Source organism: Leptonotus elevatus, chromosome 1 (genome assembly GCF_054856555.1).
Source record: "Leptonotus elevatus isolate MCC_2025b chromosome 1, RoL_Lele_1.0, whole genome shotgun sequence".
Taxonomy (NCBI): domain Eukaryota; kingdom Metazoa; phylum Chordata; class Actinopteri; order Syngnathiformes; family Syngnathidae; genus Leptonotus; species Leptonotus elevatus.
Window position 1 is genome coordinate 9,005,661 of NC_141239.1, and position 103,119 is coordinate 9,108,779.

General features: G+C 39.0%; 8 protein-coding genes across 11 annotated transcripts; 3 read left to right on the forward strand and 5 right to left on the reverse strand.

The window, feature by feature from the left end:
* Nucleotides 1–15,357: 15,357 nt before the first annotated feature.
* On the forward strand, nt 15,358–27,351 carry LOC147180605 (protein APCDD1-like). 2 transcript variants are annotated; one of them, XM_086074289.1, is made up of 6 exons: nt 15,358–15,630; nt 17,758–17,816; nt 19,743–19,920; nt 19,992–20,517; nt 23,253–23,574; nt 25,129–27,351. In XM_086074289.1, the coding sequence occupies exons 3-6, from the start codon at nt 19,829–19,831 to the stop codon at nt 25,569–25,571; spliced, it is 1,383 nt and encodes a 460-aa protein (XP_085930415.1). In that variant the 5' UTR covers nt 15,358–15,630; nt 17,758–17,816; nt 19,743–19,828; the 3' UTR covers nt 25,572–27,351. The 2 variants fall into 2 exon arrangements, with proteins under 2 accessions (XP_085930415.1, XP_085930405.1); XM_086074279.1 differs by lacking the exon at nt 17,758–17,816.
* Nucleotides 27,352–30,497: 3,146 nt separating this feature from the next.
* Nucleotides 30,498–48,404, reverse strand: LOC147180606 (vesicle-associated membrane protein-associated protein A-like). Its single transcript, XM_086074302.1, has 6 exons — nt 48,182–48,404; nt 37,616–37,768; nt 34,424–34,527; nt 34,067–34,147; nt 33,589–33,804; nt 30,498–31,300 (listed from the first exon to the last, which is right to left on the reverse strand). The coding sequence occupies exons 1-6, from the start codon at nt 48,237–48,239 to the stop codon at nt 31,166–31,168; spliced, it is 747 nt and encodes a 248-aa protein (XP_085930428.1). The 5' UTR covers nt 48,240–48,404; the 3' UTR covers nt 30,498–31,165.
* A 2,393-nt stretch (nt 48,405–50,797) lies between these two features.
* rab31 (RAB31, member RAS oncogene family) lies at nt 50,798–59,419 on the reverse strand. Its single transcript, XM_086098668.1, has 7 exons — nt 59,226–59,419; nt 58,035–58,114; nt 56,535–56,616; nt 55,866–55,937; nt 54,704–54,810; nt 54,071–54,180; nt 50,798–53,109 (listed from the first exon to the last, which is right to left on the reverse strand). Exons 1-7 carry the CDS (start codon nt 59,259–59,261, stop codon nt 53,012–53,014), a joined length of 585 nt encoding a protein of 194 aa, XP_085954794.1. The 5' UTR covers nt 59,262–59,419; the 3' UTR covers nt 50,798–53,011.
* A 2,628-nt stretch (nt 59,420–62,047) lies between these two features.
* On the reverse strand, nt 62,048–72,266 carry ralbp1 (ralA binding protein 1). Its single transcript, XM_086084922.1, has 10 exons — nt 72,169–72,266; nt 69,956–70,247; nt 68,535–68,978; nt 65,962–66,311; nt 65,473–65,634; nt 64,195–64,326; nt 63,996–64,106; nt 62,915–63,036; nt 62,721–62,841; nt 62,048–62,588 (listed from the first exon to the last, which is right to left on the reverse strand). The coding sequence occupies exons 2-10, from the start codon at nt 70,203–70,205 to the stop codon at nt 62,247–62,249; spliced, it is 2,034 nt and encodes a 677-aa protein (XP_085941048.1). The 5' UTR covers nt 70,206–70,247; nt 72,169–72,266; the 3' UTR covers nt 62,048–62,246.
* Nucleotides 72,267–72,841: 575 nt separating this feature from the next.
* dnaaf6 (dynein axonemal assembly factor 6) lies at nt 72,842–75,691 on the reverse strand. Of its 2 annotated transcripts, none has more exons than XM_086084947.1 (6): nt 74,380–75,691; nt 74,219–74,285; nt 74,051–74,156; nt 73,824–73,920; nt 73,233–73,318; nt 72,842–73,008 (listed from the first exon to the last, which is right to left on the reverse strand). In XM_086084947.1, the coding sequence occupies exons 1-6, from the start codon at nt 74,473–74,475 to the stop codon at nt 72,879–72,881; spliced, it is 582 nt and encodes a 193-aa protein (XP_085941073.1). In that variant the 5' UTR covers nt 74,476–75,691; the 3' UTR covers nt 72,842–72,878. The 2 variants fall into 2 exon arrangements, with proteins under 2 accessions (XP_085941073.1, XP_085941082.1); XM_086084956.1 differs by having other exon boundaries at nt 74,376–74,472.
* LOC147180610 (MICOS complex subunit MIC26-like) lies at nt 74,667–75,908 on the forward strand. Its single transcript, XM_086084936.1, has one exon. It carries the CDS (start codon nt 74,831–74,833, stop codon nt 75,503–75,505), a length of 675 nt encoding a protein of 224 aa, XP_085941062.1. The 5' UTR covers nt 74,667–74,830; the 3' UTR covers nt 75,506–75,908.
* A 976-nt stretch (nt 75,909–76,884) lies between these two features.
* eif3f (eukaryotic translation initiation factor 3, subunit F) lies at nt 76,885–80,757 on the reverse strand. Its single transcript, XM_086073260.1, has 7 exons — nt 80,608–80,757; nt 80,225–80,295; nt 79,917–80,134; nt 79,751–79,842; nt 78,751–78,887; nt 77,150–77,263; nt 76,885–77,032 (listed from the first exon to the last, which is right to left on the reverse strand). The coding sequence occupies exons 1-7, from the start codon at nt 80,717–80,719 to the stop codon at nt 76,955–76,957; spliced, it is 822 nt and encodes a 273-aa protein (XP_085929386.1). The 5' UTR covers nt 80,720–80,757; the 3' UTR covers nt 76,885–76,954.
* Nucleotides 80,758–81,114: 357 nt separating this feature from the next.
* Nucleotides 81,115–102,590, forward strand: kcnj9 (potassium inwardly rectifying channel subfamily J member 9). 2 transcript variants are annotated; one of them, XM_086073248.1, is made up of 9 exons: nt 81,115–81,384; nt 83,918–84,300; nt 85,842–86,055; nt 89,992–90,193; nt 94,910–95,102; nt 96,568–96,765; nt 98,974–99,104; nt 99,642–99,719; nt 99,751–99,986. In XM_086073248.1, the coding sequence occupies exons 2-9, from the start codon at nt 84,015–84,017 to the stop codon at nt 99,844–99,846; spliced, it is 1,398 nt and encodes a 465-aa protein (XP_085929374.1). In that variant the 5' UTR covers nt 81,115–81,384; nt 83,918–84,014; the 3' UTR covers nt 99,847–99,986. The 2 variants fall into 2 exon arrangements, with proteins under 2 accessions (XP_085929374.1, XP_085929364.1); XM_086073238.1 differs by having other exon boundaries at nt 99,642–102,590.
* The last annotated feature ends 529 nt before the right edge of the window (nt 102,591–103,119 follow it).

Below are 103,119 nucleotides of genomic sequence, written 5' to 3' on the forward strand. Positions count from 1 at the left end.
TAATCACCAATTAAGGGTGCTGAAAAGAGACTTATTTTTGCTAACACATTGTATCGTACGGTGTCTGTTGCTAGTGTTTAGCTGCGGCTAATAGGCAGCGCTAGCGGCTAACAACGAGAGGCATCGGTTTACTTTTTAAGGCAGTTGAGTTTAATCAACGTAAATGACTGCACATTTTGATGTTGACAGACTGACACGGTTGTCGTTCCCACTCATCACTTTAACAAAAAGGTTCTTACTCAAATGTGCTGTTTTAGCCGGCAAAGTCATGATCAGCATCATAGGTACAATCACAATATCATGTCATTGTTTTCTTCCACTATATTCATTATTACCGTGATATTATCAGAATCATGGGAAGTGCAATAATATCGTATCGTGTTGGGCAACTGTATTTACATATTAACTTTTGTTTGTTTTTTTTTGCTGGTGGTTACACGTATTGAATATTTATCAGAATTTTTTTTAAGTTATACACAGATTTTAGTTATTGGTGTCAAGTCCCTTTCCCTGTTAATTCACTCACTGCCATTAACGGCTAAAAACGTCACAAATTCATTTCAACTATTTCTATTAGTTTAACATTTTTTTCCACTTTTGTAGCAAGAGTATGAAAAGCTAGAATTTTTTTTATTGTACATTTAGAAAATATATGACATTTGTGATTAATCGCAAGTTAACTAGTGAAGTCATGCGATTAATTACGATTAAAAACTTTAATCGCCTGACGCCCCACGTTTTTTATCTATTTTTTCTTATTCACTGCCATTGACCGCTATAAATGTCAAAATTTCATTTGAACTATTCTATTAGTTTAGCATTTTTTCCCACTTTTGTTAACAAGAGTATGAAAACCCAGAATTTTTTAAATTGTACATTTAGAACCAATATAAGATTTGTGATTAATCGTGAGTTAACAATTTAAAAAAATTAATCGCCTCTTGCCTCTGATTTTTGAGTTTTAATGAGAATTAATGAGTTAATAGTGATAATATGGATTATCAACAATGGCTGTCACAGGAAAAAATATTTTCATAATGTATTATAGTTTTCAAGGTCGATTATCACTTAACTCATTTGCTCCCAAAAAGGTATAAAAACGTTCTATTTTAAATATTGCCATTGTCCCAAAATCGTATTTATACGTGTGTGTTTTTTTTAGAAGGCTTTGATGCAGCCTCTGACCTGAAGAGGTCGCTTGAAGCAACGGTAGCCAGCAGGTGGTAGCAGAGTATAAGAGATCCCACTGCTTTAAACAGATTTATGAATAATGACGAAACTTAGCTACATTCTAACGCTAATTGCTGCAAAACGGAAACGGATACAAATGATAAAAGAAGAGACTCTAATCTTTCTTTTGGTAGGTTTCGTGTTTTTTATAGCAATAGAACACAATATTCCGTGGGCCTTGCAAAACCCGTCAAAATCCAGTAAAACAGCCGGGAGCGAAGGGGGTTGCTTCAGTGAAAATGGATGGGAGTGAATGAGTTAAGTGTTGTATAAATACACAATTAATATTGTTAGAAAAGAATCGCAGCGATATTATATTTTTTTCTATTAGGCTACTTTAGCAATATTCTGTCCCGATATTTATTCGGTACGAAAATATGGCGATATCACTGTCTTGTTTTCTGGCCCCCCACCTGGTCTGGAGGAAGCATTCCCTCTTTCCTCCCTCTTTTTTTTTTTTTTTTTGCTCTGATGTCGTCCAATAAAAAGTGTGCTGGTGTAAGTGGATCCAAAGTGCTGCTTTAAGACTTTTCCAGAGCGGGCCGCAGCGTCGTGCCAGCGGTCCATTTGATGTGGACCGCCTCTGCCAATTGAAGGATTCCTCTTTTGCCTTTCCGTCCTCGTGATCAAAGCCAACCCTGGTTTGACTGAAGCCTGCTGTCGCCACGACAACCTCCATCGCAGACAGGAAGCTTCGTCCTTCACGGACCCTTGTCATCAACAATGACACCACTCTGCAGCCGCGGACCCTCCGACAACACCTCAACCCCCCCGCCACCCTCACCACCACTAGTTTGCGGGGGGGGGGGGGGGTTAATTCCACAAAGCACACCGTCTTCCTGTGTGTGTGTGCGCGTGCGTGTTCTGCTTGACGAAGCATGTGTGTGTATGTGGTCCGTGCAGAGGATGTTAAGTAAAACACAAGGGAAGACTTTTTTTTCTTTCCCACTTCAGTCATATTATTTGGACCGTGATGCAATTTTATCTCGACATTTTCCCTATTTATAACAATCGTACCAGCATACAGCAATTAGTAGGCTACTCATTCACTGCCATTGACGGCTATAGACGTCAAAAATTCATTTGAACTATTTGTATTAGTTTCAAATTGTTTTCCACTTTTGTTAACAAGAGTAAGAAAAAAAATATCGTACATTTGTGCACCGGATATAACATTTGTGATTAATCATGAGCGAACTATTGAAGTCATGCCATTAATTTCAATTAAAAAAATAATAATCGCCTGACGCCCTAATTTTAATAATCTATTTTTTTTTTGAAAAAATATTATTTAAAAAAAAGAAAAGAAAAGATTATTAGAAATTAGGTCATCAGGTGATACATTTTTTTAAATTGTAATTAATCACATTATTTCAATAGTTAACTCACGATTAATCACAAATTTTATATCTGTTCTAGATGTACCATAACAACTTTTTCTAGGTTTTCATACTCTTGTTAAAAGTGGGAAAAAAATGTAACTAACAGAAATAGCTCAAATGAATTTTTGACGTCTAAAGCCGTCAATGGCAGTTAATATTTTAGAATAAAAACACACTGCAATGTTATGCTATTTTGTATTGATACCGATAGTATCATCGATTTCATATACACAGATTTTATTTTGCAAATAATACCAAAGGTATCACAATACAGCAATTGCATGCCAATTTCTATATTAGCAGATAAGCACAATACAATATTATCACAATGTTTTTCAAGTGATATCAGTAGTATCACGATACAGTCGATATATATATATATATATATATTAAAAAAAAATGTATTTAATCATTTACAATGTATCACGATACAGCAATAAGAGATGCATTTTAATAAGATACATTTCCAATGATGCCAATAATATCATGATACAGAGATAACCAGTGTATAAGAAAAAGATGATTCAATATTATTGCAATATTGGTCCTGCAATGCCGGCAGTGTCACAATAGTGAGTATTTTAATTATATTATTTCCAACAAAATTGATAGTATCAAGATACAGCAATTGTGTGCTAGTTGATATATCGGGGAAAAGAAAAAAAAAAGATTATCTTACTCTCATGTTTTGTGTGTTAATCGACCTGTTGGAAGAAAACTATAAATAAATATTATAACAATCATTTTCTGGTGATAATTGTAGTACCAATGTATTGAAAGAAAGGCACGAAAAGACAATACAATTCCAAAGATACCGACAGTATCATGATAGAGCAAGACTTGATAGATTAGGAAGAAAAAATGTATCCAATATTTTTTCAACGATACTGATAGCATCAATAAGTAATTTCATGCTAATTGATGTTTTGTGAGTAAACCATGATAATGTCATTCCAATATTTTCCCGGTGATATCGATAGTATCACGATATAGCGATGATTCATAAATCCCAATACGATTTAATCACAGTATTTTGCCATTGATACAGCATTTACGTAATAGTAATCAATGATGTCGAAAGTATACCACTTCAATGATGACAGGCCTCAAGGCTTGCCGATAAATGTATGGTGTCCCACAAGGGTCATTTTCTGGTTCCTAAATTTGATTAAGACTCCTAATAAAAAGCTTAATACTCGCAAATACTTACTGCTGGTTCTTCTTCATTCGTCCTAGTAGACATCATTTTTTTACATGTTAAAATCTGACCGATTTCTGGAGAACCGGAATTATAAAGTCCCGGTTCCACTCGATTCCCGATGCCCAACATTCGAGGTTGGGAATGTTGGTGGTCAGACAGAGCAGCGTTGTGCCAACCTGCTTTGTCGGCAAATATGTGCAGCGTTAGCGCACCAGTGGTCAACCAGGATGGGAAAAAAATAACTTTTCAAGTAGCCATTTTTTATTTTTATCCGTCCAAATGTAGACAACAGCAAAAAAAAAAGACATGAAAGCAAGAAGTTTTAAATAGTTGTTGTTTACTGTAATGAGTTTTCTATTGTTGCTGCCATTGTGTGAAATGTGTGTAATTAGCAGCGCGCGGCAATAAAACATGCTGTCGCTACGAGCGCAACCAAAAGGAGACTCAACTTTTTTTCTTTCATTTATATATAAACCATTTCAACAGCCCACAGTGGCTAAGCGGGGGCGGCGGGGGGTGGGGGGGAGGTGGGGGGTGGGGGGGGGGGGGGGGACAGCGAGTCCGGTCGAGCGCTGCCATTGCAAAACCTGCTGGGAAATGTAGTTCAAGTTGACATGAATGCTAGCTTGTACATGGTTTTAGAAACATCAAAGACAATGTAGTCTTCAATGATCCAAATGTACTTTTTTTGTTAGGACAATTACTTCTGCAGTGAAAACAAAATATGCATTTTTGTAAACATCAAAGACAATTTTGATTGTTAAAAGAACTTAGCAAATTAGCATTGACAATATCGTGTTCAGTTCACACTTTTTTTTGTCAACTTTGAGGACAGTTCTTAAAAAAAATCAAGAAAGTTTTCATGTGAACCTAATGTATGCATTTTTTTGGAAACATCAAAGACACGTACTTAGCATTTACTAAATTAGTTATTGCAAACCTTGGGGACTATTTTGAATCTTCAATGACAGTTTCACAATCTGTAATGACTTTACTTTACTTTTCATAAACATCAAAGAGAATTTTGATTCGTCAATAACACACATGAGTTTTTGTTAACCATTTAATATTCTGTAAACCTGACGTACCCAATTTCGTAGACATCACACACCTTAGTTTAAAAAAAACATGCTTTTTATAAACATTGAGGCCAATTCTGATTCTTCAATGAACTGAACATAATACACTTTTTTATAAACATTAAAGACAATTTACGTGGTTTCATAAACATCAAATGCAATAAATCTAATACATTCATTTTAACAAATTTCAAAGACAATTATCCTATTCAGTGAGTGAATTTCAATCTAAAATACGTTTCCACAAATCTCAAAGACATTTTGGAGTCTAAAATTAAGCTAATGTATGTCTTTTTGCTAGCATCAAAGACACCCTAGAATCTAATGACCCTTACATACTTTGTCATGAACCTACACAATCATTTAGAGTTTGAACCTGACAAATATACTGTACAAGTTTTTATAAAACATCAATGACAATTTTTGACATCTCTTTTTTCGACTTGACATCAAAGTCGCTCCCTCGTGTGATTTTGGGGGCATGTGAAACTTTGGGGAACTCATCGGAAAAAAAGTGTCCAGTGTGTACACGTTGGCTGTAAAGATTCGGAATGGTGGGAATTGTATGACTGAACGCATTTTTCCATTTCCAAGTGTTGATAGTAAGAAGAACATCAAGGAGACATCAACGACACATCTGTTTTGCATTTTCTTCCGCCTGAACCGTTCGTGTTCCCTGATGACTTGATTGTTTACCTGCTTCTTCCAAATCACGTTTGTCCCCTCATTTCTTGCCCTCTTTTCTCTCTCTCTCTTTTTTGTTGGGTCGGGGGTGTTGGTGGTTGGTATTTTTATTTTTTTTACTTTTCCACAAGGCAGCCCGAAGACCATCTGGTTCCTCTTGCGCCTGCGGTCGCAACAGTGAGAAGGCCACATCAAAGCGGGCTGTCAGAGAGCCCGCAGAAGACGACGACGACCGTGAAGAAGTCTAAGAGGAGGAGGGAAAAATCTGGGACAAATTCTGGTGCCTCTCACACACACACACACACACACACACACACACACACACACACACACACACACACACACACTGCATTGGTGGAAAGTGTGGAAGAAAAGATGGCTCCCATGTTTGGCCTTGGCGTAGATAGACATGTTTGATTGTTTGAATGTCATCGAAGACTAAAATGTCTTTGACGTTTTTTTTTTCTTTAAAAAAAAAAATTACAATAAAGGATCATTTAACCCTCTCAATCGTCTTTCATGTTCATGGTTCTTTGAAGACTCGAAAACGCTTTTGATGTTTACGAAAAGGTACATTAGCTTCACACAATACACTAGATTGTCTTTGATAGTTACCAAAAAAAAATATATATATATATTAAATTAATATGAAGTTAACATTACAAATTCAAAACAAAACAATTCTGGACAAGCAAACATTTATAACATACATTTAAATGATGATTTAATTGATTTGCGTTTAAATGAAAATAATATTTAAAAACTATAAAAGTAACTGTAAAAATGTATAAATAATTAAAATGATCACAAATTTAAATAAATAAATATAAATAAAAGTAACCACAAAAATGTATAAATAATTAAAATGATCAAACATTTTAATAAGAATAAATAAATAAAAGTAACCGTAAAAATGTATAAATAATTAAAATGATCAAAAATTTATATAAATAAATACAAATAAAAGTAACCGTAAAAATGTATAAATAATTAAAATGATAAAAAAATTAAATAAATTAAAATATATATATAAAAGTAACCGTAAAAAAATTATAAAATAAATAAAATGATCAAAAATTTAAATAAATAAATGAAAATAAAAGTTACTGTAAAAATGTATAAATAATTAAAATGATAAAAAAATTTGAATAAAAAAATTAAAATAATGGTAAAAATGTATAAATAATAAAAAATCAATGAAAAGGGCTTGTGTAGACAAGGAATACTTAATTACACAAATGATATTAGTAAAACGAAATTGACTGTGACAAATGTCAGAATTAAAAGTGAATAAATACAGAAATAACAAGAATTGTATATTGATTGATTTCCCTTGACTGTTGCATACTTCATTTGAAATGCTTTTCCAGGCCTTTACTGCAGCCTCTTTCAGTTCTTGCTTATTTCTGATGATGCTCTAAATTTTTATTTGAAACATAAATACCTTCAGTATACAATGAAAACAAAGGAATTGGCTTTGCCGTTCCAATACTTTTGGAGAGGACTATGATTTAAAAAAAAAAAAAATTAAATACTTTGCAGATCTACTGTGTGTAACGTGACTGTACTGTATTCAGAGAGCAAAATGAAAGCCTGAGTGAAGGTAACGAATGAGACGTGAGGCTCACGAGAAAGACACACACGCAAACATCAAGCGAGGCAAAGAGAAGATCAAATGTTTTCGTGGGCGTGCTGGCATGTTTTCAAATGTGAACCTCCAGCAATTAAACTGTCAAGTTTCAAAAACAAAACAAAAAGACGAAGAGAGGAGAAGAAGAAGATGACGCGTTAGCGTACCTGCCGCGCAGCGCTGCTCTTTGTGTTGTGCTGGGACGCCCGTTTGTTCGTTATATTAGGAACAGATGAAAGCTATGCGGGCCCATGGTGGGGGGGTTGGGGGGGGGGGGGGGGGGCAATTGTTTCGCCGCTTCCGAAAGCTGCCAAGAAAACGTTTCTCCTCCTGATACAATAAACAGTTGCAGGACGGGCTGTTTTTTCACACGCCTCCTTTCCGGATGAAAAAAAAGATGCAACCGGCTGATGAGTCAAAGGTGTCTTTGATGTTTACAAAATGTTCCAGTTCCAGTGAAGACTTCATCCAATTCAGTGTTTAGCAAAAAACTAGCATGATAGGTTCATGGAGGACTCTAAATTGTCTGTGATGTTTATGTTTGGGTTAGTGAAGACGAAATTGTCTTTGATGTTTACGATGTTAGCGTATGTTAGCTTCAGTGAAGACCAGATTGTAGTGAATGTCAAAGAAAATCTAGTGAGCTCGTGTCATGGCGCTCGTTACTGATGTTTACAAAAAGTGCATTGGGTTCAGTGAATAATTGATGTTAATGAAAATACACAATTGTCTTTGATGTTTATCAGAAAGTGTTAGACTCACCTTAGACAAAATTGTCTTTGATGTTTATAAAATGATACGTTCATTGAAGACATTGTGTTTTTTTCCTGTATTTTTATGATAAAGTATGTTAAGCTCAAAAACTAAATTATTGTTTACATTTATGAAAATGTGTTTATTGAATACTCTAAATTGTCTTTGATGTCAAGAAAAAAGCGAGCACTTAATTGTATTTGTTGATTCCTGAAAAGTCTTAGCTTCATTTTCATTGAAAGCTAAAATCTTCTTTTTTTTTTAAGTAACGTAGGCTCGTTGGAGACTTAAATTGTCTTTGATGTTTACAAACATATTAGTTTCAGTAAACACTCAATTGGATTCATTGTTTTTGAAAACAAAATTGTCTTTGATGTTTAAAAAGAGGGTGTTTAACTGGAAATGAAATTGTCTTTGATGTTTGTGATAGAGTGTTGGTATCAATCTGGTTATTGAAGACATTAAAGTGTCTTTGATGTTTAGGTTTATTGCAGGCTCTTGGTCATCTTTGAGGTTTATGAAAAAAGTATGTTGGGTTCATTGAAGACTAGGTTGTCTTTTAAAAAAAAAGGCAGCTTCACTGAAGACGCTAAATTGTCTGTTTATGATAAAGTATGTTAAGTGTCTTTGATGTTTATCGAAACGTACGTTCTGTTCAATGAAGACGGTGACTTGTCTTTGAGGTCTATGAAAACGCACATTAGGTCCATTGATGGCTCTGAATTGTTAAGGTTAACATAATTGTTAATTGCCTTTCATGCTTTTTGCATTTAAGAATGCATGTTAGTTCCAGTGAAATCTTTTAAATTATCTTTGATATTTACAAGAAAATTGTCAAGGACATTGTCACCAAATTGTCTTTGATTTTGATGAAAACGTATCTTGGCTTCACTGAAGAAAAAAAGAATATGGTGGGTTTGTTTGATGTTAATGCAGCACCACCGAAGACTTTGAATCGTGTCTTTGAGTTGTCATGTTCTCGCGTGTGTTTGTTCTCAAAATGAAAAACAGCGTAAACGGTCGCTAAAATGGAAGATCGCCACCGCTGCGATCTGCTGAGCAGGTTGAGCAGTCGGCTTGCGTGACGGCGCAGCGTCGGCCGGCGTGTTCGCCGAGCTGCAGCGGCGAACACGCGGAAGGAGCCGAGGCCACCAAAGCCACAAGAATCCCGACTGCGTCGCCGCAGTCCGCTTTTAGACGCCTCAAAGAGTTGCGCTGCGTCATGGATTTCTATGAATGCGAAAGGACTTGACATCTTTTAATGCGTGTCCGTGACCGCTCGCAACGTTTGAGTTGCAGCTCACTCGTTAAAAAAAAAAAAAAAAAAAAAGGAAAAGAAAAAAGACTTTGATCGTATTGTCGTCTGCAGCTTATTTCACGCTCGCTGACCACAAAATGATTCCATGTTAGCTTTATGGAAGGATCTAAATTGTCTTTGAAGGAGCTAACATATATTTTGTAAACATCAAAGTCTGAACTGTATTTGATGTTTGTGGGGGGGAAAATGATGCAAGTGTCAATAAAGACGTAATTGAAAACAAAATTGCCTTTGATGTTTACAAAAGTTGATTAGCTTCATTGAAGATTCTTAATTGCTTTTGACGTTTGCGAAAAAAGTTTCACTGACAACTCCAACTCTCTTCTTTGATTACAAATAAGTACAGCATGAAAACGCAAACGTTTGTCATTAAAGACATGATTGACTTTAATTTACACTCGAAGACTCAAAAATTATCGGATTGTTTACAAATTTACCTTCCCTTACTTTTTTTTTTTATTATTTTTTTAGTTTTATGAACGCAAAATGTTAGTCATTTTAGTTATTTTGTTAACTTTCGTAATTGTAATAATCTTGAACTTTGACTTTAGCTAACTTTATGAATTAGCTCATTCAAATTTGTTCTGTTCATTTGTCTGACCTTTGATTTCTATCTATGTCCAGTACTTTGTTTTTGTTTGTTTCGAAAGTGCTGGCTAATGAAATTGAAAAGGCTGAAAATTTGATTTGATGTGTAGCAAAACATTTATTTATTTTATTTGGTCGACTGAAGCAAATGATCTGCCCAAGGCGGCGACGTTCCGCCAATCCGTGTTGGTGTCATTAATACAAAACAGCAACATGGAAAAACTGCCCCCCCCCCCCCAGTACAGATGACAACCCCTCGCCCCCACCCTTGAAAAAAAAGTTTCTTGAGTGTCATCTTTATGCATTTTCTTCCTCTCCTTCCAGCTTCCATTTTTCCGTCCCATCATTCCCGCCCACTTGTGCGCTTTTGGCAGAGCCAATTGGTCACATGACCACACACTGGCGCTTTTATTGGGCGAACGAGAGGAGCCCTCGTTCGACATGGGACACATGTTTACCCCATGAAACGTTTTGGCCGCAGCCACGACATCCGTCTTCTCTCACCCGATCTGGATCTCATTTCGCCTCGGCAGATGGCGGCCATGTTGGACTTGGAAAGATGGCCGTGCCCGTTTGACTTGCACGCTTTGGCTGCCGACTTTCTTTTCCCTCGCAAGAAGAAGAAACAAATGTGGATGTTGTGTTGGACAAAATGGGGTTCAAGTGGTGTACCAAAACACCATCGTCAGTCTAGTGTGTGTGCGTGCGTGCGTGCGTGCGTGCGTGCGTGCGTGCGTGCGTGTTAACATGCAAAAGCACTCGGGCAGCATTCGGTTCAGTAAAGTTCATCTAAATTGTTTGATGTTTTTGAAAACGTGTGAACATTTGATTCACTGAAGACTCAAAATGGTTTTTAAAAGGATTTCAGTTTCATTAAAACCAGTGGGGATGGGGGGGGGGGCTTAAAGTGTCTTTGATGTTTACAAAAATTGCACGTTAAGGTCAATGACTGTTTACAAAAACCATGTTAGCTTTACAAAATCATGTCCGGTTGGTTCAAAATAGAAAAATCGGTTAATTGAAGAAGCTAAAATGTCTTTGATGTTTAGTTCAATAAAGGCTCCAATTGTCTTTGATGTTACAAAAACACGTAGGTTAATTTAATTAATTAAAAGATGCTGAAGTGTCTTTTATGTTTACAAAAACTCGCAGGAACTTGTAGATTTTTCAGTGTTTATGGAACAAATGGGGTTGATTCAATTTGCTAGAATAAAAAAAAAAGTTGTAATTTTGCAAGGACCAGGTTGAAGTGAAATTTTATGAGGGGGGGGGGAATTATGTTATAAAAAGAATACAATCAAATTTTAGTCCAAAAATTCAAAATTTTCAAAAATTACAAAGAAAAAAAGTGATTTCACAAGAATAAAATAGCAATTTTACAGGGATTGTTGTATTTTGTTTAAATAAAAATATACACATTTTACAAGCATCATTGTTTTAAAAAATAAAATGTTTTGATTTTTAAAACAGGGTCATATTTTTGAGAAAAGGTGGAAATGTGAAGAGGAAAAAGTTTGAATTTAATAATAAGAAAAATATTGACATTTTTAACGCCACAATTTTAAGCGAATAAATCATGGTTTTTTTCAAGCATCTTCCAAAACAAAATTTTACAAGAAGAAAGTTCAACATCGTTGAAAAAAAAGTCATGTTTTTTTTTAAACAAAAGGTTGTCATTTTAAGCGATGTTTATTTTTATGAGAATATTTTATTTTACAGGAAAAAAAAGGTAATTCTTTTCAAGACATATAGTCGTACTTTTCAAGAAAAAAAATAATTACAAGAATAAAATCTATTATTATCAAGAAAAAACTTTCCTTTTTTTATCATCACCATTGGTTATCCAAGTTAAGCTCAAAATGTTCACAAAGTTGTTGTTTTTAACCCTGGAGAACCCACGGGGTCAAATTTGGCCCCTATAAATTCTGCTACACAAATAACAAAAAACTTTTTCTTTTTTTTTTACAAATTTAACTTCAAAAGTCCAGAGTGCCACTTCTGACCCCTGCATGGGGTCATCTAGTGGATGAATATTGCACTTACATGAGCCAGAGTGGTGGTGACAATTTTGTTGAGCTGGAAATCAATCCAAACAAAACCGTCTTCTCAGCAAACCATCAGATGGTAAAATTGTGTGTGTGTTTTTGTCAATCTATTTCATATCACGTGCAGAATGCCTAGGAATATGTTTTATACATATATTTTGATAAATTAGCAACTCTGAGCTAGTTAAAAAAAAAGGGTTAAAATTGAAAAAATATTTTGGTGTTCAGTGATCTTATAGCAGTCATTTAATGTATAATTCATAATTTTCCAAAGAAGAAAAGGGTTCTTGGGTTCTCCAGGGTGTATATATTTTACAGCAATTAGGTTATTCTTACACTACTTACTATAACTATTTAAACTAAGCAGTTCACTTGATGTCGGTTTTAGGATGGCCACAGTTGATCATTTCTATTTCCATTGCTTCTTCTGGGGAAAATGCGCTGGCAGTGGAACGCAACGATTTGTTTTGAAGATCCACGCTGGCATTTGTGGCCTGGTGGGCCTTTCGCAAAACAAACATATTTAAATAGTCTTCCTGACTGAGTGGGATTTCATTTATTTTCGCTGAGCGTGCCGGGCCGCTCCCTCCCCCATTGGGTCGGACCTTCGCGATGACACGAAGGTCCTCGGGGAGCCGTCAGCAGAAGCAAACACAAAACAGACAGCTGTTGCAACTTGGCTTTCATCAGGAACACACACGACATCGGCTCCAGTGTTTAGAAAAACATGTCAACTATGTTGGCTGCAGCGAACGCTCCAAAGTTGAGCAAGCGTTTGGTTCGGGGGAGTTTTTTGCTTTCATCGAGTTCATTAAGAATGCCAAATTCTCTTTGATGCTTATTAAACGTTAGCGTTCAAAGAAGTCTGAATTCTCTTTGTTGTTTATGAAAATGTGCGTAAGCAGTATTGCCACAGTTACCTTAAAAAAGTAACTTTAATGATTACTTTCTTTAAAATGTAACTTAATTACTTTATTGATTGCTTTCTTTAAAATGTAACTTAGTTACTTTACTGATTACTTTCTTTAAAATGTAACTTAGATACTTTATTGATTACTTTCTTTAAAAAGTAACTTAGTTACTTTACTGATTACTTTCTTTAAAATGTAACTTGATTAATTTCGCTATAAAATAACAGTTAACTTTAATTTGACTGAACGAAGTCGATTATAAGTTACTTTAAATAGTTTCTTACAGCACTGTATTGTTAACTACTGCAAAAAAAATTGGCGGGTTGGTTTCATTTCTTGCGGTAGCGTATTGCATTCACTTAAAGAAAAAAAACCTCCTGTTTTTCTGACAAATTTTTGGGGGGGAGCTTTGTTTTTTTGAGTATTTTTTGTTATATTCTGCTTTTCAGAATTTTTTTTCTGTTTTACTGAATTTTTTTTTTCTGTCCAAAAAATATTCCGAAAAACAGGAGGAAAAATTACTCAAAAAACAGGGGGAAATTTTTTTTTTTATTCGATTCCTCTGGTCCATGCGTGTGTGGTACACCAATTCGTACTTTTCCCACTTTTACTGACCGATTAGTGCTTAGAAGTTTGAAAACACCTGAAACGCTAATTTGGAAGATGCATCTTGGTTGAACATGTCCCTAAATTAGTGCTTTGCAAATTTGTTTTGAATACAACGGGGTGGGAGTGTCGGGTGTCACCTGACATTTTAGTCCCCCCCCCCCAAAAAAAAAGGTTCCGTGACGCTTTTGTTGAGGAAAAACAAATTTCCTGAGTTATGTCGGTGACTTGATAGCAAAATGAATCTTTTTTTTTCTTTGCCGCCGCACAAAGCGGGTGCAACGATGCTGCGAGTGTGCAGGGGTCAACACACAAGAACAAGACTCCCACTCTGGTCCCGTCATGAATGCCCCTTCCGGCCTCCTTGCAAATCCCGTCAGGGGTGTTTGTCTGCATCCCACTTTTTCCGGGGACCTGAAAGAGGAGGAAGAGGGGGACGCGAAGGTGGGTGATGGGGGGGGGGGGGGGGTTGACTCACTGTGCCGGAGCAAGGACCCCGGATTAGAGGAGAAAGAGCATGCAGCGGAACACCTTAAGGCTCAAAGAATCCAGATTCATTATTATCTTATTGACTAGTGCCAGCAAAGTTCAAATGGATCTTCTTGGACTTGTAAAGCCTTCAATGGCAGTCAAAGAAGATTATCAGATCAGCCCGGGCGGGGTGGGGGGGGGGGGGGGAAGGTTTTTGAAATTCTCATTGGAAACATGGAAGCAATCATGGAAAACAGCTTGATGTCCGCAACCAATAAGAATTAGGGACATAATGAAAAGAGAGGGGGAAGGATTACAAGAATGAAGGAATTAGTTTGACCAAATCAGGTTAAAAACGGTGTAATTTTATAATAATAATAATAACAATTAAAAAAGATGTCATCGTAACAGAATACAGACAAATTTTCATTTTGCTAGAAAAAAAAGGTACAATTTCCTGTGAATAAATTTCAGGAAGAAAAAAAAAACCTACTAATTTCACAACAGTAAAACGAATATAATTGTTTTCAAATCGAAATAATAATAATTCATTTGAATGTTTTTCAAAAACGAGTCTGTCATTTCGCATATTTGAGTATGAATACAAAACAGAATGCTCACTATTGCGGTGGTCTCAATTGCGAATAGTGGTACTGGGATCATGTGACCGTCGGAATGCGTGACCCCGGGTTTCAGAGTAGGGTTCGGGTCCCAAAGTAAGGCTTCAAAATAGGGTTAGGTTTTCAAAATAGGGTTTTAAAGTATGTTAAGGGCTTCAAATTAGGGTTTCAGCTTACAGTTGAAAAGTTGGGTTAGGATTTCAAAGTAGCGTGAGGGTTTCAATTTATGGCCGGGGTTTCAAAGTAGGGGTAGTGTTTAGGGTTCTAAAATAGGGTTTCAAAATTAGGGTTAGGACTTCAAAGGAGGGTTTCAAAGTAGGGTTAGAGTTTCAAAATGGGGTTTCAAATCATGGTTAAGGTTTTAAAGTAGGGGTAGGTTTTCAAAATAGGGTTTTAAAAGCGGGTTAGGGTTTCAAACTATGGTTAGGGTTCGGAGAGTAGGATTTTAACTTAGAGTGACAATTACTAAAAGATTGTGTTGTGTAGGAAAGTGTGACCTGACTCTCTTTTCCTTCTGGTCAATTCCAACACCCAAAAGCTTCCTGGTGGGTTCGGATTAGGTTAGGGTTAGGGTTACCTTCACCAGGACACAAACGTGAAGGCCCACAACTCAAGTTCTAATCGTGGGATTCAACCGGCAAAATGTGTGACCTCACTCTGAAAAAAAAAAAAAATTAATCTCATTTAAATACCAGGCAAAAATGGTTTCACCTGAATTATTGGTGGCAACTTTTCATCATCTTTTGACATTTTCACGTGGAGGAAACGCCCACAAGGCTTTCCACGCCCACCAGGAATGCAGGCGGGCTGCAGCTCAACTGGCTCGCTCAGAATTTGCTCCGCTCAGCAAGTCGCTCCGTGCAGCCTTTCCTCTCCACTTGAGAGTTTTCCGCTCAAACATTTTGTGATCCAGCGCCACCATCTTCTTCTTCATCCTCGGAGCCATCATGTGATTATCATTCTTTTTTTCCCCCCCACTCACCTGAGAAAGCAGCAAGCAAGGACGGGGGCTCGTGAAAAGACAGAAAGCAGTTCATCAAGTGTGGGACAAGTTGAAGCCTCTGCACCCGCAATGGAATTGGCTTTAATTCTGATCATTTCCTCCTGCTTAGGTAAAGCAACTCCATGTACAGTATGTGGACAATATGCATATGTGCATGTGTGTGTGCGCGCATGAGGAATTTTAGACCATAAAATTAGGTACACCCAACCTCCTTAATGACATGTATGTGATAGATGGATGGATGGATAGATAGATAGATAGATAGATAGATAGATGGATAATTACAGCCTGTCCCTGAAGGCAACGCCAGCTACAGCTAGCTTGATTGGACAGGCTAATGATTAAATAAAAAAAACTAAATTACTGTAATTCTAATAATAATAATAATGATAATAATAATAATAACACTTGTCTGCTAACTAAAACGTTTAAATCAATGAAAGATGATCATGTAGTAATATTTTGTTTTTAAAACAAAATTAATTACAAGTGGACCACCACATAGACCTAATTTGGAACGCATTTTCTTAGGCAATTATTTAGTTTTTTTTTTTTTACATAATAATAATAATAATAAAAATGATGATGATTATTATTATTATTAATCTTATCATTCATTTTCCAACAATAAATTAATTAGCATTATAAAGGGGGGGGGGTAATTTTTCAAGGAGAAAAAAAACTGGTTCATGTGAAAAAAGTTGGATTATTATTTTTTATTTAAAAAAAATATATATTTTGACTTTTTTTTAGGGTGAGCTTTCAAGTAATTTTGTTTCTTTAATCAGCAAAAATAATTGTAAGTTAACACAATAAACTTGTCATTGTTGATCAGGCACAAGGTCGCCAGCGATGAGACATTGTGAATTCCTTGGAATGCTGTAGAAGTGACAATTTGCAAATGTAATCACCTGCAGAGATTCAACAGAGAAATGCAACTACTGCTGATGCTAGAGCTGTTGTGTCCATTTTGTCTCTCATCCCTTTAGACGTAAAGTGTTGGATATTGATCTTTATGTTATTGTTGGTAATTATTGTGAGAAATCAATAAAGTGATCAGCGAGGTCATAATGATTTGATTTGTTGCAAGGCAGGCACGTGTCATTTTTTTGTCTGCACCTGTTGGCAGGCCGGCCTTAAACAAGTCCATTTATTTGAGGGCTGGTGGGAAAAGGGACGTTTGAAGTCCAAAAAAAAAAAAAAAAAAAAGTCCCCAGGGGCCGTCTGAACGTGAGCAGCAGAGCATTATGGGACTTTTCCACTTGGAGATAAAAGAAGACTTTGTTGTGGGGGGGGGATACTTGAAGAAGAAGCGAGTGTCTTCTGCTCATACTTGACTTGATGACGGACGAGCGGCCAACGAGACGAGTTGATAGCGCGAGGAAGAGCACGCGAAATAGGAGTCGCCATCCATCACTGTTATTAACACACTTTGATGCCAATTCGGCTACTTTGATGCTCGGAGGTCAGCGATGTGATGCCTTCAAGGACACCGCGTGATGGAATTAAAGTGTGGACAAAACAAACTGATCGACTGTCTCTGAAAATAGGATTTTGATGAGCGTAGAACATCAAAACAAATTGATTCTTAATGGTCAGGCTCATCTTTTAACTGTTATTTTACGGGGAAATGTTTGTACTTTTACAAGAATAATACCGTATTTTCAAGTCAAGACAAAGGGATTATTTTAAATCAGACATGAGAATAAAATTTTTATGGGGCATTTTTTTTGTTCTATTTGTAAGGTAAAGTTCTGTTTTAGCTTTTTTCCACAGAAAAAGTTGTAATTTTATGAAAACAACATATTTGGGGAGAATATGTCCCTTCACGGGGAAAAAGACAAATTTGACATCAAAATTTTCTTTTAAAACATTTTTACAAAAGTCTAAATTTTGCAAGGAAAAAAAACCTCATACCTCCGGTTTTTTTTCCTATAGTCCACAACGGTTAGCATTAGCCCTGCTAGCATGTGTCATACGCAGACATTCTGGATTCCATTATAGCATTTTTCCACGTGAAAGCAAACACATATTTGGATGTTTTATGGTGTACAAGCGAGAATTGTTCAAGTCTTTGTCTGGGTTGCAGCGTCTGCGCTTGTCGGGGTCCGTCCGCGCTGACGTTACCTCACCAGTCGGCGGTTTGAGCCAGCTGGCAATGTTGTGTGCGTTTTCAGAGCTGTGGGAGTCTTGCGGGCGCTTTGATTTTATTTTTTTTATTTTTTACATTTTACAGAGCTCGGAGCCCAGTCGACCGATTGTCGTCTTTGCTGGGACGCCAACGACTCCTCTGAAGTCAGAAAAATCAAAGCTACACACTTTTAATCATATCCTCCTACTTAATCAGGCTTCTTCTTTTTTTTTTTTTATCATATTGAACGTCTAATGCATGTTTAACTGTGCAGCCCTTGATACTCCTTATTTTTAATGCTAACATAGCTACCTAGCATCACGGCCCAAGGCTAAGCGTGGGAATGGGGCGCAAACCAGGAAGTCTAAAAAAGGCTAGATCAACTCATTTAGCAAGGACTAGCATGGGTTTTGGGGGCACCTTCCAAGTTGGTAAGACCCTAAAACCTGGCATGAGTAATGCGAGCATGGAGTCACTTAGTGTCACGGTGTCAGAGGGGAGGACGTGACGTGGGTACACAAGAGCTAATGCAACCTTTGGAGATGCTTTGCCAGACCCTAAAACCCAACATTAAAATGCTAACGAGGCCACCAAGCATCACAGTGGAAGGGTAGCGTGGGAAATTGTGGTATGTGTAAGCAGGAAGTTTACTAAAAAGTCTAAACATCATTTAAGAAGGGTTAGCAACATTATTTATTTTTTTTAGTTTCTGAGATCTTAAACCCTGGCGTCTGACCTAAGAAATGTTAGCATGTAGCCACCTAGCATCGTGGCATAAGGAGACCCTAAAACATAACTATTAATGCTAACATGTAGCCGCCTAGCATGAGAACATATGGGTGGGAGCACATGCTTAAAAAAAATCCTATTTGGAGAGCGCTCGCATGTCTTTGGGGGGTACCTTTAAAGTCTGTAACACCCTAAAACTTGCCAATGACTAATGCTAACATGTAACCACCTTGCAACGCAACATAAGGGCATGAACCTGTGACATATTTCCATATAAGAAGGGTTAACATGACTATTAAAACCTGACATTAGAAATGCTAGCAAAAAAGAAAAGATAAAAAGATGAGCTAACATGTAGCCTAGCCACCTAGCATAAAATTAAGGAGTGGAAATATACAACAAAAAGGAAGTCTTGCAAATTTTTCGATTGTCCAATTTATAAATGGTAAACTTGTTCCCCCAAAAAGTTACCTGGCAAGCATCAAATCCTTGAGTTAGGTTACATTTGATCAAACCAAAACCCCCCAAAAAAAGCCTACAGAACCTTTGATTCCATTTCACTTGAGTGGAGCAGGGCTCATCCATCATCTTTATTTCTTTCTATTTGTCCATTTGAGAGCTGCTTTATAGATTCATGCTAGGACAGAAATTTTTAAAATGTCCTTGATTCATCGTTGCTGCTGCTGTCAACTTTTCTTCTTATTCACACTTTGGAACCTTGAACTCTCTAACGGCTCTCTAACAAACAACCCAATCCAAAATGAAACATCAACATTTATGCTGTGAACTCGACTGTAACACTCTACCGCATCCCTAAAACTAAACTTAACCTGTCTAAAACCAAAACAATAATCCTTTAATTAATTCGAACCTAACACTACCTCGTAACTGCAATACTATCCAGATGACTGAGACTTCTTTAACCACAACCCTCACACTAAACTAAGCTATAACTCTTTAGCCCCCCAAATCCTACAACTAAAAGCTAACACAAAAATTATGTCAACGCTATTAGCTAATCCCAATGCTTGACTGTAACCCAACACTGAAGCCACCTAAAATGAATCCCAACCCAATGATTAAAATTACTCCCAACATCAAAAACTCCCGATCTTAGGAACTGTGACAAGAGACGCTAGCCATCAACGAGCTAGCAAGCTTCTGTGGCTCCTCTTGACCAGTGGGCTCGTCCGTAGCGTCACTTCCAAATCTGCATCTCGGAGTGTAAAACTAGCCTAAGTCCCCCTAACCCTTAAACCCTAAACTAAACCTAACCTACCCCCAAAGTCCCCTAAAACGACCCTAACCCTAACACCGAATTCCAACTAAAGCACATCGTGTTATTTTTGTTTGTTGTGCAGGTTTGTCAACATGTTTCTCCGTGGAGGAGCGGTCGCGTCACCTCTCCTTGGAGAAAACCTACGGCCGCTCGGTCAAGGACTCCCACATGTGCCACCACATGTTGAAGCACCTTCACGACGGGGCCCGCATCACCGTGCAGATGCCCCCAAACGTGGAGGGTCACTGGGTGTCTACCAGGTGGGCGTCCCCGCCATTCTTCCGCGGTCTTCTCCCGCGTCTCGGCTCTGAAAACGTTTGTTCCCTTTCAGCTGTGAGGTGAGACCCGGTCCGGAGTTCCTGACGCGTTCCTACCGCTTTCTCGCCAACAACACCTTCCAGGCGCACCAGTTTTACTACGAGGACAACCACTGCACCAAGCCCACCTACACCCTGCTGGTGCGGGGACGCTTGCGCCTGCGCCAGGCCTCCTGGATCGTCCGGGGCGGCACCGAGGCCGAGTACCACCTCCACCGGGTCCAGATCACGTGCCACGGGGCCGGAGTGGCCGAGGAGCTGAGCCAGAGGTTGAACCGGAGCTGCAAGGGAGCGGCGAGGGGCCCCTGGGAGGCCGACGTCCCCTACGAGCTGTGGAGCGAGGAGGGCGGCTACAACTGCTCCAGGGAGCTCAACTTCGCCATGCACGAGCTGCAGCTGCTGCGGGTGGAGAAGCAGTACATGCACCACAACCCGGACCACCTGGTGGAGGAGCTCTTCCTCGGGGACGTCCACACGGACAGCGCGCAGAGGCTCTACTACAAACCTTCCAGCTACCAGATGCCCCTGCAGAACGCCAAGGTCAGTCGCACACTTTGGTTGTTTTTCATGTCGTGATTTGAGTGACTTTGTTTTGGTGCTCGCCTTCCATTTTTTTTGTGATGATGTTTTGGATGTTTTGTGACTGTTTTCTATACTGGTACGGTTTCCTTCATTTTTCAGTGACTTTATTTCGTTTTTGTTGACTTTATTTTCATGTTGTTTCATTTAGTTTTCAAATTTCTTTTTGTTGTTGTGATTTTGCAGTTGATGTGGCCTTCCAGTCTAGGCTTTGTTTTTAAATGTTTTGTGGCTGTTTTTATGGTGCCTTCTTTTTTTGAGATTCTTCATTCTGCTGTACTTTTAACATCATTTTGTCCAAACTTAATTTGTTGATGTTTTGTGGCTGTTTTTTTATTATCTTAAAATCCCCACAAAAAAAGAATGTGAAAGCAGGAGACATCAAAACAAGCCTTCGCCCAAAATTTTTAAATACATTTTTTTAAAAGGCACTCTAACTGAAAGAAAAAAAAGAAAAAAGAAAAAAGAGAAAAGAGAAAATAAAAAAAGAGAAAAAAATAAGAAGAAAAGAGAAAGAAAGACAAAAAAGGAAAGAAAAGAAAGACAAAAAGACAGAAAAAAAGAAAATACCCCAAAAAGAGAATTTTCTTTTTCTTCTCTTCATCTGGGGGATTTTGTTTGACTTTGCTTTGGATCAGGTGTGCCCATGCCTGGGTCTTTGAGAGCCCATATTTTTCTTATCTTCCTCATCCAACACACCTGAATCAGATAATCAGGATCGTTATCAAGCTTCTGCAGAGCTTGCTGAGGAGTGGATCATTTGATTCAAGTGTGTTGGAGGAGGGAAACATGAAAAACAGGCTGTATAGGGGCTGTCGAGGATTGGACTTGGGCACCCCTGCTTTGGAAGTTACCTTCCATTTTTGTGACTTTTTTTTTTATGAGTTGTTTTCTTCAATTTTATTTATTTAATTATTTCCCTGTTTGATTAATTTTTTACTTTTTTTGGACTTCATTTTTGAAAAAGTTGTATTAATTTTTATTTTGTCTATGATTTCGCTGTTATGTTTTCACTGTAATTATTATTATTTATTTATTTTGTTTCTGATGCTAAAATCCACCAAAAAGGAAGGTAGGAATTTTTATATAATAAAATATTTTGATGTTGTTTCCTTTATTTTTCAGTAATATTCTTTTTATATGCTGTTTAACTTGTGACCTTCATTTTTGTGATCTGGTTTTCAGGTTTCTTTCATGTATTTGTTTTTACAAGTTTAATTTTGACGTTGTTTTTTTTTTATTAAGCTTTTAATGTCATAACCTTTTTTTGTGACTTTTGTTTTAAATGTTTATTTTTTGTGGTCAGCGTTTACATAGCCAATACGGTCGTCAGGCTTCGGCAAGGCTGGAATTTGCCGTCCACCACACATGAGAAGAAGCGCACTCGACAACGTTGGCTCCCCCTCAAATATGGCGGGAATCCCCCCCCCCAGAGGTGCAACCCTGCCAAAATGGGATCCACTGTGGCCTCGCTGCCACTTTATTTGCTCGTTCGGAACGTAAAACAACATGTTCACCGCAAAGTGATGCTGAAATGCTTGCTTTGTTCTCTTAAACAAATGTGAATACTTTATGGTTGTTTGAATTGCAACAACATTTGCAAACATTTGTTCCTTGTTTTCAAGAACAACAAAACTTGCTTTTGCCCCCCCCCCGATTCTGATTTTCAACATCTGACAAAACACACTCTCGAAGTAGAATGCCTTATAATTTAGTGTTGCTTTGAGATACAAATTGAATTTGTTCCATGGCCATGCTCGTAACACAAAACAATTGCATCTCAAATCACCTCTCCCCATTGAAATGAATGGTAATCCATGAATCGGTTCCAGCCTCCCTGGAAAATGTGGAATTCATTCCATAAAAGGGAAACGAATATTATTTTACTTTATAAAATAACATATGCAATGTAAAGAATCTATGTTTGTGCATCATAACAAATTAATTGCGGTTGCTTCTGATGTGGTGGGGCACTATAATACAAGCGTGATATAAATTACTTTAAACTTTAAAAAATATAATACAGGAAGTCACTCAGTAACTACTGTAATATCAGTCATTTTGTCGCAGAGGATAAACAATATACGTAACCTCCATCACTTTTTTCAGCAATTTTTCTATTTTTGCTACAGTTTTATAACTCCGCTTTCTTCTGCCTGCGTTTTATTTTGGGTGTAATTCCGCTGTCAGCCATTTACACTGTGTCAATTTGAAAGAAGAGTGAAAACAGGAAGTAGGCATATTTCGAGACCAGCCTTGATTTTGCTGAAAGATATTGAATGTTAAATGGTCTTCAATCCTGTTTTTTACTCCTACAGAAAGTGACGGCTTTAGATTCACTTTATAAAGTACATCTTTGGCTATGATTATGGGTATGATTTTGAAAAGATAAGTTTGTTAATTTGGGGAAAATTGTCATTTGTTTACTGGAAACGGGGGGATCAGTATGCTGCTTGGACAATATTTTTGTCTTAGCCATGAATCTTGCACTCTCTTAATATATTATGTATTTAAATGTGTTTGTATTATTCTAAAAAAACAAAACAATTTAAGACCTTTTTTTTTATATATAAATAAAAAGTGCCATAACTGCTATAAAAAAGATGACTATGTAGTATTTAAATAGGTTATTTCTATATTGCGGATTTGACTTATTATAAGACGTAATTCTAAATTTGGAGCTGTTGTTTTTCCAGAACCACGCGCACGGCTGCATCGCCTGCCGCATCATCTACCGCTCGGACGAGTTTCACCCGCCCATCCTGCCGCCGCGCGCCGACCTGGCGGTGGGCCTGTACGGCCAGTGGGCGAGCCAGCGGTGCGAGGTGCGCCCGGAGGTGCTCTTCCTCACCCGTCACTTCCTGTTCCACGACAACAACCACACGTGGGAGGGCTACTACTACCACTTCTCCGACCCCGTGTGCAAGCACCCCACCTTCACCATCTACGCCCGCGGCCGCTACTCGCGCGGCTTGCACTCCACGCACGTCATGGGCGGCACCGACTTCGTCTTCAAAGGTGATGTTTTTTGCTTTTCATCTCTATTGGTTACAAAACACGTAAACGCGGAATATTTGCCGTGACGGTAGGGTCGAGGTCAGAGTCCAAGGTCAAGCTTACAGCAAGGTCAAATATGTCAAACACTAACTACCTGATTTTTTTTTTCTCACACTTTTTATCTAATTCCCTTCAAATTTGGGGGATGTATAAGCAGGTAGACAACCGGCCATTTACCTTTTTGTTAGCGTTTAATAGAGCCAAAATCAAAGTTTACCAGTAAAAAGGTCAAAAATAGATTTTTCTACAAAGCACATTAAGTCATACCTCATATGAAAGATCTTGATAAGTGTTATCCAGAATGTGTCAATAAGACCCTATATGATGACGGAATATCAAATAAAGCATAATTCACAAAGTAAATATTTTGGATTCAGAACTGCACAATTTGTCAAAAATAGAAATGCTTTAAAGCACATTGAGTCATACCTCAAATTAAAGGTCTTTATGAGTTCTATCCAATAATTTTGTTAGCGAGACATAATATGATGAAGTGTTAAGCATGGCAGTACAGGTGACCCCAGAGAACGGTTTTTTTTTCCTAACGACTTGGCAAGTAGCACTTTCATTCAGAGTGTGCGCTTTAATAAAGGTCTTAATGAGGAGTCCTATCCCGATCTGTATTTATTTCGTTAATATGAGCTAATATGACATACTAAACAGAAAAGCATGAAACTCAGAAAACACATATTTACCTTGTAAATTATTTGACTATCAGTTAAAAAAATATATCAATTGTTACAAAGCACATTGAGTTGTACCTCAAATTTACCGCCATTGATGGCTATAGATGTCAAATTTTTTTTTTAACTATTTCTATTAGTTTAACATTTTCCTCACTTTTGTTAACAAGAGTATGAAAACCTAATTTTTTTTTAAAATTGTATTAGAACCGATATTAAAATTTGTGATCAATTGTGAGTTAACTCGTGAAGACATGCGATTAATTACGATTCAAAATGGTCATCGCCTGACGCCCCTAATTTATGTTTTTATAAAAATAAAAAAAAGAAGATTATTACAAATCGGAAAAAAATAATTACAATTATTTTTATTTTAAAGAAAAGATTATTGAAAATTAGGGGTGTCAGGTGATTAAATTTTGTAATCGTAATTAATCGCATGACTTCACGAGTTAACTCACGATTAATCACAAATTTGATATCTGTTCTAAATGTAAAAAAAAAATTCTAGGTTTTTATACTCTTGTTAACAAAAGCGGAAAAAAATGTTAAACTAATAGAAATAGTTCAAATGAATTTTTGACGTCTATAGCCGTCAATGGCAGTGAATGAGTTAAAGGTCTTGATGAGTCCTTTCCGGATCTGTAATTACTTTGTCAGTCGCGGCCTCATATGACACAATAACCCCAAATCATAATTTAAAAAAAACATCTCAAATCAGCACAGTATCACTCAAGATTCCCCTCCAAACTTCAACATATAGTAAATAAACATGTCTAACCTCGTTAGATCACAGCCCTTACATCATCTCGCCATCTCCTCCCTCCCGTAGTGAACCACATGAGAGTGACGCCCATGGACTTCGCCACCACCTCGCTGCTCAACGTGTTCAACGGCGACGAGTGCGGCGCCGAGCGGTCGTGGCAGCTGGGCGTGGAGCAGGACGTGACGGCCACCAACGGCTGCGTGGCCCTGGGGATCCGCCTGCCGCACACCGAGTACGAGCTCTTCCGCATGGAGCGCGACGCCAGCGGGCGCTACCTGCTCTTCAACGGCCAGCGGCCCAGCGACGGCTCCAGCCCGGACCACCCGGACAAGCGGGCCACGTCCTACCAGCTGCCGCTGGTGCGCTGCTCGGCCAGCAGCCAGCCAACGGGACGCCAGCTGGGCTGGGACGACACGCCCCTGCGGCTCCGTAATGGCGGCGGGGGATGCCGCCGAGCCGGTCTCGTGGCGGTGCTCTTGCCGATTTTAGTCATGACTTTGTCGCTTTAGACTCACAATGGAGACTTTGGAGAAGCAACTGAAGTCGCCTTTAGGAGGTCGTCGGACCCCAAAGTGGTACAATTGTGCCTAAAGGGCCACAAAATGGCTTCCGTGGATTGCTGGCTGAAGGAGGGAAAACAAGCCAGGAGGCAAAGTCTTGTCCCTATAATAAAAAAAAAAACAACAACTGCACTTTAGGCGGAAAGAACCACAGATGGACTCTGATGTACCGTATATATAATGTGATACGTACATTCACCGGGTAGCCATTTTACTATCAGGAGTCATATTACAGTATACGGCACACACGGGTGTGATTGCATACATTCCTGATTTGGGAATACAGTATATCTGGATATGCATCCCCTTGGGGTATCAAAATGGCCCGCCATTGGTTGGGGGACACCGCTCTCGTGGGCCCGTATATGGCTCACGTGCCGGATGTTGCCCACCATCGGTTTCACTCTCCATAAAGATCCTGTTCCTTAATTATTATTATTATTATTATTTTAAAGAAACATAAAAGTCACATTATATGTTCAGTCATAAACACACGAAATTGCACCTACTGTAACTCTATTACGACGGCATATTAGGGCCACGTATAAAAAAAAAACATTTAGAGGGTGGGGGCAATATAAGGAAAAAAAAACTCACAAATATGCCACTTTACAAATTGGCAAACTTGCAAGAAAAAAACACACGTAACGTAGCTATAGTCTAATGTGAGGATTCGTTGGTGGTTAATGGGACACTGTTTATAAAATGAAAAGGCAGGATGGACACGGATTTATTCTTAATTTAAACTTTACTCGTCATTCATCGCAGCTAGAGCGACAACACTTCCTTATCCCCTATCAGCTGACTAAACACTGACCAATCAGATGCTAGCATACTTTAGGTAAAAGCAAGTGAATGACGGAGAGCAGTAGATTCGACGCAACAACTTAGATACTTGTACAAATTTTTTTTACCAAAATGTATGAATGTGTAAATAATAATTCTGGAAACATAAATGTACAAGTAAACATACATTTTAACAAATTAACTTAAATTCTTGATCCCTGGGATGTAGTTAACACTTCAAAGAGTGAATGCATTAAAGCTTAATGGTTTATCTATGCTGAAGCAATTACTATCTCCTTATTTGAAAACCCGACCGAAAAGTATTGGCACAAACATTGAAGTAGCATGCTTCATGCAGGTTTTTTTCCTCGCGATTTTATTTTTTGGGGGGGAATATTGCCCCGCCTTCTAAAAAAGATATATTTATACGAGGCCCTAATACGACATCATACTCTATTATCAAGACAGCAGGGTAATGAAAATACTGGAACAATCTTTTTTTTTTCCATTGATGGACTCATCCAAGAATGAGCTATTAGATGAGATTTTCATTTCATTTTTAATCGGTCATTTTACATCCTGATAAAGTGGGATGGACACAAACCAATCATTTTCTTCCTCCTGGGAAAAGTCAGCAAAGGCCTGATTGTTGGACGTCCATGTGGAATGTGTCAGGAATGATTACTCTTCAAAAAAAAAAAAAAAAGATCAGGCTGACAATCGCAAATGTTAAAAACCTGCTCAATAATAACAAGGGCAAACACTTTGACTGACTGTGACTTATGACATTTTTCCGTTTTGACATCACAATCTACAATCAGGAAGTTTACTGGAGCTCACGCAGTTGCAATAGACGAGCAATCGGTTGGAATGTGTTGAGTGTTTGTGTAACTTGTCTCACGAGTCTTTCGCCACAATAAAAAATGTTTCACACAATGCGATCTTTCATAAACCCAGAAAAACCACATACTGTACTTACAGATATGCACAGATGTTATCCGAATGTTTACGGAAAAAAAGAAGCTGGCGGCACAAGTGCAGTAAGATGGCAAGAAAAGACCTTTAAAAAAAGATATATTTCCACAGAAAAACAAAACGACATCAGGACATATTTTGTTCGATTTACTGCCACTTATTTGTTAGTTGTTACTTTTATATTCCGTTCACATTACAATCCACCGAGTCAAATGACTTGAGAGTGGTCCGCTTTCCCACACATGTGAAAATGATCGGTTGTTATTGAACACTTAATTCGCCCCCAACCAGTTTTGGACCCTGTTATCAGGAAGAATCCACTCGTAATGCACCTCGGACCAAAAGATAATCTCATAGGACAAGCCTATAAAATGTTGCATATGCTGCTTTAAGAAGTAGGCCTCTGCTTTGAAGTTTGACACCAGAATGGCTTGCGTGTTAATAATCTTGGCCAGCAGATGGCGGTAAACGTCATAGTTGGACGCGAAATGTTGCCATTGTTTTATGTTTTAAAGATTTGTGCTTGCCAATGATGGGAAGTGACAGCAACCAAAGAAGATGAATTGATTGTTCAAAAAAAAAAAATCCACTAGGTGATGGTTATCGCGTTTGTAGGAACCAAATGGAACACAATGTGCCCCTGGTTGAAACCAAAGTAGTTTAAATTTCATGCCCCATAGGAAAGAATATAAAACTAAATCAGTTTATTGGTCATAAACATGACAACTGTAACTGAAGTGTAAAATTAAGTTTACCACTAAACGCTAAAAAGAAGAAAACAGTTCAAATGTGCTGTTCAGCACCGCCACCTGGCGGTCGATGAGGGACAAAATAGAACTACTCACCCTTGTAAAAATAAAAAAATAAAAAAGTCTGACCAGAGCCGTATATGTGGGCTGTGTCCGAATGTCCATCCTTGTCCCCTAACCCCTCATTCGCTACATAGCAACTCACTATATAGTGGCTTAATATGAAGTGCCCTCATTCTGTTTGGCGATTCGGACAGCCAGCTCACTACTTTCTCCTCGTCACATATCACGTGACCACCGTAACTGTACGACGTACCGGCGCATAAATCTCCGACTATTTGTGAATGAAAATGTTTTAAAAATGTACTCTAGTTCCTTTGTTGTAAATTATTTAAAAAAATGTTTTAACAAAAATGCATTATTTATTTCTATTGTGTATATTAATGCAGCGCTTTGATTCGTGCCATGTATTTTTTCATTCTCGCAATGAATTGTGGTCTATATCAACCCGGATGAGTAAACGTCGATGTTCACTACTTTTCAGAATGCATTGTGGGTAATTTTGAGTGCCCTACATTTTCGTTCCCTGGACATTCGGACACCACTACAAAATGGCGTGACTTCTCACAGTAGGGCACTATATAGGGAGTAGGGTGCACAAACTGCACATTCGGACACAGCCAGAGGTTTTCCAACTCTGTTTCAACAGGGTAAAAAGATGGCGTCCTTATGTCATGTGACCAGCAGTTGACCAATCACAGCGTAAAACTCTCTCAAACTCGGCTGAGTCTTACAGGGCGGTACTGCCATCTAGTGGCGTTTTATAGATACTGCTGGAATAATAAATAAATAAAAAAACTGTGTTAAAATAGGTGTTTTACTACTGTGTATAAATATTTCCAACCCACAAAGTCTACCAAAGTGTGTTTTGACCATTTTTATTAAGGTAAGTAATAATGTAAGATTGTCAAAATGTATTTTACCATAATGCGATCTTGATATGTGTGCGGTTTTGAATTTGAGATTTATCCAAATATCCTTCTTAAATTATCTATTTTAATTTCCCAGCAGGCCAAAAGTTGAATGCAACCCCCCCCCCCCAAAAAAAAAAGTTGAAAGTACAGAAGACGCAAGAACGTCGTTTTTGTTTTGAGATGGAGCCATCCTACCTAAGCACATAAGTGAATATCGCCATGGAGTCCCGACACAGGCTAATGTTTGTAATTCATTCATCAAAACATTTCGTGTACCACTCCAAGGACTGTTGATCTAAACCTTCCGCATTCTAGGGATGGGCGATACCGGTGATTTTAGATTCGATCAGAAACAACGTAATAATGGGACCAAATTTCGCCATACTGATCTGATATTGATTCCGGAAGTGTTTTATTTTTTTATTTTACAATACACAAAGCGGGAAAATAAAAAAACATCTGCGCTGCCGCTGTGCTCATAAGAATGAGAGCGCAAACACATCTTCAGTTGCACTACCTCAAACTATTGAGTTACCAATTCTATGTCACCTTGTCAACAGTGGCGTGCAGTGCCCACGGTGGGCCTTGGCCTTCACCCAGATATATATACAATAAAAAATTAAATAAAAACTTAATACTAGATAGTTGTGATTTTACAGTCAACCACACTCACCATCATCAGTTGATGCAGACGATACCGCCGCCATGCTTCCAAATGTTTGTGTTGGTGAGAAGGGCGAAGGAAAAGTATGCTTGACACGGGTTTGGGACGTAAGAGTGGGCGGGGTCAGACGCCGGTGCAATGCTTACATTCATGCACAAGGCGGAATAAAAAATTAGCTTGTATGTACAATATATATATATATATATATATATATATATATATATATATATATATATATATATATATATATATATATATATATATATATATATATATATATATTAATTTTTTTTTAAGAGATAAAGAAAATATAATAAATGAATTGCAAGTATTGATACTTGGGGGTCGATACTTAAAACTGAACACGCTGGATTGAAATTGATATTTTGGTATCAATCTGCCCATCCCTACCGCATACGTCTTCTTTACACAAGTAATGTTGGAGGAAGCTGAGGATGACATTATCAATAAAAAAAAAACATTCGGTGTAAACAAAACGGGAGCACGGCTGAGAACGCTGTAAACCAGGCACAGAATATGGAGCCAACTTACGAGATCTCGTGACGTCAATGAATGCTATCTATAGCTAATAAATATTTTATGATGGCGACAGATCCAATTTACTCAACTCTTGATGCTGTGATAAGTTTTCTGGTGCTACAAGGTTATGGGTAAAAAAAAACCAAAGAGGAAGAGAGACTCATATAGAAAGCACATTTTTTTCCCATTATTTTTTTAAATTTTATTTTCAATGCTTAATATTATGGGACAGGATTCAAGAACGGAGACCCATTTCAGTCAATGTTTGCCTCAGAAGGGAATAGAAGATTTGTATAATTATTAATAATAATAATAATAATAATAATATAAAGTCTGTATTGGTGGGTAAAGAATAGACAAATGTACAAGGAGGATGCACCTTGATCCCCAACTGGACACGAACATTCCAAGAAGTAGAAGAGAAAGAAAGAAGTGATCCAGTGAAGGTGATGGAAGTTCTTCGTTATTTTTTTTTTATGTTTAAAATAATTTCTTTAAAACAAGTGAGTCCACACCAATTAAAAGCAACAGAAGAAGAGAGAGGTGGTTATGATTCACTTCCATGTGGACTGACAGATAACTTCCTGTCACATGACCGGCAGCCTTCAAAGAAAAAAGAAAAAAAAACAGAAAGAAAGAAAACAATCGTTGTCTTCGCCTTTGCTTTCTGGACGCGTGCGCGCACTTAACCGTGAGTGAAAGTAAAAAAAAAAAAAAAAAAAAGGAAAAGGCAGCGCCTTTGTCGTTACACGCGTGTTGGCCTGAAGACCCACGCTAGCGGTGATATGGCGGACGTCAACACAAACACTTGTTCGAGGGAAGGCGGGACGGAAACGCCGCCGCCGACTCACGAGTCTACAAGATGAACTTCCCTAGGAAGAAGCCGATGAAGATGGCCGCGATGACCACCAGGAGGGAGGGCAAGGAGGCGGCCGAGTTGGCGGACGCGTGATCCGAGCGCGCCATCTTCCTTATGCGAGCGCCGTCATCCTGTTGGGGGGTGCAAGCAAAGTGCACCGATGTCAATTAGAGCTCGGACTAGAAGACCTTAAAGGGCAAGTCAACCCCCCCCCACCCCAATTTTTTTTGACATTAATATGTTTATGCAGCCCCACTAGTCTAAATATGGTATTCTGGTTAAAATTGCATTAGTGGAATATGAGTCCATCTCAGGGGGCGGCCATTTTGCCGCTTGCCGTCAACTGAAGATGAGACACTGATCTGTATATATTACTGGCTAGCCCATACACGGCCGTGTTAGCCATTGAAGCCACAGGGCGGCCATCTTACTCCTCCCATCTCGCAAGCAGACTACTGTATTAACTGTACGTATGCGTACTAGGGGTGAGGGTATCGATATTGCAATATATTGTTGTGCGCTCTGTTGCAATAAATCTATCGATACACTAACGGCAGTATTGATATTTGATGACGGCACACCAGCGCAAAGCACATCATGGATTTTCCACGTCATTCAGTTAGGTCAATGAAGCTGGAAACATACTCAACGTAACACGCCGCCTACACCAATGCTAGCTTTACCAAACAAAACATTGATGCCAATGTAATTGCCATGGTGGGCTTTTACTTTGAAGTCGGCCGGGGCGGTGACGTGATCGCCAGCTTGACTTCTTTTTGATGTGTTGGCTTTCAGGGGTGCTCAAGTTCGGTCCTCGAGAGCCCCTATCCAGCCTGTTTTCCGTGTTTCTCTCCACTAACACACCTGATTCACGATCAGGATCGTTATCAGGCTTCTGCAAAGCTTGCCGATTAGCTGATCATTAGATTCAGCTGTGCTGCAGGAGGGAAACATGGAAAACAGGCTGGATAGGGGCTCTCGAGGACCGAACTTGAGCACCCCTGGCTTACATATTGAAGTTTTTATTTAAATTACATATTTTCTACTAACATTTTCACAATGCCATACCGGAGGTACATTTAATCACTATTTTAGGATGCTAAGAAACCGCTAGTTAATTACGTCGTCATTGTATGATACGCCGCAAGTCTCCGACGTTAGTGGCTAGCAGCTAGTATTAGCTATTATTAGCATTAGTGCCTGGCTGGTACGGTGGCGCTGAAGTGCAAAAAAGGGCTTAAAACAGTAATGAGGGACACCTACCTGGCTTGCTTTCTTTAATTTTAATATTCCTGGGTCAAGGCTATACTTTGTATTTCACTCTCCATGTTTAAAGGAAGGGAATGTGCCTTAAATTGCACTTTGTCTTTTTCAATATATAAAAAAAGAGAGAATAGAACTGTGTCTTCATCTATTTTATAAAACACCTCTTCCAATAAACAAAAAAAAAACAAAAAAAAACTCAAAATGTCTCATTTGGTCATTTACAGTTAGCAAGTGAAATAAGCGACAGATACATTCTTATTTTATACCTGGTCCATGCATAAAATAACAAGGTGTTATAATTATAATTAATTAATTAAAGTTGTGTTCTTGAATCTTAAACGACCAAATTAGACATTTTGAGTTGTGGCGGGATGATCACTATTTTTTAACAACTGGACGGTATGAGCTGCTTTGAAGACACCCTTTTTCTAATCGCTCAGTTCCTTAGACCCCAACATTAGATTTGCTAGAGTCATCTTTTGTTGAAACACAGTTATAATTCTTTAATAAAAAATAAATGTTTCCTCCTTAAAAATTAAGTATATCATTTATACATGTATTTAAGGCAAGTTGTAAAATGTCTGAAATCCTTTTGTTTATGTTTAACAAATTTAAAACATCATAAAACATGCCGTTTCTACCAAGTACTGTCTCAAATGTTCTCCAATTTCTATACTGTAAATGTATAGGATTGTATGCCAAGAAACGTTTCTTGGGAGTAGTAATATGGCGGAGGAATCTCGATTTATCGGCTATCCAGTAATATATACAGATCAGTGAAATGACATCAATGTTACTCAGGTCTCTGGTAACAACCAATCACAGCTCAGCTTCAGAAAACAGGTGAGCTGTGATTGGTCGTTGCCTGAGCAACTGTGATGCAAAATGGCCGCCCCCCGAGATGGATACAAATGGCTGGATTTTGCTTCATAACTCATATTCCACAAATGTAATAATAATCAGAATGTCATGCTTAGACTAGTGAGGCCACATATAACATAAGATTGTCAAAAAATGTTTAAGCTTGACTTCTACTTTACAATAATATCACTGACTTATTATTATACCTGATAATAATTTGACGATATATAATCTCAATAATCTCTGCGGCCACCGCCATTGTCAATGCGATGGAACAGGGGACGCGTCCCACCTTTAAGTGCCGGTTCTCCTCAGCCATTTTGCTCATCTCGGACTGGAACCGCTTGCACTTCTCCAGCAACTTTTGCATCTCGCCATCGTCCAATGAGGAGGCAGAGGCAGTGGTCATGATGGTGGTGGCGGGCGCAGCTGCTGCTGTTGTGGTTGAGGGCTGCTCATTCTTGACAGAGTTCATCACCGGGGCAGATTTGCTCACGTCCACGTCATTCTGAAAGTGGGGAGGGGAAACCCTCAGTATGTCATGGTGGCGGTACAACTACTACAAGATTGACTTTATAAACCCAGTGACATCTCAAATTAAAATATTTTTACTGGGTTTTTTTTTCCTTTACATGGCAATCCAGTAGAAACTGAAAATTTGTACCTCGCCCCACTTGTCATCCAGAAATGGTTAATGCGTTGCTGTGCATATGGTCTCCCTGGTAAACTAATACTTAGCGCAACAACAATTAGCATCAGCTCTTCCTTACCATCTTATCGTTTTCCAAAGGTAGCTCAAAGATGCATCTCAACTTGGAATCCATGAGGTCATCGGGTTTCGCGTCTTTCCACTGGCAGTGGCAGAGAGAAAGAGCAAAGTGGGGAATGTTATTCATCGTGGCAAACTGCTCGCAGCAGAACAGCTGGGCTCACATGATGCAACCACAGCCTATCCTGCGATCCTAATGCGCAGTTCTACGAAATATGTCCGCACGTTCATTATAATATGTTAAAAGAAACACAAACAAGCTTATAAGTCCAGTCTCTAGGAATGCATCACTGTGATTTTGCTGCCCTCTGGTGGCAGAGAGGGTGCAGTTCAACCATCACGCATTCTAGTTCCTCACCAAAGAGTCCATGTCAGAGACGTTGGGTGGAGCGAAGATTGTCTGCACCATGAATTTGTGTTTGCTCTTCTCATTGGGGTCATAGTCAAAGGGCTGTAGCATAACTGAGGACGGAAAAAGCACACAGTTCAGACATTTAAGATAAGCTTGTCTATTGGGGGAAATCTGATTCAAGGCGACATATTATGGACATTTTCTTTTTAATAGCTTATGTGCAAATAGCGGAGTCTTAGAGTGATCAAGAATGATATTAAACCTAAATACTTTGTATCAGTCCATTTTTGAAAGTGTGTCTGTAAGCAAACTATCTTTGATCTTTCATTTATATGACAACCAGTCAGTGTTGGCACAAAACGTTCAGTTATCTGTGAAAAGGAAAAGAAAAGTCAGGGAAAGCCTACTAGAACTGCTGAACTTTGAGATTAATCTGCGGCACTTTAAATGGTGGTTGATGTTCATGCACCATATACACACACAGTACTGTCTCCAAGTCGTTAAAAACGTTATTGTTTTTGTTAAGAAAATTCTGTCAAATCGGCAGTCAATGTTAGCACAAAACTATGAGACTTTAACCAGAGGCAAAATGCCTACAATAACATTTAAGATTTATTTGGTGAAACTTTTAATTAGTTAGACGTGTGCTAAAATAAAAAAAATAATACGGCAATATATCGGGAGAAGGTTATTAGGATAATAAAAATGGGCAAATTTCAGTGAGACAAGACCTGTGTGTAATTTATTACATGTACTATAGTTCTTAATTATGGGGTATTTTGACAAAAGAATGTCAAAAATATTAACACCTTGGAACAGTTTTAAGTTGGGAACAAAATGCATTAAGTGTGTGCCTATACAGTCCCCGTTCTATTCTCTAAACGCTGTATTAAGTAGGGCTGGGCAATAAATCGAATTAACTCGAATGAAAAACGAATCGTTGAAAATTTGCTAAATCATGAAATCAAACTTTGTCTCCTGGATTATAAAAAGTTGTTTTTCTTATTAGGGATGTCCCGAACCGATCACATGATTGGAAATCGGGCCAGATCATGTGCTTGCTGACTCGATCGGAATCAGACGTGGTCTACCGATCAGGAGTCAGATAAATATATGACGTTGTTTTTTTTATAAATTGTTATTAAATCTGGAGTTGGGCAGTGGCACAGAGCGACACCTCATTTTTCCACACAATGCGTGCGGCATGGCGTCACTTTACTACAGTGACACTATTAAAGGTCCCATTGTATGAAAATGCACTTAAGTGTGGTTTTCTATCAATAATATGCATCCCCGGCCTGTCTACAATCCAACCAGGTATGAAAAAGGTCCGTCCGCGACTTCTTAAACTTTCTCGGGCAGATTAACCTTCCATGACTTAGTGACGTCAAAAAGACACAGGTTCCGCCCCCTCGGGTTAGTGTCACCGCTTCTGGTAAAGGTTTGTCACGCCCACTGAAATTCGAAAAGCTGACTGGGCCTTTCTTTTTCTCCCCCTGCTCGCAAATGCTCCGTGGAGAGGGGAAACAATGATCAGGAAAAAGTGGTTGCTTCCATCGTCCCAAATCTTTGAGAGGACAGTGGATTATATTAAATTTTTGAATGACGTGTACCGACATCATTTCTCAAAGGACTGTTTTGTTAGTGAAAGCCTGTTCAGAGCTGTATTTGCAACACGTTTAAACATAATGGATCGGTCCCAACAGTGAGACACGACTGCAAACGGGAAAGATGTAAGTTTACCATTTTTTATTTAGCCATCCGTCCTATCCTTTCTAATAAGAGATGTGCACCTTCCACCATATTACTGGTGTATTTTTAGTGCTTCAAGTGGGAGCAACATTTGTCGTGTAGAGGTTGTTTGGTTACAAGAGGTCGGGTATGATAAAGCAGACGGTGGTTGGGTAATATGAAGTGGTTGCGTATAGTTTTGTCAAGATACAATCCACAGTGGTTAATTTGCCGTGACTGGCAACTCGCCACCTAGTTGACATGTCTTTAGCCTCGTTTCCACCGACGCTACCCTAACCCTACTTTTGCTTCGTGTCATCCCGGCGGATCCATCTGCGGTGCCTGCACCGGCAACTCTGAAGTCTGGACGCCCTTCGAAGGGAGCCCGGCGCCTAGCATAGCGCGAAATTCGAAGGGTTAGACGTCTGTCCAAGCGGGGCCGCCAAATTCGGCCCATCCCCAAAGTCATGATATGGTAAGATTAAATATATTTTGCTTGCTTGCTCTTCATGTGCAGTTATTTGTTTGTTGTTAAGTTGTCTTGCTTCACACACATATCTTCCTAAGGTAAAACAACATTAGGTTAACCCATCAATTTGTGTTAAGTAGCATGCTTTATAACAGCTACAGTAGGTTCTCAAAAATAAAGCTCTTGTGAAAAATCAATATACTGGTTAAAAATAGAGTAACTCATAGATGTGCCCTCCCCCCCGCCCAAAAAAAAGGTTTTTAAATGATTTACTTAGTTTCACCTCTGTCCACTAACCATATAAAAAGGTGTTGGGGTAGTTTTGTTTAAAAAAAAACAAAAAAAAACCTCTCCTTAATAAAATCGAAAATCCCTGGTATCGATTCGGGACTCTGAATCGGCCGATCTCAAAATGAGGTGACTTGGACTCGGGTCCAAAGTGTCATCGGGACATCCCTATTTCTTATGTTCAGTTACATCCAGATGTTATTGTGAGTTGTAACTTTCCACACGTGGCAGAATGCTAGATGGGTGGTTTCCAAGACATGCTTACAACAGCTACCAACTACTTAATTGTGGCAATTAAGCACAAACTATGAATGTTAAGGTTATGTATTTAAAACTGATTTTGAATTATTGTAGTCTGAACATTTTGTACAGTAATTATTTTCAAATAAATGTAACCTGTAAATAAACCTTTGATGGGTTTATTAGATTAAAATAAATTAAAATCGTAATTGTGATTAATGACTGGAAGAAGAAAAAAAAATTGAGATTTTATTTTGGGGCCATATCGCCCAGCCCTAGTATTAGGCAAAAAGAAAAAGAAAAAAAAAGGGCGCATCCAAATTGTCCACACAGCCAATATTTTTGGCAGTGTGGACAATTTGGTTTGCCAACATTATACCTTTTTTTTAATGTAACAGTGGTTTCAGTTTATGACCAGCTGTTTTTTTTTTTTTTGCAGCACTCGGTGGAAACATGCAAGCTTCACTGACCAGAGATAATGACGGCGGCTCCCGCTTCAATGACGCCACTGTTGGGCCGTACACAATACCGGCGCGGCGCCGTCGTCTTGACTTTGAAACACACTCTTCTGTCCGAGGGGTTCTTCAGCTTGAGGTTGGTGGTGACGACATCTGTGAATGGACCTGGCGCAGGACAGAATGACCAGTAGCGGAGTTACAACCACAGACTGAGGAGGCATGAGTACATAAATCGCATTTCTAGTGCTATATCAGCTAAATTGGCCGGCACATACAATTCTGCTCCAAACTATAATTTGTCATTTTTAAACCATTATTATTTGCTCCAACTGGAACCATGTTTGGCCATTGTCCATGAGGTAAACATGGACAATGGCATCAATGGTCAAAGAGATTCACTTTAAAGTTAAAAAAAGACAAAAATAAAAAGTTTAGCAACAACAACAACAACATATTACTAAAAACTAAATAAGCCAAAACAAATACTCTATGGAATAAGCAATTCTAAAAAGATTTGTTAGCAACCCGATGATTTCAATGTAAATTAAGGAGTGGAAATTCTGTATTTCCAAGTGCAGTCCTCATATTCGATAAAAACAACAACAAATTATGTTGGCAAAAAGTTCAAAAAGAACTTCAAGAGGTCGCTCGAACAATCGTGCAACTCAATTAGGCCAATTTGATTTCAAGGAATAATCCAATCAAGGCTTGTTAGGTTTGCGGTGGCACCGCTTGAAGACTTGTGTGAGAGGGCTCCCAGCAGACGACATGAAGATAAAAGCATTCAACAGACTTTAGTAGATGGAGCTGGATTTATGTAATAAACAGCTATGGTACCGGATATTATAAATCCACTATGCCATGGGACATTAGAATCAGCTATGCTAACAGACACAAAAATGAGCATGATGAGACCGGCCATCACAATCAGCTCGCTGGACTGTCAGATATGAGAATCCGCTCGAGTAAAATAAAAGTTGTTATGACGTGTTCACACCTGACGCGAAATGAACAATTTGTGTGATGTGATTACATCGAAATGCAAATGCCAAAATAGGCTCAAAATCATCCCGGGTGATGCCAAAGTCGGGCGAACACATAAAAAGTAGCTTGATTTGAAAGTTTGTAATTCACAAACTCACATGATGCTGCGTCGTGACAGCCAATCGCCGTCGTGAATATATCGTGTTAGTGCTGGGCATTATGGAAAAATTCTATCATGACATAGGCTATTTTATATCACGATTTGGGCTGCAACAAACGATTATTTCAGTAATCTTTCGATTATTTTTTCAATTAATCAGTGAATCGGATAACAAAAAAAGTTTGGATTTTCATCTCTTTTTGCAAAACCAGGACATTATTTTACAGTGCACAACCACACTAATTGTGATTTGGTTACTGTTTTGGTTTGGAATGTGAGGAAAATAGGCAAAAATGCTGTTTTTTATTTACTTATTTTTATTTTAACCAAAGTAAAAGTAATTGTTTTATGGAGGACTGTATTAATCAGTGAATATTTACTGTGGAGGAGCTAAAATTACGAGAATTTGAACAATTTTAAATAAAAAAAGATATTAAACAATTGTTCGATTATCAAAATATTTATAGATTAAGTGTCGATTAATCGTTGCACCTCTTGAAGCGAATTCATGTTCAGTGTGTACACAATAGGGCCCAACCAATTCCTTGACCGGCTAATATTAGCTCTTAAAATCTGCAAAAAACACTAATTTTCTTGCTGAATATTTTTTTCTTATACATTGACAAATTACAATATAAAATAAAGATAATGACATGCAGTTACCTCCCCCCGGAAAACAAATCTGCAAAAAAATTAATAAAAAAACGGCAGATTTTTCTTTCTCATGTCAAAAACAAAGAAAAAAAAACAAAGGCCAGTTTTTAATAGTTTTTATTTATTTATTTGTATTTATTTTCAAGGCAACATTTTTATGTTTGCGTTCAAGATCAAGACAAAATTAAATGCTCAAATGAAGAGATGAAATAAATGATTTTCATTTAATTATCCGTTGTGTAAGGTACTACTTTTTGAGAATCAACAAACACATGAATGAGGGACTAAGATTCCTGGAAATTGGCATAAATAAACCAATCAGCTCAAATTTGTGATGCCCTACCCAGCTCCCAAGTGCCGTACTTTGTATTTGCCAGCATCATAAAACACAAAAGGATTTTAGACTAGATAGCATCATAAATTGGGAAAGGACAAGTCTGCGTCATGAGACTGCTCTTTTTCCCCGATTCCAAAGCTAACTGAGTTTATAGTTGATGTAGCATGTCAGGACTCATTAAGGCTAAACGCAGCTAGCATAGTTAGAACCCTAATGGGAAGCGAGCTCAGTCACAAGATGATCAAGACCAAGTATTGATCCTCGTGTCGATAGGTTACTGCATTCAGCCACAGACTTATATTCATAAACAAGCCTTCATTTGCTCCGATAGTGTAGCCAATTCTAACGTCCGGTGACGCAACTGATTTCAATATCTGCTAGCATAGCTGACGCTAATGTTTTGTCGGATAGTTGATTATTATCTATTCTACAGTCCCACAGCATAATCACTTGTACTTCCTGTCAGCTTGTGACCAATAAGTTAGCTTCTGGAGCTAGGAAAACGTGAATTCCGTGTTTGTGCATGGCAGGTCGTAAGGTATTAAAGGCTGTGCATTAAGCTTGGCCGGTGTTGACAAAAGGCTACATTCACACCCGCTGCTCAGAAAGATAAGACGCCAGGCATGACCCGCTTGCGCAACACACAAACATGGCAGTGTTGTTAACGTGCGCACGCACAAGCACACACACACACACACACATTCCTGCAAACCTGTACAACCTCGTCAATGATGCGGTCTGTCGACGACAATGTGAGCTCGAAATATTCCCAGAAACATGTGGATGTGTGATAACCACTGCCAAAGATGCGAATCACCCGCTCCCAATTAAACACACATGATAGATAGCAACATTTTATCAGTTAAAAAAAAACAACAACAAACTAAATATAAAATATCTAAACTGATTAAGCACAAAAAATGTCACTTTTTTGGAGGGTAAATGGTTAAATCGTGTCAAGATGATTTGTTCCATTAAAAAAATTTAAACAGCATGGTGCTTTTAGATGTCTTGTGCTTGTTTGTTAGCAGAAAAACATTCATGTGCTTTAGTTACATGTAAGAAACTTTTCAACGCCCTCTTGGACCCGGCCTGTAAAGTACACCATTATCCATCTTTCCTCCCATGACGCTGCACCCTCAGAAAAGGGATAGGCCAGAATGAGACAAGCTAAATAACAAAAATGGAGGGAAACACGAGTCTCCATTATTTACTTTGTCATGGTGGTATGTCCCAGAGGAGACTGAAGACTGAGGAATTGGAATGCAGCAGGCAAAGGGAGGCTGTGGAATACAAAACTGGGGCAAAACACACTACGACCCAAATGGTTGACAGTGAATCACAAATTAAGTTTAAATAACGGTGTTATAATGGTTAAGAGCTGCTGAGGAGATTCGACTTTCCGGAGAATCCCCATGTCACATGCTAAAAAAGTAAATAAATGAAGATGCAGAATGATTGGTCGAAGAGGATATGCAACTGCGATTGATTGAGTGTCAACTTGTGTCAAGAGAACTGAATTTGTATTGCGAAAACTGAATGTGAACATAATACAGAATTACATTTTCTGCCAGGATGAAATAAAGTTTCAGGGAAAACTGACATTCATTTCATATTTTTAAATTCAGTTACAAGTTTACTGGACTTCAGTTTTACAGTATTAATTTCAAACTGTACAATTCATTTTCAGATTCACGTCTGCAAAGCAGTGACTCAAATTACACAAAACCAATTCAATTTATCCAATTCAAATCAGCTTTTCAATGTTAGCAATTCAAACGATTCGCATTCAGTTCCTGGTGGCACATAATCAGAGCTCCATAAGATTCAATACGTTTAAATTATTTCGTAATTAGGAGCGTTAAAAAGAAAATCGATTCGGCGATATATCGTGATATTACAGCACGCAAATCGATGTTTTAACATCAATTTTTGATGGAAATATTCAACAAAACTTCTTACTTAGGGTTCACACTTTTAAGCATAAGGTAGAGACACCGTCTTCGCTCTGCAACTCCCCTCCAATTTTAATGCACCACATACACTCACCAACATATTTCTGGGAAGCAGGTGGATCGGAGCGGGGGGATATCATTTTCCTCAGCTCCATCTCACCTGTTCCTAATTTTAATGCACCACACACACACACTTGTATATACACCGGGTGGGGTCACATCCACGATGTAGGGGTAGAGTTCGCCAGTCGGCGAGCTGGCGAACTCACTAACATGGTTAGTTTTCACTAAGCTCGCTGGCGTGACGACCGGGACCTTTCCCCACCGGGTCTGGGGTCCGGAGGTGCTGCCCGTCTCCCGGTGCTCCCTTCTCTCCTTCCCTCCCCAGTGTTCCGCCCCACCACAGGGCTAGAGGTGGGCGCAGGTGCCGTCGCTATTCCACTGTTCGACCCCTCTCCTGATGCATGCCAGATCCCCCACTCCAGCATCTACCGAAATTCAAACACAATCTGCTTCTTCCTCTAGTCCCTGAATCGATGGAGGCTGATGTCTAGGGATGGGAATTGATACGATTTTTACGATTCCATTTTCGATTCTGCTTAACGATTCGATTCTTTATCGATTCTTTTTTGGGGGGAAAGATGAATAAACATGGATTAGCATCCACTTTTTATGTCTTAGTTGTATCTGTAAACAAGAGACATGTTTTAAAGTAACATGGCCTGACAAACCCAACAGTGGAGTTTTAAGGGCCACATTTGAGATCTCCTCAATGGGGTGCCATGGGGTCGCCAGGAAAAAAAGAAAAGAAAAGAAAAAAGATTTGAAACAAACACATTTAATTTTTTTAAATAATCTTCTGTATAAATTTACAAAATACAACACTAGAATATTTTGTGACAATAATGTCCAACTCCAGTAACATTCCAACACTAAGATGCACTCTGAGCATTCAAAAACTCCTCCTCCCTGTCTCAGTCAAAACAGACGCAGCCAGTAGACTGGTGTGTGACTCGTGAGCAGAGTCAGTGTGGTCGTGTGGAAGTAGAGCGTGTTGCTTTTATGTCATGATTCGTTCTGTACATCTGTACGCCTTGAATGAACCCTGATGGAAAAAAACAAAAACTAAAATTTGGAGGTGGGGTGGGCATAAAATGCAACTGAATATTTAACAATTGACATTTTCTGGGCTGTCTGTATATCTTGTTCAAGCCGTTTGTTATGGAGGATTTAACATGACACAAATAGATGTGTGCAGCACAGTAAAAAGATAAATGATGATAGCTCAATTGAAGTTAGTAAAAACATTGAACATATATGAAATATATGAATTTTTAAAAAAAAGTTATTGACTTAAACATATTTGTGGAATTTTGTATTGGCCTGGTCTGTGTCAGTGAACTTGGGGTGGCCCGACCACTACATGACTGTTGAGCCACAGTTCAAGTAGAACCCTGATATATGTATTTTAAAATCAATAAATAGATCAATAATAATAAAAGGGGCAGCCCTACTGTGGAGTATTACACTGGGCAGCATTGCAGCAAAGTGGAAATGACTCAGCGGCAGGTAGTGTAGAGTCTAAAAATAACTAGTACAAAGTAGCCCATAAAAAAAAAAATACACTGCAGGAATAACTCAAGGCAACACAAACATAAATACACCCACGGTACACCCACACTGGCTCCATCTATTACCTAACCCCGAGCGGACACCTTGGCTCATCTTGTTGCATGCCAGCCAAGTTTGGGTCCCCCGAGCCTGGTCGTGGTCTAAAAATAGCAGGGGGGGGAAAGAGGGCTGCCCCCTTCAAGCCTGCTAGAGGATTCCCACATGGAGCAGGACATGTTCCTTCAACAATATAAGAAAGTTATTTATTGGTACGTCGAGAAGTGGTGTATGAGTATTGTTCAATACTAAAAAATACCCCGTTTGACTCATTCTTCAATTGACAGCATTTGCTTTATTAATTCAGTCAGAGATGGGTTCAATCGGGTAATTTGATGTTTGGATTAATTACATCTATTGGTTTGAATCATTAAGTTTGACCAGAGAACATGGACGTCGTGTGGCAGACTGCTAATTGTTAAGTATTAATTGAAGGTTCAATTCAGGGACACGAAATATTTGGGGGGGGGTTCAACTTGAGCCACATTTAAGCGTTCATCCAAAACAAAGTGACCAATGGATTGCAGCCATGTCGACCTTTAAAAGGAACCCCGACTGTCATTACAAGTTTGCTCTATATTATTTATTTGGTTGTGACTAACAGAACTATGAGATTCATTTTTCAAAAATCATTTCCAGTTTAATACATTTTGTAGAAACTTTATTTGGACGTACGCCGCCATTGTTATTTACGTCGCAACGCATTCAGTGCATAGTAAGAGTGTGAATTGCCTCGTACCTGCCGATTCGTATCACGATTCATAGGTCACAATTCGATTCGAATCTATAAATTGATTGCAATTTTTTTTTTACTCGAATTTAGAAAATACTATTCAGTAAACTTGTACATGTACACTGTAAGATTTGTATGAAAATGTATTGATCTAAAAATTCAGGCTCATAACTGAGCCACTGCATTTAACAAACAGGTTGCAGTCTGTTTCATGTTTGAACAGCACTGAAATAAAATATTAAGGCCTAATGTTCCATTAATATAACATTCTTCCATGCTTTATGTGTAAATCCTAACCCTAAGTAAAACGTTTCGTTGAATGTTCCCATAAAAAAAATTATGTTTAAAAATCGATTCGGCCGCATATTGAATCGATTCGAGAATTGCGCGCTGTAATATCGCGATATATTGCCAAATCGATTTTTTCTAACACCACTGGTGCATAGTGACGTAGAATGGCTGCGGGTCTCTGCCAAGCAATGTGAAACGCCTATAAAGAAAGCAAATTAAGCCTCGTAGCATTCCTAAAGAAACAACATGATCGTGAGAGTCACCCTCCCCCACGCCGTGCTCTGTTCATTCACCAGACGCATTCAAGAGTTTTGATCGTCCCTTTAGGAACGCGACGGAGAATTTCATTGCTTTCTTTATAGGCATTTCACATTGCTAGGCAGAGAGTCTGCCGCCATTCTACGTCACTACGCACTCAATGCGTTGCGACCTAAATAACGGCGGCTTACGTCCAAATAAAGTTTCTACAAAATGTAATAAACAGGACATGATTTTTGAAAAATGAATCTCATAGTTATGTTAGTTACAACCAAATAAAGAATATAGAGCAAATTTGTCATGACATTCGGGGTTCCTTTTAAATAAATCTTCAGTCATGTTTTGGACTCAAACAAGCTACAGTTTGACTCCGTGGGAAACACTTTGCTGGATTTACAGTCGTCATAACAAGTGTAATTTTTAAACCACTATATTTTTATTTTTTCATCTTTTATTTTCATGCTTGCTTTGTCTTGAAAACATTTTTCTTTTCTACTGTTACTACTTCTATGGCCGCCACTGAAGCAGAAGAACGTCATTCGAGTCAAGACAACAAACAAACTCCGAACACATCCTACGTTGTAAACCAATCAGCAGCTCATGCTTGAAGTGTTTCCGCCTGTACTGCCTGACTATAACCGAACAGCACTTTTGAAAATTGTGCGTTTCCAAACAGTCGAAGTAGAGCAGAACGCGTTTAAAGTGTAATTCTGGATCTGGACGCACATATAAGCGATTTCTCATTGCAACGGGAGGAGATCGGCTAAAGTATTGAAAAAGACAACTTTCAACGTTCAACAATGAAACTGCTGAGGGTGCATAAGACTAGCCTGGCAAGCCACACCCACTTTCTTAAAAATTTGAATTCATTTATTTGCTGGGATGTATTCTTCATGAGCAACGTCACTCTTCGGCGGCCAAACGAAGTCCGTCCGTCCGTCCTCCTCATAATATTAAAAATCTAGTTTTTACCACAACAACGACATGCCATGTTGAATTTACCTCGTTTCCATCCACCGGTCCGCTACCGTTTCCTACTTTGCTTCCGCACGTCGCTTCTTTGATGTCACGTCCGCTCTTCGCCGATTGCTTCCTTCCACTATCTGTCTGGTCAGGTTTTCCCCACCTCAGAAATGCGCTTCATTGCGACCGAGCCCAGAGAACCACTCGCTGGTTTCCAGGCTACATTAAGACACGCACTCACGATAGTGCGATCTGAATACATTTTTACCGGCACACACTGAGAAGTCGGTTGCAGTCACAAGCCCTGTATAGGATTCAAAGTAGTCTTAGACTTAACCAGCACAACTTTCAGAGGATTTATAGAAGCCTTAGTTGAACATTGGCACTGAACGCTTCACAGCAAGGAGCAGTTTGGCAACAAGTGAACAAAAAAGGGGCTTCAAATTCGTTTATTGCCACTCCGAGTTGAAGTTTACTATCAAAGTAAACAAAACAAAAATAATTATGTGTATTTAAAACTACCACATAATTTTTCCTTCGTAAAGTTTGCTAACTTAACATTCATTGTAAAACACCATTGACAAGCCAAACTGGCATTAATGTGTCAATTCCATCCATCCATTTTCTGCCCTGCTTTTCTTCACTAGGGTCATGGGCGTGCTGGAGCCTATCCCAGCTGTCTTGGGGCAGTAGGCACTCTGCAGGATACACCCTGAATCGGCCTACAGCCAATCACAGGTTGAGGCAATAATAAACCTTTAAACGTGTATTTGAACACAAGCAATGGCAAAACATGCAGTTAGAGCATACAAAACCTTTATCCTCTCAGACAATCCACAAATAATATGGCAGCTTATTGAGCAGCGCATGTGTTTGTGCATCTCCATATCTGCATTATTCCACCACCTGTTGGTTTAAAAGCATCATCTGCCACTGAGGGGACCTCAGTTCAAGCCCATCCCCAAACCCATGGCTGTGTTGTCCTTGAGCAAGATGCCGAACTACTCCGGCGGAGGCTAAAGCAGGCCTCTGCTCCAGTGTTTGCTCAGTGTGATGGGTCAAATGCAGAGGTCAAATTGCATGTATGTACTGTACATGACGACCACAAAAAAAAACATGCTTCCTCATTTTTCTTCTTCATGAAATTATGGTTCACAAACTACTTAAGTCTTTAGATTCTAATTAATGTTGTTATCCGGTATATGCTCAAACTACTTTGGCATTCGGCAAAACGTGCAAAGGCACTTCCCCCTTACTGAATTGAACGGTAAAGAGCACTGTGACAGAATTTATACGAGAGAGGTTAGATGTATCAGAGAAGGGTGTCCCCGAGTAGCAGAAATGAAAGAGTCGAGGAGACATGTTGAGATATAATCAGGTTATAAATAATGTTTTACTCTAATTTGGGTATTTTCTTGGGTGATATTGCACAAAAACGTTCCCCAAAAGCATACTTTTTCCAACCCTCCATTTCTGTGAAACCCATCATCAGATTTTCGAAATTCTGCCATTGCAACCAATCTGACAGTTTATTTTTTGGGAGGGAAATTTCATCACATTGCTAAACAAATTAAGGCTAATTTGGTGAAAGATGATTTAAGGTACGGGTGTTTTAACTTATGACGAACGGAACAAATTAACCTTATAAGATATGGCACTACTTTACACGTAACGGCGCAAGTAGGTGTTATTGCAGCCAATAGTGTTATGTGAACCTTAATATTTGCAAATGCTAAAAAAGCTCAAACAGCTCTCATATTATATTCTAACATTTTCTACCCATGTTAGGACTCTTGACAAAATAAGCAATAAATAAAGAATACACTAATTGTAAGGGCTGACAACATTCCCTGCAAAGCTCATCACTAGAACACATCCATCCATCAACATAAAAAGCAACAGTTGGAATCAACAAATGTTACAAGAGGAGGTTAGGAGCAGGGGTATGTTTAGAAACAAGTTTAAAAGGGGTCGTTTAAGACAAGCTAACACTTGGGCTAGCCTGCCTAGCCAACGATTAAATGACACATCACTGATTGCTAGCCAGGTAAAGCTAGCACAGCACTGCCTTGCATTCAATGATTTTCCACACTACCCTAACGCTTGGGTGGCTTTGCACCATTTCACCAAAGTGAGCTGTATAAAAAATATTTAGCCAAGTTTGTTTTTCCAACTGTCAGTCACTTAACTAGCTTGCTAATGGCAAATTGTACATTTCCCATAGAGTCATTCCATTAATAGAATCATTCAAACCATTATGAAAGGTACTTGGCGGTGCCAACATTGCTAACACGCACACTTCCAGCGACGTCAGCCTCCCCCCCGCATATCTCCGCCACCTTTGACCGCCAGCGTGGCCTCGAGGCCCGGCTAGCCCGCGTCACCGCAGCGCGAGGAGGCAGCGGCGGCCCGTCCGGTCCGCGGCTAACTTAAAATGGCGCTGAACGCTCGCTAGCTCGCAGCCTACGACGAGCCGCCGGAGCGAGAGTAAAAATACATTTGGAGCCCCGGCAACACGCCGTCGCAAGTCGTCGGGACGTTTGTCACGCAACAGGCACATTGCGGAGCACCTTACCTTTAAATTTGAGGTCGGAAGGAGGCTCGAGGACGAGGATCTGGTCCAACTTTGACATTTTAGCTAAAGAGGAGGGGACGTGTGTGTGGGAACGGGTCACTACTGACTAGTGGAAGTCTCAGCTAGGATACTCTCTCCCCTCTCGCTCTCTCTCCGCTGTGCACAACGCCGACGTGCGCGGGCATGTGGCTACAAATACACGAGCGCGCACACGGCACCCGCTGCCGGTGTATACGTGCGTGCGTGCGTGCGTGCTGACGTACGCAGCTGATGAACCAGAACCCGCCCCCGCCGTGTTTAATTCACCTAACGTGACATTTTACTGTTTGCAACGCTTCACATATTTGTTTAAATGTGATCTAATTATAGTCGAAATTTTAGACTATAATTACACTTTTATGAGCCACTTTGTTTTAGATTAGGCTCTAAAACAAAGTGGCTCACAAAAGTCTCTCCGCAGTTACGGTTCGTCACCCGCGGTTCACCTATTTGCGGTTTTGTATTTTTATTTTTTATTTTTGAGAGTCAACGACCGTGTTTCGTCGAACATGAGAGATTTATGAGCGAGATTGAAGATGTTCTTTTTTTTGAACAAATATACAGTGTACAGCATACATTTATAGTGATACAAATATGAACACAAGACATTTTAAAATTCCTTTATATTCTAAAACAAGAAATGAGGGTGATTTTTTTTTAAGAATTCACATATTTTATTAACATTCTAACAAATTTGTAAATAGTGTCCCCTCATTTATTACTGGGGCTATATTGCAAAAAAGTACCTGCAATAAGTGAAATCCGAGAAGTAGTCAGCTTTATTTATTTATTTATTTTTTATTTTTTTATGAATGTTTTTAAGGCTGTAAAACCACTCACCACATACTTTATACGCGTTTCTCATAGACGCATTTACATTTTCTCACATTTCTCACTTGTTTAAACACTCTCAATAGTCCAGCCTTCATAAATAAAAAAATATATACAGTATAGGGATACTCCGGGGGGGTGGGGGGTTGGGGGTCTGGTAGGGTGCACCCAAAATTGCACCCAAAAAATCCACGAAACACTGTTAATATGACTAAATTTACATTCTAAAAAATATTAAAACCCAATATATATTTAAAAAAAATGTCTTTCTATCTAAGATATTATTTAATGTTCAATTCAGATTGTATTGCACTCATAGAACAATGTTTCTCATCATATGGGAAACACCCCGAATTGTATCCTTTCCAACCGTTGAGCTTCCAAGATGGCGGCATGATGGGACAACATGGGTCGGATGGCGACACATTCCAAGTTCTCACCATGTCAGGAGGTGAAGAAACGCACCACTGGCATTTATGCTTTCCCTCAGAGTTTCCTCTCGCACAGGCATGTCCCAGAAACAAACACGAATGCGGAGCGTCGAGGACAAATGCTCATGTTTGGATTGTGGAAATCAATCTGTCATGATAACCATAGAACAAGGCTATGAAACTTTATTGCGACACAGGAAATCGTAAAAACAACTTCCTGATCCAAATCCATTATCAAGTTGTTTTTAAAATAGTGTCATTGTTGTCTCCATAAAATTGAGATTTTAGTGTTTTCACTCACAAAATTATTACTTTGCTCCTATAAAATTATGTTTTTTTGTGTAAAAACACAACTTTATTTTTATATAAATGCACCTTTTTTTCCACGTAAAATTCAGACTTTACCGCCCCCCCAAAAAAACAAAAAACACTACCAATTTTGAAAAACTAAAACCTTGTCATGAACCTTCTTATAAACGTACAACTGTTGTTTTTTTGCTTTTAGAATTATGACTTTACTCTCGTAAAACTACATATTTATTTATTTTCATTATATAAAGAACCTCATAAAATTAAACAATTAGAACTTTATTTAGATATACAACTAGTCTTGTATAATTAAGACTATTTTTCCCTGTAATGACAATTTTTGTAAAATTACAACTGTATCCTTATCAAATTAAGACATTCTCATAAAAAAAATTGTACAGTTAAGACCGTTTTTTTCGAAAAGAAAAGTTACAACTACTCTTGCATAATTAAGATTTTTATATGACTATTCTCATAAAATTATAACTTGTTATTATGTAACTATTTTGGAAAAATAACCATATTCTCACAAAATTAAGACTTGTTTCTTTTTTAAAGACTATTTTCACAAAATTACAACTGTATTCTTATAATTATGACTTTCTCAAAATAACTACTTTCATAAAATGACAATTGTATTGTCATACAATTTCAACTTTCACTGAAAGTGTGACTTTTTCCCTGCATTTTTTAAATTATTATTATTATTATTTTTAAATCATGACTTGTGTGATGATGATCATAGAAGAGGAAATGAATGACCTTCTAAAGGTGAGTTAAAAAAAAAATATATATATATATATATAAAAATAAAAATAAATTGTTTCAATTGCTGGGCTTCTTCTTGTTTCAATCAAAAACAACAAAAAATGTTTTCCATTCAGGTTTTCAAGATGACCCTGCACCAAAATGTCCTCCCTTGGCCCCATCTTCATGGAAATGGGCAAAGTAGATTGAACGTAATTATGTTAGAACAGGAACACACTGTGATAAAATATAAAGAGTATAACATTGAATAATTAAAATTTTATTACAGTGCACTGATTAGATGCATAAACAATTTAGAGCGGGTACAAGGAAGCTCTACGTTCTTTGAGAAATCAGCTGATTCATGCATTACGGCACTTTTGGTAACTCAACTACCGGTAATTTGACATCCAGTATGTGTCGCATGATCGCTTCTTGGCATATTCACAATGAGTCCAGCATGGATGAAGAAAAAGTGTTGATACATAGGAAGACTTGTTAAAAAACGCACTTTGAAGAGGATGTGAAAAATACTCTTTACCATATGTTGGTATGCACCCAGCAAGCCTTATATGGTAAAGAAAAGTTTGGACTTGACTTCCCCTTTATAAAGGTGTGTCTCGTTTGTTAGTTTATTAAACACTTTCTTACATGCTTAAGAGTAAAAAATAAAATAAAAAAAAAGTAACCCTTTTTGGGCAAAAACTAAAATACATGGAAAACACATTCCCTGTAGTGAAACCACAGAACATTATGCGGCGGAACCTCCAAAGTGGAACAACACTCCGTGAACGTCTAAAGGATCAACTCACCCAATCAGCACTTTTACTTTATTATACAGCTGTTAACTTTGTTAAAAACTGATTATTGCTTGTGCTTTTTGAGGCGAATCTCTTCACGCAAAGACTCATGGCCATGTAACACTGAGCAGCCATGACGTCGTATTAAGTCCCACGCTGTTCTATGGAAATAGAACTTATGACATAAGAAACATAGACAGCAAATGACAACCGGAAGTTATGACTTTTTTCTCAATTTTATTACGCCTTCATTGTTGCTATGACTTTGTCACTTTCTTCTTGAGAAGTAAACAAAAAATCTTCCTGGCAATGCAACTTTTTTGGGTAATATTACAATCAAAGCAAAATTGCGACTTTTTTTCCCCCCTCATAAAATTACAATTTAATTCTGACCAAATTACAACCTTATTCACACAAAATTATGATTTCTATGTAAAAAGTACAATTACGAATATTTTCATAAAATTCCCAATTTCCGTTCATCCTTTTTTGTCCCCTAAAAAATATTTTTTAACTCATACAATTGCAACTTCTTTTAAAAAAAGAATAAGTTATTGGTGTAAAACAGCATTTTTTTCTTGTAACGTTTTAGATTTTATTCACACACAAAAATTATGTCTTTTGCCACATAAATTATGACTTTACTTTCATAAAATTATGACTTCCTTCATGCAAAATCAACACTTTTTAAATGAAAACTTGTGTGCCTTACTTTGTGATTGAAAGAACTGCAACTTTTCCTCATAAAATAATCATTTTGTGTGAAAACCATAACCATAGAACCAAAATTGAACCTAACAGGACATGGGGGGGGGGAAGTAGCAAATGCCAACTCTTTTCATACATGTCTATCTTGAAAGGGCGAGTGATTTTACGTTTATGTCAATTAAACGTCGCGTTATGCTTAATATGGCAATTCCACTGTAGAGGTTCCGCTGTAGTTCATTCGGCATGTAAACAATCGTTGTAAAGGGGCAGGGTCACAATGTTCCAGCAGGAGGCGCCATACAAGCATGGCAGTTAACCTCTTACACAAGTGCATGTGTGTGCTACACGAGAGAGAGCATGTGCATTAAAATTGTATGCTGATGTGCCATTGAAGAGCAACAGTGCATTAAATGTAATGAGAGCAGACGGGAGGGGAAATGCTTTGCAATGAAGCACCAGGGGAGACATTAGATTTGCTAAAAAAAAAAAAAAAAGATTTTTTTTTTTTTAAAGAAGAAGTGAATTTCTTCCTTTATGAGATAGTTGAGATTATGCCACATGGGTGAGTATTAAGGCCACACTGAAAACAATAGCTTTCGAACGGAATGACAAAAAAAAAACTTGGAACAATCTTGTATTAGTGTTAGAATGTTCTTTTTTTTTTTGTAATGCTGCTTTGCAAGACTTATCTCACAGAATATTTTTTTCCTCATCTTTTTTCCTAACAATATAAAATGAAAAAATACTTAATATTACAACTTTTTCTTATAATATTGTGACTTCACTCTCGTAAAATTATGAGATAATACTAAAACTATATATATTTTTTTAATTCAAAACAAAATCTAGAGTAATTTTTTTTTTTTATTGTTCTCATAGTGGCCCTAATACCTTTGAATACATGTGACACTAAGCAAAATGATGTTCTGCATGGCGACTGAGACCTTGAGAGTTTGTTGGCCGTACTAGCAGCACCTCCTGGTGGCCGGAGCAGGCTGTCGGGTCAGTTTGAACGACTCTGTGCTTTCCACGTCGGTGTTTTCCAGCGGTGGGATCTGTTTGCCTGAAATTTAAAGATGTCAAAATGGCGCCATGCTGTATTTGGGAGCACAGCAACAGCTTGGGTTTTCACATACAAAATTGTTTATGTTAAATCAGTGACAGTGACCATGCATATATTGATGGATGTGGGTACACAATAGTGTTAATTTTGTTAACGAAAAAAAATAATAATAATTTCGTCAACACACATTTTTCACCGGACTAAGACTAGACTAGACAAGACTAAATCAGTATGCATTTTCGTCGACTAATGAAAACGAGGCGAAAATGTACTTCACTTAATAAAAAAAGTTTCTACTATTTGCAGCATTGGTACGTCTGAGAATGTCTTCCATATAAAAGTAAAATTGGTACTGCATGAAATCCTTAACTGAATCGAAAATCAATGTGAATCGTGAATCGGACCCTTCTGAATTGAATTGAATCGATTTTGGAAATCTGATTCAATACTATATATACTGCAAGTGTGTGTCAAGTTGTTTTTCATCAAAAAGATGAGAGAAAATGTTATGTGAAATAGTTTCAGATCTGAAATGTTCAACATTATCTGCCGACAAAAAAATAAACGGGTAAAATGATTGTCCCGACTAAAACTAGACTACAACATTGACAGTTTTTGTTGACTAAGACTAGATCAATAAAATTATGTTTTCTTGGACTAAAATAATGGCTAAAATGTTTGGATTTATAGTCGACTAAAAATGCACCAAATCAAAATGGGATGAGGTCGACTATGTTAAAATCTAACAAGCGTGATTGGAACTGCACTAAAACTGCGACTACATTTTTGAATGGCTGATAAAATGGTGTGCACGTCTCCCATAAAAGACGATTCTATACCTAGGGATTCATGGGGTACGATTGAACAACAGCACGATTTAAAATGTAACAATTCGATTCGGATCAATCGAAACCCTTTTCCAATTCAAACCGTTTTCCCCACGAAGTAGCATGAAACCTACTGATCTTCTGGAAGAGTTCCTCCACGTTGACGGCATTCCTGGCGCTGGTCTCGATGAAGATGGCGGCGATGGATTCGGCAAACTCCTTGGCCTCCTTCATGGGGACTTCCCTACAATGTCAGCGTCAGGTATGAGATCGACAAGGATCTTTTTTTTTTAAGGACATAACAGTTTGACCTTGACTTACGAGTTTAAGTCGTTCCGAGACTACGCTCATAACTCAAAACGCGCAATCATATTTCCCCAGTGAAATGAATGGAAATGCCATTAATCCATTCCAGCGCACTAAAAAAACACCAATAAAATATTTGGTAACGTGCTGTAAGAAAAATTGCATGCAATAGTACAAATACATTTAATAACACGCATGTAGAAAATCAAACAAATCATGATGCACCTGCATTAATTCAAAGGGCTTTGTCTGTCTGAGGATAAAGAATATATATATATATATATATATATATATATATGCCTGTGAGTGTTATTGTTTGCTCTGTCTGCATGTGTTGATACAGTTTGTGTTCAAAAACAATACATACGTACACAAAGTCTAAATTACTTTGTTATGTCTTACAGTAAACTTGGCTCCGTCATGGTACCGCTGAATTACCACAACAGCAACGAGGAGCCCACCTGATGTCTCCTAAGTCGTTCTTATTCCCTGCGATGGCGACAACGATGTCCTCGGGCCCGTGTTCCTTCAGCTCCTTCACCCATTTCTTCAGTGTCTGGAAGGAGTCCTGCACACGTAGTTAGCAGAGAATTACTGGGTCAACTTCATTCCCACAATTCCGTGGTTGTTGATGATACACACAGCAGTGATTGGGGAGAGGGGGGGGGGGGTATTAATTGGATGGCCTAGTGGTTTGCAAGTCTGTAACATAGTTCTGAGACACCACTACTATTATGTTAATACCAAAAGGTAAGCAGAGCTGCATCGTTTGATTGGATGTACACATTTGCCAAGCTTTTTAGATAAAAGGGACATACTTAAATTGCTAGATGAAGTTAGCGGTGGCAGCGCGTGGCTATTTTTGTTTTGTGATGTGTCTTTGCACCACATACAGTACACTAGCGTTGGAAACCGGTACCAGTACCGTACCTCGATGTTTTGGCGTCAAAAACAGCTCATTATCATTTTTTCTTAGTACCGGTACTTAAAAAAATAAATACGAGACCGCCAACTCTGCATGGCCGCCTGTTTTAAGGGGCACGCCTCTTTGAGCGTGTGTGCGAGAGGGTGCAGGAAGATGGACGTGCACTCTCGTTGAGAAGCATGAAGCGCTAATTAAGCTCATTAAAGCTTATTAACTCATTCACCGCCATTGACGACTATAGACGTCAAAAATTCATTTGATCTATTTCTATTAGTCTAACTTTTTTTAAAACTTTTGTTAACAAGAGTTTGAAAACCTAGAAGAAAATTATTGTACATTTAGAACAGATATAAAATTTGTGATTAATTGTGAGTTAACTATTGAAGTCATGCGATTAATTACAATTACAAATTTTAATCGCCTGACGCCCCTAATTTTTAATAATCTTTTCTTTAAAAAAAAAATTATATATATATATATTTTTTTAATGTTTTATTTTTTTATTTTGCTGCTTTTGCTGATGTTTTAGAGTTTTGTCGAGGTACCTTTTCAGTACCGGTATCAATATATTTTATGCAGGTATAGTATCGATGTCAAAATGTTGGTATCGTGACACTACAGTACACACAGTTTTTGTGCTGCCTCCATGAGTGACAATGCTTTATTATTATTAATATAGTGTCCAATGAGGAGCTTACCAGTTTAGTGATGTCATAGACGATGACAGCAGCAGCCGATCCTCTGTAGTACATCGGAGCTAATGAGTGAAACTACAAAGGGGAAAAAGGACTGCATTAACTTGACTTAAATTTCACAATATTGCGCCGTAACTGGACTCAAGTGCCATGACCTCACATCTTGTGATGAAACAAACTTCAAAGGAAACCGTTTCAAATCCTGGGCTAAGCACTTTAATAAGGAAAGCAGTCAACATAAAAATGCTTGCAAATGACACTGGACATTGAAGCAGAAGCACTGACCTACATTAACAACTTCAATTCTAATACAGTACTTGTTCCATGGAATTGTATTCAATTACTCACAGCAGTTTATTTTCTTCATTTCATAACATTTGTGTTGTCTGCACTGCCTCCAGTACATGTATCGTCCCTCCATAATCACAGATTTTTAAGGCCAAAAATACCCCCCGAAAAAAGAAATCGTATTTATCCCTGTGGTCAAATGGACGTAACGCCAAGCTAGCGTTTCCTCAAATCTAGAATCTTCAGCGCTAAGGCAGATCATGACGGCCGACAGCGAGTCGGTCACAAGAGAACGCGATACATGATCGGGGGCGGGGAGGGCATGCGAGAGAAATCAAAGTATGTGAACAACCAAATAAGGAAAGAGGGAAAAAAATATGTCACCCGCTCTTGTCCTGCAGTGTCCCAGATCAGGAATTTATGCAGCTCGCTTCCGGATGGCACTGTCTTGGTCAGGAATGAGGCGCTGGAGAGGTACATGTAGCATTAGCGACAGCATAAAAATACACTTAGCAGTAAACATTATTTAGCATTCGTGACAACGTAAAACCTCAGACAGCATTAGCGTCAATCTGATATTTCACTTAGCATTGGCAACAGTCTAAAATTTCCTTTAACATTAGCGACAGTGTAGCGTGTTACTTAGCATTAGCGACAGTTTAAAAAACATCACTTAGCATTAGCAACGATCAAAAATGGCACTTGGCAAGTTGGCATTAAGCAATGGCCAAAACTTTTACTCATATAGCAACAGGCTTCACTTCGTATTAGCTTCACTAAGCAGTGAATTTTAGTTTAGACATACTGTAAATCTTCAATAAGCAATAGCCAACTTAGCATTATCTACGGCTCAAACCGTCACTTAGCATTAGACTTCTCATAGCATAACTTAGCATTTAGCTACATGCTAAACCTTGACCTAGCATTAAACGTCACTTAGCATTTTACTTCAATTAGCAACAGTTTAACGTTGCCTCATCATTAGACTTCACTTAGCATTAGTAGTAGTTAAAACTTTTGCTTTGCATTAAACCTTCTTTGGTATTACACTTCATTCAGCATAACGTTGCTGCTATGTGAAAAACGGTCAATTGTTCCCCCCTTTTTTACGCTTTTTGAGATGTCTGCATTCAGTTTCATCCCAAAAACATAAAAATGTAAAAAAATTAAAAATAAAAAATAAAAATAAAAAAAGGAAAAAAATATTTAAATGGACATAAGTGTTTTTCACATAGCAGCAACGATAAGCAACATCCCAATCCTTCACTTGGATTTATAGAGCAATGTAACAAGAGTCCGCCATCTTTGCAGAATTTTCTAACATCTAAAATCTTCTAAATCTCTATAACAAACACATTTAGGGGGGTGGGGGGAATTATTGATTACTAAAAGATAGTATATTACACTCTAAGCTTTTTTTTCTCACAAATAATGTTTCATTTGCGCTATTTAAGTTAAGTTTTAGGGTAAGTGTTTGAAATGTCACAGAAATTTGTGCGCGACGAGAAGGAAACCCGAAGAAGTTCAGCCCATGCAAGCTTATTTATTGATTGATATTTTCAAATGAAACTTGTCACATACTTACTACTTTACACATTAGTTAAAATGTAATTTCATTCAGCATTAGACTTCATTTAGCGTCAGCTAAACCAGGGGTCACCAACATGGTGCCCGCAGGCACCAGGTAGCCCTCACGGACCACTTGAGTAGCCTGTGGGCATGTTCTAAAACCAGTAATAGTACATTGTGATTTTGTGGGAATTTTGTAGAAGTGACTTTTTGGAACAATGAAAACGTGTCAGATTCCTAATTATTGTAAGAAATCATTAACATGATCAGTGTCTTCACATGAATGAATATAATTCAATATTGTTAATACTGTACCCTATCGTGGGGCTGATGTTGTGGTCAAAGTGATCCTGGACAAAGCGACATACAATGCTGGATTTGCCCACACCGGTGTCCTGCACACACAAATGCAAACGCATACACACAGACCAGAAAGGCAATGATTTATTCAGATTTTTTTTTTTTTAGATCCCAATCAATCAAAAATAAAAACTAGAAATGTACAATCATAGAGAACCACTATGTATCTCAATTATTTATAATCATGAATTTCAACAAATGACTTAGCAATTAGCGGCGGTGTAAAACTTCACTTTGCACCCTTTTAACTTTTTTTCATTTAAAAATGTCAGCAGTTACTTCAAGAGAATTCAATTTTAATGTTCAACTAAATCTTATTTTTAAACATGAGCATTTATGCTAAGAATTTAAAAATGTTACAACCAAAAAATTATGTCAAGAGAATTCAAGTTTAAATGTAATTATTTGAATTGTTTTTATTAAATCCAAATTAAATTGTGAATGTTGTAATGTTGCACTGTCAACAATTATGTTGAGAATGATAAAATATTTTTAAATTATTATATAAAAATTCATTAAAAACAATCAAGCGGACTATTTTTTCCCCAACATTTAATAACTTAATTTTCTTGTATTATTTAGTGACTCGTTGTGATTCCTGAAGCGACAAGCCGAAAGTCACTTTTTTTTCTTCTTAATTTTTCCCCTTACAAATGCGTGGCACATTTTGCGCACAAAAGCTAAGAAAAATGACTAGAGAATTAAAAAAAAAAACGTTGAGAAAAAGATTCTCAATAATTGTAGATTTAAATAAATTAATAGAACTTGGCTGAGAACTACACTAAACTATTCTTGTCTGGACGGTATTATTAGTTCTGTTAAATGACAACTTAAAAGGCTGGCAATTCAATTGGCGATGACGTCATATAAACGTCACAATGCTACGAAAATGTTCTCAAATTGTCTGCTGCTCCTGATGATGATGAAGTTTGGTTTCTGGGTCAACTTCAGCTCGCCATCAACAGGATACATTTACACTATTTTCGCACAGAAAAGTCGACAGTGTGGATCGCTAGTTAGTAAGCGGTCTAGTTAAGTCTAATAAACTAGCTTAGTTTAAAAAAAGAAGAAGAAGAAAAAAAAGTATTGTCCAAGGAAAGAATTTCCCCAAAATGGAGGGTGATAAACAAGAAGAGTGCCACTTACCCCTAAAAGACAAACTTTGAGCTCCCTTATCGCCATGGTGGGTCGCCAAAATGACTTAAATCATTATTCGTCAGTGTCAAATCACTGTCTTTGTCTCGTCATGCTTGAAACTCGTACTTTTTTTCAGTGGCAGCCCCCCCCCACTCTACGTAAGAGAGAAAAACCCAGCCCCGGACTGTCTGACTTGCTGACCATCAGCAAGAACATCCCGCAACAAAATGAGACGCACATCCTGTGACGGATTTCAAAACAAGAACGACATCGACAAATAAATGACAATGACACACATATAAAATGGAGATCATGTTTTTGATTGTGAACAACACACTAACCCATTTCTATGTTGGTCAGATCGCAAATTGCGGGGGAAAAAACTCAGTATATAATTTTTTTCGAAATGATAAAGCTTTGACATTGCTAACTTCCTGTATTGGATTATTGGTACTGCTGTAATTTTGCATATATTTTTGTACATCGGAAACCGGGCGGATTACAAAAAATTGGTTAAAAAAAACATTTTCGGCTCAGTAGTTAATTTCATTCAACGTTTGTCTTATTTTGTATTTATTTCACACAAATATAATTAACTACTGTCCTTTTGAGACATAGGGAAGTGTTAAATATTGCACAAACTTCCAGTTTTGTAATGGTAGGTGGAAATTTTTCAAGCATTTTTTTCTTTGGCCATGTTTGGATATAAATCAAGCAAGTCAGTCGAAATGGATGCATTCTTTATTATTCACAGCAGATGAGTGTTTCAGTCACAGGGGTATTTTTATATATCACGTTAGATCATGAGATCACACGTGAGCTTACAAGTCAATAAATGTATATATAAAACAATTAACATGGAGGGAATTAAAATGGAAAATATGAAATGTCCCACCCAAGCCTCCAACAAATAGCCAGAAGAAAACTGTAGTGTGCTAAAAATATATATATATATATGGTAAATACATGAGAAATCATCACAAAAATTCCCATGGAGATGATTGCACAATAACACTCCTTCCAGCCATTTGTTACCTATGACACACACACACATATATATATACATACATATATATATATATACATATATATATATACATACACATATATATACACATACATATATACATACACATATATATATATACACATACATATATATACATACATATATATATATATACATATATACACACATATATATATATATACATATATACACACATATATACATACATATATATATATACATACATATATACACATATATACATACATATATATATATAAATATATACATACATATATATATAAATATATATATATACACACATATACTGTATACATACACATATATATATATACACATACATATATATACATACATATATATATATACATATATACACACATATATATATATATATACATATATACACACATATATACATACATATATATATATACATACATATATACACATATATACATACATATATATATATACATACATATATATATATAAATATATACATACATATATATATAAATATATATATATACACACATATACTGTATACATACATATATGCATATATATACATATATACATTACACACACACACACACACACACACACACACACACACACACACACACACACACACACACACACACACACACACACACACACACACACACTTTATTACATATTACCAGAAAGCTTAATTTCAATACAGGTATAATTTCTTCAATTTAAATATTTAGAGCCATCTTATGTATTTGGTATTATACAAAGAGCCTTTATGTTTAATCAGTCTTCATTTTGGCACAGTTTAATGGTGACATTAATTCATGAAAATATATGACAATCTAACGTGATTATTTTTATGATGATATAGAAGTATTTGTGGGCTTCTTGGTTTGGTTAATTTTCAAGTGAATATGACCCACAGGCCAGAGTTTTGAAACCAATTCAAACAAACCCTATCGATTCAAGTGCTTTCTAAGTATTTCATTATTTAGTCGATGTTGTAAGATGAATGACAAAGGAAATAAATCTAAGCATATCTACTTGCAACAAGCCTCATCGACTCACCAGTCATATGAAAGGTATCAACAAGGGCTTTGGAGATGCATAATTATTTAGTCACCCTAAGATGAAACAAGGATGAAAATACTTTTTTCTCAGCTTGAAAATGAGTAAAAATGCCAAAAATCACTAACCAAGTTAAGCAACAAACATCTGTGAGACCTTTCCAGCTCTGCAATTAATTATTCAATATGCATGCATCAGCTGAAGCAGTTAGCAAAAAAAACAACAACAAAAAAAAGGTGGTGCTTTTCTTTTGCTTGAAAGTAGCTACATTTACTACTAAGCAGGTCAAAAATCAATTCGCAACAATCCGCATTGACTCACGCATTATATTAAAGGCCACGGCAAGGACCTTCAAGATTTGTAATTATTTGGTCAATATGTCACCATAAGATGACTCAATGATGCACATACTACGCTTATGGTTGATTTCTTTTCTAAAGGGGAAGTCAACCCCCCAATTTTTTGGGACAATAATATGTTCTATGCAGCTCCAGTAGTAATATGGCATTCTGGTTAATATTGCGTTAGTGGAATATTAGTTAAGCAACAAAATCCAGTCATTTTTATCCATCTCAGGGCGGCGGCCTTTTTGCCACTTGTTGTCGACTGAAGATGACATCAATGTTGTTCAGGTCTCAGGTAACAACCAATCACAGCGCAGCTTCAGAAAACAAGTGAGCTGTGATTGGTCGTTGTCTGAGCACTGAGCAACTGTGATGTCATCTTTAGTCGACAGCAAGTGGCAAAATGGCCGCCACCTGGGATAGATAAAAACGGCTGGATTTTGCTTCATAACTCATATTCCACAAATGTAATATTAATCAGAATGTCATGTTTAGACTAGTGAGGTCACATATAACATATTATTGTCAATAAATGTTTAAGTTTGACTTCCACTTTAAGTAAGGGAACGTCTTCCCTTCAATTTTGCCTCACACGTTGCCGTCCCGCCTGTCTTTGCTGGGCGACGGCTTGGGAGGATCCTTCACTGTCTTTCCAGCAGGTGCCACAACAGAGATAGCGGTGGTGGTGGCGGCGGCAGTGGTGGCAGTACTGCTGCTGTCGGCAACCTTGGCCTGCTCCTCGTCAACACCTCGGGCCTCCGGACTGGGCTGCATGGGTGCGGCTTGCTCGGCTGCCGTTGGTGGCGGCGCCGGCTGCGCGGATACCTCATGCTGCTGCTTGTGGCTTTGTAGCAAGCGCAGCTGGACGCGCAGTTCCAAGATGGCCTCCTGCTCCTCATGGATGGCCTGGTTCAGGTGGGTGTTCTTGTTCTGTGACCAAAAAGTCAGTCGGTTATGAAGAAACTTGGACTTGGCTGCAGCATCAGGGGATTTTGTAACATCTCACGGAATGGCGGTACGAGCTCTTGTTGACTTTGCGGCTTTTCTTTCCCTGGTTCTTACCTCCAGCTCCTCGTTTTGTTTCTGAAGGTCCTCCAGGATCATCTGCAACTCTTCCTCGTCCTCGCTTTCGCTCTCACTCTCGGAGGAATACTCCTCGGTCTCGCTGCGGCCCTGCTGACGACTGGATGGGAATATTAGTGCTCTAGTTAGCATTACGGCGCTAAAACGCGAGGAAATTACAGCCACCATTTTACCTCTGGATGTCTGCGATTTCCGCCCGTAGCCTATCGATCTCCTCCTTCTCTGCGGCAATTTGTCGGCGTAATACTTGCTCCAGTGAGATTAGCTCCTCCTGCTCTGTCAGGATCTCATTTTCCTGACCAGATATGTGAATTCATAAGCAACTTTTAAATTATCAACAGCCTTTTACACAGGATAAAAACATAAAATAAATAGTTTGTTTTATTTTTTGTGTATCCTATTAATGGTTCAAATAATAGGGCACATTAATATGAATACTGCATTTACTCATTTAAATAAAATCATGTCTGTTTATAGTTTTATTGTAGAATTAAATGTGTTATGTATTGTTCTGTTCATTAAAGAAATTAAATAGATGGATTTATTATTATTTTTTTGTATATAAGTGCAGACAGCATTCGAAAATCAGCCTATTTGCAGATTTTCAAAACAAAAATATCAGTACTAACAAGGCGCTATCTTGTGGAATCCTGGTGTTACTGTTAGGTTTAATTCATTGATTGCAGTTCTGTAAATTTGAGCAATTCACAGCAGGGCTCGGTCAGTAGCAAATAGTGGGGGTATCCAATATATATGTGAATTTTAATTTGACATTGCAACAAATACACATTCATATTTTTTCACATTTATTCATCAATTTCAGCACTCATGAAATGTTATAAAATTCTTATATTTATGAATTTTGTTAATATTTTAAATACATTTGTTATATATATATATATATATATATATATATAACACATTATACATAAATTACTAAATGCATACTTTATTTTTAATGTGTACCATAAATTATCAAATGTTCTAAAGATATTTAACAATAATTTCACACTGATAATGTTTGAACATTTTTAAACACTTAATAACATATTTTATCCTATTTTCAAATTCAACGAATTATATATTTTATTTGCTTTATCATAAACAAATGATTATTCATTAAATTGTAATTTATTTATTTAGTGATTGTGGCTAAATTAAATTAAAAGCATTTTCTAAAAATCTCAAACATTATGCTTATTCATCCAGTGAGGGAAGTATTAGGAGTTGGATGTAAGGTAGCGAGGCAGTCACCTGCGCCAGTAAGAGGTTAACCACTTCCTCCTCATTCTCGGTCATCTCCTCTTTGGAAACGTCTTCCTTGGACAGACTGGCGATTTCCTGGGCGATCTTAGTCTCGCACTCCTGAAGCGCCACAAAAATGAGTTATCATCATTATGTCGCCATTGTTCAACTAAGGAGACGATGGCATTTGAAAGTGAGCGCCTCTTACTTGTCGCTTGGCCTCCCTCAGCTTGCGCTTGAGAGCGGTGAGGATTCTCTGGACCTCCCAAAGACGCTCCTCTTTGGACAAGTCCTTTACGCCAGCCTGTAGGTCCCTGTGCAGGCAGTTGAGCAAGAACTCCTACAAAAGCACGGTCATACAGCAAAAACATGCTTTAACTAGAAAAAAACAGGCTGCATTCAACGCATCAATTGGGAGTAAGAATGGGCCAATATTAGATTCTGACGGTATTAAAATTACAGCTCTAAAATGACACATTTTAAAATATTTGTGTAATCAAAAACAGCAGTTTTTCCCCATTGAACACAATCTATTTTATATTTAAACAAAGTATAGAATATTTGGTACAGAAGAACTGTGCGCCATGTTAAATTAAATTAACTAAATAAATACATATTCTTCTTAGTAAGTGACAGTATCCCATCACTGGTGAGCTATTTTTACAACAGACCCATGGATGGGCTACGCATGTTGTCCTTGTACCCACTTCGCAACTTCTTTTTTTTTAAAGGACAATGCACATTAATCAACACAGCAAAAAAGGCATTAGTTTGCAGTGTGTTTTTCTTCCTGTTCCCTCCTCCAAGTGTATCTGCTCACCCAAACCCTCTCAATTAACTTCAAAGAGGTGGCTCATTAACTCAACTCTGCAAGCAGCCAATCATATTGTGCCCTGCTCAGAAGTCCCCCTAAAAAAAAAAAAACTTAAAAAAAAACCACACAAGAGCTCATTACCGGTAACAGGTAGTAGCAGCAGCGGTTATTGAAACCTTGACTTTTTAAAAAACGTCGTAAACCGTCAAACTGGTAAATTGGCCCATGCCTAGTTAGGACGTGATGCTAACAAAACAACAACAATTAAGGAGGGGCTCATGTAGTTATGGTAAGGAGACTATTGGCAGCATAAAAATGGACTACAGTAGCAAAGTGGGGACTGAGGACTGGTCCTGGAGGTCCAGAATCCTGCAGATTTTAGATGTTTCCGCCTACCAACACACCAGGGTGGAAACATCTAAAACCTGCAAGACTACGGACCCCGTGGACCAGAATTGGTGAACCCTGTTGTAGAGTATAAGGTTAATTCTTGGAATTCTTTACCATGCGTTCTCAAACGGTAAAGGAGACTAACAGTATTTAATTCAACGAGACTTAAGACAAGAAGAAAATGTTTTGTCATTTCCATCCTAAACATCCTCAACATTTAAATGGAGACTTACTGCATTCAAGGGCAGCAAGACAACACACCACAAACATTTATCATCTCACCTGTCGCCTGATCTCCTCCTTGATGCTATCCTGGGTCTCGGGTAGAGCCGGCATGGTGGCCATGTTGGACCAGCGGAGCGGGCGCACCGCCTGTCTCAGGACCACGTTGCCGAACAGATCCTTCACATGCGTGAAAAACATGTAGAGGACCCGGTTTCCGATCTATAAGAATGTTGAGAGGTGTGGGGGTTTATTTACTAAAGAAAGCATCTCTTAGTGGTAAGTTACATTTGACTGACTTTCCTGTTCAACTGTACACACAAGCATTTTTGTTAAATTTTATATTAAATAGGTTTCATTTGATATCGTATTGTAATGTAAAATTACTTCTTTCTTTTTTTATGTCAAAATCGCATACTTAGTAAATTGGGAATATGTGGAGCAGCCAAGGAGATGTCCCACATAGAAATAAATGCGCTTAAGTAGGCCAAAGCTTCTAAGACAAACAGAGTAACCCATTTTCATAGCCATGTAAAAAGTGGCAGGGACCTGTATGGTGGGATTGAGAACGATAGAGATGTTCTGGATGTTCATCTTGGTGTCGGCCTCCTTTGCGATGATGTGATCCATGTGCGTGACCAGCCAGCCGAGCAGGAGGCGGCTTTCGGGCGGCGCTTCGGCCAGCAGCTTCTGGAACTCGCTCACCTTGTCAGCCTCCGCCTGCCGGCCGCACGCATCCTCGAAGCGCTGAGCCAGGTCTCGGCCCAGCAGGTTGTCGGGCAGCTCGCGCAAGTATTGCTTGAGCAGGCTGGCCACAGTGTGAGGGTCGTACTCCTCCAGGCACGGGCACTCCTCGCGGTCGTATGCTGTCTTTAGCTCGTCCACCTTGGATTTCATACCTGACGGAGCCACAGAAGGTCATTTATTGTTTTTTATCATTGCTTTTTTTTGGTGTATTTTCTTGGTCTGTTACCTCTTAATGTAAATACTTGCAGGTGCTATTGCTGTATTTGATTGTTTTTCTTGTCTTTCTCTCTGTCTGTTCTCTCTGAAACTACATACTGTACTAGCAGGCGCCTCGCTAAAAGCAACAACAGGTGGTCCGTGCAGCAAACTTGCAGAGGTTCCTCAAGTATAATATGGGACTATTCCAGTAAAAAAGAGACCAGTAGCACGGTCACTTAAAAAAATATGCAAATCCATCCTCAAATCTAACAAAACAAAAGTGCTACGGCCATTAGGGGTGTAACGGTTCACAGAAGTCACGGTTCGGTACATACCTCGGTTTTGGGTCACTGTTCGGTACGAGTTTGGTATAACAGGAAAAAACAAAAGTCCAAAAAGCTGAAATTTCGGGGGGTTTTCCCATTTATTTTAATGAAGGTAACATTTTGTCCAACACAGCGTCATTTAGATTTTTTAGAACTACCAAAGATAACTTGGCATAACATGCAGATGCACGTAAAAGTATCTTTATCTTAATTTTCTTTTAAAAAACAAAGAAAAAAAAAGAAAAAGAAAAAAGCTTATCGTTATTGTTAAAGATAGCTGGTATGGAAGGTTTGTCCACCTTATTATCAGCATTATTATTAGTGTGTATTAATATATTTTTTAAATAAATGTTATATATGCCAAGTCAGCACTGTATCGTAAGCAGAATGGCTCCCTGCAAACATAGCATGTTTGTGTTCTATTAAACAAGCTCAGATTTCACACAAAGTACATTTGGGACTGCATTGGACAAGATAATTGTTTTAGTATTCGTACTTTTATCTTTTTTTTTGGGGGGGGGGGGGTTTCTAATGTAAAAAATGGGCTCAACAAAGGTCGTTTTCCAAGTGATCTAATTATTCCTCTCCTAAAAGAAAAAAAAGTTGAATAAGTCTTATATGATGCACGAGCCGTAACCTTAGTCACTGTGGCTGGACAGGAGATCTTGAGAGATTCGGTACGCAATGAAATAGTACGAAAAGAGCGCCGTAGATAGCTGTGTTAGCCCAATAGCTCCACTAGTCCACTCCTAGTCTGTCTGTCTGTGTGTGTGTGTGTGTGTGTGTGTGTGTGTGTGTGTGTGTGTGTGTGTGTGTGTGTGTGTGTGTGTGTGTGTGTGTGTGTGTGCGTGCGTGTGCGTGTGCGTGTGCGTGTGCGTGTGCGTGTGTGTGTGTGTGTGCTGCGTTCGTGAGTGCCGACACAAAGCGGGGCGCGAATAAATATTACTGACATATGTAAACAAACACACATGCAAATAACCATTTATCGAGTGTGGGGGGGAAACTATCATGTACGTTTGTTGTCATGACAATGTTTTTTTCTTCGTGTTTTTATTTTTTATTTTTACTGTCAGCTGGCAAACAAATTTAGGCGCATTATTGCCACCTGGTTTGGAGTGCAGATACTGCAATGAAGTTGTGTATTGGTCGTCTTCGAGTATGCACCAAACCGTGACGCCCAAACAGAGACGGAACAAATACAAAAACAGTTACACAGCCGGGAGCGAAGGGGGTTACTTCAGTGAAAATGGCTGGGAGTGAATGAGTTAATTATAGTACTGACCTGCATAGCGAGTCGCGGCCCTCCAGTTGTGTTGCATAAACTTATTTTAGACTTTTGTTCCCGCCGAAAACCAAGTACTAGAAAATGTTGTGGTTGCTTTTCTGTTTTTAATTGCTTTTTGTTCCCAATTTTTCTTTGTCAATCCCCTTCCAAAACAACAAAATACATCTTGTTGCAGTCATTTGCTCTTACGGTTTGTTCTCTCTCTTCTGTCTGTCCCCTCTCAAACTAAGTCCCAGTATATGTCCTTGATATTGTTGTCTAGCTTTTTGTTCCCTCATGTAACTCGTTCTATCCCACGCCAAAGACACAACTTAGCAGTTACTTTTCTGTCCTCTGCCGGTGCTTTTATCTGTGCGTCTCTTCTCAAACGACATATTGCTTCTTGTAGTCTTCCTTCCCTCAGTCTGTCACCCCTAAAACTAAGAACGCATCCTTGTCACTATTTATTTTCTCTCTTGGTCCCTTTTGAAAACTCATCTTAGCAAGTGCTGTTGCTGCTGTTTGTTCTCTCTCTTCTCCCTGGCCGTCCCATCTTACAAACCTACAGTCAGGTCTTATTATCATACCTGAGACGCGATAGATGCCTTCGCACTTCATGCCGTAGTTCTCGATGTAGTCCACACACTCCCTGAAGATTGCGGGCAGCTGGATGCCATCATACAGCGCAGTCCGCTTCACCGCCTCCACAAGGGGGGCACCAAAGATAGGCCTGAATGTGGGAATCTCTGCAGGCAATGTCTCCACCTCACCAGCCGGTGCGGCAACGGTACTGGGCTTCTTCTTCTTCTTCTTCTCCTTCCATTGTTTGACCACATCGGCGGCCGTCAGGTCTTTGGACTTCTTGTCTTTGGCTTCCTTGGGGCCCTTCTCCTTCACCTTGAAGTCCTTCTCCTTCTTCTTGGAGAAGCTGGGCTTCTTGAACACATGGATGCCCTTGGAGCGCTTCATCTTGGACGGGCTCTCGGCCTCGTCTGCCGAGCTGTCCTCCTGGAAGGCGGCATATCCTTCCGCTGGGTCGAGAGCGGCAGAGAGAGATAGTACTGGTTAGTACTTCTACATGAGAAACAGGAAGGGAGGGGAGGGGGGGGGGGGGTCTAGGAAAAAAACCAGGTCAGCCACTAATGTAGCACAACTCCCTTGTGCCTCAACCTCCCGAATTTTAAATCATTTATAGTCTTACAAAAGACAATGAGTGTTCACTTATGCCACCAGGTTTCAAAAACAAAAGGTTGGTGAGTGGGCGGGAGCGTTCCCAAACTGTCCGCCACCTTCCGCTCTAGGTCAGAGCTAAAAACAAACTGGCATTCGCTTGACGTTGCCGTAGTAACCCTGTCGAAAACCGCGTACAACTTTGCCCAAGTGGCAAAGAGGATGTTGTTGCCCTCATAGGAAAATGTGAACATAAATAGCATTAACTATGCATGAAAAAAGATCATGCATGCATACTTAATAGTACATAAAAACATTCTACTAATTATGGAAAATTCGGTTGGAACCGTATTTGATAACTGCAGACGATGTATACAACACATCTTCGCACACAGACTTATCATAGCCAATCAAAAAATTACATTAAAAAATACTTTCATGCATCACAATAATTGTATAATATATTTGTTATAATACATCAAATTATTGCAATAATTATTCACATTTATTGTCAGAAGCTCGTTAAAGAGCAAGGCACCATATTTGGTAACTCAAGACAAGATGGACACCACTTGGCAATAGAATCAGAAAACAGAACTAATAATTAGAAAAAGTTATGGACAAATATAATAGAAGACATGCATTTCAAACAGATATAACATTACAGCACAACAAGTGGGATGAAAACCTTAGAGCAGGAAACCTAAAACCTAAAAAATGGCACGAGGGGATCACTCTACAAAAACGTCCCTGTTTCTTCTCATCTGTCAGGGGCTTTGTCATACGTTTGTATTTTTTTATTTTAGTAATACAGCTTTTTAACAGAATTGCCACTTACTGCGCTTTTCCTTCTTCTTAAACTTGTTCTTCTTCTTGCTGTGCTCTTTGTCGTCATCCGACACATATGCGTCGGGTACCTCATGGTGGAGGCCGTCGTGTGGCGGCGATGGATCACCGGTGCGGTACAACCCGGGAAACTTGGTGGGGCTGATCTCCTCGGAGCTGGGGGTGCGCGCCACGCCGCCCGGGTGCTCGGCCCGCCGCTGCTCGGCGGGGCTGCTGCTGGGTGGCAGGAAGCACTCGGTCATGATGGCTAGGCCACAACAATCATGCTCTTGCCGCCATCATGCCTGTGAAACAATCATCCATAAATCATAGACTCAATTTTGCTTTAAAGACAGCGGCGGGCAACTAGGGCCTGCAGCAATCAAAGATGTTATAATAAATAGATTATTCTACCAATTATCCCATCGACTAACAGAGTAATTAGATAAAATCAGATTTTGCATTATGAAACAATAACATGCACATGTGAAGTGCAGGTGTTTTTGTCCACTTGGGGTCGCCATCCTCACCTTCTATAGTAGTACCTGTGAGATTGAGTGTGTATGGGTTTAAAAGGCAGGGCCTGGTGAGTGACATGGGTGTCAGCGAATCAGAATGTAGAATTGGGTAGTTAACTGGCTAACACAATGCCGAATGTGGATAACAAGTGACTTGGCTTGAGTCTTGGCTTAATGAATGAATGGGCTCATTATTTTTGTTTGCTTATGATTTGAGCTTTACAAAATTTTCATTTTTAAACAAAAACATCAATGGTACAATATGTGAAAGCATATAAAGGTTGTAATTAGGGGTGCACCGATCGATCGGCCGGCCGATTTATCGGACCCGATTTCCTTGGTTTTGGGGGATCGGTGATCAGCCGATCCCTTAAATATAAACCGATCTTTTCCACCGATCTCATCTCCCTCCTCAGAGGTCTGAAAAAGTCAGCCACTGTCCTCTTCTGTTGAGATGACTAATAGGCTTTTTATTTTTTTATTTCAAAGAACTACTTAATTTGCAGTTAAAACAAACCGTTTGTATTATTTCACAGATATTGTTCAATGTTTTCCAATAAAATAAGATTGGAACTCTGAAGGTGTATGCTGCTTGTTATGAAAAAAAATCAAGATAAGCAAAAATCGAGATTGGCAGGTGAGACTTCGGAGATCGGCCAGACAATTGTGAGCGGTGCACCCCTAGTTGTAGAATACAAAAACACACAAGCCATAGAACATAGACAGCACATATATTTGCTTTCTTAATGCTTCTTGAATAAAGTGATTGAAAGTGCACTGCAATTAATTATGCAAAGTAATTTCTATTTATGTTGTAAAAAAAAAATCCACCTTAATTATTTTAGATTACGTCTTTCTTCTTGCAAGATTAATTTCATCATTGCAAAATCAAATTTTTTGTAGCAATTTTACTTGACATTATTGACACTCAAAAACGAATTATTTCTAAAAATAAAAAATAAAAAAATTGGTCAACAACTTTTCATTTGTGCACGATTACAACTTTTTCTCTCAAATACAAATCCAACTGCATTCTCCAGAAAAAAAAGCAACCTCTCCACCTTAAAATAATGTCTTGTAAAAGAATACCTAAGTTTATTTACACAAACTACTTTTTCCTCAATATCATGTTTTTTTAATATGGACCATAAAACGTAGTTTAACAGTCTTGACATATCAAGTCTAACTTCTAACTTAAACACTTGAAATGTTAATTATGACCTTATTTACAGTGTGATTCAGTTTTTACCATTAAAACGGAAAAAAAGGCGACAAAGATTGAACGTATGTGTGCGAGTTATGAGCGAATGTTTACGAACCTGTCATTACAGATGAACTGGCCCTATATTAAAATGCAGTTTTAATCATGTAGTCACCTTAAAATATTCTAATCCTTCACTGCACGCCTCGCTGCAACGCCACCGGCGTGACAATTTATGTTTTCTCGAGTTTTTTTTAACAGGTTTACCATAAAATATAAGCGAGTATAAGCAGGACATTGTCAAGAAACGTGCTTTTAAAAAGAACAAGCAAAGTAGTGAATGGAAGGGCCCGTTTGTGCTAACGATACTCCAGCTTTGCTAGCCGACAAGCGCACTTGTTAGCTTGTTTCGCTTACCTTTTAAATTAAAACATTAGACGCTCAACAGACTTTTATTTAAAACGCTACACTGACGAGTAAAATTTATCAAAAATAAATAAACTTTACCAAGTGCGGTCAATTCCACAGTTGTAGTTGTAGTTTCCGCCTGTGCAGGGGATGTTCTAAACACAGCCATCTGCGCCTGCGCAGTGGAACAAGTGCATGCCGGGAAACGGTTTGAGCGGAAGCGGAGAGCGAACTTCAAATTTATTTTTTAAAAGAGCGAACTTCAAATTAGATAATTAAAATCTTGTTCTTTTTTTCTTTTAATAATAGTAATAATTGGACACTCATACGTAAGTAAAAGTTATGTGAAGAGTTTTTTTCCCATCATTTTGTTACAGACGTTTGTCCACCAGGTGGCTCTAAAACGCTTGGCATTCTTGATTAAGAAGGCAGAACATATGGAAAAAGGTCAGGATGAGGTAAAGATGCCATATACTGTACATATAATACAAATTTGAAAAAATATATATTTGTATACCTATTTTTTCGCCCTGTATATAAATGCTCTCCTTAAAACATCAATCCGAGCACTATCATGTTTAAGAGAAAGACAGACATTGAAGTGTAAATTAAAGTATGAAAGCACTATAATTGCAATTTAGAACTGAGTCACAAAAAAGCCTGTCAGAGGTCCAAAATGGATCATGAGGACAATTTTTCATTCATTATACTGTGTAGTGGATCAATGTGCATAGTCTACATTAGTTGGCAATCACATCATTCAGTGGAATGCAATCCGGTCCGGGTGTGATCTTGCAGGCTGTCGAATTTCACTGCATGTTGATGTCATCCAGTGGTCGATTCATCACCAGTGTCACCTCGAGCTCCTCGCGTTCGCTAAAAAACTGAGCCTTGCCCTCCTGGTGGTGGACCGGGTGTGGGAGGTGAAGAGCCAGTCTACTGTAACATTAAGACACAATATGTGCAGGTTAACAACCAGAAAACCAAACCTAAAGCTACGTTTACACTATCTTGTTAGAGGCCACGGCAGCCTGGTGACGATTTTAACTGCGGCTGGCCGGCTTTGGAGCTCTAACAAAAGGACTATTACTATACAGTCGGATAGAAGAGTGTAGTGAGAGTTATAACAAGTAATAAAAGGTAATAATGATAATGTTTCTTACTATTTCGGTGTCCGAAGGTCAAGGAATTTTTCTTTCACGTCCAGAGTTACATCCGATGCTTTGTTGTCAGGGAGTTTGATTTTCACCTGATTGTAGAAATATTCACCATCAACATTGTTGACTTAATGGATTATGTGAAATGGGTCCAGAATATTAAGGAACACGCATAATTATTTTATTTGTTATAGTTAGTCTGAGCTTTTAAATGCTCTGGTGAGCTGTAAAGTGGGGTACACACAAATACTGAAATGAGCGGCTTATGGGAACATTTATCTAAGGGGGATAAGGAGTGTGTTTACAGTTGTTGTTTGTTTGTGGATTTGTTGACGTAGCAGTGCTTTCGTGTAGCGTGGCCATCACTTGAAAACAGTGTTTGGCCTCAATTCCAAATCATGGTGTGTGTGTGGGTGCAGTAGTACGTCAATTAGCCTCACTGTTACGTCACAAAATTCAGAATGACCTTAATTTTCTGAAATAGGCAGATAAAAGTTGATTACGTGGTCGTGGAATTTCCCCACTTGGCACTCCAAAGACCCAACTATAGTCATATGACTGATCAAAATGTATATTTTCCATAATAAGATGTATTACCAGCATTGCTTCACAGCACATGGAGGAAGGGTCCTTTCTGCTCAAGCCCAAAAAGAGATCCTCGGTGCCTACACTTTGTTTGAGAATTATTTCATATCTGTACACAACCATAGAGGAGGGGGGGGGGGGCATGTTTGATTCATGGCTAGTGTAACCTCCAAACAGAACATGTTTAATTTAGCAGTAAAACATGAATGCTGCATCCATATGTTGCCGTGTGGACATACTCAGGCTGAGGCCGGTGGTCAGTGACATCATCATACTGCGGGCCCTCTGCCACCTCTTCTTCATTCCACACGTCTTTGCTGTTGACTTTCGTGTATGCCGACGACTCTAAAATGCACATACAAATTATTACTATAAGCATTTTTCTTTCTTAATGAGAAGTAAGTTACCTTCTTTCTCTTTTTTGGCTGGGGTGCCTATATGACCTGGGCCCATCCTGGAATAAGGAGACATATCCTGGAGAGATTTTGAGAGAAAAAATGACAGTAGGCATAAAAAAAAAAAAAAAGATTGAAAAAAAAAACCCACTGACGTAGCAAAATATACTCACTTCATAATCTTCATCATTTTCCTCTTCTTGCTGAGAGGATAGCAAGGCAGATAGCGCCTTAAGGTTTTGAATAGATGAAACGTCAAGATACTCCATTTTTTCAGTTTAAATAATTATCTATATAATGACTATTCCTCTTAAAGTAGAACTTTTCAATGCACAAAGTGTCGCTCCACTGTTGTACCCTGGAGACGTCCTTTTTGCCATGGTAACCGATGACATCACTGGAACGACCGCTACAAAAACGTAACGTGACGTTTAAAGAGAAACTGCATTCAACGGTCGAGAGGAAACATCCGTGTTGCAACACCAAATACCTGTATTTTTTAAAGTAGCTTACATGATCTATGAAGGAACCAATTTCTAGATTAAAACCACATTACAAACCATAAATGAGGATTTATCAGTTAAAGTTCACTCATATTTTTGCAAGTGTTCGCCTTGTGAAAAAATGTCCCTCCAGAGTCGCCGTATTTGCCACACATGGCTACCAGGGATCATGTTGAAGGTGACAGGTAGACTCATGGCCGGAGCATTCGCCTTGTGGCCGGCCACAGTCTACGCTGCGGCGGGTGACGGTAAGAACCCCACGCCCGCAAAGCCTTTGCTGAACTGGGAAGACCTGTCGCTGTACGCCGCGCAGAGTCAAGAGAAAGCCGCGTTCGAGGAATCCAAAGCCGCGTCCGAGGAATCCAAAGCCGGGCGACTTGAGCAGAGTATCGCCACCCTGCGGAAGCTCGCGGAGCCGTACGCTGCACAGTGTCGGACCACCTACGGTCGCATCAAACCCAAAGTCCAAAGCGTGTTGGATCTCGGGGGCGAAACCTGGACGTTCCTCAAACATCCACCGGGGGACTTTTACGCGCGGGCCGGTATCATTGCTAGTACCGGTGTGCTGGGGCTGCTTCTAGCCAGACGCTCGCGGGTGAAGAGGGTCATCTACCCGGCGGGCTTGATCGCCACCAGTGCCTCCCTCTACTACCCGGACCGTGCAGTGACCATCGCCAGGTTCGCCGGGGACACACTCTACGAGGGGGCGGTGAACGGCTACGCCACCATGGAGAATATCATTAAGCCGCAAAGCAAGAAGGTCGAGGCAGGCGCCGACTCTGAGGGGAAACGTTGAGGGTCGCCAAAGCGGGACGACACTAGCAGCTGAAAACAACTGGGTGCTTTTGTTCATGCCTACTTTTTGTACCAATATAACTCAGGTTGGACAGTTAGAATGTATATTTATGCAGATAATTAATAAAGAAAGAAAAACATTCAAAGTCGTCCTATACTTCCCAGCAGTGTTACTCAACTTCTTGGTGGTGCTGAACATCACGGAAATAGGCTCTTTGCACAAATCGACTATTTCTTAACTCAATACCACGCCTTCATTTCCTGTCTTTCATGATTGGACAAATTGATTAATCCAGGTGTGTCTGGCCATTGTCGTTGTGGTGACCGAGGTCAGGCGAGAATGTATACCAAAAGGACCAGTTATCCTGTCATTTTGTCTACTCAAAACTTTAAAAACTACAATAAAAAGTAAGCCAAGCTTCCTCGGCGTGCGTTTACCCGCTTTGGTGCTTGTCTTTCTCTATTTAGTTGTGCGTTTCATGATTTGAAGCCATTACCACCCTCGATCTCTCACACTGTTTGACCCCTGATCCCCTGCTTCCTCTATCCACCTACTGAACACTGTTTATAGAACACTTCCTGTGTGCAGTACTACTGATCAGACCACAATTTTGTTCTTTGTCTTATGTTGTAAATATATGTTTTTGATTCTTATTTTCTCTTTGCAAGCGGTGGAGTGAATTATCGTAGATATAGTCACACTCACAGGAGTGCCAAAATTAATAGGAATTAAGTGTTCCTTTTTATTGATTGCCTTGGTAAGACTACATTTGTAAATGTTATTTTATTGTTCTTTTTTATCGATTGTATATCCTATTAATTTTGGCACTCCTGTGACTCCATACTCATCCTCTTTTTCTAATCAGTTCATGACTATCATAATTTAAAATAGGGAAAAAATTACCCCAATGTTTTGACTTGAACAAATATTCTGAAAGTCATACGCAAACATTTAATAAATGCTTTACTTTAATACATGTAGTTACGTTTAGGCCGATTGCTCAACACAACCTGTGCTACCTTTACCTTAACCTTCCGCTGTCAGATAAAGGATAATCTGCGGTCAAAATTAATAGTGTGATTAATCTGCACTCAATATTGCAAATTATTAACATATTAAAACAAATATGTACACTACAGTACAGGTTGAGCATTTTCATACTGTTAAATATCGTATAGTTGTCACTTCATTGTGATACTATTGATGTCATTGAATAGTGAGTTACAAGGAAATTCCAACCCTGACTACATTTGTATCAATTGTTTCAGTTACCGCTGCGATGCTATCCATTTGTTCTATGTTATATTCTATAATCACAAAAACGTGCCGATAAAGTCAAATTGTTGCACAAATAACTCCTAAAGAGGCTTGAAGGGGAATGGACTCTGAATATTTTGCTTTTATTCATTTGAGAAAAAGAACAATTGTACACAAAAATGAAATGGCGCATCAGAGAAGCACAAGCTTCTCATTAAGGGCGATCTGTGCTTGGGTCAGGTTGGACAGGTAGGTCACCATCAGGAGGTCCTGCAAGGAAACATTTGACATGGCAATTACTTCTCGTGTTGGTTTATCCTATTTTTGTGAAAAACTCAAAACAAACTCAAAGCCATGAATCATCTTTCAAAAGAAAGTCCAACGTACGTTGATGTTCGAGTTGATCATATTCTCAAAGTCCTCCGCTGAGATGGTGGGCACCTTGTTGACCAGGTCCATCAGGAAGCGGCCCACGCTGTTGTCCGCTGTCACCTTGCCAGACTGGGATGGATCAAGTATTCATGTTTAGCGGAATGCTAATGCTAATACTGAATTCTAAGAAGTACGCCTGCTTCCTGATCTGATATGTGACCTTTTTTTTAATATATACATATATATAGTGGACTACAGGGACTGTTCAAAATTTTGAATGTCAGAATTCAATTCAATGGATGATTTTGAATTGACTCAACCCAACAGGATGTTGAATTGAATTCAAATTTGGATTGCAGGAAGCGGAAGTGAATTCAACTGAATTGAGAGAAACTCATTCTCATCACATATCAGTGAGAATGAGCCTGTATATTGTCCAAAATGTTTGGCCAGACATTTTAAAGACTTAGATAAAAGGAAAGTATTCTGGGTGTTGATCTACCATGAAGCAATGTCTAAGTTTTGAACAATTTTAATAATCTCTTTACTCGGGATGTAACGATAACGGCAATATCGTGATGTCGCGAAATTAAAACTGCCACAAAATCGTCGTAATGTCACGATGCTAAAAACAGCACATCTGTTAAAAAAAAAGTCAGGTTGCACAAATGGAAAATCCCATTTGTGCAGTTCTAGCACTCTGGTGGCTAGTTTTTAGTGCAGTGTAATTTTCACAAGGCATGTTTTGGCCCTTCTATGTTTAAAATCCATGCTAATGGTCAGGTCAAACGGAATGCAATACGTTTGTGACGTGCCTCAGTATTAAACGAGATTGTAAGTATTATTTGAGATTGTAGGTTGTTTATATACATTGCTGGTATGTACAAAAGCACAATAGTGTTTTTTTTTGTATGAGCGCTTAAAAAATATATATATATCGTGACCTTTTTTATATTGTTACATCCCTACTATTTACTGTAATTAATTATTGTGTACAAAAGTCCCTATAATAATATTTATATGAAATGTATATTGTAGGCTAATACTGTAAAGCTTCATTGTTAAATGCACCATGATTTTTTAATTTCATGCAATTAAAATTTCAAACCATCTCAATTCAAATTCAAAAACGGAATTGGAATTTAGGAATTCTGAATTTTATACAGCCCGGGTGGACTATATAGTTAAGCCATCAATTGAACACTAACCCGGGAAGACAATCAATCACGTCACTGATATTTCATAATTACAATTTGCTCGCTCCACTTGAGGCGGTGAACCTAAATAGTGAACTAATAAATTGTAACATTTTGATTTGCACACCCAATTTTTTTTCTAAATTAATACAAAGAATTTCATGTCCATCCTTGTTGTGATGTGTTACTTTGTCTATATTGCTGCATTGCTTCATGGGATATTTTTTTTTTCTATTCACCATTGTTTGTCCCCTTTCAAAATGCGTTGTGAGATCAATTGAGGACATTATAAAGGGGTTAACCTATACTACAAAAAATGGCGAGCTTGCTATAGGTCACTATATAGCGTTTAGGGAGTGATTCCAGTCACAGCCCACGCACAAGACGGAGGCGATTGACAAAATGTCTGCAGAGACTCACTAGCACGTCCTCGATGTATGCCAGCACAGTGGTTAGCATGTCCTGGACGCGGGAAGCCGAGCCGGCCACCTGGGAGAGGTCGGACGTCAGGCCCTTGGTGCGACTGGGAGTGATGCGTGTCCTTTGCAGTAAGTCCACTATATAAAACAAACAAAAATCAATATAGAAACACTGAATAAGGATTTTTGGTATCCCCAAAATATTTTTTTTACAATATGTTCTCTCTGCATCCACTAGTTTAAACAAGGCATTCTGATTAATATTGCATTTATGGAATATGAATTAAAATGAAAAATCCTCATTTTTATTCATATCAGGAAGGGGGGTCGACCATTTTGTCACTGCCGTCAACTGAAAATGACATCTTATTTGCTCAGACAGTAACCAATCACGGCTCACCTCTTTTCTGAAGCTGTGCCGTGATTGGTCTTTACGTGAGTCCTGAGCAACTGTGCTGCCATTGTAACTTAACAGAAAATCACAAAATGGCCACCCACTAAGATGGATAAAAGCTCCTTTTCCACAAAACACCATACTAAACAGAATAGTGTTTTGACTAGTGGCGCTGCATAAAACATTATTGCAAAGAAAATTTTGGGATGACTAAGTTCCTCTTTAGTAATGCAAGATAAAAAAAATGTATCTGATTAATTCAATAGAATAACCCATTATCGTCCAGGTCCATTATTGATTATATTCATAATTTTTAGCGCAGGTCAGTATCTGTCTATTTTTTTTTAATGCAACTGCAGATAAATGATCAATTAAAATCTGGGTTTTCAGCAAGCACTTCACCTGCTGGCCAGTAGCTGCACTGAAGAAGCACTTTTTGGGTTTTGAATTTAAAGATTATGTTGTTATGCCATTTGTAATCAACAGGATAACTACATATAATCCATAGAGTGTAACCAAAAATGACAGATATTTGAATGTGTCACTTGTTAGTTGTTGCAGGCTGCTTGGTGTAAACATTGACATTGAAGAGTGTCCCCTTCCTTACCGCCTATTCTCTCCGTGTCGTAGTAGATGTGTTTGACTGTGAGCGGAGTAAACATCACGCCGACCGTCTTCCCGGGCACGCCCATCTGTGCACTGCGCAAGAGATGAAATGTCAGCATGCGGTTATTCGCACAAAACGAACAAGGAAAAAAAGCGGCGAGACAGACCTGACGTAGGAGCGGATGTTCATCTTGCCGCTCTGCAGGGCCGTGTCTGCGGTCAGGTGGATGGGATTGGTGGCCTCGCGGCTGTAATATTCGTGGATGAGCACCGAGTGCTCAGTGATGTCGAAGCCTGTGGCGTACCAGCCGATGATGACCTCAGTGGGCGATACGCGCTTGTGGAGCTCATACATATTCTTGGCAAACTCCATGTCCACGGCGACCTAAAGACATAGAAGCAATCAACCAATTAATCACTGCTGTTTCCAACCGATACACTGTAGCACTAGCCATTAACAACATGTACAACTTACCTCATCTTCAGACTCATTGTGGGGGACAGAGAAGCAGTTGGTCACCTCTATCGAGTGCTTGTCGATGGTACCTTAAGGGGGAAAACACAGATTATATAACACGAAAACGTTCCAGGTAGCTACTGTTAACCACAGGTAGTAGCTACCACACATAATACAACCACATCGAGAACGACACGAACTGTTAATGAGCGTCCAATATGACCTTATCTCACCGAGTAATGTTTACGAGTAAATGACAATATTAAACAGCTGATCGGTTAAAGTGACGCTCTCGTGAGCTTACGTAGCACGCACGCGTTAGCAGCATCAATGCTAAAACGAACCACGATTGCAAGAAGAGCAGACAAAATGGGCCTACGAGTAATAAAATGGCTTCTTACCTAAAAGGGTGCCAATCACGCGACTTGCGCCCTCATTTCGTCGCTCGTACGAGTCGCAAATGGAGGCGAGAACAACAGGATGAACCTTCACAACCGGCCCGAACACCGACATGTTGAGAAAAAGGAAGAAAGAACTTCTTCGTCTGTCACTTCCGCTAACCGTTTAGCATTAGCGTTGGACTGCCAACTGCTGGTTCGGGGTGTATATTGCACAAGCAAAGTGATCAATTTCAATTTGTACATAAATGGTAATACAGTATGTGACTTTTTATTTATTTAAATAATTTTGTGTCTCCTAGTTGGCTTGTATTAGTGTTTTGTCTAGTCCGTGTATAACGTAGGTTTCCACACAGGGTTTTTTTCATTAGTGTTTTTTTTTATTGCCGTTTTTTTTTTTTTACCTACATTTTAATTGCATAGTTTTGAACGTGCGAATGTGTTAAATGTACAAGCTGTTAAATAAATAATGACAATTGCAATTTCAGCACAATTCACCAATGCAAGGCAATGCTCGGTTCGAGGGGCTGGGCTGACACCTGACCGCCTCCATCGCATCCACGCACCGCGGAAGACTCCTCTACCACACGGCCACCGCGAGTCGCTAGCCTCCGAAAGGCGGACGTGCAAGGTCTATTTTCAGGGTTGAGGAGCTCTTCTTTTGTCCTCTCGGTCCTAGAGGATCCACCGGATCGATGCCGAAAATGGACCGACGCGTCGATCCACCGTTCCACACGAAGAATACCCACCTTCTTCTTCAAATGACGTTAAACTAATCAGGTGAGATATTTCAGTATTTTTTATAAACAACCACTTTGTTGGGCAAATGTGCACCGTTGCTTGGGTACCCCGTTCACCAATTGTGGCCAATTTGTGATCGTGCGTCATTGTGATTGTCTCTCATCAGCCTCACGATGGACGCACACCAACATAAATCTTTTGTGTTGTGCAAATAGACGCGTTATTATTCGTAATAATAATGATAAGAGATAGTTTTTGAAACATCAGGCCCTGCTGCGTGCATTATGTAAGACACCTGAAACGGCCTGCCTGTGATAGCAATAGCAATGCACATTAAATAGCACGCACGCACGCACACGCACGCACGCACACACGCGCACATAGACAAAATTATATATATATATATATATATATATATATATAATATAATATAATATAATATAATAATGATAACAATAAACAAATAAATAACTAAATAAAATAAGTATGCCTCAAAAGTCAACCAAACTTGCTGTTCAAATTGGTATTATGTGACTTCAGCGTGCTAGTGTTATTTACAAAAAAGAAACAGTATTCCGATAAAGTTACAAGTAACTTAAAAAATAGAGTTAGCAACATAACCCAGGATCCAGTACATTAAAGTAATGTAACTTGATTACGTTTAATTACTTTCGGATTACTCCAATTCCAAATGTGCTTAAAAAAAAGGACAAAACTTTTAAAATCTCAATAGGATATACATTTTTAAATATTATTTGATATGCATGGTGTTTCAATGTTGGATTAAAAAAAAAAAAACAACAACGTAAGAACTGTGAGGCAGACATAACCACTTGTTCACTGTACTGTAGACTGGACAGACAAACAGACACACAGACGGGTAAATTACATTTTCTGGCTTCATAACAAAGTTTTTCAATCCATTGTTATCGAATGAAATGGAAAAAAAGAGGACAAATTAATTGTGTGAAGGCAACTTGCAGTTAGTGTTACGCACACACATAAACGCATTTATTCATAATTTTAATATGATGACTGATTCATGACGCCATCCATGGGGGAAAAAATTAAAATTAATTCCCGGTGACAAGTTTAGCAGCTGGTATTGGTAATATGTTTTTTAAGTAGCAAAGCTGAGGTTGATTAGTGAAGGGAAATTCTTGAAATATGTAATTACAAGGTGCAGGCGTATAGGGCTAGCTGGCCCGCTAGCTCCTTAGTCAAAACTGTCGTTACATTGGCCCATCAGTGTGACGGATGCCCACCTTTCGGTGAGTGGCTCCGCATTTTCGTTGAGTCTTATATGACGCGGAGCGTCAAAATGCACGGACTGAGAAGTACCGTCTGACTCCGTACTGACCTGGATCGACGGACGTAAACCTACTTCAGTCGGTGGTCAGTCCGTGTATTTTTTTGAAGCTTTGCGTCATGAAGCGCTCGCAGAAAATGCGGAAGCACTTGCCGAGAGGTGGGCAATCGTCACTGACAGTTTTGACCACCTCTGGTAAAAATACTGCGATTTTATCACCAGAAAGAAGCTGCAAATGAGTCTAGTGCGAGCAAGCTAACGGCTAGCGTAATCAGTCAGCGGCTGACTGAGACGAGTAGCTGTTAAAGTAAACTCCTTTTTGACGGGGCTCAGAAAAGTGGAAGTCAAGCTTAAACATTTTTTTGACAATATATATTATATGTGACCTCACTAGTCTAAACATGACATTCTGATTAATATTACATTTGTGGAATATGAGTTCTGCAGCAAAAGCCAACTGTATTTATCCATCACATTATGCCACTTACCGTTGACTGAAGATTACATCACAGTTGCTCAGGGCTCAGACAACGACCAATCACAGCTCGCCTGTTTTCTGAATCTGAGCTGTGATTGGTCATTGGCCTGTTGAAAATGAAGCAGATAAATGCCAAAGCTGCAGAGCTGATACAATTTTTGGATGACAAAAGTTTGTTGCTGGTGATGCGAAAGACGGCAGATGATGGAGGCAAGGCACTCTAAATAAATATTAAAGGGGGGAAGTCAGCCCCAAAAAATGTTTTTGACAATAATATGTTGTTTGCAGCCCCACTAGTCTAAATATGGCATTCTGGTTAATATTGCGTTAGTGGAATATGAGTTAAGCAGCAAAATCCAGCCGTTTTTATCCATCTCAGGGTGCGGCCATTTTGCCACTTGCTGTCGACTGAAGATGACATCAATGTTGCTCAGGTCTCAGGTAACAACCAATCACCGCTCAGCTTCAGAAAACAGGTAAGCTGTGATTGGTCGTTCCCTGAGCCCTGAGCAACATTGACGTCATCTTCAGTCGACAGCAAGTGGCAAAATGGATAAAAATGGTTGGATTTTGCTTCATAGCTCATACTCCACAAATGTAATATTAATCAGAATGTCTTGTTTAGACTAGTGAGCTCACATATAACATCTAATTCTGAAGAAAGGTTTAAGGTCGACTTCCACTTTATTTTGCGAGTGCAGGCAAGCCGATGAGATGAGATGAACGAATCAGTCATTGTGACTGAACAATAGCCTGACTTGCATGTTTTCCTTCTCATATTTCAGCAAACAAATGCTAGTACAACAAGCATCCAGTGGACAGAGTGAGCCAAAGTGACATTTCAATAACACAATCACACACACACACACACACGCAAGTATTATGGCTGTGGAGAACTCCGTCCTGCCCCCGCGTCCGGACTCGCTCTCACTGCCTGTGGACCACAAGCCGGAAGGGGAGCCGGAGGCGGTCACCGAGGCCCCCATCCCCCCTGCAGACGGCTGTGGTGTCTTCAACGTGTCTGAGGAGCTGGGCCACGTCGTCACCACCGAGGCGGCCAAGGTGAAACGGTCGTTCCAATCCAAGATGGCAGAGCGGGAGGCCACAGCCAATCAGACCAGGAAGAAAACCCAAGGGCCGGAGAAGGAGAGAGGGCGATTTGGATGGGGTAAGTGGCCTTCAGGACGATTGGTCAGGCTCCATCATAGTGGAGTTAAGATGTTAGATTTTTATGTTTTATCAACCACCACATAAATGAAAACTCAAATTCTTGACCCATCTATCTTGTATTTCAAATTTAGTAGCAATTGGGAAAAAAATATGTCTGACAAGTTAAACTTTGCAGGACTCCTGAAAATGGCTAAATTAGCCGCTATAAACTAAAATCATAGACTTACCGTATATTTTCAAGATTTTCTTGTCCATGACGTTTTTGTGAGTCTACTCATGCCTACCAAATATTCATGTTCCTCAGTGAAACATTTGATGTGATTCTGAGACTTTTCATGTTGTTGTTTTTTTGGCTTTTTGTGGTTCTACTCATGCCTGCCAATTTTTATATTGTTTAGTGACCTGGTGGAGCTGACTTGAAGGCGAAGTCAACTCTCCAAATAATTCTTGATATGTTCTACTAGTTCCACTTGTCTAAATATGGTATTCTGGTAAATTTTCCGGAATATGAGTTAAGCAGCAAAATCTAGCAGTTTTTATCAATATAAGAAGGTGGCCATTTTGTCACTTGCTGTCAAGTGAAAATGACATCACGTAGTTGCTCAGGTCTCAGGTAACGACCAATCAAAGCTTAGCTTCAGAAAACAGGTGAGCTGTGATTGGTTGCCTGAGCCCTGAGCAACTGTGATGTCATCTTCAATCGACAGCAAGTGGCAAAATGGCCGCCGCCTGTGATGGATAAAAACGGCTGGATTTTGCTTTATAACTCATATTCCACAAATGTAATATTAATCAGAATGAACTTATGTTTAGACTAGTGAGGTCACATATAACATTTTATTGTCAAGAAATGTGTAAGGTTGACTTCGGTTGAGTCATTAAACTTAAACTAAATGGCAAAACTAACATTTATTGCTATTTAGCATTGTCCAGATGTCTAGTATAAAGGCCTTTTCACATTGCACTTGCTTTTCTTGGTGTTCATCAGGGCAGGGCGTATGGATGACGGCGCTTCGGGGCAAGCTTGCCCATATTTGGAAGTGTTAAGCCTACCAGGAAGTAACCATGGATCCTTTCCTTCTGGGTGGTTCATTGCTGTTTGCACCCCGACGGCAATCGTGCCGTGACGGCAAATGGCGAACTTGCACGTTGTGGCGCAGCATTGAGTTCTGCTGTCGTGCTCTTGCAGCACATACTGTGCTCGTCTAAGAAGTGCAGTATGAAAAGGCCTTAAGTGGTTAGCAACCGGACACAATCTTCAGGAGTTCGTTTTGGAAAGAACCCGGAAAACCAAAAATTACCCCAAAATGTCTGTTTCAAAACAAAATGTTGGTCAACTAGGGATAGACAAGCCTGCTAAATTTCATGTAGCTTAGCGTTTCATGCTAGTCATTAACAGTCATGTTATGTAACGGAGTACAAATTTGAATTTGAATAGCCAGTGTTAGCAAAATTAGCTAAATTCCTATTGCTACTGGTTTTGGGGGAACCAATTATGCGGGTCATGTATAAGCGTGACTCTTGGTATCTTTGTACCAGTTCGCACGCGCCGCAAGAGACAGCGCTACGTGGAGAAGAACGGCCGCTGCAACGTGCAGCACGGCAACATGCGGGAGACGTACCGCTACCTGACCGACATCTTCACCACGCTGGTGGATCTGAATTGGCGCTGCTCGCTCTTCGTCTTTGTCATGGCCTACGCCGTCACGTGGCTCTTCTTCGGGGCCATCTGGTACCTCATCGCCTACTGCAGGTGAGCGTTGCCCCTTCATCCATTTATTTCATTAGTATTTTGTCTCACAAGGCTTATTGTTGATTATTTTTTCCAAATTCAATCCTTTTGGTTTACAATTACAATTATTACATTTGATTTGCTGAGATGGGCCAGCTTGTGGGCTCCAGCTTGCCTGCATTATTAGTTATGACAAGCGTTATACAAAATGGATGTTTAAAATGAACTGTTCATGTTTAAAATTGAGAATTTACATGATTAAAATTCTAATTGTTCATTGAAAATGACCCCTTTTACAGTTGTGACTCAAATTGTTAAGTGTGAAAAGACTCTTTTTGACATTTAAAATCAGACATTCTACTTTAAAATCAAACATTTGACATTCAATTTTACATGACACTAAATTAGGTTTTAATGTTTCAATGTGAACTTTTTTTTGCATTTAACCCTGGAGAACCCACGGGGTCAAATTTGGCCCCTATAAATTCTGCTACTCAAATAACAAAGACCGTTTTTTTTTGTTTTTTTTACAAATTTAACTTCAAAAGTCCAGAGTGCCACTTCTGACCCCTGCATAGGGTCATCTCGTGGATGAATATTGCACTTACATGAGCCAGAGTGGTGACAAGATGGCTGGCAACATGCCAATTTTGTTGAGCTGGAAATCAATCCAAACAAAACCGTCTTCTCAGCAAACCATCAGATGGTAACATTTTGTTTTTTTTGTTAATTTATTTCATATCATGTTGCAGAATGCCTAGGAGTATGTTTTATATATATATTTTGATAAATTAGCAACTCTGAGCTAGTTTAAAAAAAGGGTTAAAATTGAAAAAACATATATTTTGGTGTTCAGTGAACTTATAGCAGTCATTTAATGTATAATTCATAATTTTCCAAAGAAGAAAAGGGTTCTTGGGTTATCCAGGGTTAAAGTTAATCTAATACACTTAAAATGACATATATTTAAAATTTTATGACAAAACCTCACAATACAATTACTACGAAAATATTTGTGCTTAAAATGAGAATGTTTGCACTTGAAATAAAAAAAATAAAAAATGTAAGTTAAACATTTGAAAAATATATATAAATATGTTGTTAATGATTAAAATGAAAATATATACAAAAGAAATGACATTTGAAACAAGTTTTTACATTTAATTAATATTTTTTGTTTAAAGTCAAACTTTAAGTACAACTTTGTTAAAAATGAAAAATTATGAATTTGTGATGTGGGGGGAAAAAAAGCATTTTTAATACCGATATTTGAAATATTTCAGAAATGTCCATGGTAAATTCATTAATAATGTCCAACTGCACTGCATCATTGTAAGAGGTGTTCCCAATATTATGAATATCTCATTTAGTTAAATTATGTGATGAAATTGCTCTTTAGTTATGATACAATGTTATGAATAACTCAAAAGTAATATCCACTTTACTTACGACACCTTGCCAACAATATTTATAACGTTTTATTTTCTGCCGCACTGCTCAAAATGCTAATTGGCACACTATTTGTCTTCAAGACAATTAGGTAATTATTTAGCGGGCATTAGCGATGGCGTACGTCGAGCAAAGCTGCTCTGTACTCGCCTTGTGGCGTCTTATTTATTGCCAGACACGACTAATGGAGCGCCCAATCCGTCACTTGGCGGGACGTCAATACAACACAAGCGCATCTTTTAATTAAACGACCTCCGGGGGCTGCCTCGCCTCCTTTGAACCGTTTATGCTGCGAAGGCTAAAAAGAAAAAGGAAAAAAATGATGACGAAGCAGTCGTGGCATTACGGCCACGTGTCACTTCCTGCAGGAGCCGCGCTCTAATTAGCTAAGGGGCCCACCTCGTAAAATCTTGACCTTATCGTATCAATGGAGAGCCAACGGCAGCTGCGGCAGAGAACGAGCTGCTACTTCTGCACTTCCTCGGTCGCAGACACCGCTTCATATAAAAGACACGGATGGTATAAATGAACATTAACCCCACTTTGATAGATTGATTAGCTTCCTCCTTTACTCGGTTAATCATACATATTAACTAGTAGTCCTAATGGTGTTGCCTTGTAACTGCAGAACACAAGAAAGTTCTGTTGACTTACATTGAGGCGCACATCAGTGAGAAGCTTCACTTTTACAAGGATAGTTCAAAATTGGTGTAGGTATTCCTCGTGAAAAGTACAGGAACTAAATGGTTAATTTAACGCCGTTCGATGGTCGGAGAGCCATAATAAGCCCCTTTCACACTGCACATCAAAGCCAGATCGTTCTGGTTTCGCCGCTCAGCGTGAAAGGTACCAATACAGAAGGCAGGGATGTGCGGTCAAGGTAGGCAAGAGAGGCACCGCTGCCCCCCAGTATTCTTTCCTGTCCTCTTCATGTGAAGAGTTGAAAAAATCAGCAACTTATGATTACATTAAATTATGTTACATTTTAGTTCTATGTCCGTGATTTATTGATTTTCTTTTTGAATCCAATCATTTCAATGAGTACGTATACATGCAGGCAATAACTCTTTTAAAAAACAAATATAGGCAATGTTCGGGTTTTTTAAGGCCATGTAAACACGTGCCAAAACCTGCCCACTTAAAATTACATATATTTTAATTTTTATAATAAAAACTCCGTTTGCAATGAAATTATTTAAAATAAGAATTTTTGCACTTGAAATATATATATTTTTTAAATGACAGTTTTATGCTTGAAATTAAAATTGTTTAAGTTAAACATTTTATATATATATATATATGTTAATGATCAAAAGGAATTACATTTGAAACTAGTTTTTACATTTAATTAACATTTTTTGGGTTTAAAGTCAAACACAATTTTTGTTTTGCAAAGTACAACTTTGTTAAAAATGGAAAATTATAAATTTGTAGTGCAAAAAAAAAGCATTTTTAATACCGAAATATTTCAGAAATTTCCATGGTAAATTCATTAATAATGTCCAACTGCACTGCGTCATAATGAGCGATGTTCCCAATATTATGAATATCTCATTTAACTCAATTATGTGATGAAATTGCTCTTTAGTTATTGTACAATCATACAATATTATAAATAACTCAAAAGTAATCCACTTATGACGCCTTGCCAACAACAACAACAGAAGGCAGGCACGTGCGGTCAGGGTAGGCAAGGGAGGCAGTGCCGCACTGCTGCCCCCTAGTATTCTTTCCTGTCCTCTGCATGTGAAGAGTTAAAAAAAAAACAGCAATTTATCATTACATTATATGATGTTACATTTCATGTCCGTGTTTTATTGATTGATCAATAATTTCAATGAGTACGTATACATGCAGGCAATAACGGATATCGGCAATGTTCGGGTTTTTTAAGGCCATGTAAACCCGTTCAAAAAACCTAATATGCTCTTATTTGGGTTTTTAAAAACCTGTATAAAACCCCTGGGTTACCCTTTCGTAACCGAAATTCTTGTTTATATAAAACGCATTCAGAATACCGTACCACAATTAAACAAGGAATTTGTTTGTCTTCTGCCAGTTCTCCATTATTATTATTTTTCTTCTTCACTCATTTCTATTTGCAACAACTCTTGGTCTTTGGAGTACAGGAGCGACTCATATGGGCGGCGCCGTCCCACTCGCTAAATGAGTCTTACTTGAATACATTGATTTCTCCGCGGCATTTTCACGTTATTTTCTTTCTATATGGAATGACACAGTGTGTATATAATCACATATATATATACACGTGTATATGTGACGACGTAGCAAAGAACCACACTTTTGGAGCAAGGAGGAAACATTTTATTCAGTGTGGTGTGTGACATGAATATATTGTCTTTTATTGACCGTAGAAAAGTGGAAATGACGTCTATATGCGTCATGACATTGTCCGTGCGTTACGCTTTCAATCGGGGTTTTTCAATTTAGCACAATGACCACCATGTTTTTTCGATTTTGGCGTTTGCCGCCAATCATCGTCCTCAGGGGCGATCTGGATCACCTGGAGGACGAGACGTGGACACCGTGCGTCAACAATGTCAATAACTTCATTTCGGCCTTCCTCTTCTCCATCGAGACGGAGACCACCATCGGCTACGGCCACCGCGTCATTACCGACCAGTGTCCCGTGGGCACCATGCTGCTGCTGCTGCAGGCCATCCTGGGATCCATGGTCAACGCCTTCATGGTGCGCATGTGTTATATTTTATATTAAATAGAAATAAATTGTTTTTTTATTGCACCGCTTTTGGATGCTTTAAATCCTTGTTTGCAGCGCATACATTCGTTGCCATGACTACCACTACTTCTTCTGCTTCCTGCTTCATTTTCCTCCATCCTCTTCTTCTTTGATTTCGTCTTCTGCTTCCATTTCTTCTTCTTCTTCTTCGTCTTTTTCTTCTTTGATTTCTGCTTCATCGCAGTTTTATCATGTGACTTGCTTTCAATCAATTTGTACTACTATGTTGATGTTTCAAAATGTGTTTTTACAACATACATGGGTTCAAAACCTTACTTACGTCCTTGTGATTTTGTGAGACGTCATCAGTGGCGCCCCAAGTACTCTTCCAATCGGAAGTATGCATAAGCCAAGACCACACGGATTTCCCGTATGTCGTTCTTTTTTGCTAGCTTAAACCAATCATGCATAGAGGAAATATCCCAAGATGCATTTGGTACTTCAAGGAACGCATGGCAGCGGAGGAGCATCACATTTGTTCTTCTTCTTTCATTTCATGTGCATTGCTGCCCCCCCACCAGCATCACGTTTGGAAGTATTGTATTCCTCCCCTTTTATGAGCGTAAATAATAAGAAATATTCAACGTGTTCTTTACAACTTTATTAAATCTCGTCCATTTTTACACAACTCAATTTACAATATTATATAAATATATTAATATATATTAAAGATGATTTACTATATATTCAAAGATAATTTACAATTTCAGGAGAATCAGATCAAAACCTGCAGCTCACATCGGTGTCTTTCCAGAACTTTTTTCTCTCCAATTTCTAAATTGGATAAATTCCATGTATAATTTGAAATGATCCTTCTTTAATATATTACTCATAATTATATAACATCTAGTCACGCGGTACACAGTTACGGCAATGCGTCAGAACCAGGAAGCTCGCAGTAAGAATAACATCCGGGTATTCCGTCCCGACTTTTGCTGGACCCTTATGGCTTTTGCGCACTTGCAATTGGAACAGTACTTGGGTCGCGACTGATGGCGTTTCAAGACATCTCGGACAAGAATGCATATTGAAAAATAGCCTTTGTCTTCTTCCACCTGCTTTTGTTCTTCTGCTTCTTTTTCTGCTTCTTCTTCTGTGAGGAGTGGGAGGGGTGGAGAGAGGGAGAAGTGCGGAATTTTGAGCGTTTTTTGGTACTTTTTTCATCTTTTTTTGAAATTGATGTGTAATAAGTTTTTCTTTATCTTGTAGTTTTTTTTGTAAAAAACTTAGTGGTTAGTGTCGGTGTTTTTTTGGTGGTGGACCGGCGTCGCCGGTAGGCAACATGCCGGTGGCGGAAACGCCCTCTGCCGAGTTCGAGCGTCTCACTCGCCGGCACGCAGTTAAACTGTTGCCGGCAGTGGGCAAAATGGACAAAGGTAGATCATTCATTGCTTACGCACGGGTAGCTGTTCCGAAGTCTCAGATTCTTCTGGGATCAGGAAATATGCTGCCGGTTTCTACAGAGACCTCTATAGGAATGAGCGGTCAAACAATCCAGATGCACACAGCAAATTTCTAAGCGGTCTCCCTCAGGTGAGCCAATGAGCAAACCCCCCAGTTGGCGGCACCGGTGAGGCTCGAGGAGCTGGAAGCTGCCCTGGGGAGCCTGCAGTGTGGCAAGGCTCCTGGCATTGACGGCCTTTCGGTGGACTTTTACAAGTCCTTCTGGCCGATTGTCGGACCGGACTTGCTTGCCGTGATGAACGACAGCGTCAAAAAGGGGAAACTCCCGTTGAGCTGCAGGAGGGCCGTCATCACCCTGCTACCAAAGAAGGGAGACTTGCAGGACATTAAGAACTGGAGGCCTGTGTCCTTGCTGTGCTCCGATTACAAGATCTTGTCCAAAGCGCTGGCCCTTAGGCTGCGAGGGTTGATGTCGTCCATCATCCACCCTGATCAGACCTACTGCGTGCCGGGCAGGTTCATTAGTGACAATGTCAATCTAATTCGGGATTTTTTGGAACTCTGCAATTCCTTGGCTTTTGGGACTGGTCTTATTTCCATAGACCAGGAAAAGGCTTTCGACAGGGTTGAACACCAGTACCTGTGGCAAACCATGGGCGCCTTTGGTTTCAGCCCTGACTTTGTAGCCATGATCCGGGTGTTTTATTGTGACATTGAGAGCGTTCTTAAAATAAATGGTGGTCTGAGTGCCCCCTTCGACGTCCGGAGGGGGGTGAGGCAGGGCTGCTCTCTCTCGGGGATGCTTTATTCTCTGTCCATAGAGCCTCTGCTCCACAAGTTAAGGGAAAATTTCAACGGTGTGTACATCCCCCAGTGTTGTATGTCTTTCAAACTGTCTGCCTATGCTGACGATGTAGTGGTTTTAACTAAGTCGCAAGAGGACATTGATACGTTAAGAAAAGTTGTGAAAGAGTTTGGTTTTATTTCATCTTCGCAAGGGAACTGGGGGAAGAGCGAGGCTCTCATGGTGGGAGAGGGGCTGAAGACCAAGCTCAAATTGCCGGGCGAACTGGAATGGAAAACTGGGGGTTTTAAATATCTGGGCATCTTTTTGGGGGATGAGACCTACAAAAAGAAAAACTGGGATAATGTGTTGGAGACGGTGAGGGGGAGGTTAAAACGGTGGAAATGGTTGCTGCCAAAAATGTCTTACAGGGGCAGAACCCTCATCGTCAACAACTTAGTCTCGTCTTCTTTGTGGCACAAACTAATGGTCTTGGACCCTCCAGCCTCTCTCCTGGAAGAGTTGCAGCGCATTTTAATTGATTTCTTTTGGGGGGGGGCAGGAGGCACTGGGTTCCACAGAGCATCCTTTTCCTCCCTAAAGAAGATGGGGGGCAGGGCTTGGTGCATTTTGCCAGCAGGGGCGCTGCTTTCAGACTCCAGTTTATACAAAGGCTCCTGACTGGCCCCAAGGATGTTCTGTGGAGACCATTAGCCCGATGCACCCTGCAGCATTTAGGTTTGTATGGCCTGGATTTCAGTTTGTTTTTAATGGACTTGTCTCGCACGAGCACAGCTTCTCTGCCTTGTTTCTATCGGAGTGCTTTCAAAGTCTGGAACTTCCTGAGAAAACAGCGGGCGGAGCAGGCCGACTCACTGTACTGGCTCATGCAAGAACCTGTCCTGCAGGGAACCCTGCTGGACTACCCTAGCTGGGGGGGGGGAGCGACTCTGTCCAAGACCCTTCAAGCTGCAGGGGTCGCAACGCTTGGCAGAGTAGTGGAGCTGACCGGTCCCAGTCTCGAGGACCCCGCTCCGCTGGCCTCCATTCCGGTTGATACATTCCTTGAGGGTCGTCAACCAGCTGCTGAACCACTGGAAAGGAAGACTGGCTGGACATGAGCGCTCCCTCCTCAGTCTGTATGGCAGTGGTTCCCTAACTCCAAACCCAGAGGACGACTTCCCCCACATCGGCCTGCTCCCAGACTTGGGTGACTGCGGCCATTCCAGCAGTTTCTTTGGGAGCCGGCCCGGAAAACAATTCTACCGAACAAACCTAAACTTAAACTTAAACTTAAACTTAAAACCTTACATAAAAATAAACTTAACGGACGCTTGGACACTCCATGGAGGAGAGTTATAGACGATAAACTGAAGCCAGCTTGGGGCACCTTATACAAGGCCCCAGTGGTCAAGAAAAACACGGCGATGTTCAACGGCATCGTGCCCGTGAACTCCTTTATATCCGTGATAAATCCAGCCGTGGAGGATGCCTGCCCCTTCTGTGGACACAGGGAAACAGTCTTTCATTGTTTCTATCAGTGCGAGCTGTTTTTGATTTGGTTGGTAGGGTGTTTACCCAATGCAAAGTCGTTTTTCACAAGCACTCTTTTATTTATGGTTTTAACCACAAGGGCCAGATCAAGAGAGAAAGCCGGGTTTTAAACTTTGTTTTGAGCCAGGCCAAGATGGGTGTGTGGTTGTCCCGTAAAAGGAAAGTTGAGGATGGGGCAGAAGTCGATCCCACGGTTCTATGCAAAAAGTTGATCAAGTCCAGACTCTTTATTGATTTTAGTTTTTACAAGAGAGCAGGAGATTTGGATAGTTTTTGTGAGATGTGGACTGTTAACGGGGCACTGTGCGACGTGAATGAGGAGGCGCTATGTTTTAGTGATGTTCTGATGTAAAAGCATTTTATTTTTTTCATTATTCTTTTTTAAATCTATTTATTTAATTGCTCTTGCCGAGCTGTGTGTTATGAAAATAATGTAAATAAGTGCGGTAAATAAATATCATTTTTTCAAAATCAAAATCTCTTCCACTCCTTCTTCTTCTTCTTTGATTTCTTTTTCTCTTCCATTTCTTCTTCTTCTTTGATTTATTCTTCTCAATGATCAATTCAAAATATTTTCTTTTGGTATATCTATTTTATTTTGATAATGCCATCAGTGGTAAAGGATTTGACAACTGCCTACAAAAAAGTCAACACGACCAGGGGAATGGGGATTTTTGGTGCTACCGTCCGAGCTCTAATTTAAATATACACACGTTGTGCTTGAGTAGAACCAGTCACAGAACCAGCCAGTGTGACTTACTGTAAAGTCTGAAAAATGCAATATATTAGGTCCTGCTACCAGTCTGTCCAAGTAACGCAGAATCTGCCATGCATTTCACACCTATTCTATGAAATACGCAGCTTGTGAGCCATTTTGGTTGTCAGCTTCTTCCTAACGTAATTTTTATGTGGTGTCGGCGCAGGTGGGCTGTATGTTTGTGAAGATTTCGCAGCCCAACAAGCGGGCCGAGACGCTGGTGTTCTCCAAGCACGCCGTCATCTCGCTACGAGATGACAAGCTGTGCTTGATGTTCCGGGTGGGCGACCTGCGCAGCTCGCACATCGTGGGCGCCAACATGCGGGCCAAGCTCATCAAGTCCAAGCAGACGCAGGAGGGTGAGGCTGCTACCAGGCTCTCATGTAGCCGTCATAATTCTATAATAACTTTTTTTTTTTTTTTTATATATATATATATATATATATATTTTTTTTTTTTTTATAAAAAAAAAAAAAGAGAAAAAATTAATAAATAATTCTATAATAACATTTATAGTGGACCCCCACATGCAATACATCATTACGCCAAATGTTTGGGCCGGTCCACTGTTCCATAACCCCCCCCCGAGACACTCAGTGTCCGATGGGCTGGAAAAAGCCCAGCGTTTATCTAATGACCAACCAGTTTTGCGCGATGGAACAACCCACTCTACAAAGCAGCGTCCGACTGTGTAAATCAATCAATAAATAAAAGTGCCGTGGAACTGCAGGGATAAATTAGAAGTTAGAATTTAGAAGTCTCAACAAAAGATCAAGGTATTATAGCGCAAAAATTGTACACAGCTGTGCATATTTCCTCACTTTATTTTTTTCAGCTACATACACTATAGCGCCATTGCAAACGACATTTCAACGAAAATAGGTATTAATATTCACACTCATATGCATAAAGTATAATAAAAGGAAACTTACAGCATTCCTGCTTGATAATCCACTTGGATGGCAGCAGGGTTGGACTGGACCCCCAAAAAAAATCAGCCCTGGCATTTTGACTTAGGCCCACCGACTCCTGCCTAACATGTAGTTCTGCCACTGATGTTTATTGATGATGTTTTTGTGGGCTAGTCTCTAGAAGGAAAATGTAGAAAAATAATCATTAAAAGCGCTGCATCGACCCCAAAAGTGGCCGGCCCACCGGGCATCTGCCCTGAATGCCAACTGGCTAGTCCAGCCTTGGATGACAGTGAATTGCATTTGCATAGTGCTCCGTGAAGGCGGACATGTTATTTCGCTCAAACACCTGAAATACGTCAGCAGAAAATGGAAGTACGTTTAGCTTTAATACTTTTTCTTTAAACACAAATAAAATCAGTAATTATCCATCCAAACAATTAGGATATTGTTAACCTTATTATTTAACCAAATTTATATATATATTTTTAACAACCTCTACTTCGCGAAAATTCACCTACTGTGCACGGGCGTGGAATGAAAAGTGAAAAGTGAGTGAACACTGTATTCACATATTTTTTTTGATATTTTTCAATGTTGTTGTTGTTTTGTTTGAGTTTTTTTGGGGGGCGCCAATGCCCGTTTTTCGTGGAAAATGTATATTAAAGGTTTCTCAGCGTTTTTGAGAATATTTTGGTAAAAAAAAAAAAAGAGTGTCAATTATACGTGGATTTGAGCTATTTGCGGCCCGGCCCGGTCTCTATCACTGTATACAAAATAGAATAGCAAAATAAATCTGTTGTAAGTGTGTTGCAGCCTTTTAGGACATCCAGTCCATCCATCCATTTTCCGAACCGCTTTTGTGGTGGGCTGCGCATTGGACGTTTTTACTTTCTGCGTCCCCTCTTTGAAGGCGAGTTCATCCCCCTGGACCAGACGGACATAAGCGTGGGCTTCGAGACAGGCGACGACCGCCTCTTCCTGGTGTCGCCGCTGGTCATCTCGCACGAGATTGACACCCACTCGCCCTTCTGGGACATGTCGCAGGCGCAGCTGGAGAAGGAGGACTTTGAGATTGTGGTCATCCTGGAGGGAATGGTGGAGGCAACAGGTGAGATCATGAAAGAAATTTGAACCTTTGAAATATTAAGAAGGGACAGCTCAAAAGATGGATGGATGAATGGCATTTTTTTCCCCGCATAAATATTTGGCGCAGCCACTCTCACCTGCACACGCACTTAAAATTATGATATGAATGAAAAAATGCCTAATCAAAAACAATATAACGGTACTTGAGGGAAAAAATAATGTAAATGTGTAATTATTACGTTAGACCACAATTACACTACAAAGTTTTCACACCTCATTTTATATATGTGACAAATTTTTAAATCATCCAAATTTGGCAGGGTTTATCTTTGGTGTATCAAATTTAAAAGATGTTTATTTTCACTTTACATTAACTGTAAAATTTCTCTATGTAACAATTTGTTAAAAAATATCTTTACAATAAGCTTTTTATTTGACCATTTATGACTGAAACATCGTTCTAATTAGCAGATTAACACACCTTCGCTGTTTACAATGGGTACTCCTGCATAGTTTTCACACCGGATTCAGGTTTGAATTTCCCGCCCTCTGTCTACGGATGTGACGTCATGTGCGCATTGTGTATGTGGAAGAAGTGGGTGTGCAGTTTCATTTTTCGGCCACAGATGGCAGTAGTGATTTAAAATGGAATTTTCTGCTTTCAGCAGCTTTAAGCTAAAATCATAAATTTTGAAAATGATAATTGCCTGACAAAAAAGTCATTATTGCACTTTTAATCTTGCCACCCTACTTACATCTTACATTTTACATTACATTTTAACGAGTAATGCTTTGAAATTGTAGTTTTGTTGTTTTGAATATCCCATTCGTCAAATGTTTAATCTTGCGCATCCTAAAAAGAAAACTTTTTATAATGTCTACTTTTGAGTTAAAAGTTACATTTGAAGGAGGAATGCTGATACTACATATTGCCATCAAAATTGTAATCTCGAGTCGGGACAGAGCGATTATCGGCCGGGACGATTATCGGTGCAGATATTTGGCGTTTCGACAAATATCGACATCTGCCTTTTTACTCATTTGAAGGCCGACAAAGCTGGCATCTCGGTGAATGCTTGCGAATGTAGTGAATTTGGGGTTTTCATCAGGATTTGTTAGATGTTCACAGTTTTTACTTGTCGCAAAGATATTTTGAACATGTTCAGACAATTTTTCACTGTCTGCGAAAATCTTTTGAAACCTTTTACGAACCCTTGCCGAAAACCCCAAATTAGCTACATTCACATGCATTTGTCACTCGGTGAGATACAGGGAACTTTTCATTTATGTGATTATTTAAAATTCCACTTTACTTTATAAAAGATTATGCTGACACAAGGAACTCCCTACACTTATTATTTAATTTTAAAAAAAATTGTTCAAATTAAGAAATGATGTTGAATTTTGGAAAACATTATCTACAATAGAAAACTTTAGGTATACTTTTACTTTCTTAGTTTTTAATTTAGTTTAACACACGGTGATGACCTGGGATGGTCCCTGCAATTTTTATGAATTTTTAAACAAAGCTGTCTATTCTTTCGACATTTAAAGTTAAAAGAAAAACCTTCAAGGTGTGGACATTTTGAAGAAGTTGTCTTAACAAACGTGCTTAATGGCATTTCAACACAGTTATTAAAAAAAAAATTGATACTAATATTTTCTCTTTTACTGCAAATGGATATCGGCTTGAAATATCGCTTATCGGTCTCCTTCACTACTAATAACCGATAATATCGGCCCTGAAAAAAACACATCGGTCTATCACTAAGCTTGAGAACCTACTTTCCCTCATACACAAACAAAACACCTGAAAAAAAAAACCTGGTTTGAAGTGCAAAAAAATACATTTTATAGCTATAATTGTTTTTTCTTCCACTTGCGTATTGAAAAAACCCCATTGTGGTCATCAAAATTCAAAGTGGTATTAAACCTGCAAAAGATGTGGCCTAGCAAAGCTCTTTAAATTAATACCTTGCGGCAAAACGGCCTCAAAGAGGATGATAAAGGTTTGAAGCTATTCTTTGACGCGACAGGGATAAAGACGGCTATTGATTTTCTTGCTCAGCAACTTTCGATGAAGGTTTTTCAGTCGTAACTCTGCCGCAGAGAATATTCATAATAAAAGCTCGTCGTTCATCACCCGCTGGGTCACTGAAATTGTTCTGTCTTGGCTTTCGGCCCAAAGCGGCTGTGAGTAACGCGAGTGCTGTACGCTTCCTGTGTGCAGGCATGACTTGCCAGGCTCGGAGCTCCTACCTGGCTGAGGAGGTGCAATGGGGGCACCGCTTCAGTCCCATGATGTCGCTGGCTGAGGGCTTCTTTGACATTGACTATGGCGCTTTTCATCACACCTTCGAGGTAACTTCTAATTTCGGGTTCCTAATCGTACAACGGCCACGTTATGAGCACTCATGCTATATTATAATAATAATTATTATTATTATGTATTATATTATTATATTTTATATATAATAATATTATTACTATTATTATATTTTATATATTATATAATAATCAGAAGAAAAAGATAAATTAAATATATATACATATATATATATTTTTTTCTTCTTCTTCTTCTGATTATTATATAATATATAAAATCAAATAATAATTATATATATATATGTATATATATTATACATATAGATATATATATTAATAACTATTATTATTATTATCATTATATATTATTACATATATAATATATATAATATTATTATTATAAATTATTATATATTATATTATCATAAGAAGAAGAAGGGAAAAAAAGAAGAAGAAAAAAAATAAAAAATAATAATAATAATAATATTAAGTTACTTCCTTGTTGCTCACCGAACTGGTTTCTCACACGATACAGGGCTAATTGCTATTGTTAAATCCGCCATCCCCCTCCAGGTGTACACGCCCTCCTGTTCAGCACGAGAACTCTCATTGGCTGCCGCCAGGCTGGACGCTCACCTTTACTGGTCCATCTCCAGCCGGCTGGACGAGGAGCCCACCCTCGTCCAGCCGGCCACCCAGGAGTCGCAGGCACCGCCACCCGAAAGCGCCCCGGCCAACGGCAAAGGGGAGGCGCCCACCTTCATTGTCGGCGAGATGACTGACGTCGGCGAGATGACTGACGTCGGCGAGATGACTGACGTTGGCGAGAAGACTGATGTCGGCGAGATGACTGACGTCGGCGAGATGACTGACGTCGGCGCTCCGCCGCCCGTGCTCGGCGAGCTGAACGGCAGCATCCAGTCAGCGTGCGAGGCCTAGATGACAGAATGTTTACAAAAACCTTTCACCATTTTGTTTAAATCTCCACAAAAAGACATTTTGTTTATTTTTCTCTTTCTAGTTAGCAGACGTGGACTTTTCTCCTTTTTGACCACCCTGGCCTTTATCACGGTTGACCACGTTTAATTAGCCAGTAGATCGTTTAGGAACATCTTAAGAAGAGTGACGTACTACAAACAACCCTGAACATGGACGCCTTTGCTGAAGCAAGGGTGCAAACTGTTCACTAGTGTGTGATGGTTGTACTTGCATTAATCAGGGGGAAACCAAATGTGGAATTAAGTGAATTTGCTTTGCTTTGCTAGCATTTTTTTTCCCAGCCTCCTGCCCACCGGGGGCGCTGTTTGTTCAAGATATTCCTAACACATCGGCACATAGAGGTGAAAACACAAAAGGTGTCGTGTATAGCGCGGTGATTATATTTGTATTTAGTCATGGGCGTATTCAGATTATTTGGCCATTTCAGTGTGGTACGGCGGCCATTAAGGGACAAAAGCACTTGTAATAGCCGACCTTGTTTTGAGGCGTAATGATAAAATTTGTGATTGTTCATTCTGAATTATACTTCTATATTACAGTAAACCATATGACATTACAGTGGACCATGTGCCAATGTGATAGTAGGCCATCAGACACTAAACCATTCGACACTGCGAAGCCATCTGACATTTAGAGTACTGATTAAACGGCCACAAGTTTGATGCATACGAAATATAACATTTGCTTAAATTACCTTTAATTATATTATAAAAAACATTGATATTCATCTACGTAAATATACTGATCATGTAAATGATTTTTCGCAATAATTATCAACATGGTAAGAAAAAGATAAATAATTTGCAACACTCTGAGCTCGATAGTGATAGACAGATTTGGCAGGCCGCTCTGCAGCAAGGTGGGGGTTCTGGCATAACGAGGGCATTGCCATTAACATGCGATTGGCTGGCGCACCTGACAATTTGGTGGCTGGAAGTCGACAAAACTACGCCCGCTGGAACCATGTCTAACTATTGGTGCAGGTAGTAACGCGATTTTGGTGACTTTGATAGGGGCAGACAGATTTTCTCCGCGATCATGTGTGGTGGGTGTGGATCAAACCCTGTGAATTGTAGAAATTAATTCGTTGAACATATCGTCATTTTTATTATTGCCGCAGCACAATTATGTGACGGCCTTAGCTATGTGCCATGCAGCAAGCTACGAGCACCTAAGAAAATACCAAAACCCAGTCTAATCTGCCCCTGTGCAGATTTATACTGCGCCTCGTGCTAGAATTGGGGGAAAAAAAGAATCCTGTATCTCTATAAATCTCTGCAAGTTATCAAATGATCACATCTCTAACATTCCTATGAAATCACGATGTCCCATCACTGGTCAGCTACACCCTTAAAACTGCTGGTTTAAAAATGACTTATTTTTAACCCAGCATTTGACTTAAAAAAAAAAAAAAAGCCCAGCAGTTTTAATGGTGAATTTTTTGAACAGGTCTGTAGCCTACTCACTACACAACAATACATCATCTCTAGACACTAAGTAGAACAGTCGACACTACAGTAGACCATCTGAGACAACAGTGAACCCTTTGATACTTCAGTATGTGATTTGGGCAGGCCATCAAGTCACTACAGTAGACCATCGTACATTACAGTTGGTCAGTGGTCTGCAACGTGCGGCTCTGAAGCCACATGTGGCTCTTTGGTCAACATCCTGTGAATCCCTGTGGATCTCTAAAAAAAAAAGGTGTAGAAATTAACATACATATTTATTTTCATCTACGAGCTATTTTAGATAAAACATTCTTAAAATTAATGAATTATTTTGATCTGAATAATGAATATTTAAATATTCAAAAAATGCCAGTCCAAATTTTTAAGTTGTCATAAAAAGAGATAGGAAAGGTAGATTTAAAAAAAAAAAAAAGTTTTAAAAATGTCCAAAAAGTGACCATAAAATGCAAGCAGAAAATTATCATAAAATGTCCATAATATTGCCAAAAAAGTGAGAAATTTGACAGAAAGGCCGAAAAGTCTAAAAAATATATATGAAAAATTATAAAAACTAATCCAAAAACAGAAGACGAAAGGCAGAAGAAAATTAATGTTTATGTATTGGACGTTGCTCTCATTTTTCCTGTCATGGTGCAGCTCTTGTGCCCTCAGTACATAGACTAACTAACAATAACACAAACACACTGTTTTGTTCATCATCAGTTCAAATGTTGTGCGTTTTTTTGTTTGTTATTTAGTTGCTGTAAAATGGCTCTTTTTACAGTAAAGGTTGCTGACCCCTGCAGTAGGCCATTAGATAGGATTTATATTCCATTTAAATGATGTTTAACATTGGAATTAAGAGTGTTAGCAGTAGCAACCCCTAAAAGTTGAGGTCCATTCCTGGCTTTACTTAGCCTATAGCGCTAGGAATTCAAAGCACAAGTCACTTCCTGCTTCCGGCTGCTGTGTACAAATGTGGTGTTTTTACTCGATGCTTTCAAATCTAATAACAATACAGTCTATATCATATACTAATATGTCACTTAGAATAAAGTATATTCCAGAGTAATCTGCTTTCTTTCATGTATCTGTATGTTAATGCTTGTGCCAGACAGGAGAAGTCAGCAGATTGGGTTACTAGGCAGAATCACAGCTGGGGTAGTTCCCCAATTTGGCCACTAGAGGAAGACATATATCCCCAACGCTGGAATGTCATCTTGGCTGTCACGCGACCTTATTGGTGCTGTTTTATGAGATGGGAAACCCATCAGCTGTCTCCTAGGCAACCAGGGCTGGGGACAAGAGAGTGTGTAGCAGTGTGTGCGTGTGCGTGTGTGTATATATCAATGTAAGTGTGTGTGTGTTTTGAAGCAGACATCCAAAGGGGCTCACGGACTAAGGGGAGGTCAATAAGAAGTGACGTTTATTGAGATGTGGCGCCATTGTTTTTCACCACTGTGACCTTGACATGCAAAGTGACCTTGACATCGACATAGAGCCATGGAAGGATGACATTTAAAAAAAAAAAAAAAAAAAGAGAGACAATTGCAGTCATCTGTGACCCAACAGTCCCAAAATAGAACAAGAGGAGGCTAAGA

Bases quoted from the DNA above. Each gene is read 5' to 3' on its own strand.
- LOC147180610 (XM_086084936.1), top strand. From the start codon at position 74,831: ATGTCCCTCCAGAGTCGCCGTATTTGCCACACATGGCTACCAGGGATC.
- rab31 (XM_086098668.1), bottom strand. From the start codon at position 59,261: ATGGCGATAAGGGAGCTCAAAGTTTGTCTTTTAGGG. The intron at 58,115-59,225 runs GTAAGTGGCACT...TTGTGTGTGCAG, and splicing joins TCAAAGTTTGTCTTTTAGGG to GACACCGGTGTGGGCAAATC. The intron at 54,181-54,703 runs GTGGGCTCCTCG...CTGACATTGTAG, and splicing joins AACGACTTAGGAGACATCAG to GGAAGTCCCCATGAAGGAGG.
- LOC147180605 (XM_086074279.1), top strand. From the start codon at position 15,591: ATGGAATTGGCTTTAATTCTGATCATTTCCTCCTGCTTAG. The intron at 15,631-19,742 runs GTAAAGCAACTC...TTTGTTGTGCAG, and splicing joins GATCATTTCCTCCTGCTTAG to GTTTGTCAACATGTTTCTCC. The intron at 23,575-25,128 runs GTGATGTTTTTT...TCCCTCCCGTAG, and splicing joins CACCGACTTCGTCTTCAAAG to TGAACCACATGAGAGTGACG.
- kcnj9 (XM_086073238.1), top strand. From the start codon at position 84,015: ATGGCTGTGGAGAACTCCGTCCTGCCCCCGCGTCCGGACTCGCTCTCA. The intron at 90,194-94,909 runs GTGCGCATGTGT...GTGTCGGCGCAG, and splicing joins CCATGGTCAACGCCTTCATG to GTGGGCTGTATGTTTGTGAA. The intron at 95,103-96,567 runs GTGAGGCTGCTA...CCCTCTTTGAAG, and splicing joins GTCCAAGCAGACGCAGGAGG to GCGAGTTCATCCCCCTGGAC.
- eif3f (XM_086073260.1), bottom strand. From the start codon at position 80,719: ATGTCGGTGTTCGGGCCGGTTGTGAAGGTTCATCCTGTTGTTCTCGCC. The intron at 78,888-79,750 runs GTAAGGAAGGGG...TGTTTTATATAG, and splicing joins CGACACGGAGAGAATAGGCG to TGGACTTACTGCAAAGGACA. The intron at 77,033-77,149 runs GTACGTTGGACT...GTTTCCTTGCAG, and splicing joins TGATCAACTCGAACATCAAC to GACCTCCTGATGGTGACCTA.
- LOC147180606 (XM_086074302.1), bottom strand. From the start codon at position 48,239: ATGTCAAAGTTGGACCAGATCCTCGTCCTCGAGCCTCCTTCCGACCTC. The intron at 34,528-37,615 runs GTCAGTGAAGCT...TTCCGTCCTCAG, and splicing joins AGCCGCCGTCATTATCTCTG to TTATGCTACAGCCCTTTGAC. The intron at 33,805-34,066 runs GTAAGGAAGAGC...CCCCACTTTCAG, and splicing joins CTTTGGAAAACGATAAGATG to AATGACGTGGACGTGAGCAA.
- dnaaf6 (XM_086084947.1), bottom strand. From the start codon at position 74,475: ATGGAGTATCTTGACGTTTCATCTATTCAAAACCTTAAGGCGCTATCT. The intron at 74,157-74,218 runs GTAACTTACTTC...TGTGCATTTTAG, and splicing joins AGCCAAAAAAGAGAAAGAAG to AGTCGTCGGCATACACGAAA. The intron at 73,319-73,823 runs GTAATACATCTT...TTCTACAATCAG, and splicing joins TGTGCTGTGAAGCAATGCTG to GTGAAAATCAAACTCCCTGA.
- ralbp1 (XM_086084922.1), bottom strand. From the start codon at position 70,205: ATGACCGAGTGCTTCCTGCCACCCAGCAGCAGCCCCGCCGAGCAGCGG. The intron at 68,979-69,955 runs GTAAGTGGCAAT...CTCTCGACCCAG, and splicing joins TAAGAAGAAGGAAAAGCGCA to CGGAAGGATATGCCGCCTTC. The intron at 62,842-62,914 runs GTAAAATGGTGG...ATTCCCATCCAG, and splicing joins GAAATCGCAGACATCCAGAG to TCGTCAGCAGGGCCGCAGCG.